We start from the raw sequence: 103,971 nt of genomic DNA on the forward strand, positions 1-103,971 counted from the left end.
AGTGAGAATAAAGACATCTAGTGGTTAGAGCAGACGCTTGTAAATAGCACATTTTTAAAAAAATGATACTTTTTGTCTTTGTATAATTTGATGAATGAAATGTTTAGGATACAATGTTACTATCAGTAAATTGTGTTTGGGGCACAAACGAGATTGAAACAGTTACAAATTTGTTGGCACAAGTGTGCAGTTTTTCTTTAATTTAGAATAAACACACAAAAACTTGTGATCACAAAATTAAAGTGCGAAAGTGAAGTTCACTAATTGAATGGAGGTCAAACCCCCTCCCCCTAAACAAATAAATTTCCCTTTTTGAACTTCTGCGACAATCTGAGACGATGGCCCTTACAGGTAGCGAAATGCCTTCCACTGTGGGGGGGGGGGGGGGGTGATTACGACATCTGGAATTATCCTGGATCCAAATTTCTCATCAGTTCTTGTGTGTCTTACATGGAAATGTTGCAAAAATTGATCCGCAATGAAAAAAATAGCGGTCAATGACACTGTAGCTCCCATCCTGGACTATTTAGTGTTTGTTCTCTGGTCAGATATTTGAACATGTGTGAAAGGGATAAAGTGCATGAAGTGAATATCTTAAATGTAATGTACTGGAGACAGTGAAATATGTTTAATGTATTTATTCAGAATATAAAATGGAAAAAATACAGAATTAGAAATATCGAATACTCATACTGTGATACAACCATTAACTCAACAAGTCATTGACAATGACATAGTCCCCACTTGTAATAGGAGTATTAGTCTTGATGGAGCAGGGAAATGTGGTCATTAAGAAGTATCACTGGAGTGTATATGTTAAGATCTATGGCCACATAGGTCTATGTCGTTGTTCCCAATTTGAAACACATGAGGCATGTCTAAGTTATGGTTCTAAATCGGGAAAAAAGATCAGACCTCCAGCAGTATTGGCCAGCCAAGAAATACATATGCGCATAATAAATGAGGTACAAGATGTGACATCAAAATTCGAGGGTATAGAACTTGTGGTTACTGAGATATGCATATATATGTATAATCAAGGTCAAAGGTCATTGAGGTCACATGACATTTTGAAAAAAAAATTATATTGCTAATTAATCCCTATATGCCAAAAAATCAGACCTCTAGCTCTATTTGCTTGCCCAGAATTAGATGTGTGCAAAATTAATGGGGTAAAGCATGATTTTAGGTAAAGGTCATCAAGGTCACATGACATTTGGTCAAAAAATTTCTCTCCTATAGTTATCCCTATATACCAAAAATCAGACATCCAGCTCTATTGGCTTGCTCAGAATGAGATATGTGCATAATTAATGAGCTACAATATGTGGCATCATAAGGTATCCAATCATACCAGATATGAAGGGTGTAGCACTTGTGGTTACTGAGTTATGGACAAATATGTATATTTGAGGTCAAAGGTCACGAGGTCACATTACATTTTGTCAAAAAAAATTCTCTCCTATAGTTATCCCTATATTGTTATTGAATCTTAATCCTACTAAATGTAAAGTTCTTACTGTTTCATTGAAAAGAAATGTTCATATTTTCCCTTACAAACTCGACACTCATGCATTGAGTAGAGTCAGTAGCATGAGAGATCTCGGTGTTATTATTGACCAAAGATTATATTTTTATGACCATGTAAATAACATGATTCAAGGTGCTAGAAAAGCTCTCGGTTTATTATGAGGAATAGCCATTGTATTAACAGTGTGCAAAAATGGCAAAATTGTCCCCCAAAAATACAAAATTACAGATTTTATCAGAAATTCAATATATATTACTTAGCTCATCTATAGAAACCTGTATACCAAATTTCAAAGCTATCAGACCAGTACTTTTTGAGAAAGACATTTTTTGACAAAAAATGGCAAAAATTGCCTTAAAATGCAAATTTGCATATTTCTGCACAATTTGAAATCTGAAACAGATCATCCCTAGGGACATATGTACCAAATATCAAAGCTGTCTGACTGGTAGTTTTGAAGAAGATTTTTAAGGATTTTTTACCAAAAATGACAAAAATTGCATTAAAAATACAAATATGCAAATTTCACCACGATTTAAACAAATCTGACTGAAGTCACCTAAGTAAACTGCATATCAAATTTCAGTGCAATCGGACAAGCGCTTTCAGAGAAAATTTTTTACCAAAAACACCAAAATATGCCCAAAAATACAAATATGCAAATTTCACCACGATTTGAACAAACTTAAAGCCCCAACTCCCGTATAAAAGCGCGAGAACCTACGAGAGTTGTCATAATGGTGGGATATTCAAACGTACTCTGTACGCTCTGGACGTCGTCAATAAAAACTGTTAATTTAGAAATCTACCGATTAATTCTTTTCTTGGAAATTGAGGGATATGTGTATAAGTATTTGGAGCACAATATACTTCGTTTCTGACGAAATTAAATTTAAATGACGTCTGGAACCAGGAAAAGGATAAAATATTTGCCGGTAATATCGCCGGTATAACGTTCGATGTTCAGTTTGAATCTGCATGATTGACATGATATGCAAATTGCAAATGAGTCATGAGCGATACGTTGTTTACTTTTTACGTACGTAGCGTTGATTGTTCAACGCGGGGAAAAACACCAAATACTCGGAGCGTACCGAAAGATACAAACGCACACACACTGTGTATAATAAATACATGCAAACACATTTGATTAGGTAGTTCTCTTTTTGGAAAATTTGTTGGTCCTGAAAAGGACCGTTTTCATTTATGTTGGCCTACCTGAGCCGTACATTTTACAGACAGGAAGGCCTATACTGTCATTTATGCCCGACATAAAGTACGTCTGGTATGTTCGGGTTGAGACCACGGACAAGTACCAGCACAAATTCTGGCATGATCTCTCACTTTGTCTACACTGTCTGTATATCTTCTGTCTTCTTTTCAAATTTCAAGTTTTACCCTCGAGTCAACGTACTGTTGTAAGCGCAATCATCGCAATGCGATATGCGTAACTATCGCTTACGCTTAGCTGTTTCCAAAAGTGATATACATTTTCTTTCCCGATCTAAAGCCGTGCATGCCTATGTGACACAAAACAAGTAGCCTCCAGAATCCAATATGCTGACAAAACCGGGATTTTTTGACGCCTGCTATCGCCTTCGGCATATTCGGTCGTCACTGCTGGGTCACTTATGCTGATCAGACGTCGAGTTGACAAACGTCGCCGGCGGCAGCTGAGGTCACCGTACCAATCAGTCCCATAAGTTGCACTCAAATGTCCGCGCTCGATCCCCATCACAGCTAGCTCCAATTCATTCCTGGCAAAGAAAATTCCCGAGGCTACCTCTAGTGCTCATCAGTGACCGCTATCTTCATAAAGCCAGCTGACATAGTGTGATTAGCAGTCTGACTCTGACTACCACGCGTTTGTAATGAACTAGTATCGCGACTGAGTGGAGAGTGTAGAAGTGCAAGTGCACTCGATTTTGGCGGGATCGTTCAAAGTAGCGAAATACTAGAACTCGCCATTTTATAAGGAGGGATGGACATTGAAATGAATACTCCGAGAGATCATGCGATCACTTTATTCTGATTTTATTTTAGGTGATTAAATATTAACAGATTTGATTTCTAAAATAAGTATTTTTCAGAAGCTTTTGAAATAATCATAAGACAACAAATCGACACCACATTTCATTCGGTCACCATAAAACGTGTAATCGAAGCCGGGGGAATAGTCGTCGGTACCCTCCCATCCGCGACAGCGCCGAGTTCATAAGACAACGAAATTTTGAAAAGGAAACTACAACTACCATCCAAGAACTGTGGAAAACTACGTTTTATAATGGAGACACAGCCCTGCCTCGCTAAACTAAGGTCGAATAAGGAAAGGATTGTTTGTAAGACAAAAGCCCTACAAAATTTGGTAGACGACTCGGCCGTTGAGCATTGTGGTAATTATGTCCAACGTCGTCCATTGAAATAACCACACTCGATAAATTTGGACATCTAGTAGGCGAATTTGCTGTTCTTTTAGAACTGTTTGATTTTTCCCGTTCTTTCCTGAAATGCGGGCATTTCTAGGACGGCGTTTGGACAAAACGTTGCTGCGAATCCGTAGCCTCTACCACTCGGGTAGGTTGGTCATTGGAGTGGTAGGGCTACGATGTGTAATACGCAAATATCGCACAGGATACGGCCTTGGCCAGAAATTTTCAAAGGCACAAATTTGACATAACTTTTCAAAAAGGGACCGTGTCCGGTGTTCATATAACCTACCCGCTCAATAATTACTCGGTATTTGTCATTTTTCTCTCCTCCAAATGGATTTTTCGCAGCAAGACCGACGATCGCCTTGCATAACCGCCATCTTGAATTTAAAGCTGCTTGACCCATGACGTCATGCAAGTCTCGCAAGTTCCCGTTCCTACTTCATTTGCATTCAGATATCAACAAACAACACGTGCGCTGAACTAGTATTGCTGTCTCAGCATTGTCGGCTACGTTATGCGAATTTTCGCGTGGTAAAAAGTGAATGAATAGAAAGCAAATTACTTTTAACTTCAAAAATTGTGAATAAAATATGTAATAAGTTTATAAATAAAATAAATTGTTGAATGACACTAAACTTCTCCAACTATTATCCATCATGCAAATTATGTTAATTCCCCAGAGAAATTTACATTATAGATCATGATGTCTCCATCACATGTAACACAAAATAAATGCAATGATCCTTTTATTTACCATATCGTAATATTAAACAAACTTGGTAGAGCTGATGTGTGGAGTTGCCCTTATTTTCCTTTACATCTTTCACATTTTCTGTTTTATGAATGCCTTCCAATGGAGACTTGTCTGTAACCTTTTGCTCTCTCCTCAAAGACTTCTCCACAGTTCATACATTTGACCTCCATAATGTTTCTGAACTTGAACTGAACCAACACCCTAACTTCTTACTAAATTTCAAATGAAGGACCACTTATTATTATTATATCCTTTATTAATCCAATATAAAAATTGAAATGCGTTGTGGTGTACACAGTCTAAAAAGAAATATTCCACAATATATAAAATACAAAGAGATCACACAGATTAAAAAGCACAGTTCCAAATAACAGACAAAGCACTTGTCGATCAACAACAATACAATTTAAATAATTCTAACAGTAGCCATTAATGAGTTTGTTTTTTGTTTTTTTCACCTGTTAGAAAATTGGTTTAGAATTCTCACTGCTGAGGGTACAAAAGTATTTCTAAACCTGTTTGTGCGGCACCTTTACTGAATAGTATCTGGTACCAGACCTCATTTTTGTGAAATTACTATTCAGTTGATGCGTTTTGTCAGACAATGTAGTTGTAGATTTGTTTTTCATTGATTTCATATACAAGTCATCAAAACTATACAATTGTACACCTAGAATATTCCTAGCAGCTTTGATGATACGATTTATCTGAACTTTATTAGACGAGGAAATACTACCGCCCCAGCAAGAAATATAATAACAGATGATTGACTCAACCGTTGATCCGTAAAACATATGCAAAATGTTCCCGGATACACCAAATCTATGCAACTTACGCAGAAAATACAATCTTTGCTGACATTTACGGTTTAACATATTCACATGGTCATCCCAAGAAACCATGTTTGTAAGAAGGATCCCAAGATATCTATAACTATTTACCCTTCCAACCTCCTCACCTTTGATTTTTAACGGAGGTGGACTGATTTTGTTTTTCCTGAAATCAATCATCATTTCTTTTGTTTCTTTACATTCAAAAACAAGCTTAATTTATTATCATCACACCATGTAACCAATCTGTCCACTTCTTGCTTATAGATTGTGTCCTGATCTGCTGTAATGAGGCCAATTAAAGACTTTCGTCATCATTACTGTCCGCATGTATGGGGGTACAATCAGATGTAAATATGGTAAATAATGACGGTGATATAACCGAGCCTTGAGGCGAGCCGGTATTTGTCAATCGCACATGCGATCGTATTGAATTTACCTTGACAAACTGTGGCCTCCCAACCAAAAATCTGCAACCCACCAATAAATTAACTGCCTGTATACTGACATATTTTTCAATTTCTGATTAATAAGTTTGGTGAAATAGTATTAAATGCATTTGAGAAGTCCACAAATAAAATTCGAACAGATGCATTGGAAGTATCAAGGTGTTGTGTGAGGGTATGTAGAAGACAGAGAACTGCGTCTTCCGTACTCCTGTGTTGGCGGTAAGCAAATTGCAGTGGGTCTTGGTACGGTAATGTTTGAGAAACCAAATATTTTAGGAGGATTAACGACTTAAGATGTCGTTATGTGCGCCTGCATTATACAATTATTTTTATACAACTATTTTATACAATTATGTTTATTTATAAAACAAAAGACTCTTTCATAATATGCATGTCAAGCCCCCTCCCCCTTCCAAATTAAAAAAAAAATGAATATAAAAAAGTGCAAAAACACAACTCATTCCAAATTTATTTTCTTTTATTTCCTTTTATTACAATATTTACATTTCCGGGTTTTTTTTGCGAAAATACGCACAACGTTGCCGACAATGCGAAGTGTGAAAGACGATGGTCGAGCGCACGTGTTGTCTGTTTACTAGAACGGGAACGTGCGAGACTTGCATGACGTCATGGGTCATGCAGCTAAAATTCAAGATGGCGCTGACTTCAAGGCGATCGCCGGTAACAGTTGGAAAACACCGTTAAAAGTAGGTAAACTTGAGGAATACCGAGACATCTTCCGATGGATAGATGCTAAATGGACTTTGGACCAAGTCTATGGAAATTATTTCTGTAAAGATCGAAAATTGGCGTTCAAATTCGCGCCGTTCGAAATTCCGTGCGCATCGGCATAGTGCATGTGTAATACTATCCTGTGCGATATTTCAGTTCTTCACATCGCAGCCCCCACTCCCAGCAGAACGCGTCAAGGAGTGGCAGGGCTCGTTTTCGCAGCAAGACAAAACGGTGCTTCATTATCAAGGCAAATACGACTCTGCAATCAGACTCCCTGCAAGAGTGATGTACACTATGACGAGCCGAGGAAAACTCCGATAATAGATCCCGTGGCAGAAAAACTACTCGTTGGATTTCTGCATCGTTTACCCGTATACAAAGATGCGGATAGCTATTGCCACTGTCTTGATACGCATTCGTTGAATCATTCAAAAACGCGCAGAATATAATGACAAACGCTTCGTTTTCGGACGAGAAACGTATACCATGACGCATGAGATCTAAGGAGTGTCGATCGATCGCCTGGCAACGTCATCACGGTTTGTACAAATCCGAGGCGACGCCGCGCCGAACCTCTGCTCCAGTAAGACTTCGAAAAAGTCTATGTTCAAGACAGACCTTGGGGTTCAAGACAAACAAATGGGGGAAATGAGTTGATGTATCGTATGGAAAGTAAACCGTAAAATTGGGTGAAAATAGTATACGTAAAGTCGCCGTGCAGTCAATGTTTACATTATGTGGCGTGCACGTTCTATTTTTGGAGGTGTTCAACCAGCTGTTTTAATTTGCTACTTTTTGTTCACAAAGATACCATATTAGTTATGTTTTGCTCCGCCCATTTTTATCGATTTTTCTCGGTAGGGCCCTACCGAGAGTTACCGGTTTAAGTGAGGTCACCCCAAGTGAACTGCATATAAAATTTCAAAGCAATTGGACTTGTGGCTTAAGAGGAGAAGGCAATTGTTGACGGAGGACGGACGGCAACAACGATGGAAAATCAACTTATTTGATAAGCTCCACGTCACTGACAGCGGAGCTAATAAATAAATAGATAAATAATGGGTATATTATATATATATATATATATATATATATATATGTATATATATATATATATATATATATATATATATACATATATATATATATATATATATATATATATATACACACACACACACACACACACACACACACACACACACACACACTCTCTAATGACTTATAGAACTGGGTTGTTCAAAGTCCGTCTTGCCTCCAATCCTGAGTAGCAATAAAATAGCAATGTTTCAGTGTGACTTGCGTACCTTTATCAAGCAGGAATGCAAAAGAAACTAAAGTTACTACTGAATGAAATAAATATTGGTGAACACTCGTACACAAAGGGCGAGAACATTACCACGGAGGGTTGGGAACTGTATCTACATACACACAAAGGGTGACAACATTACAACAGAGGGGTGTGAATGACATGCGGTAGGCAGAGACTAATTGCACTAATTTTTTTGAGTTTATTTCACCAGGGGATCCATGTGAGACATATTATAAACAGGGGAATTCTAAATATTTTTCCATGTCAAATTCCCCACCACCAGGTTCAAAAGTATGCCAAATACCCAAAGATGCATATGGGAAAATATAGGCAAATGTAGATAATTTAAGACTTCGCATTGTCAAAATCCCCTTTGCTGGCTGTTTTGTTGTGATCAAATTCCCCTGTCCTATGATATACAATTAACAATCAAATTCCCCCGTTGCCCTGCACTCCTCCCCTGGTCAAAAACACTTATAGGGGCATTCTGTATATTTCCTATTTTCGAACATTCAGGGGCAGCACGAATCCTGTTGACATGTTGTATCAATGTCAGCTTGACTACTGATAAAGTTATTGTGTCAGCATCAAGACGTGAGGCAGCTTCTGAAAGTGGACAATCATACAAAATGAAGAGGACACACATACAAAATGAAGTACGAGCCCCCATCACCAAGCAACGAAAACAAAAGAAAACGAAGCAGACGAATCATTTGGTACAATCCCCTGTTCAACAAGGCAGTGAAAACCAACATCGGCAGAACATTCCTGAACTTGATTAAGACCCACTTTCCAGAAGGCCACCGCCTACACAAGCTCTTCAACAAAAACAACGTAGAAGTAAGCTACAGTTGCTCCAGAAACATGGAAAGTATAATCAAAGCCCACAACAACTAAATACTACATAAAGACAGGGAGCAAGAGAAGTTGTGCAACTGCCGCAAAAAAGACGATTGTCCACTTTCGGGAAGTTGCCTCACCCTTCAGTAATATACAAAGCCACTGTCACCACAAGCAACGATCAGAAACACTACATTGGACTCACAGACTCAACCTTCAAACAAATATACATGTATCACAAGTACACATTCAAAACACCCAAGCACAGAAATAGCACAGAACTCTCAAAATTCATATGGAAACTCGAAGACAACAACATAAACTATGATATCAAATGGTCAATTATCGACAGAGCTCCCCCTATTCAAATAAAATAAAATGAAATAAAACCAAACGCTGCAACTTTTGCAAAACAGAAAAATACCGTCAAGGACACTATGTGCTCACATTCGGTTTGAATTGGTCCATCAAAGAAATATTTAAACCAGGAAAAACAAGAATGACAAAGCAAATAAGGTCTCCAACTTAGGTACTAGAGGTCATCTTTAGGAACATGCATATCAACTTCTACAGCAATGGGACAAGCAGATCCTAAATACATAAGCAAATGTCAAAATAGACAGAGAAGGCTTGATAAAAAGAAGAGGTGGGAGTGGGCAAAAAATGTACAAGGGATCTGGTAAAAAAGTAATGCTACCTCATCAAACTTCTAGACCCTACCCCCTCCTGAATATCAAATGTTCCACCCCTTGGTATCAATAACACCAGATAACAGGAAATGTATTTACAACCTTGGGCATTTTTTAATTAATGCGATGAGTGTTATCATTCTAATGTAAACAGCACTAAGTTAGTCACAGATAGTGAAATGCCTTCCACTGTGTGGGCAGTGATTACAACATCTGGAATTATCCTGGATCCAAATTTCTCATCAGTTCTTGTGTGTCTTACATAGAAAAGTTGCAAAAATTGATCCACAATGAAAAAATTCATCTCAGCTTTGTTTTCTGGATCAAATTTTCCTACAAATTGATACCAAATATGACAAAATTATGTTCACAGCCTTCAAAACTCTCTCACAACATAATCTGGGTTGGTGTAGGTCATTTAAGGTCACAAACTGAGAAAATTACCTAAAATATACTAATTTGGGGGTTTCCCAACACTTTGAGCAGAAAATTTATCTAATAACATCCCTCTGGACTTTTGTACCAAATTACAAAGCTATCAAACAAGTAATTTTGAGAACAAGTTTTCTTGATCAAAAATGACAATATTGCCTTAAAAATACATATATTTCAGGACAATTTCCACATATCTAACTATTGTCATCTCTGTATGTCCGTGTACCAACTATAAAAGCTGTCTGTCCAGGGGTTTTAAAAAGAAAATACTGTTTAAGATTTTTTGACCAAAAATGACAAAATTACTCCAAAATAGTAGTTTTCCCAATTTTGTCATAATTTCAACAAATTAGAAGAGCAACTCCCTTGCAAACATCCAACCCAAATTTGAGAGCGATTGGGCTGGCGGTTTAAGAGAAGAATAATTTTTACTGAAAATGAGAAAAATCACCAAGAAATTCAGCAAAAATACAAAATTAAGGATATCTTCACAATATTCATAAAACTGTATAAGGTTCACCTAAGGTACTTGCACACAAATTTTCAAAGCAATCAAATCAGCGGTTTTTTTTAGGCCGAAGGTAAACGTGGTTCTCTGCCATTTTTGCAAAGATGCAGACAAGGCAAGATAATGTTTCCCTTTTTACCAGAAATATCTCAGACAAGAAACACTGATGCTGGTATTACTTACTGAATTCAGTACTATATTTCCCAACAATAACATAGGCCATTACATTCACAGTTAGTGTTTACACAACGTATTCTGAGTATTTCAACATTCTCTCAGAATAAAACTGAAATGTACAGCAAATCACTGAAATCCAACAATTCAGTATTGTCCTTTAATATTGTCCTGGTGGAACCTAGCATCTGAGTTTTTTTCATTTTACTTTGGCCCCATGTTTTGGCCTCTTTACCACTGTCTCTACACATTTTAAACAATGGTCTAACAACACTGTACTGTGATCGGAGTGAAGTTACATAGTCATCATTTAGATCGTACTTTAACATCAACGCAACCACGTGTTTTGTCATTGCCGTAATTTTTTATACTTTCGATGCTAGTTTCATTCAATTGGATGCACCGTCCATCTACTGTCACGATCTTGTTGAACAAATCGCCGAACGTAATATCAGGACAAACACTGAATAGCGTCTTTGGAACTAACTGTTGGCCATCACGTCGAATGTTGGCGATCAAATTAATACTCATGATGTGATATGTACTAACCTTTACAAAACGAGGAAATTTCTGGCCAAATCGACCCACTTTGCGTCGTGATTTGCCAAATTCAGACGTCACAACAACGTGTTGGCGGTCAACTAAATCCAAACACGTCGGAAGTCTCATTCAAAATCCCGTGCCCGCGAAAACCCGACAAAGTGTAGGGCGCCACCAGCGGCAGTACTAAAAATATTTGTAATGCGGAAGTAAGAATTTGCCGCGATCAAAAAAAAAATTCCAGATATGCCAAAGTAGAAGCGGCGATTCCGATGAACAATTTATTTTTTCTTCCTGGCCTTATTTGAATGTTTTTGCAACACAAATAAACCGTAAATATTCACAGGCATACACAAGCACTTGATATAATTCATTTGGGATCTAGATTAAGCAATCAAGGTCCAATAGCGACAATTGGTCATAATTATTCTTTTTATGAGAAAATTTAGCTAATAAATGCAAAAAGAGACATGAAATGAAGTTAGTGCCATTCTTTAATGAAATCCTCAAACATGACATTCACAAAAAAAATAATCTGTGTGTTTAAGTATGAAAGTTTATCACTTGACCTTTATTAAATTCTTTCCAATCTAGGAAAGAACAATTCAATTCAGTAGTATCTTTTGACCAATACATTTGCACCCCCCTCCAAGATTATACTATTTTTAATTAATTGAACTGCATTTGTTCAGAAACTCTGAGGAAGCTTGCCAACCTAAATGTGTATTTTTGAAAATGTATCATTACTTCTTCTTTTTCTTTCCACTTTTGCCTTTTCCTTTCTTTCCTTTCTTTTTCTTCCCTTTGAGTTGTTTGCGACATTTATAGGACCTCCAGAACGCTTGGATGATGGTAGCTGCTTGAACTTTCAGCGCTAACTCCTTTTCTTCACGTTCTTTTTTCTCCTGTGCAATGCGACGCTCCTCGACAATCTGTTTATATTCCTCTTCTAGTGTCTAAATCTTTCCTCTAGTTCATTCAATTGTGCTTTTTCTTCTGTGTAAACAGTGTCAACCTCTTCATATTCATCCTGAAATGATCACAGGACACAGCATTTAGGCAAATCACACTATGTTACAATTGTGTTATATCAACTTTTGTAAGAACTCTTTCAGCCTTTGCATGATTATGCTCTCACCAGGACCCGGCCAGACTATTCTGCACTGTGTTGTGGCTTCTTAGTTTTCATAATCAATAATATTCATAATCAAATTGTGAATTAAGCAACGACCTCCACCTCAGACTAGAATACAATATGCAATGTATAGTACAAGCTGGGTACTAGTTGAGTGTTATATGGTGTGAATTGTACCCATTGAGTGTACACCTGCTTGCGAAGGTTGTTGCTGTCATAAACGTTGTGCTAATGCCATTACAAGTTGTTTAATCCATTGGTTCAGCACAAAAAGGGAGCACACTCAAATAATGATTGTGCTCACAATTGCTTGTAAAGCCAGAGGCAGCGAACAAAACATTGCTTAAACCAGCAAAATCTACTACTGGTTTCACTGTTATTGATGACCTAGAGTCTAGCTTTTATAAATTGTTCCCAATAATAGAGGATATACAGTGTTGACTGAACAGATTCTGAGCATTTGCACACATACACTCAGAAGAAAATAGGAAGAGAAACTGATGTAAAAATATGCACAACAAAAATGCCCTAAACAGTAAAACAACTGCAGCACAACAAAACTGCCCTAACATTTAACACCTGCAGTTTTGTCTTTCAATGTCCTAAAGGTGGGGGTCTAAGATTTTTGCTTTCTCATTTTACTTTGACCCAATGTTTTCCTGTTGCGTTGTGCCATGAAAATATACTAGCACTATTCAACTTGTGGATAGTTGCCCTACCCAGACTCCATATGAAAGTCCCATTCAAAGTTGCACAGCTACAAAAGCTCCACTACAATATTTGTAACGTGGAATTATGTATTTGTTTTAATTTGCAAAAAAAAAGAAAAGAAATTGGCTAAATAAAACAGAAACAGGATTTGAAGGAGCAATTTGATTATTCTTCTAGGCCTTAACAATTATATTTATACATACATGAAATACACTTTGCTGACTTATCCTAATAGCGATAAAAGCTGCAATATGTATGTCCAGCAATGGCAGTATAGATCTACAAATTCCATGATTTTAGTATGTCTGTCCCATGGCAATGAATGGTGATAGTAAATTGATACAATACACCTCAATTTAGACAATATGTCTACTTCATGTTATGCCGATGCTTCAAAGCAAACCACTGTAACTTTGAATGTTTTTGCACAGTAGCAAAAAGAATCTACACCAAGTTTTAATTTTATCCTTCATCATAAACACAGTTAGACACTGTTAAATAGAAACCACGTACCTGTCTTTCACCCATATCTTGATCATATTTAAGTATCCAGTTCTCAACTTCAGTTTCTATCTTGTACTTTCTCTGAAAAGAATACCAAGCAATGAACAGTGAATATGTATTGCTATGTTTTATTTTTTCAATAAGAATGCTATTTCAATGCAACGGCCTTGCAGGTAGTTAAAAAATAATTTATGTCAACACCCAGTAGTTTCCTGGCTGGTATTGTCCTCATAATTTTACATTATTGAATGAAACCCTGATAAAGGTCCCTACACATTGGTGGACTAAATTAGAAATCTTGTGCCAAGTACTTTCAGAGAAAAAAAAAATGTTACCGAAACTGAGAAAATTGGCTTAATTGGCAACGGCCTTGCAGGTAGTTACAAAATAATTATGTCAACACACAGTAGTTTCCTGGCTGGTATTGTCCTCATAATTTTACGTTATTGAATGAAACCCTAATAAAGGTCCCTACACATTGGTGGGCTAAATTAGAAATCTTGTGCCAAGTACTTTCAGAGAAAAAAAAATGTTACCGAAACTGAGAAAATTGGCTAAAAATTTACACAAAATTCATCATCAATTCAAAATACAGCATCCTTTGAAAAATTCACCCCTAAGTATATACATTGTAATTTATCTTACAAGTGCTTTTAAAGGAAAGTTCTTTTGACAAAAGTGGCAAATGGTAACAAAAAAATTTCATTGTCATTTTGACATTTGAAGAGACTAAAATGTGTGATACGGCCTTGATTTATTGGATATGGATCTTGCTATGCATGTTTTGAAGGGGCAGGTTAAAATATCATCTTTATCTGTAACACGGTGTAACAGTCTGGGTCAAACACAATGCAAACGCCATCACTTTGCAGGGATATAAGGTGATATGACAACTACAGCAAAATGCCGATCAAGGTACTTTTGTGGCTATTGAGATATCTGCTGTCACCATTGTTTAACTCTTTACACTCTGCAATTTATTCTAGCATAAGCAAGTGATGTAATCTTTGAATATCAAAAAGTGGCACATTATCAATGCTGTCAAATCTGCACTGTTAAACAAATGCTCTGAGTTGGTTTCAAATTGTCGCCACCAAAGCAATATTATTTATCAAATTTTAACACCACCTACAAATAGAATGGTTCGTCCCAATCATATACGTAAGAGTGTCAAGCTAGGAATCCTTTCACTTCTATCTGACGATTTCAGGATGCATGAAACTTAAGTAATAGATTTCATTACTTTGTAGTTGAAGTAATTTGTTTATTTATTTATAACGCTCTGCTTAGCATCGAGCACTGAAATTTCCCATTAGGACATCTGTGTACTTTCAAATATATATATATATATATATATATATATATATATAATATATATAATATATATATATATATATATATATATATATATATATATATATATATATATATAATATATATATATATACACATACACACAGAGGATTCTTAGCTCATATATATAATATATATATATATAATATATATATATATATATATATATATATATATATATATATATATATATATATATATATATATCAGGGATAGAAATACTTTTTTATTTCTTGTGGCAAAAGTTTGCCACCAGATATAAAATCAGGTGGCAATTATGAAAAATCTGGTGGCAGTTTAACACATCATGTGATCGGTATAATAAAACATTTTGTCATTGCCACATACTCATTCTAATTTATAAATTCTTGAAAATATGGTGAGTACACCTCACAAAAAGTCAACCCATACTGCAGACCTCAAAAAATTTTTTCAAACTTACTAACCGTGTGGGACACGTGAATTTCATTTTTACTTGCCCGAGAGGAAAAATTACTTGCCCTAAATTTCTAATAACTGTACAGTAATTTGTAACAGAGAGCAAGAGTTTGGCCATATGAAATGAATTCAAAGAGTGAAAAAACAGATTCAACATGAACTACATCTTGTTAAATGAAGGAATATTACCAAATCTGAAATGTCGCAGAAGAAATGTGAGAATACTTTAGTCCTTTCTATAGATTTGGCCATCTAGAAAACATCTTTGAATTTGGAATTTTTCCACAACCTAATCCAAGTTAAGATCTTTGCATGAGATTAATAAGATTGTGTGATTACAATGTGCATGGCTAGCTGCTGCTCTTTATTATCAAGCTGATATCACAAACAACTGCTCTGCTAGTGTTTATCTGCCAATGCATACGCACATGTACATCTGCAACCCTTTTACCTGTTTACATGTTTGCTCACTGAGCACAGCAGGCCTTCAAAGTTTATTTTGATAAATGTATTCGTCAAGAGAGCAGATTCAAGTTTCGTTTTGGTTACTATTCAGTGCAGATGTGAGAGCCGATCCCTAACAACCAAGGTCACGTAATTTGAAACTGTCTGCATCTCACGCAATAGGTAGCTGCATTATGTGGCCTCCTTGATCGACTGAGCCCGTTTCGACTATGATGTGAACTTGTACTTTTTGAACAGTAAGCATTGCCGAGATCCATGGCTTCGAATAAGTTTACATCCATTACCAAGCACACGGTGCAATTACACTATCGCGTGAAGCCGATAGACTGTCATACGACTCATACACTTGCACAAAGAGAACGGCTACCACTGTCAAGAGCATACCACTTTACGGCACACATACAAAACAGTGAGTTCACTCCGTGTCGTCGGAGAGAACATGTCGCAAAACTCTATTTTTACGACTTTTTGTGCTTTACAACAGCAAGAAACGATCATTTTTCGATGTCGGGCGGATTTTCAAGGGTTTTCAGAAAAAAACTTCTGAGAGTTGAAGGACTTACAATGATTGTAGGCGTGTACAGACCTAATGAAATACGTTTTCAAGCTTTTCAGAGCTTAGTCAATTCAACCGCTGGTGCACTTGCCCGCCGGACGGGAAGCATATTGATTTGACTTGCCCGAACGCAAAATTCACTAGCCACGGGCGTCGGGCGATAGGAATTTTTGAGCCCTGTGCTGGCTAATGAATGCAAGTATTTATTATTATTTAATTCATGCAGGCTGCAGTTTGGCTTTGTTTTCAAAATGTCACAACATGCTTTTATCATCGTGCCGTATGACTGCATATGCGGCTATCACAAAGGGCAACAACATGTCAAGTGTACAAAAGCTGCTGTCATCGATATGGAGATTAGCCAATCACAAGTTTGGATTCACGCTATGTTTTCATTCGTGCCAAAATGTCGCAATTAGTTTGGGTTTTTTTTTTTGCTAATGAGTTTTCCGCCGTCAGACATCGAATGGTCCTTCAGTGTTCCTTCATTCCAGCCGTAGGATCGATGACATGATGACCCAAAATTTAGTGGCAAAAAAATACCACCAGAAAAAAACTTTGGTGGCAGATTGACAGTTTTTGGTGGCAAATGCCACCATTGCCACCGATTATTTCGAACGCTGATATAATATATATATATATATATATATATATATATATATATATATATATATATATATATATATATATATATATATATGCAGAAGCTACTTGTCATATATATGATTGGGACGTACAATTCTATTTGTAGGTGGAGTTAAAATTTGATAAATAATATTTATATATACTTTGCAAGTTACAATGTCATGCTTCCTCACAACATTGTACTTAATATTAAAACAAAATCTGTTATATTTTTTTCCTGTACCACAAAATACAATAGTTTACCTTTCTAAGAGATAGTTCACTCTCTCTGTGCTCTGCTATCATGTTGGCCAACTGTGTTTTCATAGCCTGCATGTCAGACTGAAGCCGTTGTTGTTTACCATCAGAATTTCTTAAATCAGCCTGCTGCTGTTTTTCAGCTTCAGACTTGGTTCTTCTTATATGTTCCTCTGAGAACTTCTCAATTTGATGCAAATCAGCTTTCAGACGACGGATGACATCATTCCTTTTGGAAATCTATGAAACAAATCATGTGAACATAATTATTCTAAATAAGTACTATTTACAATATATGTATATGTATGGAAGTGACAGTGAAGTATATGTGGATGTGCAGAAGCTGATGAAAATAGCACCAAAGCAAATAATGCACCTTCCATTGGATTATCATTGAACCTCCAGCTGCAAACCTTGATTAGATTTTTGTGGCTCCAGTGAAAAAATTGTGAGTGATAAAATAATACTGTAATCAGTAAAATTTTAAAAACAGAAACTGATGAAAATGTATATTTTATCAAGATGTTAAAGGGGAAGCTCACCAAGGCCGTTTTTTACATATGTGCTATCCTTTTGGGACGCTTATTCCGGAAGCGCCATTTTTGACTTGCGTGATTTTTTATAAAAACAGAAAAATTACCAGTGGTGGAAGTTGCAGTTTCGGGCTTCATCAACTTAATGTATTTTGAACCAGAAATTTATTCACAAAAGGAGTTAGGGGATGAGCAATAATCAGAGTTCAGGCAGGTATAGGTCATTTTATTGAATTACGCTCACTTTGGTTTATTTTGCCGTTCAAAGTTCCGATACATGTTGTGTCGTCGTAACAGACCCACTTTCGATGGCAGTTGGCCCGCAGCTATCCGTGGCGGGGTTGACCTTTGACCCGCACAGTGATCCCCGCTAACCCGCCAACAGATACCAACGTAAAGTTGGCGTCATCCTCATCCTCAGGGGTCACGCGAAAATGAGGATGACGCTACAGCGTCAGCTTCACCGGCGTCAGATCCGATTATTCCCGAATGCGTCTGATTGAATAATAAGTGTAAAAACGACTTTAAAAATGTGCTCCAAGTTTCATATCACTGTAAATGTTAATCAAGACACAGTGGGGTATGTATTTCATAATATTTAGTAACCTCTCCTCTTAATATCCGTTTCTCACGATGTAGTTATAACGCAACATTCTTAGCCCTTATTTTCCTTAAAGTTCAAAGGTTGTACAGTGTTCTGCCGAGGCCGCGGCCTTGCGCCATTGCCGCAAAAATAAAATTGAAGACCCCAAAAAAAATCAATCATCGGGTCCGGCAGGCGCAGCACGCCGTCAGTCCCACTAAACTTTCGGTAAAAAAATACACTTATTTACGTACTATACGCGAAAGGCCAAACGCGGAAGTAGACATTCCACGCTGCTCATGCGTGCATGCTGCTCGTGAGAACATGAGACGTGTTGCTTCCATAGCAACCTTCAGTGATTTTTTATTTGCATAATCGTGAACTAGGTTTTCATCGGCTAGATTCAAGTCAGCCAGTCAGCGTCTCTGTTAAATTCAATGCCTCACAGTACTCTCTGGCAGTGGAAAGGAAAATTGCTTCCGTGAATAAATCAAAACATAGAGGCAGAACAATTCTTAGTTTTTTTTGACCAATTCCGCCTTAAAAAGACAAATCCAACAACCGGACGAGTGAAGACAATACGATCGAACATGACATCGTGTCTCAGCTGTTCACATCCTCGGAAACTGAAAACCAATGCACGCCGCTGCCATCCACATCGGAAACGCATCAGTCAGAAACAGAGCAGTTTCAAAACATTGAGCAGCCATGCATCGGAAACTCAGCCTTCATTGAGGCAGGCCAGTGTTTCCGTTAATGCGAAATCCTGCGTATTTTACGTAAAATTGTTCTGAAATACGCAAAATAAATCATGACTGCGTAAACTAATCCGCTTTGAGAAATGCCCCATGACACGACGTACTTGCCGCACTGCATGTATTGCATTGTATTGCCTGAATGTGGTTCAATGCGGGACAAAATTAGAACATATGCACCTGCTTGCAAGTGACATTTATCATGATATTGCAACATTTTAGATTTTAGCAGACCGCAGCACTTTATGCAACATTGTATTTCATCATCACAAAACGTCACGTCAATCAGTTCTGTACAGACAATGGCACTACAGATGCAAAAAATTCGAGAATCGATCGAGTCTACGTTGTTGGTAACACAATACAGTTAATGGTCATTACGTCGCATGTTATTTGGAAAGTCTTTACGGCCTACGGATGACCATTTAGAATCTGTCGGGTTGCATTCTTGAGAGGTCCCGCTGGACTTTGAACAGTATCTGCTTTTTGTTGGCCCTTTGAAAACACTAATTTCACAGTCAGAAGGTCTTTTCTTTGAACATGAACTCATTGGGCTGCTCAACGATCATATACGGGACTTGCATCATCACGGCATGGCAAGCATTCAGCTACACCTTGAAGCCCCCCAGGTTGTTGTTTTTTATTAATAGAGCATGCGCATTACAGGAAACCCTCCAAGTTCTACAGAAAAGACTGCCCAACTCACATCAGATACGGATTCCTAATAGCCGTACGCATTTTGAATACATTTTACCCAAATAAAAACTCAGTTGAATAAAATCATACGCAAGTTTTGAAATTGTCACGCAGGCATGTTCGACGTCTTAATGAAAATTTGTTACGTGATTTCAGCTGGCTCCACTACGATGCCAAAAACAACCAAATGACTTGCAAAGTATGCATAAAGCATAATAATAATCGAAATACGATGACCCGAGACAACATGAATTTCCGAACGAGTACACTTACTCGCCTTGTAGACTGTAGGTAGGACCATAAAACCGCAGCACTCATGGAATCTGCGAGTTCGAACTTCGAAACAACAACACGGGTATGGCATGTAATAAAGTGAGAATGACCCCTTTTTCAACAGCGACCCACTTTTTGAGCTTCCATGGGCCCTCAGACCCCACTGATGCAAAAGCTTGGCAGAACACTGGTTGTATCTTTAATACGTCAAGACTTTCCAGGCCTCAAGTCATAGTTATACCAGTTAATTGTTTTATATGTCCTCTGAATAATTAGGGCTTTCATATTGCCTCTCATGGTGGTGATTTTTACACATTTTGGACCACGTATACTTTTTTGCACCAATTTTTGGAAAATCTTAACGCAAGAGTTGAGAGGATACCAACAAACACACCCGCGGATCCATGGACTGAAAATTACGAGCATTTCCAAAAAACTAGTCTGTATGAGATGTTCTAACGATAAAATATTACCTGCGAACCAGTTTTACGATTCAAAAGAAAGTTGAGAAAGAATGGAGTTGTTATTTTCCTAAGTTTTGGGCGAATTTTATCATTTAACCGTCATCGTGTAGCGCGACTTCGGCAATCTTCGGATACGACGCTGAAGCTGACGCTGAGTAGCGTCATATTCAGCGTCAGCTAGAAAGGTCACCTGAGGCTGAGGCTGAGGATGAGGATGACGCCAACTTTATGTTGGTCCAACAGATAGCTGCGTTTCCACAGCTAGGCGCTTTCATCATGTGTTATGGCAGGGACCATCTTCCTATTGGATGACATTGTCATCCACGTTTACACCAGACTGTGCGTGTTTGTATAGCTATTGTTTATGTATAATATGTATATTACTCCAGTTTCTATATACGTATTAAGTTGGTCTTCAAATGCAAACAGTGAAACAAAAAGAAATTAATTGTCAAATTTCCATATGTAAGCACCGGGAACAAATTTCAGGCAATGTTAAAAATGCGCGCACACACGTTACCTCTGCGTCTTTTTCTTCCAGTGCTCCGTTCAGTTCGGTTTCCAATTTTTTTATAATTTCGGAGTTTTTTCTCTCTCTCACGGTTATTTCTTGGAGGTAGTCACGCTTTTGCTTCTCTTCGAGTGGTGTCGTAAGTAATTTTTCAAATATTACATCTCTCAATTCTGTTAGATAACCAATCATGGCGTTGGCTTCCATGTCTCTGGATTGTTTCTCTGGTCTTACAGCATTCACTGCAGACGGGTTTGTGCTGAACAAACGAACAATATGCTTGCAGGAATAAGCCAGTTGTTGTTGCAAAAATTTCACATTTCTGGCTTTTTCAGCTTCAGCTTCCGGATCGACAGAAGTATTTGAAGGTACTTCACTTGCTGCACTACTTCTTCGACTTGGTACCGCGCTGCTTCTGTGACTTGCGGGACCAGGGCTACCTCGTCTACTGCCTGGGCCTTCGACTGGTGGCAATTCGTCATGTTGTGATATCGAATGGTGTGAGGTCGGTGTAGATCTTCTGCTCACCTGTGTTGCAGAACGTCGGGAAGACTTTGACGTTGGTCGTTCTGGTTCAGGTGGAGCAACAAGATCCGTGTACGCTTTCTGCAACTCACTGTGCTCTTGAATAGCTGTAACTAACTCTGACCCTAATACAACGCTGTAACGATCAAGATTTTGTTGAATAAACGGTAGCAACGTTACAACTTCAACTTTTTTAATGCTTTCCTCATAAGCGGCTAGGATTCTCTGGGACTCTATAGTTGACAATTTCTTCCGTCCCGGGTCTAGTACACGTAGTGCTTCTGGTCTCTTCGCCTTAGGTTCTCGCTTTATCTTTGGAACCGGGGCTGGAGCTGGAGCTGGAGCGGGGTTTAGTAAAGCTTCCATATTAGCTCTGTCCTTTGCACCACCGTCCATGCGAACCTTTTCTAATAAACTCAGAGTTTCCTTGACTGCAAGATCTGTCGCCGTCATAACTCACTATTTTTTGTGTGACAAGTCAGCCTAGAAACGACAACAGGCAACAGACATATATGGTCAAAACCACGCCTGTGGTGATACTTTTCGAAGTCTTTGGAGCGTGAAGCTTTGAAGACAGCCCGAAAACGATGTTGTTAGACATAAATTATGATCCATTGTGAGATCGATGACAGCATCGTGAAGCGAGCAACGGAGCACTTTGTGCCTGTACGAATATCGTAACCATGTTTACGACAGTTGTTATGTTGCCAAATAACGCCTAACTGTGTGCAATATATTCCAAAGCGCCGTCACAAATTTCTAAAGTAGTTCCATTTGTGTCTTGACGATGCATGGTTCATTTTGGTGAATGCTTCACAGTACCATAGTTTTATCATTACCACAATTATTATTACATATTTTTCATACTGATTTTGAGTTTTGGTCATTCTAAATCATTAAATGATGTCATTTTACAGTCACATCTGCGGAATAATATACACCGCACAGAAGGCGAAGAGGTTCAGCCGATCCGTTCCAACAGGTTAATATGTCGGGTCGTTGCTAAGTATTTGAAACCTGAAATGCGCATGTGCGTAAATCTTGCTAGTTCAGTCTGATTCCCCTTACCCTTCCGCTGGCCGCGCCGAGTGTGAGAGGTATACCAATGTGAGAGGTAATCGTACAGGCTGAAGTTGGTGGCGTCTGTATATATGTGTGTTTGTATGTATGTATGGACAGTATGTCCGTCAACATCAAAAACTCACGAACCACTGCACTTTTAGCTTGGTATTTGGTGTGTGGATGCATCCAAGGCTATATAAATGGGATTTCGTTTGATGAATTGCATTGCCAAAATAATGCAAATGAGCCTAAAAAATGTGAAAATGGTAAAAATTAATAACTCAAGAACCACTGTTTTGATTGCTTTGAAAATTTGTCTGCAAGTACGTTAGTATGTATATCGTGAAGATATCTTGAATTTTATATTTTTGCTGCATTATTATTTTTGGTTATTTTTGTCATTAAAGTAAAAACCATTATTATACATCTACCATCGAGAACAATAGAATTTAGCGTTCGCTAAAAAAGCCGTACGGAACGCGCGCCCGTTCCGTAACACGTACGGTTTCAAGGCGCCCCATTCCCTGCGGCTGTATCTGCGCGTTCACTGTAGAACGGTTTCAAGGGACCCCTTGGACGAGTGCCAGAACAAGTCTCGCGCGCGCTCTGTACGTACGTATGTGTGTAGTGCACACACTCCAAAACGTGCAGAAGCGCGTCCAAGGTAGCGTTCCACACTGGCGCGATAAAATCGGAAGAAAAATTGTTGACATTGCACGAAAACGGTCACTACTCCGCAATTTTGATGCCCCGATCAGGAATGTAAGATGTATAATAATAAGGTTATTACGAAAATACCGCAAAGGATGCACTAGGACATTGGTGCTGCGCATCGCCCTCCGCCTCGCGTCAGGCGATACGCTGCGCCAATGTCCTCGTGCATCCTTTGCGGTATTTTCGTAATAACCTCATATTCTTTTCTGAAATCGCTGATCCAATTGCTCTCAAATTTGGGTTGGATATTTGCGAGGGTGTTACCCTTCTAATTTGTTGAAATTATGACAGAATTTGCAAAATTACTGTTTGGGGGCAATTTTTGTAATTTTGTTCAAAAAATTGTAAAACATTTTTTCTTTATAACTGCTGGACAGACAGCTTTTATATTTGATGTACAGGTGCGCAGGGATGACAATTAATAGTTGGATATGTGGAAATTGTCCTGAATATGCAAATTTGTATTTTTAAGACAATTTTGTCATTTTGGTCCAGAAAACTTGTTCTCAAAACCTAAAACTTGTATGATAGCTTTATAAAAGCTATAAAAGTGCCGAAGGATGTTATTAGTTTGATAAATCTTCTGCTCAAAGTGTTGGGAAACCCAAATTTGTATAATTTAGGTAATTTTCTCAGTCTGTAACCTTAAATGACCTATACCAACCCAGGATACGTTTTGAGATAGTGGTTATGGCTGTGAAGATAATTTTGTCATAGCGAAATTTGATCCAGAACACAAAGCTAAGGTTAATTTTTCATTGCTGACCAATTTTTGCAACTTTTCAATGTAAGACACACAAGAACTGATGAGAAATTTGGATCCAGGATAATTCCAGATGTCATGATCACCCGCCACAGTGGAAGGCATGTCACCATTTGTAACTAACTTAAGTGCATGCTTACATTCGAATGACAGTACTGATAGCATCTAAAGAATCCCAAAGGTTGTAAATACATCATCTGGCCATTGTAGCTCTTTATGCCGCACACAGTAAATGACAAAGGATGGAAAATTTGATATCAGGGGGGCAGGGGATGTTGATGAGGTACAGCATTTTTTTACCTGATCCTTCGTACATTATTTTTTCTCCACTCTACCCACCTTATCTTTTTGTCAAGCCTTCTCTGGCTGATTTTTTTGATTGACATGTGCAAATGTATGTAGGATCTGCTAGTCCCATTGCTATGCATGTTTTTTAAGTTGACCCCAGTACCTAAGTTGCAGACCTTATTTGCTTTTGTCATTCTTGTTTTTCTGGTTGCACTGTGTAGAAATCATTGTTACATCAACGTAGAATTTCGCTGCACTGAACAGATAGAAACAACATTCATCGTTGATCTTTGGTACAATAATACTAGCATGTACTAATTCCGCTCAAATGTGAGCAACGTACACCATATCATTGGCGGTATTTTTATTCATAAGAATGCATTATTGCAGGTTATACCCTTAAACCTGTATTATCGTCACCGATCGATACAAAACAAGTCACTGACAATGACATAGTCCTCCTTGTAATTGGGAATGTCACTGGAATGGAAGTGACTAGAAATTGAAGTCGATCACTGCACATGAAAAAAGAAATATGGGTACCAAAGCCATGTCTGTGACGGCTGATGCCCATATTGGAGTGTATTGTACACAGGCACTCGTTAGCTGGGTAGTCTGCTAAATCGATTGATTTTCGGCTTATCTATCGACTTGATCTGCCCGCCACTGCAACCTAAATACTCCCAAGGTGTGCAACAGAATCACTCAAACATGATCCAGATTTTCGACTGGCTGTGCGCTCACACAAAACATTCATAACTTCACTCCCATATACCTAATTGGTTTAACCATCTCCTTGAAAATAACGCCAATGAATGTGTTACACGACGTCTTGAAGAAATTGGCTGTGTTTTGAAACTAAGTGCAGTGAAACGCAGCCCACAGAACGATTCTACCATATGACGTAATTTATATTCTACTATTGATTGGCTAATCAACGGCCAAAACGAAGGTCATTGACATCACTAGTGAAGTATAATTGACCCAATAGACAAGTAGACATTAGTATGAATGGCATGGGGTTATGTTATGTCCTTTTCCCATTAGATGGACAGAATATGTCATGTACTAGCTCTTGAAATGTCAAAATTCAACTATAATCAGTGAGAAACTCGTCCAGTCATGTCTGAGTAATGGCTCTTGATTTTAAAAAAATCAGAACACCAAAATGCCCCTGTATTCACTGGCATTCAGGATATAGATCACAAATTACAAACATTTGTGTCTAGAGGCGCAACTTATATAATGCCACAGAAAACAATTTTTCAATACCATGGTGGTAACCAGATATGAACTGAATATGCTCACGTGTAGTATTCATGTGGACATGGTCGAGTTGTTTACTGTGATTGGTTGACCGAATGACAAGAGAAACGAGTGTTGGTTTTTAGTGTATATGGTGTTACACAGGTTTGGGAGTGTTGCACAGTGGTTAAATGTAAACATGTTTGTGGAATTGTTGCCGTAATTTTTTTTTCGGGAGAGAGGCAGTAGTGTCATAGCGAAAGTTAAGGGATACTGGAAATTGAATGGGTTCTGATGTAGCAGGTGCGCCTGCCTTTGGCCTTTGTGCTTAAGGTTCCAAGACAAGAAATTGACCTTTTTAAGCTAACAATTCTCCAGTGGTTAATAAGCTCAGAACCCCCGTAACTTATATATTTTCGGAAAGCCTAGATATAGGGGAACATTTTGGTTACAATAGTGTCACCATTATTTACATAACTATCATGTGAGAGGTAATTTGCATAACTTTTCAAAAATCGGTTTTCCGTATGTTTTGTTTCAATGCTTTGAGATATGTGGCCGAAATTTGTGTGAGTGCAAGCTGTCTTAAGGATCTTTCAAAGCGTGTCTCAGAATTTTTTTAAACCTTCTTAAACAAATTCTATGCTAGAACAAGTCATCGTTGATGACACAGTCCTCACTTGTTAATGGGAACTTTGATTGCAGATCCTCAGAGAGGATAGAGTCCTCTTCATTAGGTCTGTGATAAAAATACTTTGTACCTACTACCACTGTATCACTATCAGAAAATCAGAAGGAAAATTGTGAGATAGTGGTTATAAGGCTGTGAAGATAATTTTGTCATAGCGAAATTTGATCCAGAACACAAAGCTAAGGTTAATTTTTCATTGCTGACCAATTTTTGCAACTTTTCAATGTAAGACACACAAGAACTGATGAGAAATTTGGTTCCAGGAAATAAACCAGTTCGAGCATGGAGCTACACTCTGTGGTCAGAGAAACTGGTCAGGATGATGCTGTACAATTTGAACATTTGTCTCTTAGCACACACCAGATACTTATAATCTTTACGGCCCTGATACGGCTTTTGCGGCCCGATGTCGTACGGTGGAAGGGCCCGAGCATGTGAGGGCCCGTACGCCGTACGACCAAGGGCCGCAAAAGCCGTATCAGGGCCGTAAAGGTTTTATCATATACCTTTATGGAATGATAATAGTTTACATAATAGTCAACATTGTTGAGGAGATAAAAATGCCTGCGATATCAAAAATTCATCGCCATTTATGTCAGTTTTTCATAAATACGATGGCCGCTTCCCGTCGCGGATTGACATACATAATGACGTCATTTGTTTACCTGCAGAATTCTAGAACGCGCAAGCAATATGCGTACTATTACATGACCAACAGAGATCAAGGCTGAAATCGAGGTGTAAGAAGGACAAGAGCGTGATGTCAGTTCCTTGTAATTTATCCTGAACAGGCACGCACTTAGTATACACAGGATTTCACTAGAATTTAGAAATAAAAGCCGATGTTACCGGCGCGGCTCCACTGTCGCCACGCGCAACTACGATCTGAGCGAGCAGACGTTTTCCATATCTCGCTCTGGCTTTGTGTACGAATGGAATGTTTGCGGATAGCAACACGCGTAGTAACCAGAATCGAGATAGTTCAGATATGCACACGATTGCCCATATTTGGGCACCGGGCCGGGGCATGATACGTAAAAAAAATGCACGGATCTGAGGGCGCTTTCTCCCATAGCTTTACACAGGCACGTGAATGTAGGTATATGATAATGACTGTCTCACAACATTTCCATATCATTTTATATTCAGTTTTTATGATATTTAGTTTGCTTTTCACCATATTGTGTAGTATGTCCTTCCCTGCATAACGTAATTCAAAATTAAATTTGGCTTTTGCCTTCACACAGTTGAGGGGTAAACTTATTTAATCTCATAGATTAAGATGCATGGTTAACTTTAGTCTCCAAACTTTTTTCATTGAACATGTATTGCAGATAGGTGTACACTCCAGACACAAAGTACATAATGGTGTGGTGAGTGTAACAAGCAAATGTTTTTTAATCGATGGCCCAAATTTATTTTCTATTTGATTGACAATAGATACATGTGTAATCAATGCCAACAATCCAGTAATTTGGTTTAAATTAGCCATTGTCCACTTATGGTACAATAGTTTGTTGTTAAATTTGTCTCCAGTTCTGCATTACATAAGTTCACCATTTCCTGTTTTACATATTTATTTATCCTATTGAGTTCCATGTCTTAATTCATTTCAAACATATCAAAGCTGATGATACTTAAGATTCCATCCTTGAACTTATGCTGGAGCAGTAACCAACCAGTTCAAGTAACTTTCATTTATGTCCAAATAATTTGAATTTTTGACAAACTTCACATTTTATCGCAAATGATAAACACTAAGGAGGTCCAAAGGACGTCGTTGCCGCCGGGCTGCTGTTGAAATTATGATGGAATCTGCAATTTTTTATTTTTGACGCAATTTTTGCCATTTTTGGTCAAAAAATTTGTTTCTCAAAAACTACCTGTCTGATACCTTTTATATTTGGTATACAGGTTCCTAGGGGTTGTCTCAGTTTGATATATTGAAATTTGAAGAAATCTTCGATTTTTTTATGTCTGGGACAATTTTTGCCGTTTGTGGTCAAAATCTTTGTTTCTCAAATGTTACTCATCTGATAGCTTTGATATTAGGTATACAGGTTCCTATGTATACCGGTATATATATTGAAATTATGATGAAATCTTCAATTTTGTACTTTTGCAGCTAATTTTGCCATTTTGGTGAGGCCATCGTGAAATGAGCTATCAAAGATATCCACCTTCCTCCATAACACATGTATCACAAAATAGAAAGTGTGAAGAGAGGTGCGAAACTGAATATGCAATCCTGGCAAAAAGGGTTCTGCTCGACTTAAAAGGTTGTTGCATGTGGGTCAGTCTCTATCACTGTACACACACAGCCTCCTTTCTTACTTAGTTAACAGCAGTATCATGTTTACATTGGATAGATAGCAAAACCTGTCACTCACAATAAGGGTGGAAATAAATCCAGCAAAACGGGCAAAAAATGTGCCTGGAGAGAGACATCAGCAAAAAGGAAAATGAATTAGAAAAAAAACAAGTGTTAAACTGAGTTCTACTGTGAAAATAAATTGAAACAATGTTCGCCGTTGTCAATAGCGACCGGCTGATAGCGCTGTGCTGTAGAAATTATGCTTCGTGGAATACTGTACACTCAGACATGCTTTTGGACCGCAGTGATCTGGTTTATCACTATGCATATACCAGTATACATGATACACTACATGAAAGCGGATAATCTGTTGGCATCATGTGAAAATCAAAATCCCCTTTTATCATACATTCTCATCAAGATAAACAACAATATATGAAGTACAGCATTTAGCCCTTTCAAAATATTCAGAGCAAATTTCTATCCACCGACTCTCGATACATTTAGGAAGACTATCAAAATTTCAGTGTTTAGTAGAGCACAGTGAACAATTGAGATTCTGTAAAATAGTCAACACTACTGTGTTTTGGAGTTTGATGCTACAGAAACCTATTTGATTGATTGATCGATCCAAAATGTGTGTAACAAAGCTATAGTAAAGTCACATATATACAGGGTATACTGGTACATAAAATATTTTGTATATATGGAGATATCTGGCCATTCATCAATCTTTTTGAGTACATTTCCTGCTACATGTTCTCACACCCCTTTGTTGGCTGTGCCTTACACCTTGCCAGTTTGAGCAAAGCAGAGCTCGGCTGGGAGAGTAGTTTGAAGTATGTGTTATATAATAGAAATAAAACATCCAAACTAGATTTTAATTTTTGTTCCATGTTAACTTTGTCTAAAGTTCATCCGGTGATAATCTGGTAACAGTGTTCACAGCTTCGTAACTTGCTTGCTTTGGCACATTAGGCAATCAAACGTAACACAGGATAAAACTTCAAAGGACAAATACATGACACAGTAAAGGAGAAAAAGGAACCTTTGCAAAACCAGTTCTAACATAAGACCAAGACACCAAAAGGTTGCTAGTATAAATCTTTATTGGCAATACATATCATATTCAAATGTATTCAAAGAAAATAAACAATAGCAACAAGAGAGCTGTGCTGAGACCAAGAGGACCTTGTCAAGTATGCGCCATGGTAGTACCCAGCGGACTGTACCATTATTTTTTAGGGGCGGCCAATGGATGTGAGGGACTGAATAGGCATGCTAATGGGATTCTATGTCAGTTTTCCTCTCTGATTTTCGTGACAATAACACTGGCTGATTAAGACAAATGAAACTGGAGAGATTATCGACAACTTTTCCGATATCTGACAAATGCCACAGTTTCCCTATACTTCCTGTCACTTGGCAACGAGTTATTTATAGCCGTTAGACAACACGTTTGCTGAAGTTCAACTACGTTCTAGTTCAGTCAGTTTTGTCAACTTAAGTTCAACTACGTTATTTAAAGCCGTTAGAACTTTTGATCTTGTGTTTATCCTCATTGTACAGATGTATTTGCCTAAGTTGAACTACGTACTACTCAACTAAGTTCTACTACACTAACATGATGCTGCTGTAATAGAAAGTGTGAAGAGAGGTGCCAAACTGAATATGCAATCCTGGCAAAAAGGGTTCTGCTCGACTTAAAAGGTTGTTGCATGTGGGCCAGTCTCTATCACTTTACACACACAGCCTCCTTTCTTACTTAGTTAACAGCAGTATCATGTTTACATTGGATAGATAGCAAAACCTGTCACTCACAATAAGGGTGGAAATAAATCCAGCAAAACGGGCAAAAAATGTGCCTGGAGAGAGACATCAGCAAAAAGGGAATATTAATTGGAAGAAAATCAACTGTTAACAGCTGGAATCGAAGTTCCACGACATGTCAGCTCATTTTGTTCAGTCAGCTTCACTTGCAAGGGAGAGCTGTGTAGAGAATGAGGGCTGTCAGAAGGTCCAATCCCTGCATATTTCTATCCAAGTATGTAACAATAATGTATAACATTTACTCACACGTCTAATTTGCCCGTGCATTCGGTTACGCTTTCATGATCTAAACCACCACATAAATATATTGGTAATATTTACATTTAAAGTATTATGTGTCTCAAAATTGAAGACTTACCCTTTACTCAAAGACTTTCCTCCAGGAAACTTTCAACTACATGTATTCTTTTTCAAAATCAACAATAGAAGTAGGGGCTCACCATGCAAATTTTGGTATTATGGAAACAAATTACCCCAAATTTCCAAACACTGGAAATTTAAAATGGACACCATGTCTGTTTTAAGTCTGTAGGGAAATTGAAAGAGGTTTATTCGGAGACATAGCTTGTGCAAACAACAGGAATGTGAAATATGTGCACCGTTAATGAGATCACTTTTGTTTTTTAAAGGGATATAGTCGTCAGAACTGCTCCTGTGCGAGTTTCTTGTTTACAAACAATGTATTTCGTGCACGATATCAAGATGCACCTCATCATCATAGCTGCAACATTTAAATTATACGATGATAGATTATGACAGACATGTTTTAACTGTCATCAATCACCATTGTGCCTTGGATACATTGTCGCCATGGGTCGTATGGGTCCCATACGACCTTGGAGCGCAGTTCCGACGACTATATCCCTTTAACATTGATTCTTCTGAAAGGTTACAAAACGGCTGAAATAACCATCACTGCTGTTCTTTAGAAATATCATGTTACCAACATTGACACCAAACACATATGCAGAAACTGCTTCTTGTTGACAGCTACCAGTATTCATCATGTTACGTTGTCAGGCTAAATTCATCAATAGTTTGAATGACAAGCTTTAGATGATCCATAAAAGAATTAACTGCAACTCTCAGCACCCCAGCCTTCTTTGATCTGATTGTTCTGAAAAAAAATGAAAATTGAAACTTACAGATCAGAGAAAAGTGAGTTCAGAATTACTTACAAACTTCCAGAACCTATCATCTGAGTCACCTGATTTTGTCCGCAATGTTATTTTCCAAAATAAATGGCTAAAATTTCATACAAATGACATCGCAAAACATGTTCATGATCATGGAAAGCTGACACACAAAACTAGATATGAACTTAAAATGTTCCTGTGTATCAGTACATATTGCAGTTGTTTGTAAATTGAAACTTTTTGACACAATTTTGCAACTATATTGAAATTGTTATGATCAACATCATGAACAATATTCACCACAGATTAGTTCTAAAATCATTAAGTATACAAATATGTAATTAGCTGAAACAAAAATACTAAATTTCTTCGACTACTGTGGTTATATCACTGCATTAAGGAAGTGCAATTGCCTTTGATATGCCTCACTGTGAAAGCCTATTAGATATGCAAATTATAAATTAGCTAACATGAAAATGCAAAATATCTTTCATTAATATGATATAATTATCTTATCATTATGCATAGTAAGTTTCATAAACTTTTGTAAAGTTCTTCCAGTCATATGTCCCCTATAGGGACAGTTATTTAAATATGCAAATTAGTAATCAAACTGAAGTAAAAATGCCAAATGACTTTCAATAATGTTATCATAGTGTCTTTAAAGGGACAAAGTCGGCCATTTTTCATGAATTTTGTTTGATACGAAATGCTACTCATATTGTTTGGCATGCTGAAAGATACTGAATGAATGGGTGACCATGCATATACTGGACCCCAGTTTTATGCACGATACATGAAACCATCACGAAAATGAATTAATGGTCATGACCATTAGTTCATCTTCGCGATAGTTTCATTTAAATTTAATGTACAGAGCAAGATTCGTCAACTTTGAAGTCAATCCAGGTATTATGTCCCTAATAAGGAAAGTTTGTCAAATATGCAAATTAGTAACAAGCTTAAGTAAAAAAGCCAAATAAACCAATAAAATAGTAAGATGGCAGATATTGCAGTTTTGGAGTTTCTGATGTGGGCTGACAGACACACACACACACAGATGCTGCTGACTTACCATAAGCTCTCTTTAGTATACATACATATAGCAAATGTTAGCTAAAAATCCAATAGACCATTATGAAACAACAACTTCCTCTGAAACCATTGATTTCAAGTCCCTTTTATAATCGAAGATTGCACTTTGTAATTGTGATAAGGGGTTCAAAATGGTCTGCTTCCTCTACTTCAGCATCCTGGACAATACACTGTAAATGAGTGTAATATTTATGAAACATGGTAAACTTACACATACAAATTCTTCTCTTTCACTATCAATTGTTTGGAAACTTGGTCCTTCTTTGGTTCGCGATCAACAGTCAGTGATCTATGGGCAATCTCTGCATCATCTGAGCTTGTAAAGGGCACTACCAGATCACTGATTGTTCTGTGTTAAGTAAACAGTTTGTTACACTGATGTGATACTTGGTGCTTCAGAAAATTTCAAACTAAAGATAGTATTAGCAATGCAAAGAACAGGGAATGTGCTGTAGGCAATATATCTGCCTATAGTGTAATATATATTTCAGCAGTGATAACAGCAAATCTTGTCAATAGATGATAGCTAAAGGTTAACAGAAATCTAGCAAAACAGAGTGCATTAGACATGGTCCACAAATTACACACATGGGAATTATCATCTGTAGCACAATAGTGTGTGGACAGTGCCATGAAGAGATCAAGGATGCAGGGTGGGGATTTATATAATATATCCAAAGACTACTATTCACACATACTGGTATTTTACGGGAAATGGAGTCATTTATATGTGTGTCCAAATAATGGCCAATGTCTATTTGGTAGGTCCAGGAGCAACAAAATGCTTGCAGCCCTGTGTTATTTTTAATTTATGCCATTATGTGCATGGTTTATTGAGTGTTTCAAGGCTTTTCAGTGAACAATTTTCATTCTATTTAGTCAGTCAGGAATTATTGATGACAAAAAGCTTTGATTGATTATTAGAGTTGTCTTAGAAACAGAGGTAAAACAAGTACATTGATTGACAACTAATGTTGAATGATGTGAAACATAAAGATGCTTTCCCAGCCAAATCAGATAAAAGAGCTGTGCAAGCTGTTGTACATTACATGAACACAGTCCCTCCATCACCAGTCTTGATCCATGGCTGGTTTCTTGTAATAGAGCTGGATATGGAGAAAATGTTACTAACATGTTTATTTTCCCAGGTGAATACATCCAACGAGCGATTGGAGTTGCAAATGTAATATATGCAGAAAAAGAATTTTTCTTTTGCGCCTCTCTACGCTGAATATTTCATGTGCCTGTCGTCCCCCTAGCCTAGCCCAGCGTACATGTCAATGCTGTGTGTTCATGGCGTTGTATGTCCACCATGAACACACAGCATCATACGCAGGGCTTTGCTCCCCTAACTCCATTCTTGGTGTTAAATAATGCACATCACACTGACCAGCACACGTGTTGCGCCTCAGCTAGCTCTAATGGGTGTACAACGGGGGGTGGGGTGGGGGGGGGGGTTGGACTTGCTCTGGGCCATTTTTTTTGTTTCACATGGAATTTTTCTTCATCTGTGTGATTTCTGGCTTTTTTTCACTTCCCCTCTCAGAGGAATCATTTTTGGCGCACATACATCTGCTGTTCCTTGCCAAAAATTTTAAGTAAAGACTTAAAGTAACTGCCTGTGCATGACTTTTTCACTTTATATCTGCTGTCCATTGTGGACCTAGTCAATGATGCTGCCAAAGAAGTACCCAGGAGGCTGTACCATTATTTTTAGGGGTGGCCGACAGTTGTGAGGGGTTGAATACGTGTGATAATGGAAGGGAAGGGTTAGCAGTAGTGTGCTTGTGGCAGTAGTTGTTGTTTTAACTGTATATCTTTTTGGAGGATTGAAAAAAGGTCATAGGACACTGTTTCTTTTGAATTACTGCAAGAATACCACTATTGCTGAAGGCAGAGTGACCGGTGACCATCTATTGAAAAATTTGCCATATTTATTTCTGAAGATGTGAAAGACATATTCACTCCATGCAAATTTTATTGTCTTGTAATGTCTTTTGCCATTTGGCATCCCACTTCACACATTCTACAACAACCTTTTAGTCAAGGAGAGCCCCTTTTTGCCCACAATAATATCTATTTTTTTGGCACCTTTCTTTACACATTCGAATATTATATAGGACTCATTCCTTGGTGTTGTGCCAGAGGTTATTAGATTAGAAATGTTATTTGTATTGATTCATAATTAGTAATAGTAAAGGATAAAATAGAATTAATTGTTACTTGCTATATACGTTTGTACGACAACTATGCCCAGTTTACCCCAGTTTACCCTCTGATGAAAACAGTTCATGTACACGATACCCTGCACGATCTTCTGTTTAATGTTTAAAAATGTTGGACATAATAATTGGCAATTTTTACCATGATAACTACCTATTGTGTTTAAGAAGGGACGTATTGTGCCATCATTATCGTTGCACGACAAACTGTACTGCCCAACTTCCACTTGCAAGCTGAAAACTGGCAACTTTTGCATCTAGTTATTGACACAGGGTGCGTTTCAAAATTCAATCCCAGCATTCTTTGCGTATGTCCTCATTTATATGTACGACAGTTTTCTCTCTTTTTCTGTTTTTTAGGCGTGATAGTTACTATATTTTGTATCAGAGATATGGTGGATAATAATACTTACTGGCTATATATAAGAGATATATTTTATTAATGGCGTGTTATAAAATAACACTTTGCACGTTTCGTATTTATTCAGAGCACTCAAAAAAACATGGCGGCACCCATGAAAGTCAGGCACACTTCCGTTTACTTGCATACTTATATTATGAATCTGTGCATGAGTAGTCCGTAAGCCGCTGGCGTGACTATTACATCAGCACTTGTTACTGTAGTTGAACTCAGTCGACTAATGCCACAGTACATAGTTAAACTTGGGCAAATGCATCTGTAAAATGTGCATGAACACAAGAAAGTTTTAACGACTTGAAATAACCGGTCCCATGCAGGATTTATTGAACTAGTACGTTGTTGAACTAGGTTAAGAGCGTTCAGAAGACATATGACTTATTGAACTAGGCAAATTGTCTAACAGCTATATTCAGTCCTCACACCTTTCGGGCACCCCTAAAAAATAATGGTACAGTCCACTAGGTACTCCCGTGGTAGCATACTTGAGAAGCTGAAAGTCCGCAAACTATTTTATTTTTCCGCCACCCTTGGCTGGAATTTTTTTTAAAGGCAACCTCTTGGATCTTTTCCCCCCGAAATCTTCCAAGCCCCCCTCAGAATAACACATGGCCCATCACTAATGCTCCATAATCAATCATGGACTCTGCATCTGGAGGTAAAAAAAAGACTTCACAAATGACAATCATTGAGAAATGAATCAACAAAAGTCAAAATGCCGGAGCCTCACACTAAGGCCTTCGATAGACTATCCCACAGGTGTCCGGAGTTGCCGGTGTACATGCATCTCTCTCTATGCATGTACACCGGCAACTCGGACACCTGTGGACTATCCAAGCAACGCTGCAAACACCTGTAACGCACACGTCCTGTGCCAATGCACCAAATTCTAAGTTGCACTAGAGAAGGATACCAACTGAAATGTGAGGCTTCTGCACCAGCGTTATCTTGATCCCCGTTACAGGCCATTCCGGCGTTACACTTCTCAAGATAACTGGCAACTGACATCACGTCAGAAAGGTTGACGTTGGATACAGAAACAGAATCAGAACCACGGAAAAGGTTGCTTACTTGGAAGCTGCAACCAGCATCAGATCGGAGATCCAAGCCTTTGAACTCAAAGTTCCAAGTGCAGGCCACAATGTTGAAGTTGCAGAACCGACCAGTGTTATACTAAGAGTAATCAGAAATGCAGTTTAGTCTGTACCTTGACAATTTCTCTGTCGCTTTGGAAAAAGTTGCAGTACGAGTAGGAATCTTATTTAGAAGTGAGCACAGGAATCCTTTACAATCCAATTCGGATTATCATTCGCCGATCCCATGTCTCGGTCCGTGCCACGCGTGGGTCCGTACTTTACTGCTGTGCGGCGGAATGACCGTCACAACAGCATCAGAATCATATTCACTTAATCCCTGCCTCGTTATGAAGTAGAATACTGTGTCGACGTACAGCCAAAATGGCGGACGTTGTGTGAAGAAGTGTTGTGGAATTTAGTTTTTGTTATCTCCACGATCTCTGAAGAACATTGATCGTTGATGTGGGTTACTTCAACATAAACTCATGTTCCAATCTCATACTAACACGAAATATGGCTGCTCTTGGGCTGAACTCGGATACGAAGAAAAGCAAGAAAACATTTTGGAAACGCACTTCTGACAAAGTTCCGGGGAGGTAGTGTATACACACAATTCTTCATCTCTACAGATCACAGATGTTTCCGCTGAATGTCTCAAACATATTTTTGTGTTTGATCGAACATCTTTCATCCCGTTGCGGTAAAGAATTCGTCAGTTTTCTTTCCGTAAGATACATTTCAGTTTTGGGCAATACAGCATTCACTACACCAATATCTTTCTCTCGCTTTAACCTAACCTTGTATGTTATAATAACAGGCTAGCCCTACGACGAGTATGGCCTACAACTCCGCCTCAGGGGAGTTGGGAGGCGACGTAGCCAAAGCCGGACACGCTCGCCATATTCGTAGGGCTAAATGACAGGCATTAGATTAAATGCCATCATCGCGTCTCGCAGTCCCCACATTTGATCAAAGCACACATGCAGCAAACAACTCTATTTTCTTTCAACTTTGCTCCACGAGTCTTTGAAAAAAAATGATTCAGACTGGGTCAGTCAAAAGACACTGCCGGGCAACCCAACAACCCAACACGGAGAATATGGAGAAGCGCCGTGAACCCATGTCAGAATCCACGACATTTTGTCCTTATGTCGCTGATACAACAAACAGGGGATGAGCGGCACGGTGAAGCTGTGAGCCGTAATGATGATGCACTGGTTTAACCAAAAAATCCTGTCCACAACCACACGCAGGCTACCAGAGCTGTAAGAGACTGAATATCCATGGTTACATTCTGATGTATAAATATAATCTATAAATTTTGAACACTGCTAGTGTGTGGATTAGCTACAATAACTCTAACCTTTGGGTTGCGATGTGTTTTGATGGTCGCATGTATACCCTTCGCTGTTATGTTTCAGCATGTTTGAAACACAGCCCAGTTGTTCAAGTTGTTCGTTGAACTGTTTTCATTAAACTAATGTCACATGTACATCGTATAATCCAAATTGGTAGTGTAGATTTATTGAACTGCTCATCATATTTTGTAGTCAGTTTTTTCATCAATAGAGTGCGGAAGTGAAATAACGCATGCAAGTACAGCCATTACGCAATTTTACCAGACGAATGTGTATGCCGTACGCGAGGAGAAAAAAGTTACCGCAAACACTGACAATAGACATATTCACCGATGTCCAAATACATATCATAATACAATCACGCATCCTCAGCCTGATACACATCCTGGCCGAGCATGAAAAAATACGTTGTTTAGCTTTGGGACGGAATATACAAGCGAAATACAAATCCTTTTGAAAGACTTTGAACAGTATACCCTGCTGTCCTGGTTTACCCTTGCGCTTCCTTGGCATGTTCACTCAGCTTAGTAGATTAGCTAACATTACGGCTTGCTACCATCTACACCTTGAGCTGCACATGGACTTGTGATCTCAGATGACATCACAAACTCAAGATTTACAAGATCCATTAGAACAATGGCAGCCCACATGATTGACTGATAAGCTTGCATACAGCCTATAAATCACTGTCATTGTCATCTTGTTTTTTTTCGTGAATTTATTTTCTTATTTGAAAAAACTACATTTCTTTCATTTGTGGCGAGGGGGCACCACGCCCCTGTTACTTATTCAGGGAGAACACTTCATGTAGTAATAGTACAGTCAGAAGGGCTTCAGAATATTAGGGTTTATAAAGCGAATGTCTACCAACTTTTGTAATTTGTAATATTCTGACTTTGAATGCTGTATATTAGTGATATAGGAGTTTGGATTATTATTGTCTGTATGATAGATTTCAACTTCTGTCTCTTGTAAGGGGATGCAAAATTTTTTTATTCATAAATTTGTCTTTCAAAGTCGATTTTAATGAGTTTAGCAGACAGTTGCTTGTACAATGCCATGCTACTTTTTTTGTCTGTGGTAGTAGAATTTACTAAGAAAGTACTCTTTTATCTTGAGGTGTACAAGCAATGCTAATGATTTCTGAAAAGCAGACCCACTCATTGATTTGTCCAGTTCACTACTTACTGTACCGTAGACTAGTCTGTAAAGCTTCTTTATTTTTTCTGTTTTTATTAATCCTTTTTATTAATATTGTTGCCTATTTTGTCCATGTCATTTTCTTTTAATTTGTTCTTTGTACTTTTTGGTTTATCGTTTTATATGGTTGATTTTTTTTACAATGCCTGTAAATAGGCATCTGGCCCATTAGGTTACCTAGATAGATACAAGAAACTGGATAGATAACTAGATACATAAATAAACAAGTAAATAAATAAGTAAATAAAAAAATATAAAAATAAATAAACGTGTAGTGTCAAATAAACTACCAAATTGAATGACCTAATTTTTTTCATGGGAATTTTAGTCTCTGTATTTGTCTTCATATTGCGATCGAACTGGATGCAGACATCCTGAATTTTGAAAAATACATCAGATTGTCTAAGAACCTGAAATGCTTCTATAATTTCTTAACAGTTTCCTTCACAACATTTTCAAGTTTTTGCAATTCTTTAACTTCTTACAAACCCTCCAGTGATCTCCCAGGATTTTCTGATAGAGTGGCGGCTAATTTGCATAACAATAAATGTAATTGTTATGGTAATGAGTTTCTATTGTTTACCAAAATTATAGAGTGGCGGCCACCACTCTATAATAGCTCTGGGGAGAACACTGCCCTCACAATGAAAACAACTGTATTTCAGTCTCTTTTAACTTCTTTATAAGCCTTACCAACATGGTAGATTGATGTTACCGTAAAAACCCTATCAATTCAACCAGAAAAAAATAATTACGAATTTAAATTAGTTGAATCATTAGAAAATTATCTAAGCCAAAAATTTTAGTGGTCCAATTATTAGGGATTTCAACTGTTTTTGACAATTCATTACCATCTTGGATGATTGAAATATATCAATAAGTTCTGACTTAGACATTCTGTGCTGTACATTGTATATTTCTATGTATTTTATCGAAAATAAAATGTTCAAAACAGGTTGTCATGATTGGTTGGTTGAATTATAAGAGATTTAGAAAGTCCATCGGCAGTCCAAGTGGTTGAATTAACAGAGTGGTCAAATTAATTGGGGTTTTTACGGTAGTCTGCTGCTTTGCAACACATGGCCAAACAACACCACAAGTGCAATCAACACAAACTTGTCACAATCACCCTTTTCCTACAAGACAGTATTACTTCCCCATCTGCCAAGTCATGAAAAAAGTGGTATTGACTCAAAACCATATGTATTTTAACCCACTTGGCTGGTATGTATGGTTGTTTTAGCCCATAAAATTCATGCTTACAGAACAAGTATCTACCTTTTAAGGGGCCTTCAAATGTTCAATTTCTCGTAAAAATTCGACATATGGGACCTCATATGCTTCACTAGTTTTAACCAATTTGACTTGATAGTGAAATATGAACTTTGCAAGATAAGGGTTAACACAGACTGAGTGGTTTGTAAAAATAAGAAAAACCTTGATAATGTTTGTTTTAAATTTCTGTGAAAGTCTCCTTGTATTAAACAGTAACCAACAAAGTTTTTGTCTCTATGATAGCATTTGCTGAATGAAATGGAGTTCATAGTGTGGACATGGCTGACTGCAATGTTACTCATGAAGTGTGGAACCATGAATGACTTGATGAATGATATAAGTAAAAACAAAGTGTATGTCCAGGTGCATCCATACCCTATTATTTTTGTTTCACTCTTTAGCATCAAACCAGTATATGGAGCAAAGCATCCTCCAACAGAGGCAGTATTCAAGCTAGCATCGGGAACATAGATCAAAGTAAGAATCGTAGCAGAAGAGCTGATTCCTTTGCTGATTTGATAATAGTACACTTGATGCTTGGGATGATACTGACGATGAGTTAATGTTAACAAAAACGAGACAGTTATCTGTTGAGGAAGATGTCTCATCATCTACAAGTCGTCAGAAACAGGACATTTCATCTACAAATTCTGGTAGTGTTGTTGCCCAAGCAAAAGCAATTGATATAAATTCAAGTGCTTTATATCAAGGTAAGAATCTTTTCATGGAATTAATTTCATACTTATTGTAGCTTTCATATTGGAACAAACATGATAGAACCTCATAACATGATGAGAATGGCAATTGTTCAAAACCATAGACTTTTCGCAAAGCATTCAAATTATTTTGAGGATAAACATGTTTTTAGACAAACTGAAAACAGTATGAATGTTATAAATAATCAACTGATTGTCACTTCTAGAACTTCTAGACTTTTACAGTTATATAAAAAAATATTCAACCCTTTAACTGCTAGGCATGTTATATGCCATCTTCCCAGTTGTTTGAAAACAGTTTGTTTATGTGCGCACAGAGGCAATTAATGCCTCTGTGTGCATAAACAAACATGATTTAGTAGGAAATCACATGGTGTCTTGTCATTATTTCTGACAAAAATCATCCTTACCTGCAGTCTTCACCACAAGGGAACTAACTTTCTTACACATGAAATATTATACCTAGCAAATGTAAGACTGAACTTTTGTCCCAGTCATAACTTAAATACTGTTGATCAAAATGTCATGCAATTTGGTACATGGCAAGATCATTGAAAAATCTAGATTTTATTAGATTTTGATCGGTGTGGTCTTTATGATAATGGTAATTTGCATTATTAATGAATTTTGCAACCCAAGATGTACCGTACCAAATTTAAATGTTACTGTGCAAGCACTCAATCTATTCTTTGATGTAGCTATGATTAAAGTTTTGTTGGTGTTGCTTACAGACTGTAAGCTCATGTTAAACTCATTGCATATTGGGTCGTACATTGAAATTCAATACACAGAATTTGATCAAACCTGGATTATGTTGTTCATACTTAATCTAGATATTCTGAAAGTTTGATGAGTGTGACATGCTGATTAAATGCTCATTCGCATATCTGATGATTTTCTGAAATTAGACTATATATCAGAACTTATTGCTCTGATTTCAACTGGACCTCTTAAGCATTGTTGCTTGTACTTTAATACTGGTAGGTGGACTTATACTGATGACATACTTACTTATCTACATTATTTGCATATTTACATGATTAATATACTTTAATATATATGTATGTATGTACACGTAAGTATTTATGTCTGTATGTATGTCTGTACATACAAATGTATGTATGCTTACTAGTGACACATTCTAGTGCTACATTATTTTGACTTCAATCATATTACCTAAATTACAGGTTGGAACTGTGTCATTTACAATGACTTGTTTTGAAAAAACTTTCAGGGGCAGTAGGCAGCATTTAAAAAAAAATTTATGAACCAGCAAAATTTCCAACTTTCACCTCGTTACTCATGACTTGGAGTCTAGATTTTACGTTAGTTGATATGCTCCTGGAAAGTCCTTGAAAGTTTGTGGAAAAGCCTCTGGTCAAAGTCCTCAAAAAGTCTGTGAAAATAAAATTGAATCCTGGAAAGTCCTGGAAAATTGATAATCCACCCACCATTTTTGCAACTGACAAGATGATTAGTCATAATATCCTAGAAATGTTGTGTAAAATGTTATAATGTAAAAATAATTCGGGGGAAACAGTATTTTTGTCCTCAAAAAGTCCTTGAAAATTGTTACAGTAACTGTTGAGTTAAATGACAAAGTAAATCAGTCAACTTTGACTTGTTTATGAATATTTATTTCTTCTGAAATAATTTCACAGTTGTGGATGGTTCAAAGTGCCAACATAATTCAATTTTTGCCTTTTTTACCTTCTCGTGTCTATTTATAGACAGAGAAGGTATTAGAGTTGAAAACCAGTATGCTGGTGTCAATTTCTTCCGTCTGTCAAGACTTCCGTCTGTCAAGATCCGTTGACGTCATGCTATTGTGATGGGTCATATCATAAACTGGTGGGGGTGTTTATGGCTCAGGTTGAGGTGTAGGAGAACGATTTTGAGCTGTGACAAAAATCAAAGGGACTTTAATAGCGGCATAGCCACAGTGTTAAGCCTTTCTCCAAGGTTTCCTTTGGTCACAGATTAAATTATTTTTTTGAAAAGAAATTTACTCTTAAACATTTTTAGCATATATTCTTTACACGGTCATGTATTTCAAGGAAAATATGCCTATTAAAAACAGTAATTTCTTCACTTTCAATTTTTTTTCAATACTATGACAATTATCAGCCATGAGGTTTTACAAACACAAGACCAGATAAGCGTTTTTCATCATTTCCACAGGACTCTTTGGAAAATCCATTAAAAACAGTTAAAAGTGACTTAAAATGATCACTTGGTATACATTTAATTTACAGATGCCAGGTTGTGTATATCACATGCACTCAGGTCAGTAGGGAAGTGCGTCATTACTATTTTGGGCTGTTAATTCTTATTTCTGAATTATTTAACTTTTTTCCATATTGAACTATCTTTAGGCAGTTTATACTGTAGCTTAGAATTTTTAGTCCCCACGGACACCGTCCGGGGGGACTTATAGGTTTGGTCATGTCCGTGCGTGCGTGCCTCCGTGCGTGCGTGCGTCCGTGCGTGCGTCCGTCCGTCCGTCCGTCCGTTCACGCAGAAATCTAAGACATGCCCAGGTCAATTTCTTTCAAACTTTCCACAAGGATAGTACCCTACCCCATACAGATGCACGTCGATTTGTTTCACAATGCAATCAAATTTGGCCGTGTTAGAGGACTTTTTAGTTTTCACCTCCATAGACTCCCATGTATAAGGCAGTCCATAGACTCCCATGTATAAGGCAGTCCATAGACTCCCATGTATGAGGCCAAGAAAAATAATAATTTAGTTTCTCATCGTATTCATATTGCAAAAAGGATGCAGTGACACAGTTTTTAGTCCCCACGGATGAAGTCCAGGGGGCTTATAGATTGGGTCATGTCCGTCCATGAGTCCATCCGTGAGTCCATCCGTTCACGCAGATATCTCAGATATTTTGACAAAATGTCACGTGACCTTGGTGACCTTTGACCTCAAATATACATATATGTCCATAACTCAGTAACCACAAGTGCTACAGCCTTCATATATGGTATGATGGGACAGCTTATGACGCCACATATTGTACCTCATTAATTATGTGCATATCTAATTTTGAGCAAGCCAATAGAGCTAGAGGTCTGATTTTTGGTATATAGGGATAACTTAGCAATACAATTTTTTTCCCAAAATGTCACGTGACCTCGGTGACCTTTGACCTCAAATATACATATTTGTCCATAACTCAGTAACCACAAGTGCTACACCCTTCATGTATGGTAGGATGGCACAGCTTATGACGTCAAATATTGTACCTCATTAATTATGCGCATATCTAATTTTGAGCAAGCCAATAGAGCTAGAGGTCTGATTTTTGGTATATAGGGATAACTTAGCAATACAATTTTTTTGTCAAAATGTCACGTGACCTTGGTGACCTTTGACCTCAAACATACATATTTGTCCATAACTCAGTAACCACAAGTGCTACACCCTTCATGTATGGTATGATGGGACACTTTATGACGCCACATATTGTACCTCATTAATTATGTGCATATCTAATTTTGAGCGAGCCAATAGAGCTAGATGTCTGATTTTTGGTATATAGGGATAACTTAGCAATACAGTTTTTTTTACAAAATGTCATGTGACCTTGGTGACCTTTGACCTCAAATATACATATTTGTCCATAACTCAGTAACCACAAGTGGTACACCCTTCATATATGGTATGATGGGACAGCTTATGACGCACATATTGTACCTGATCAATTATGCGCATATCTAATTTTGAGCGAGCTAATAGAGCTAGAGGTCTGATTTTGGTATATAGGGATACCTTAGCAATACAATTATTTTGACAAAATGTCATGTGGCCTCAGTGACCTTTGACCTCAAATATACATATTTGTCCATAACTCAGTAATCACAAGTGCTACACCTTCGTATATGGTATGATGGGACACCTTATGACGCCACATATTGTACCTCATTAATTATGCGCATATCTAATTTTGAGCGAGCCAATAGAGCTAGAGGTCTGATATTTGGTATATAGCGATAACTTAGCAATACAATTATTTGACAAAATGTCACATGACCTTGATGACCTTTGACCTCAAATATACATATTTGTCCATAGCTCAGTAACCACAAGTGGTACACCCTTCATATATGGTATGATGGGAGACCTTATGATGCTTCATACTGTACCTCATTAATTATTCGTATATCTAATTCTGAGCAAACCCATAGAGCTGGATGTCTGTCATACATATGCACATAGATTTGTTCTGTGATACGATCCAATAAGGCCGCCATGTGGCCATTTTATTACGATTTTTTCATGTCCTGAACTACAGCCCAGACATGTATCAAGCGAATTTATTCAAAAGTATTTTATCACAGACCTAATGAAGAGGACTCTATCCTCTCTGAGGACCTGTAATCAAAGTACCCATTAACAAGTGGGGACTGTGTCATCAACGATGACTTGCTTGATTGATGTATTTAATCATCTTTTGGGTTCTTTGGGTCCGATCCCACCTCATGCCCCTACATCATCAACTATTTACCAACAACTCCATGCCAACAACCAATTACCTGACCTGGCCACACATTAGAGAAGGTACAGCGTCATTGACGGTATTTTTCATGACTACATGCAGTGTTCTCCCTAGGATTTTTTACAAGAGGGCGAAGATGTGGTGCAAAGCACCATAAGTGACCACACAAGCTGTCGTGGGGGAGGTCGAGGAGGGGGCACTTGGGAAGCAGATTTTTTTTGTATAAAAAAAACTAAATGGAAAAGAAATCTGAGACAGTATACCAAAACTTTTATTCCAGTTCACTGATTTCAATGAAGATATAAGTTTTTTGAAAATGAAAAAAATAGCGACAGACATAGTCACCGATGTCCAAATGCAAATCATCAAAACACACATGTTCTCAGCCTGATACACGTCCTAAAAATCGGTCGTATTGCTTTTGTAGGGAATATACAAGTGAAATTCTAACCTTATGCTCCTAGGCATGTTTACTCAGCTAAGTACGTTAGCTAACCGTACATTACGGCCTGAGTCTTGCAAACATGGCTGCCACATCGTCGTAAACCACGCGCCTCGTTACGGCAACAGCTCAGTGCTACCTGGTAAGAGGCCATGGTTGATTATGCAGAGATTGACGGATCTATCGCTGGTTTCTAGCACCGGCTGAACGGAGCCAATCAGAAACTGTGTCTTATAAAACCGTATAAATTATTATAATAAGCAATACACAACAATGTGGCTGATCTTGGTGCTCACCACCGCACCACGCTCACTGCCGACGAAGAGCGTTCAATGTGTAAATGTGTAATGTTTTTGGACTCAACCGCTCTATCCACACCATAAAGACGTCATTGATATTACAAGGAAAAGACAGGTTTTGCACGAGGACCAACGGTGGCAAGTCTGTATGCTACCAGGCAGGCCGTCCCCATTGTGTTTCAAGAGCGTTGTATCAAAGGGTATTGCATAACTTAAGCAGCCAGCCCCATGCCTCACTGTGCACAGTTGCCGACCCAGGCGTAAAACCTGTTGGTCAAAACTATTGATCATAAATTTCCTTTAGTCTACAAGTTATAAATGTTTATGTATCGATCACTTCATTTAGGTTCACACTGACAGCTTTCTCATCGTGCTGTAGGTGTAATCACAGTCCTTCCATGGAGCTAGAAACGTATGAATGGTATAAATATTTGACAATAAGGACCTTGTCAGTGGTGTACGGCCCAACATGACTTTGTAAAACAGATTTGTGATTGGCTAACTCTGATGACATATTCTCATGAATAATTAATTAACCCACATTCACACTTCTGCGGTTTCCTAGCGTTATCTGCCAGAGCTTGATTTTTACGTAGGTCATCAGAGCGCAAATTATGCTCTGGCTCGCGAGAATGGGCTGCTATTGAGGAGTTGCACATGGGCTTATGATCTCGGATGACATTACAAACTCATGAGAATTGCAAGATCAATGAGAATTACATTTGCAGCCTGATTGACTCATACATTTGCATTCTGCTTGTAAATCACTGTCAATTTCTTTTTTTTAAATTTTATTGTTTTATTTTTAAAAAATTAATCCCTTTCATTTGTGGCAAGGGGGCACCTGGAATTTCCAAGAGAGCGCCACACCCCTGTTATCTTATTCAGGGAGAACACTGACATATTGTGTACCTTCCTGTAATCAACTTGACCATATGGAGTGAGTATCAATATTCCGAGATGAATGCAAAAGTTAATAGAGAGGAACATAGTGATCAAAATATATCTGATGACGAAGTCAATAAGTTTGTCTTTTCACTGAATGCTTATCTTTGTTGAATGAAGTGCAAGCCTTTGAAATTCAATCTGTAGCTTCTTAGGGATGTCCTCAGAAAGGTGTATGAAAATTAGCTTGATATTTGCATATTCAAATTTATTATGAGTTTTTCCCCTGTAAAAACTGTTTTTAATTTCCAGATTCACAATCAACATCTGATCCTCAGTCACTATCAAATGCAGGAAATGTTGGAGGACCTGGTGTTGGCATACGGCAGACTGTCATCAGAGAATCACCAAAACCAGTGCCACCAGCAATGAAATTGTCAAACATACCAGTTCCTGATAGAGAAGCAGCAAAATTACAGAAATTTGGACAACTGTTGTCAGGTCCTATGACAGACTTGGGTAGGTTTTTCAAGAGTTTGTCAAGAAATTCAGAGAATGCTTGTATATGTGCATCTATCTCTTTCTGTCCTAAGTTTCCAATATGAAAGTTTGGCTGACTGTCAAAAACTGAGTTGAATTTGGTAGGTCAAACATCACGCCGGTAATTAAGAAAAAGTAAGTTTTCATGAAGTGTCATATATATCCTGTAATAATACTATAAGCTCCTTGTCACTCAGTGGAAACGTCACATGCATGATATTGTTAAAAAAGTTCAGAAAGGAAAATGATGTAATATTAGTGTGCAGAATTATCTATATTCTCCTGCCAGTACTAATATCATTCAATGTGTATGAGTAATGCATGCCAGGCAGTTGGTTTACTTGTAAGAGGGTGGGGGGGGGGGGGGGGGGGGAGTTCCATGTGTTCAGTGAGCTGTAGGATGACCTGCACTGATTGGTTGTTAAGTCAAACAGAACTTGAGACCAATGGAGACAGAGTAAGATACAAGAAGTCCTTCTGTAATACAACACAATGATTTTGCAGATGCACTACATTCATGATGTAAAGTTGTATTTTTCCTAATGAGCTCAAGGAATGCAGATGTGATAAAACGTTTGAAACACCAAAGCTACCAAACCTAGTTAAAGCCAAGTTGATCACATGACTATTATGCTAATGAGCAAAGTGAATATAAAGATTGGTCAAAACTCTTAAAAACTTAGAAACTACTCTGTCTTCAACTTTGCAATTTTTAACTCCCATATATGCATATGTATATATGCAAATGGGAGGTATTCTTATAAGGTGGCAAAATGGCGTCTGTGTGTATGTATGTATGTATGGATGTGTGTCCGTTAAGATCAAAAACACAAAACCACAATACCCACAATCTTCATATTTCGTACTGAGGGGCATTCTAGGTTGGAGATGTGAATTTGTTCAAATCAATATGTTTTGTGAAAAATATGCAAATGAGATACAAAAAAGTGAAAATCAGTGAAGATGCACAATCAGGAACCATTTGCAGAATGTGTTGATATTTTGTGCGTAGGTAGGTAGCATCAAATGCCAATTTACAAGGATATCTTTCAATTTGTATTTTTAAGATTTTTTTGGTAATTTTTGTACCTACTGGAACTAAGAGTGTATAATGTGGTGATTTAGTAAGCATTTGATATGGTAAACTGTATTTGGTGTTGAAATGCGGTAAAAACTCATTAGAAAACATAGCTGAGGTGATTTTAGCAGGTTTTGTTTTCAACAAAAATATTCCAAAAGTTTTTCAATGTTTAAAAATATCAAGGTTCTAAACAGTTGACACACTTCCTGCCATCTGGTTATTGTATAACTCATGCAAAGATGGTCAATACAAAGGGGTGGACCATTTGATATCCGGGGGGGGGGGGGGGGGGGGGCGGTCCTGGCAGATTTAAAAAAAATTCCAAACAAATGTGCGATTGCCCCTCTGTTGTGTGCTGCGCGCCGCCAATCACAGGTAGAAGGGGCGCCCCATCGCGCACTGCACTGACCTGGCTGGAATGGCTGCTATCATGGGTGTCACACTTCGGTGCATTTGACCCATTATCGGCACCTGTGGTAACGGGCATTGTATAGTGTTGCAAGAACATTTACATGGAAGGGACTAATTTTAATTCGATTTTGATACTTTTTGAACTGCTTCAATAAATTGCTGTTGAAACAATACCACACGTAAATTTCCGTATGCTGATTTTGCATATGAAAGCCTGTCAGCTTGTTGAGAGTTACGTTCACAAAAGTTCATTGCCCTAGCCCGATAAGGTTTCTGTGTCACATTATCTCTGTACGATTGAGAAAAGGACACAAACTGAATTTTTTATGCATCGTATGGATGTCCATAAATAACACTCTGAAAATAATTCTGATAGCAAAATTGACACGAAAATTTGGACTTTTACTGTCACAGAAACGTGTTCGGTGCAGACTGCATGCAATGAAAGTCACAAGCATGCTGTGGTGTCAATGGGTCTGGTTTTTGAATTCATTGAACAGACACTGACTTATTTTGGGGGGCAAATAAACCATAAAGTTAACTGTCGGTGACAACCAACCTTTCTGTTTGTTATTTTCCCATTCTAAAATGACTGACAAAAAGCAACTGGAGCGAATCTAACATCGAGAAACTCTGCATGGCTTACTAAGGTTCGACCCTCTAAGTTGTTCATTTTAACTCTACTGAGTCTTCGCACAAAATTACAAGACCAGCTAGGTCACTAGAAAAATACAGCTGACTGGTTTGTATAGGGCAATGTTGATCCAAACTTACAGTAGTGAGGGATGATATAAGCACTGTAAAAACGTGACAAACAAGTACACTATTTTTTTCAGAAGCTACAAAACATTCCTTTATAACTACAAAAGATTTTTTTCTTGCTTTTTGTAGTGCAGACAGTTCAGTGAAAAATGAAAAAAATCCCTTGAAAGTACAGTGGGAATGGCTAACTATTGTTAATTTTTATGTTTGAATGTACATTAAGCCCTAAGAAAGGAAACATACAGAATATATACAAACAAACATACAGAATAATTTAGCATACAGAATTTGCTTCAATTTTTTAGGAATAGTAATGTTTATGAATATTAATGAGCTGTCTGCCACTTCTGGAAGCCCTATACATTCACAACAGTGATACGCAAATTTGTTTACTTTTGAAAAAATCTTATAGGGGATGGTGTTTGCAGCCAGCAGCTTGGATTGTGTAAGCAAGTAATTTATGGCTTGTAGTATGTATAATACAAGTAACATCACTGCAACATTACAACTTACGTATAAAGATGTCATTATATGTTTCAGTTAAATCCCCCCAAAAATTTTAAAATCCCCCTCAAAAATTACGGTAGAGGGGGACCAATCCCCCCCTGGTGTAGCATCCTAGATGAAACACTGCCACATAGTTAATAGGTCCCCAGTGATCTACAGAGCATAACATGTAGCCAAACAAACATGGCGGCCCATGCTGGGAAGTTGGAGTGTCTCGAAGATTTGTATGTTTGCTGTAGTAGTAACTCGATTTAATTTCAAAGCATTTTCTTGTAAATACTTAGTATAATATTTTAGGGCTACTCTACATGAGGAAATGAGTTTTTAAGTCAACATACATGCATTTCAAACCCCTTCCTAACCTTGGACCTACGCCATGGAGTGTACTATCAGTATTTGATGGACTACATGTATACATCAAAATGTGTTCAAATGCATTTGACAGTATGATTGTTACAAGCTGAGGCCCACAGAAACTATTAACCTGTTCACCCCCAATTTCCTGTATACAGGTATACAATTGCCATTGATAACAATGCGTTTGGGCCAAACCATTGTGGTGAAAGGGTTAAATGTATGTGCACTCACTCTGGCCTGTTACATCAAACCAAATGTGAGCCAAATGTCATTGATGCTGTGCTTTATGAAATGGGGTGAAATTTACCCATGTCAATGGTCCAACACATCAGTATGTCTAAAAGATCAGGTAATGACAGTACAAACAAACCCATGTGTACAAACGCGTTCAGAAATGCATGTATTTCTATGCGCATGTGTGCATGTGGGTTTGTTTATACTGTGGTCCCTTTGAATTCCCAGTTTAGCCCATTGAGGGGGCCCAATTTTCCTATATTTTGTAAGACAACTGTTCCTCCAAAAATATCTGCAAGAGAATGTTTAAATTGTTGTTGCCATTGGATGATTTGATGTGTAAAAAATTGTGAAATTTGCATTATTACATTTTTTTGGCCAATTTTGAATTTTTAAGCAAAATATCTTCACCATTGAAACTTTCTGTCTGGTAGCTTTTACACATTCAAATTTAAATATCAAAGTTACTTCTGTGATGATCAAATAGGAACACTGTGTCACTGATGCTTTAAATTTTTTTACAGATGCAGCTTTCACATGACTTCCAATGTGTGTTGTAGGTCTCTAGGGATATTGTCCATCTATTCTATTGTCTTGTTGATTAACAGCAAGACTTTGCTATTGTCATCAAGCTCACCCTTGTCTTTATTACACTATATGTCTTGCAGAAAACTTCTTATTTATATCGCTTGCGCTCTCCTGGAGATAGAAATCTTGGTATAGCAAAAGTGATTCTACAGTTAGTTTTTTTTCTCTTTTTTTAGAGGAATTACGGAAGATAAGCTGGTCAGGTATTCCACCTTCAGTAAGGTCAACAACATGGAAAATTTTACTAGTAAGTTATTCATATTGTCTCTTGAGTCAGGGCGCCCCCATATGGCATCATGACTCTATGTTTTCATAAAGTTCGATTTTGCTTTGGTGTGAATAAAGCAGCCACTTTCCATGTGCTCTGCTTCCTTCTGCCATTTGCTGTGTTGCTACATACGACAACTGTTGTTTTCTGTTCAGTCATTCATTTATACTTATTTATTATACTTCCTCACTGGCATACATCGATTACAAGACAGAACAGAGACTCCAAAAATAAAGAAAAAAACAAGAAGGCAAGAGAAAAATCCTTTGCACCACAGTTGAACAATACAAAGTCAAAACTGAAACAGAATTCAGTGAATGGTAGAGACAAACATGTGTCAAACACCTCTAACACTGTCCCACAAAAAAAGGTTAAAGGACTACGACATGCAGACAAACTGATTGTCAAATATTCACATAATAAAAAACAGAGAAAATGTCAGATAAAATCTCACACAGGAGCAAAATTACATTGGATGGCAACTGACAGCAACATGTTGTTATCCATGTACAAGTGTCAGTGGAACTGAAATGATTTTAAATTTCTGTAGATAAAACAAATTCACATTTGATTTAAAAAGAGATAGACTGTCTGAAGATCTGATGTGTGAATCCAAGTGGTTCCATAAGGGAATAATTCTGTTAAAATAAGAATGTGTAAATGATTCTGTGTGGCAGGAATGAGGTTTGAGTTTCAAATAGACATTACTAGATCTCCTACCGGGATAATTGGAAGTGGAACTATAAAAACATACTAGGTCATCTAAATTTACATCATAACATCCATTAAAACACTTATAGAAAAATATTAGATCCGCTATTTCTCTTCTGTATGTAAGAGGCAGAAGGTTAGTTTAAAAAGCCTGTCTTTGTAATCTTAATCTGCGTAATGAAGGATATACTGAGTAGCCCTTCATTGAACCCCTTCCAAAGCCTTTATATTCTGTCTGGATGTACCCGCCCACAGACAACTACAATATTCTAAGCCACTCCTAATTAGGGTAAATACAAAGTCTTACTGGCATTCTGGGAAGCATTGAAGCCCAAAATACACTTTATCATACCTAATTTACGATTAGATATGGTTATTATTTTTTTGTATGATTAACAGTGTTCCTCCCAGAAATTTTCGAAACAGGATCGGCTAATTTGCATAACAATAACTATGTAAATTTTATGTTAATTATGTGATATAAACGTCACTTCGTAGCATCAGAAAAATCCAACAATAAAAGAATAAAGTAAGATCTTTCATGCACTTTAAGCACTATATATTACATCCATATTTTCATTCAAAGTCTTCCAGTTCTCTCTAGAATAACATTCAAAATCAGACGTTTTATGTGATCCTCTGTTACTACCGTACATGTTTGTCTGTAGCCAGATTGCTATTCTAAAACCATGGACGTCTTTTTTAAACGTCCATGGCAAAACAGTCACACGGACAAGTTCATATGGGACTGAATATTGCACTTACAATTCGGAGTCAGAGGAGCATGCCTGCAGAGAAATATGTTGACTTTAAACTCAATTCATAATAAAGAGAAGCCCGAAAATATTGATATCAGGTATTTTCAAGAACAAGATTTAAAATTGCATCGACTTCTACTTCGACAGACGTACGAAACTTTGACAACTGCGTAGCATCGGCCGCGGCCGTGCATTGTGTGGAGCACACTTAACTTGAACACACGCGACCTTTGAACCTATACTGTATACCCTAACCGTACGTACGTAGCTGCTGTATTCAGATGATCACACGAATGATTATTTTAGCTCATGTAGTTCCTTTTTCTTTCATTTCATGGTGCCTTGAATATTGTAAAATGGGTCATGGGTTTTGAAACTGGAACAAGTGCAATTGTTTCATAAAGTCAATCGAACAAATCCATGCAATTAGTTACGAATGTGTGACACGAGGTGACACACATGGCTTCAACGTCATGTTGACGTACTGCTACACAGATCTCGAAATGGCTAACCCGGACACGCAACGATCTGAACACGCGGCAGTACCATACATTTTTGTATCTGATTTTTGTCTCAATCAATCGTACGATTTCAGCCGCTTCTGATCGAAATCACTTTTCCTGACCTTCGGATTCTTACCAGTGCGAGACATTGGTGGCAACGGCAGTTCAACCAGTTGCCTATAGTATTGCTTGACCATCGAACTACCTCCATGCTTTGACTTAGTGCCCGCTGGCAAAGATGTAACACCGAGCCTTTCGTTGAGTATACTCCATGTCCGTTGTATAAAATAGCCGTTATCTGTACGATCGGCAGCGTAACACATTTCATGCTTTTTGAATCTTAAGTTTCATCCGTCTTAGCGATGTTCATTTGCAATACGGCCGGCCTATTTATTCTCCTCACAGACAAGCGGACAAGCGCGACCATTGGTGCTTTGCACCCGATAACCCTGCCTCATTGTGTGTAAAATAAAGCATCGACATGAAAGGAGAAGTCTAACCATTTCACACATTTTGGCGATGGAATAAACCTTTTAATCATCTGGCACGTCGTGTTATCGCCACATTAGAACCGTTTCACACTTGATACGCTCGCTGAAATAAAAGTGACAAAATCGCCGCCGAGAAACAATAGGTCTTCAGCCACATTTAAAGAGAATCAGCGGACATGAAACAGGGTCGGCATGAAAAATAAAGGATCGGGCGAAAAATTAAGGGATCGGGCAAAAAAAAAGAAAGGATCGGGGCCGATCCTGTTAAACGGCCTGGGGAGAACACTGATTACTCCAAACCGAGGTGGATGAAATATCCACTCCTAAGTCAGTAATTGAATTAACGTGACGTAAAATGGTACCGTTCATGCTATATGAGTAGATAATGGGATTGTTATGGCGAGTGACTGAAATGAAGTGGGTTTACACATGTATTTTTTTAAACCTGAGGGAATCTAATTAGTCGCTTTGTAAATATTCCTTATCAGCGATCTAAGCGATCTCACGTTTACACGTCATACACAAGGTATAAATTTAGTTTGGGTCAAGCGCCCTCAGCGATATCTGGGCTGGAGAACAGTCGCTTGCTTGTAATGGCACACGTCGTGCAGCTGCTGTCTACGCTCTTTTTTGTATTCTGTCAACCAATCGAGACGCCTTCGGCAAAGAAATTTAATAGGAGAGAATATTGATGGCCTTGCCCCGTCTGATGTCGGTATCTATTTAGTCCCCACGGACATCGTCCGGGGGGACTTATAGGTTTGGTCATGTCCGTGCGTGCGTGCGTGTGTGCGTCCGTCCGTCCGTTCACACAGATATCTCAGAGATGCAAAAAGCGATTTCATTCAAACTTGGTACAAGGATTACTTCATATGTCATACAGATGCACGTCGATTTGTTTTGGGATACGATCCAATATGGCCGCCAGGCGGCCATTTTATTACGATTTTTTCATGTACAGAGCCATAACTCAGACATGTTTCAACCAATTTTATTCAAAGTTGGTACAAGGACATTGACCAATGTCATAGATATGCACGTCGATTTGTTTTGTGATACGATCCAATATGGCTGCCAGGCGGCCATTTTATTACAATTTTTTCACGTACAGAGCCACAACTCAAGACATGTTTCAACCGATTTTATTCAACGTTGGTACAAGGACATTGACCACTTTCATAGATATGCACGTCGATTTGTTTTGTGATACAATCCAATATGGCCGCAGGCGGCCATTTTATTACGATTTTTTCATGTACAGAGCCATAACTCAGGCATATCTCAACCGATTTTATTCAAAGTTGGTACAAGGACATTGACCAATGTCATAGATATGCACTTCAATTGTTTTGTGATACGATCCAATATGGCTGCTGTGTGTGCCATTTTGTTACGATTTTTTCATATACAGAGGCATAACTCAGGCATATCTCAACCGATTTTATTCAAAGTTGGTACAAGGACATTGACCTATGTCATACATATCTACGTCGATTTTTTATGTGATACGATCCAATATGGTCGCTAGGCAGCCATTTTATTACGATGTTTTCATGTACAGAGCCATAACTCAGACATATTTCACCAGTATCATTCAAAGTTGACATTGACCTATTTCATACATATGCTCGTCAATTTGTTTCACTCATGTAGCAGTAACATGTCAATTATTGAAGTTTCGTAAGTAGGCTGATATGTCAAGAAATATGTACTGCATCAAATTCATTAAACTTTATACAGATGTTAACTGATGTTAAGCTCACATTGCTTTAACATTGAAAAAGACATTTATCAGTGTCATTTTAATTAATTTGTAATTGCATAAGTAATGAACTTTCCTAATTAGGGTGATATAGCCACAAATTAATACAACGTCAAATGTGTTGAAATGATACAGATGTTGATCTCATAGTGTTGTAAATACTGCATCAAACTTTATGAAATATGGTACCAGTGATAATCTGTTAAGTGTTAGAATTGTATGCAAAAATGTTTTGCAACATCCTGTTGATTAATTCCTAGTTGACTCATTTTATGAACTTTAGGATGGTGGCCTACATTGGTTTTATGTTTTCATCACCATGGAACTCATTCTTGGCCATTGAGCGCCATCTGTATCAAAGTATTTTTATCACAGACCTTATTAATGAAGAGGACTCTATCCTCTCTGAGGACATGTAATCAAAGTACCCATTATTAGCAAGTGGGGACTGTGTCATCAACGATGACTTGTTCATGTTAAGATCAAACTCTTATACGGAAAATTGAGACAATCAAAGTTCCGGCCAATGCAACACTAGTAACACTGGATGTAATTTCCATGTACACGAATACACCACATAATGAGGCAGTTGAATCAGTCGGCAGAGCATTAAATCAGGAAAGATCATCAAACAATTACATAATCAATCAACCAACAACGAAATACATGATAGCTCTGCTAGAAATAATCTTAATAAACAACACATTTGAATCAACGATGAATTCTATCGGCAAATATGGGGATGCTTGGGATGCTCAATGGGGTTGCCTTATTCGCCAGAAATAGCAGATATTACATTTCATGAGACAGAAATGAGAATAATACAGAAACACAAACAACAAATACCGACCTGGCTGAGGTTCAGGGACGATGTTTTTCTGATTTTCATCGGAACACAACACTAACTCAATGAATTCATATCAAACATCAACAAAATGCATCCTACTTTCAAATTTTCGTTTGAAAGCTCCTCTCAAGAAATCACATATTTAGACCTGACTATCTACAAAGGTCGTCGATACAACAAAGAGAATATTCTCGACATCAAGACACACACAAAACCAACAGATACATCCAGTTCTTACAAAGAAACTCATGTCATCCGGCAGCAACATTCAAAGGTCTGATCAAAGGTGAAACATTACGATACATCAGAAAACGTAACAACGAACCGATTTTAAACAGAAAGTCACACAATTTAGTGAAAAATTACAAGACCGACAGTGTGAAAAAAATTAAATAGAACGCATTATTAGAGAGACAGATCATAAAAGCAGAAAAAGACTGCTTGAACAACAAAAAAGAAACCAATACGCCACCAACAATACAGTAGTCTTCATAACAACGTATAGCCCGTACATCGACACGACAAAAATCAAGCAAGGCCCTGACATAAAACTGGAGTGAACTTGAAAAAGACGACACACTAAACAAACTGTTCCAAAACCAACCAATAATAGCATATAGAAGGAACAGAAATATAGGCGACACACTTATAAGCGCCAGACTTCACAAAAACTACAATAGCTCAAACTCGGGTTCACACGAACCTACACAGACACAACAAGATCAAACAGTAGACATTCTAGCTTCCCTACTTGAACAACAAACGTAAGTGGAACAACATATTACCAAATAAAAGCAATCAACCATTCAACACGTCTCACACATCAAAAATGAATTTTAAGTGACTGATGAAGAAAACTCTGTTTTCGAAACATAGCGCCAAAGGATCATAGTGTCACAGTAGTCTCTCCGCTCCAGTGCAGATTAACACAAGACACGTAGATTACGGGTACGTCTCGCCATGGCTAAGCAACATTTTACATAAAACAGCCAAACATGATATACAAATATCATATACAATATCATACACAAAACGCAAACAACCCAATGATGTGTGGAGTTGCTTTCCCTTTACTACCTACAACTCATCGTAAAATGGCATCGTTTTTCTAGCACTGCCACTATGACGGTTGTTGTCAGACACGGACTTGAACTGAGTCGCAACTGTTTGATTTTGTTGTGGCATTGTTCCGCTGTCCTCTTGAGTCCATTCTCCCTGGCCTTGGCAGCACCGGCTTCATACACTTGCCGATCCCTCAACGTGCAGTCCATCATACGGATGATGTTTTCGTCTTGCCAGATTGAAATTAGTAGCCTGATCTCTTCCTTTGACCAATTGTTGCCGCGATCGCGATCGCTTCTTACTTGAACAGTATCCATCGTGATAATGACCGCAAGCCCGAAGACAGGATATAGTTCAGCGTTTAGTTCGGTGTTCTGGTCACACGTGTAAAGAGGCCATTGTTTAGTACGGAGCACTGAACCTGAACCAGCCCTCCGACTCCGAATTAATTTAGTCCTTTGTTAGTTCGGTGTTTGTCTGTTTACACGTCCAACTGACACAGGTTTAAATTTATTCCGGTGTCAACTCCAGACTTCACTCACACGTGTAAACCCCCCTATGATTTGACACTTGATGGGTTGAATGGAAGGTTCCAAGTATTACTCAACTTCATTGAGGAATTAATATCACTCTGCAGATACTCACAATCAGCAACACTATTTATAACTCTATACAAAAACATTTCAATCCATCCAAAAAATTGAAACTGTTTACACACCTACATTTGCGCATACTATTTGTAAGAGCAAAGTCAAACAGTAGAAACAAGCTGATTGTGTGATTTTTGGCCCCTGTTGGCATATGCCCAAGTCAGCCAATGTTGTCAGTCTGTGTGTTTGTGCCAATCTGTCTGTCTGTCTATCTGTCTCTTTGTTTGTGACATGTGAGGATATTTTAGAAGGAAAAAAACAAAGATAGAAAATTAGTGTACAACTTAATTTTTTTCCATTTTGGTAGATTTTTAGTTGAATTTGCTATAGTTACACTTACAGTGTGCAAATGAGCATAATAAAAGGACTAAAATAAACGTGAGTTCAGAATCAAAGGCAATGCCGTCTTGTTCTCAGTCTTGTCCATTTTGTTACTTTTTAAACATTTCCTTGTCTATCTGGACATGCCTCGTAAATTTGATTTTGATAGCGATGATACTTTCTGGTCAACATTTGGTCTATTTTTTGATATGACAGACACTCAGTCAACTTAAGAATGATGACCTCTGTAGACCGCACTCAACGGGTACAAGCGAAGTGATTTGCAGCTTGTAGTGTAGCTCAGCAATCAACAGGGCTAAAGTGAGGCCATGATCAGTATTCACATTGCGTATTTTACTAGTTATACCGGTAGTTGTTTGGCTTTTGAGAGGATGGCGTGCTTTTGGCACATAGATAATTTGATTTTTTGTTTATTTCGAATAATCTCATAGGTTATGTTTTGATTTTGACATCACAATTGACTCTGATCACTGATGAGAGGATGTGCATATATTTTGATGGAATTATGTAGGAAGTACATGCATGTCAGACTCATAGACAAAGAATTGTGCACGGCTCGATATGCAATACAGACCCAAGTATTTAAGTACAGTCACGATATGTTATGTTGTTTGTTTCACTGTTGTTGCCTATATTTTTGCTAAAATACCATCAGAATTTCATCGCAGGTATTTGAAATCACGCACTGGTATGCATGTAATTGTCTATGTCACAATGCTAAAACGAGAGTAACATGCTATGAATACATCGACTGCATGCTGTATGTGCAAGTCACACAGTATCATATCAAATATTTCAGTATCATGACGTTTGTGCTGCCCAAAGCCAGCATTTACACTTTACAAGAAAGTTATCTTAAAATTTCTACTATAAGAATTTTTCCTGTGAAAAAAAAATACAAGCTATATTGTATGACTCTTCTGAATAGCTGCATATTGTAAATATGTTTTGTACCTATCAGAAAATCAGAAGGAAATGAACCAGTCAGAGTAAGTGTGGTCAGGATGATGTTACAGCAGTGACCACTTTACTGTTGATTAAGCCTTTCTGGTGCGAGCAGAAATTCTGTCTATAAAAGGTGATAATGACTTTATTATTGGCACCCAGTGGACAGAATTAGCCTGATATTTCAGACTGATTATAAAATATACAAATGATGTTGGCAACGGCATTAATCTTCATCTTAATCTTTATTTCTTAAATAGTGCATTCCATTAAAATAATCTCAATGCGCTTTACACTTAAAATCAACAAATAGAAGACTGAAACATAAAATTGTTTTAAACTCACAGTAAAAAAGCAAAGGTAAAAAGCAACATGTTGTAAAAACTTATCATAAAAACTACAAAAATTACGAATGAAAAGACTTGAAGAGGCGAGTTTCAGTTTACTTTGGCATTTCAGTATCTAAATTCCTGTGTCTCAAATGTAGTCAGTGTTAGAGAGCATCACACATTTTGTGCTTATTTCCATGACAACAACACTATGGGGTACATGGCCCGGGTCTTTTAATCTTCAGCCATCCAAATATGCCATGTCACCATGTAGGAGCTTCCTGGCACGGTGTATCCTCCATGTCAGTTAAAGGGAACCTGTCCTGATATATCTCTTCCAAACTTTTCTGTCCCCTTCCAGACATATCTTAAAACGTGCTTGTTTCTTTGTAAGCTCCTAATGGTACCTTGCCAGATGCCAGATTGCCACCTCATTCTTTTATATTTTGTATAATCAAGCTTGCTACGTCCTCACTGAAGGGTTTACCCTGATGGTATTTGCAACCGATATTATCGATGTTCTTGTCTAAGTGCAAGCTGACAGTGTCTCTGCAGTGGTATGACCGATATCAATTGGGCAGGCGAGACATCTTAGTAGAATGTTATCTCAAGCATGACAACAGGATGCCGATAATGACCCTTACATTTATTATACCGATCGCCTATTTTTCCTTTTATACAACAGTAAAGTGGCCGCACCACAAGTGTATTATTTATGACTAATGTTAGTATTTCTCTCTGGTGGTCACCAGATACTTATGACTGTCATACAACAATTTCCATATCATTAGCTCATATTTGGTATGTATATAAATACCAAAAGTGCTTATATGGTGAGTCGGTGGCATCTGTATGTCTGTGTGTATGTATGTATGTATGTATGTGCGGATGTATGTCCGTCACATGCAAAGGCTCCCAAACCGCCGCACCTACCATCTCAGTATTTGGTGTACAGGTAGACCCAGGGGTTGAGATGTGACATTGTTCAAATGAACATGTCAGTGTCAAAAATATGCAAATGAGGTAAGAAAAAGGGAAATCCCTCAAATGTGTAGGAGTGGTGGCATTAACTGAAACAGATTATGAGTCATTTCCTGTCATTGTTCATGAACTGTTACATATATACAGACCTGCTCAAACTAAGAGGGACTAGCTGAGTTGAAACATTCCTCTGCTATGCAGGTTGCTAAAGTTGACCTCCAGTACCTAAAGTTTCAGACCTTATTTACTTTTGTCATTCTTGTTTTTTCTGGTTTAAATATTTCTTGTTGTTTTTCTGGTAATGTACTGTGCAGAAATCATTGTCATGACATCTATAATTTCCCTGTACTGAACAGATAGAAACAACATGTATTGTTGATCTTTGGTACCCATACTGGGATGTACCAATTATGATAAAATGTGAGCGACACTGTATTGTTGCGGTATTTTTTTATTCATTGTTATGATATTAAATTTTTTTTTCACCATATTTTTATGTAGTTCTGTGTGTTATGTAACTCAAAATTAAATTTGGTTTTTGCCCATGTACATTTGAAGAGGGGTATCGGCCTGGGAGGCTTAAAAGAGAACAAAATATTAATGTTTACTTGTTGTGGATCTCGAAAGATTTCATATTAACTTGTTTTTTTCTTTACAAATAGGGTTATCTTCCAAGCAATATTGACAGAAGAAGTCTTACATTAGAAAGGAAGAGAGCAGAGTATTTCAGCTTTATAGACCAATATTATGAAACCAGGCATGAACCAATACACAGAGATACTTATCGACAGGTAATACCATGAAGCGTTCTGTAAACATATTGGCATATTAAAGGCCAGGGACTTGATACCCGGGATCAAGTTAAGCCCGTTCACCTTTGACATTCACGGGCGGGATCGAATGTTTCTGTCAATGTTTATTACGGTCACGAGTAAATATAGATAAGAACTTTGATTAGTGTGCACAGGAGGTTATGAACAAGCCATGCAAACAACAGATTATACGTTACTGAATACAACGGCCATACCAGTATACTGACTGAGAAACAATGTTTCATGAAGCCAGCAATGCTTATAGCAATAACGTGCGATGACAAAGATTTATGAACAGTCAATCCATGACACCTTCGCAACTGACGTTATTACGTTCCGTTAGAGACACGTCGCCATTGCGACCTTTTGCCTCAGGCCAAGGCTCATTGCCAGATTCAGTGCGTCCCTTCGACTTTGAGTGAGCGCTTCGAATGCAACGGCAAAGCACGGTCCCTCCACAAAATTTTGTGGAGGGCGGTTAATTCTCAGAAATACATTTTTTATTTGACAGAAAACTAGTTTGTATGCGTAAATACTTCCATGTTCGGCACACAACACGATATGAAGACGGTAACAAGTGAGAACGGCCCCACGCTACGTACGTTCGAGAAAGCGGTCCCGGGACATAGAGCATGTCGAGCACACGTGAATCGTCGCGATGCGAAGTCTTCTTGTACCCGGACGAGAATTAGCAAATGTGTCGGAAAGAGTGTGCAAAAATGTCACTTCTTTTGATTTAAAATCAACGATGTCATTGAAAACCCATACAATCATCAAAGTAAGAACGGCCATCTATGTACAGAGCGAATGCCAGGTTGAAAAGAGCGATTTTTGTATTTTTTCGAGGTGTGTATGGATGTCTCAAAACACAGAGTGCTACTGAAAAGAGTGCTGGTAGCACTTGTAAGAAAATGTCATCTGCGACTGCTGGCATTTCCATTTTGCGACTGCTAGCGCTTTCAGTCTACGACTTGAACTTGCCGTAATTTATTCTTCGATTTATTTGCTAGACGCATTCACAAAACTTATGTTCTTGGCGCGAAGCGTCATTCACGTGGTTCATACCATTTTCAGAAAGGAGCAATATTTTAATCGTGTGAGCTTTTGAAATGGAAGGAAAAGGCAACAAGATAGACACAACAATGTGAAAATGCATGAAACTTTCTGGCTGACACCACCCATCACCAGATTATGGGTCCTTTTTTACGGTCATGGACGTTTATTACGTCTATTGTACAGTGTGGTGTGGATCTGTGTCTGAATATCAACATTGTTGCAAAATTGTCCTCGTGATCGTCAGTGAACCAGTAAAATTTTAATCAGTAATTTATTCACGTAGCGTTGGCTTGGTTACTCCTATCCAGCGTATGATTGACAGCTTCATTGTGACATTTACATAGCAACGTAAGGCTTGTCAAGATGAGCGTATTCATTATGCAAAAGCAAGACACCATTGACACCTCTTGTCGATGAAGAACAACATACCCATATTCGATATCTTGGGCCACTGCGATTATTTTATGTCGCCGACCCAAGCTTGACCAGTCTACCAACGAATGTGTTGATGAGCTAACTTGCACGGAATTAGATTGGGTTCTGTGTTAGTTTGTTTTTGGAGCTACTGTAGTGTGCTATAGTACAGTGTAAAATGCATTCCACAAGATGTGCAAACCGAACGTGAGCGATCTTAGAGCGATGCCGTTCAGTCGATGTTTAGATTTTTACATGTAAACATCGAAATGCAGAGAGAGAGAGAGAGGAGAGGAGAGAGAGAGGAGAGGAGAGGAGAGAGAGCGAGAGAGATCGCTCCAAATTGGAAACGTATCCAAACTTATTACGCAAAAGGTCGGTTCACGCTTCGACATACCCAATAGGATCGACGTACAACTTGACTATACTTGCTAGTGCTGGCGTTATATTATATTCCCTAAACATATAGTCAATAAACGTACTTATTCTAACGTTAGTTTATCCGAAACCCAAAAAAGATATTTCCAAAATGCACGGCCATGGCCGTAGAGTAGCCGTGACACAACATAAAGTGGCCGTGACGCAACCAAACTCACTCGAATTGCAAAGTTATAACTGAATAGTACTTTTAGACTTTTACTCTTCATTTCTACGATGCTGCACAAAATGAAAAAAAATCTTTATTTCAATAAAACATGGCAATGCGCAGAGAGAGAGAGAGAGAGAGAGAGAGAGAGAGAGAGAGAGAGAGAGAGAGAGAGAGAGAGAAGAGAGAGAGAGAGAGAGAGGGGGGGGGGAGTTGTCACACCGATTAAAAGTTCTCGCATACTATTCCATGAGACTGTACTCTATCATCCGTATTCGACTTAAAAAACTCAACCTGATCGGCTTACAAAGCATATTTGGCAAAATATTTGGTGTATCCACTGCAAGTTTTCAAACGCACTCATTGGCTGTCAAACATATTTTAATTGACCAAGTCGACAAACGTCTCACGTCAGAGAATTGGAGTTGTATTTTGCTCGTCGTCCCGTCCGAACATGGCTGTGCATCAGTGCCGTACGGCGTACGTACGACAGTGTAAAAAAACTTCCAATGATTATAATCTTGAAAATCTTTATTTCGATAAACACAACTCGTAATGCTGAGGAGATGGATCACTCTAAAATCTCCATACCCTAGCTACATGTATGCTTCAAGAAACAAAAATTGCGTGCCTTTCAATGTGTGATCATGGTACATCTCACAGATTTTTCAAGAAAATTCCCCTAAATATGTTCATCGCAAGTGTTCCAAACACACAACTGTCAAACTTACAATATAGAATGCAAAGCTGATAAACTAAACACCGCATGTAACTCTTGATCTGCAGATTATGAAACTGCTACTAGCACTTTCGTTTCGCAGAATGTGTTTTGATACACCTATATATACCTATTTTGTCGTTGTCTGCAAGGTAATTTGAGTTCCAATTCATGGAACAGAGAATACAAAATAAACGTCGTGCCGACGTGTCCACGTCCAGGTGTGAAACAAAAACCCATGTGGGTCTCTTGATACGTCTAGCGTCGTGAGAAAGAGAAACAAATTATGGCGTTCACCTGTTCACACAATAATGCTCGAAATAGGCAACAACCCTTTTGTCGCGACGATCGTTTCCGTCATTCACTGCACAGACAGTATGTCGCCAATTTTTGAGCATTTATACCCCCTGAATGTAGTTTCAGTATCACTTGAGTCGTTTCTGTAAACGAACGAACACAGCACATCCACGGTCCGCTTGATTTCCGAGATGTCACGAACATTGAAAATCGTCGTGAACGAAGAGCAAGAAATCGCCATACGTGGTTTGTTTACCCACTTTGGATGGGATTTTCAAACCGTTGATGCCATCGAACTACGTCGAACGACAAGCGAAAGAAGACGGCACAAGACTTGGCATCGACTTCATAGTCCCGCGAGACGCAGGTAAAGCCGAATGTTCCTACTGTCTTTGCCAGCCGTGCGTGACAACGTACAAGCAAGGGTGGTTAGGTACTGGTCAGGTACCTACCGTCCGTAATGCCAGTATCAGAAAACGCTTGTACAAGAAATACTGGACGCTCCTTGACAGAAGACAAGCCTGGCGTGATGAGCGATATTTGGCAAAGAAGGCTGACAGAATGCGCTCGGACGGTTGCGTGATGACACAAGCGAGAAATCAAGCCCGCTTGCGTCGTTCACCAGGCCCGTTCCCTGTATCCAAACCTTCCCGAGCAACCTTACAGTGGTCATCATTGGCACTGAGACGAGAACAAAGGTAATCTCTCGTGTGTGTTCCAAAGTGAACACACACACAAACAAAACGGCCCTTTTCAGGGCCACTACATATTTCCAAAAGAGAACTACCGTTATCATTTCACCGACTGGTATTATGCCTACCCTCTACGCTCATTAGCGTTTATAATGTCAGTTGATTTGTTGGATAACAGAAATTGATATGTTTGTGCCGTATCTAACATGTTAGCATTGCAAACGTTTACCGATTTACACCTGTAGCGCGTCGGTTTTTGATTGACAGCTTGCAGGCCTTTGTTATGGCCGCTTGCCACGCTAGTTGAAGACAAAGAGAAATAACTTCATCGATCAAAATCACCTTTATTTATGCTCGAATCGTAACATTTTTTCGATACATTCAATCACTGGACATTCATAGTTAGATACATGCGCACGGACGTCTAAGTTTCTTCGACAGTGACCATTATATGGCATGGTTTTAGGGAGCGATCGAGCGTGACGCTACAAGACACGCTTTGCATAACTGATTTTCCAACTGGGCAGCTTGCTATTTATACCCCGCCCTGCCCTTTAACAATTTAGTTCTCTTAATTTAGTTGATATGCAGTGACTAGGTAGAATCCTTAGGCAGCAACATTTAGAGATTGAAAATCACATAGATTTTCTTTAAAGCAAGAGTTATGAATATCTGCAAATGCTTTAGATTTTTAATTGACAATAAATATCAAATACTTGATAAACAATCACCAATGGCATTCTCAATGGCTGTAGGACTATACTGTGCATCATTGAAAGGAAAATTTTGCTTTCTCATAGCATACATAATATCACAAAAGGACTGAGCCCATCAGCTTATGCAAATGTACAGAGAAGTATGGAAAAAGTAATTTCAGTTAAAAGTGGCAGTTCATTTAGTAGATGGGTTTTTTGGTAAGCCACATAGTCTTCTTCTTCACAAATGTTGATGGCCCTAATAGCTGTGTGTATATTAGCTGGCTGAGACCAGCTACCCAGTATACCCTTTGCACTGTGACAGTGACCTTTGAGAGACAAGTCATGAAGGCTTTCTATTGATGTTACATATTTCATCCCAAACAAAAATATTGGTGCCTTTTAATTTGGTTTTGATTTGTAAAGTTATCTTAGTAACTTTATGACTACTATAGACTATAGTCTAAAAAGGTGATTGAGATGGGTGTCTGTCTGGTGTCAGTCTTACGTATTTAAGTCTGTCTGTATGTATGCATGTATTTATGTATGTGTGTATGCATGTATGTATGTATGTATGTCCATATTTAACATAATGACCGAAGGTCATCATGTTATTGTGATGGGCTTTGGTTGACATCGTCCATTGAAAATTTTCCGTAAACAACAAAAAGTCAAAACCACTGAATAGACTGTTGATATTTGGTACAGATATTCAGATTGTGTTCAAAGTTCCGATTCCTAAAAATGGAGTTAAACAGAGTAGAGGTTAGATAGTTTTTGGAAATTGCTAACCCTCCTTTTTAACTAATTGATTTTTAGGGGTCTTTCATATATGTAGTTTTGGAAGGTACACCAATCCTGCATTTTGGACTGTTTTATGAGTTGTCGAACAGAAATGTGGTTTTGATGAATGTTAGAAATATGCAGGATGGCTGATTCGAAGTATCAGAGATTTCCACGCTCTTTTGGGCAACAAAAGTGATAAAAAAGACGTATTTCATACTTTAGATTCTCACATTTGAGACGACCCTAGGCATTTGACCTATGACCTATATACTTGACCTATTAAACGCACATTGATTTCAAGACCAGATGTTCTATGTACATGATATAGTGGCAGAGATTTGTAGTGTCGTTCAAACATGGTCTGTTAGCATGGAAATAAGATTTGTTTGTGACTTCAGTTCATTTCTCATTGATAATGGTGATGCTTTGAAAGTGGACACAGTGCTACACAGGAACATTTTTTTGTGTCCCATGACAACAGCCTGAGACAACAAAAGCCTGAAGACTTCTATTGTTGTGTCCCAACATTATCTTACATCTGCTCACTTCAATCAAGTAAACATCCTTGAGTCAATATACAGACTGTGACATTCACATTGAAGTTACAAGTTTTAGGTTAGTTATCAAGCTTGCACCAGCATCTGTCCTGAGCATCTGTCTGTGTGTTCTCACAGGAAATTACAGGGATAAAAATTATTTGAGAAGTTTCTCTCCTTTAAATAGAAGCTATATTACAATTAAAACCTGTCATGGATGGATTGCTCTCAAATGATCTGAAACACAGTTATTGCCAATTAGCAACAAATCTATAGCAAGATTTATGTAAAGTTCATGAACTTTTACACAAGGTATGAGACAAAAAGATGACCATGACTTTGCCGCCCTACTTGATCATCTTGCCCCCCTAAATTGACTAATATTTATAGACCTTTTTGTAATAAGGGTGGCAGGCAAGATTGGCTGTATGTTTCCAACACCGTGGTATGGACCAATTCCTGTGGCGGCCTTCTACCAACCTGTTAGCAGTAATTCAGTTTATTCCTATCTAAGCTTCAATTACTACCTTCAACATTTATTTCATTCAGATTTCCTTAGCTTAGTGTATAATTTTGTAATCATAAGACATAATTACTGTCAACTTAGCTTTACTACACTTATTCTAACCTCATTATTCTTACACTACTGTTATACCTTATAACCCCAAAATTTTTTAAGAGATGCATACATGATTGTCACTCAACAAACCATTTACAAATATGTCTTCTGCTTTTTTTCTCCATACACATATACATGTCCCTTTTCACACAAAAACGGGCTTAAAATCGCAATGTGAAAAAATAGTCTTTCAGCTATATGTTGCACATTGACTCCATGGTCTGTCTAATTCACAGTGAGCGGGGTTGTTGATAAATGCCGATAATACTAGGCGGTCATTATGTCCCAGTGCCATTTGCGGTATTTTTAGCTCATATTTGGTATGTATATAAATATCAAAAGAGCTTATATGGTGAGTCGGTGGCATCTGTATGTCTGTATGTATGTATGTACATGCGGATGTATGTCCGTCACACGCAGAAGCTCCCAAACTGCTGCACCTACCGTCACAGTGTTTGGCGTACAGGTAGACCCCGGGGTTGAGATGTGACGTTGTTCAAATGAATATGTCAGTGTCAAAAATATGCAAATGAGGTAAGAAAAAGGGGAAATCCTGCAAATGTGCGGGAGTGGTAGCACTAACTGAGCAAGTAAGGATAATACCAGGTCACTCTACCATACAAACAGAATAATTAGTAATACAAACAGAATAATTAGAGATTATTATCCAATATCGCCTGTTCCTGTGTCGTATCAGCATGAGTGTCATTTGTGCTGCGTCAGACATGAGATGAAGTCGAGTGTCTGAAGCAGCACAAATGACACGAATGCTGATACGACACAAGGAACAGGCGATATTGGGTAATAACCGATTTATCATATACCCATGCCCATAATTTTACTAATAGAACGAAAAACCTTAAATTTTGAGGCTTTACTTTATTACGCTTTGCGCATAAATATCAGAATGTTTATGTGAACAGGCTTCATTCATAAAGTATATGACAAAGCTGTCAACATCACGCGCGACATCGCTGCAAGTCATCCATATCTCAATGAAACCAAAGAAGAAAGACACTGGGATACAAAAATCGTCATACAGAAGGAACTTTTTAAGGTGCAATATGCTATTACAATTGTAACTGATCAAAAACTGTGCTCAGCTTTAAATCTATTCTGATTTCGATTGTCGTACGGCACGGAGCTCATGTGGAGAGGGGACGCCATTTTGTTAGTTTACCCTGAGAGTTGCCAGGTCAACAGTTGTCGCGTGCGTGACATCGCTGTCACGCCACGCATTCACTACCTGTTCGGGGGAGACCGTGCACAGTGCCGGCGCCGTGCGAACAGCAGAATGTTTGCTAGAACTTGACCAAAAAAAAATACCATGGGAAAACATTTCAAGACTCAACATGTTATTTCCGTATTTTGCAACCAGAAAAACCCATGTTCCTCGAATCCCTCCAAGTTTTTTACGTCGGCGACATCGCTTTGCAGGCGGGGAGCGGCAGCCATTTTGTTGTTTACGTTGTTTACCAACAGACTGCTAATGTAGTTCGGGAAAACTCTAAAACTGATGACATTCATCGTGCATATCTCGACGTTTACTGTGAAATATCACGGCTGATATTTTACGGTGAACGTCACTAGGATGTAGCAATATGGGCTTCCAATATATTTTGCCAATCAACAAGTATTCACATCAATGTTGCACGTACCACTTACATAATCAGGAAATAATTGAAATCTTTGTGTTTTTTTCTGATATCCAACATTTGAAAGTTAGTGGAGATGTTTTTAGTTTCATTCTCATTGGTCTACTGGATGTGTAAAGTGCAGGTTTTGTTCCTGGTTTGTCTGTGTCTTACAAGATGTGATCATTAAAATACCCAAAAATTTCGAATTGGACCACCAAATGCTTACTGTTGACCAGCAAAATTGAAAACTGGTTCTTAAAATGGACTACTACCTAAAAATTGAAACATCAAACTTGTTGCAAACATAACACTTTTAGTTTACAAGAGAAAACAGGAATACCTCTTTTTGTTTGTTCGATGAGAGCAACACTGTGCCCTTGGTAATATTTTTACCTCACATTTTGTATATGTATATATACCAAAGAGAGGTTATCTTATAAGGTGAAAGTCTCATTTGCATCTCATTTGCATTCTGTATGTATGTATGTATGTACGTATGTATGTATGTATGTATGTCCTGTGTTCGCGCTGCCCATTCGCCACGTTCGCAAATGCGAATTGAAATCAGAAGTGGCGGAAAAAAATTGATCCTAATTCGCCACAGTGGCGAAAGTGATTTTTGTTTAAAAAATATGGCAAAATAAGAAAACACGTGGGTTTTTTTAGTCTTTTGTTGATCTGCACTTCTCTTTCGGCGATTCGCGAAAAAACTATATCTACTTCCGTATTGTTTTCTCCGACGTACATAATTGCGGAGCCAAGTCTCGCGAGAGATTTGACGTAAATTTATGTAGTGTACAGCATGCATGTAAATGACTATCGCGAGAATTGAAAATTTAGACAGACACAATCGAGCCCCTAGTCTTGCGATAAATTTGACGTCATTTTGTCTAGTGTACAGCAAAGAAAGCGAACACTCGCGAGCATTGAAACTTTTGCTATAGCAGACATACGCATTTTTATCGCGGTCACAACGTTCGGTGTTGAAATTTATTTGCATCGCTGTCTAGATGTTCCGTGTTGCTCATTTTAATCGCGGTCTTATTTTAATGGTGGTCGCTTTGCATCGCGGTCCCCATGGTCCCGTATTGATGTTCATTTACTAGTAAATCGCCATCCCAACGGCGTGTTCCGTGTTGCTGTCAATTTGCATCGCGGTCTCGACGTTCCGTGTTGTTGTTCATTAGAGAGGTTTAGTTAAACCTAATCCTACGTGTAGTGTACGTCTGAATTTCTCAGACTGAAGGCACACACGGCAGTGGCGTACGCGTATCCATGCTGAATTTTTTGGTTTAGTTGCACGTTCCTGATGATTTTGCAGCATTGTTTTTTTTCAGAAACATAGGAAATTCGTGTAAGTTTTAAGAAACAATTAATTTCTCTATGCAAAGACTATTCAAGCTCGTTGAATCCTCGCATTAAATTTACCGATTTTCTGTAATACAGTTATTTATGTGGTTTAAGGAAATCTTTGTGACAGCTTCAGATAAAATGTTGAATTAGACGACAACATTTCATTATGTCTGGAAATCATAGCACGTACATCTTGTACCAGTGAACTCTACAGAATAGCGTTGATCGCGATTTCGGATTTGTTACTAAATATAGCTGCACACGCGCGGCTTTCGGACAAATATGCTGAAATTCGGACAAATTTTGTTGTTGCATGCGCGGCTGCTGTTGCGGCTTGTTGTCTAAGTCATCAATTCATACGAATAAGTGTGACGCTAAATATCCATTCTAACACTCGCAGGTTTTATTTTCGTCGTTTATGCAGAAAATGCAGAGAAATGTTTACGTATGCATATTAATGAGATAGAACAGTGACGTCATTTGCGATCAGCGCTATTGGGGCCTTTCCGTGTTGCAGTTCATTTTAATCACGGTCTCAACGTTCCGTGTTGCTGTCGATTTGCATCGCGGTCCAGAATCATGCAATTTTTGAGTGTTAAAATGAAGACAATTGGATACAAGGTTGATGTGTCGATAGTTTATTCTTGTGCATGCAACCAACACTGGAGATAATAGCATTATAGAAAGCTTTGTTTTCGTAAAAATGTGTGGCTAATAAAATTTGTCTGTGGCTAATAAAAATTTGAAACAATTCGCCACAGTGGCTAACAGCTTTCCAAACTCAGCGCTAACACAGTATGTATGTACCAGTATGTATGTATGTCCCTCCAGATCAAAAACTCTTAAACTGCAGCACCTACCATCTTAGTATTTAGTGTACAAGTACAGTGTACAGCTTTTAATCCAAAAATCTTCCTCTCTGAAACGGCTTGTCCTATTGCTTTGAAAGTTGGTATCCACGTTCCTCGAGATGACCATAGTTAAGTTTGTAAAAGTTGAAGTGAAATTTCTATATATTTGTAATTTTGGAGCAATTTTCTCAATTTTTGGTCAAATTTTTTTCTCTCCAAAATTACTTATCTGATAGCTTTGATATTTGGTGTGCAGGTTCATAAGGTTAATTACCGGTAAATGTGATGTATTGAAATTCTGATGACATCTGCAATTTTGTATTTTTGTGGCAATTTTTAGCTTCCATATATGCATATGTATCCCTTTTCCTGCCAAGTCAGTGAAAATCCGCTTGAAATTCGGTGTAGCCAGAATCTAAGCACTGGTGACCGTTATTCTACCAACCCGGTGGAAATCGGGCCCTTTTTGGGTACCCCCTTTCCTGCCAAGTCGACAGCACTACGTTTTGCTATCCCCTATGCATTTAGGGGTCATCCGAGGACAGGTTTTCTGACAAGGAACGCCTTTTCCCCTCGAAATGGGTTCGCAGGGAGTCGATAGACAGGGAAAGGTGCAGAAACCTGTCCGCCAGTCCCCCACACCCGAGGGGGGCTGGTTTTTTTTTACCGCTTTTTAGCGGACTTGGCAGGATAGCATGGTGACGTTTTCTGGCGGAGTTGGACGTACTTGGCTGCCTGGCACTATAGAGACTGCTGCCGAACTTGACCAACTCGGCAATGCTAATCTAGAAGGCTACCTCTTGCAAACGACTTGGCAGATGGTGCCGATGGTGCGAGACGAAAGTCACTTATTCAGTTGTGCGTGACTGAAAATGAGAACGTATTTTAGACGGGACGGCTCGACTTGTTCCTCCGATGGAACGGATATGAACGACTCGGAAATACCATTTCAAACTGGTGTCCGACGTACTAAGCTGGGCTTCAGCTCTGCAAGTTCAAGCCAGGCAACGTCCTTCACCGCCTTGGCCGTGCCATTCAATGGACGTGGCTTTGGATTTTTTATTTATTCCATCGTCCGAAGTATTGGCTCTGGTTTGCAGGCAAACGTATCCTCTTGCCGACGCATTGGTAACTACGTACGCTGTTTGCGTACGGAGAATTCAAAAGGGGACATGAGGTCAGTGCTACGGGGATACCGCCTGCACTTAGCAGGGACTGCTTTTGTTATGCAAACCAGCTAGTAGTACAATGGCCGCCAGGCATGTGGACACGTCGATGGCTAGAACAATGGAAGCATATTGCGTTGTACCCGTGCATCGCAAAAGTGAGACTGACGACTTGGGTGTAGTGACTGGTTATCACTGGTTAGCTGCAGCCCAAGCCATGACGGTACAAACCCGTACCTGACTGAGGACCACTCGATTAAGTCGGTAATGAACGGTAACACTCGTAAGCCAACTCACAAACCAGCTGGCTAAACTACGTGGAGCTGTGCTTCAATGGCTCAGCCATGTCGTTAATACAACGGCAAAAACGTAGTTTTTGTGCTACACTGCCAAGTCGTTGAAGGTACGTATTCAATTGACTCTACCCTGGGGAAACAGGACAGGTTTGCAGGTGCTGCCGCACCCCTAGCACGACCCCCAGGGTCTCTGACTAACAGACGAGTGAGGTGATGTTTGTGCCTAGCGGACGTGCGCAATACTGAAGGAGTTTATTTCCGAAAAAATAAACATGAAACGGCAATAAAATGACGCACTCCCAGGGGCAAACAAAGCCGGTGACCTCAATTTTTTTCTGCAGTAACCCTTGAGCTCCTTCCCCTGTCTACGGGCATGTAGAAATTATCGAAGTCTAACACGTATAAGTACGGCTAAATCTACCGGTACCCTGAAAATGGGCGATTTCTGCCAAAATGCCTGGCAGGATAACGTGCAGGAGAGCCAATCTTTTGCAGGCACATATTATGGGGCGGTTTTCTACTGACTTGACAGGATAACGGACAAGGGCGCTCGGCAGGAAAAGGGATACGTATATATGCAAATGGGAGGTATTCGTATAAGGTGGAAAAATGTCATCTGTATGTATGTATGTATGTAGGTATGTATGTCCGTCCACATCAAAAACTCCTAAACCGTAGCACCTACTGTCTTAGTATTTGGTGTACAGGTGCACCTAGGGGTGGAGATGTGAATTTGTTCAAATGAACATGTCAGTGCCAAAAATATGCAAATGAGGGGGAAAAAAGGAAAAATCCTGCAAATGGCTAAAACTCAGTAAGCGTTGGTCAGATTTGGTTGAAACTTGGTATGCAGATTTCTTTAGGTATTCTAAATTGTGTGTGCAAAAATTGGGATGAAATTTGCATGTTTGTATATATAGGGTATTTTTTCCGTTTTTAGTCAAAAAATCTTGTTCTCTGAAATCGCTCGTCTGATTGCTATGAAACTTAATATTCATGTTCCTCAGGATGACCTCAGTCATGCTTGTACAAATTGGTATTGATATTGTCATATTTGTAATTTTTGGGCAATTTTCCCAATTTTTGTGAAAAAAATTTTTTATCCCAAAACTACTGATTTGATAGCTTTGATATTTGGTATACAGGTATCTAAGATTAATCTCAATATAATGTATTGAAGGTATGTTGAAAATGGCAATTTTTTTTTATTTTGGGGGCAATTTTTGTCTTTTTACGCTCCCATATATGCATATGTATATATGCAAATGGGAGGTATTTCTATAAGGTTGCAAAATGGCATCTGTGTGTATGTATGTATGTCTGTTAGTCCGTCCACATCAAAAACTCCTAAACCGTAGCACCTACTGTCTTAGTATTTGGTGTACAGGTGTACCTAGTGGTGGAGATGTGAATTTGTTCAAATGAACATGTCAGTGCCAAAAATATGCAAATGAGGGGAAAAAAAGGAAAAATCCTGCAAATGGCTAAAACTCAGTAAGCATTGGTCAGATTTGGTTGAAACTTGGTATGCAGATTTCTTTAGGTATTCTAAATTATGTGTGCAAAAATTGGGATGAAATTTGCATGTTTGTATTTTTAGGGTATTTTTTCCGTTTTTAGTCAAAAAATCTTGTTCTCTGAAATCGCTCCTCTGACTGCTATGAAACTTAATATTCATGTTCCTCAGAATGACCTCAGTCATGCTTGTACAAATTGTATTGATATTGTCATATTTGTAATTTTGGGGCCATTATCCCAATTTTTGATAAAAAATATTTTAATCCAAAAACTGCTGATTTGATAGCTTTGATACATGTATTTGGTATACAGGTATCTAAGATTAATCTCAATATAATGTATTGAAGGTATGTTGAAACTGGCAATTTTTTTGTATTTTGGGGCAATTTTTGCCTTTTTTGGTCAAAATATTTTTCTCCTAAAACTTATGATCTGGTAGCTTTGATATCTAGTGTACAGGTTCCTAGGGTTTATGTTAATTAGATAGATTTAAAATTAGGATGAAATCTGCAATTTTGTATTTTGGGGGGCAATTTTTCTCATTTTTGGTCAAAAAATTTGTTTCTCAAAATTTACCAGTCTGATTGCTTTGATATTTAGTAAACCGGTCCTTAGGGTTTTTGTTAATAAGATATATTGAAATTAAGTTGACATCTGGAATTTTGAATTTTTTGGGCAACTTTGCGAAACTTTCAGTTTTACTGGGATACCTTTCATTTTGTATTTTTAAGATTTTTTTTTGTAATTTTATACCTATTGGAACTAAGAGTGTATAATGTGGTGATTTAGTAAGCATTTGATATGGTAAACTGTATTTGGTGTTGAAATGCGGTAAAAAAATCCTGGCAGATTTTGAAAAAATTCCAAACAAATGCCAATAAAAAATTCAGCCAGAGAAGGTTTGACGAAAAGAAAAGGTGGGAGAGTGGGGAAAAAAGAATGTACAATGGATGGGATAAAAAAGATAATGTACCTCATCGATCTTCCAGACACCATCCCTTATCAAATGGTCGACCCCGATGTATTTTTTGTGCACAATTAACCTTGCAATGTATTTTAGTTTGAGATGTCAAGTTAGATAAGGATTTGAAAGGAATAGTCAAGTTCACCACAGTTTAACTTTATCTCTTGTGTCATCATCCTTGTGTACTTGGTTAAGTTTGTAAGTTGCTCCAGATGTGGATGCACCAGCTGTTCTGGAAGAAAACAATGTTTACTTTTCCCTGTATAGGGTTTTCTGAGTAATGATTTTATGTTGAAATTTCTCCATGTATCTGGTGTATGGGCAAAGTGTAAACATTGGTTGCATGTTATGTATTTCAGTCCATGTCAAATATTGTAAATGAAAAATCAAGAACAGTTTACTGTGTGCTTGTAAAAGATAACATATTTGTCAATACATAAACTGCCTTGCAGATTGATTGTCTTAAAGATTATCACAGAAGTAGAAAAGGAAAACTAATCAAATTGCTGTAACATATTTACTCTCAGTGCCTGTATAGGCCTATACTTAACTATTTTATCATTACATTCAGCTGTTTGTTATATCTTTATCACTCTCCATGGGCCAAGGCACACTTGGGGTCAATGTCATCACTCTGTGCCAGTCTGTGTATGTCAGTCTGTCTGTACATGTATGTCCATGTTTCATACAAATGTTAACTTGTTTTGATAACTATATGGGAGCGAACAGTGATGTTGTCACTATTTTTTCATTTTCAGTAAAAATTATTCTTCTCTGAAACCAATAGCCCAATCGCTCTCAAATTTGGGTTGGATCTTTGCAAGGGTGTTACTCTTCTAATTTGTTGAAATTATGACAAAATTGAGAAAATTACTATTTTGGAGCAATTTTGTCATTTTTGGTCAAAAAAAATTACACAATATTTTCTTTTTGAAACCCCTGGACAGACTGCTTTTATATTTGGTACACAGACGTACAGAGATGACAATAGTTAGATATGTGGAAGTTGTCCTGAAATATATAAATTTGTATTTTTAAGATAATATTGTCATTTTTGGTCAAGATAACTTGTTCTCAAAATTACTTGTTTGATAGCTTTGTAATTTGGTATTATTAAGTCCCGAGGGATCTTATTAGATAAATATTCTGCTCAAAGTGTTGGGAAACCCCCAAAATTTGTATATTTTAGGTAATTTTCTCAGTTTGTGACCTTAAATGACCTACACCAACCCAGGATATGTTGTGAGACAGTTTTGAAGGTAGTGAACATAATTTTGTCATATTTGGTATCAATTTGTAGGAAACTTTGATCCAGAAAACAAAGCTGAGGTGAATTTTTTCATTGCGGACCAATTTTTCCAACTTTTCTTTGTAAGAAATACAAGAACTGATGAGAAATTTGGATCCAGGATAATTCCAGATGTTGTAATCACCGGCCACAGTGGAAGGCATTTCACTATCTGTAACTAACTTAAGTGCTGTTTACATTAGAATGATAACACTCATCGCATTAATTGAAAACATCCCCAAGGTTGTAAATACATTTCCTGTCATCTGGCGTTATGTAATACCAAGGGATGGAACATTTGATATTCCGGAGGGGGTAGGGTCTAGAAGATTGATGAGGTAGCATTACTTTTTTACCAGATCCCTTCTACATTTTTTTACCCACTCCCACCTTTTCTTTTTATCAAGCCTTCTCTGTCTATTTTTTGTTGTTGACATTTGCTTATGTATTTAGGATCTGCTTGTTCCATTGCTACAGAAGTTGATACGCATGTTCCTAAAGATGACCTCCATTACCTAAGTTGGAGACCTTATTTGCTTTTGTCATTCTTCTTTTTTCCTGGTTTAAATATTTCTCGAATGGACCAATTCAAACCGAATGTGAGCACACTGTCCTTGACGGTATTTTTTAATTTGTTTTAATTCAGATACATATTGATATACCTCGTACAAATCCACTAATGCCACTTTTTCATCAACCTGAGGTGCATGAGGTAAGTATTATCAAAAATGTTGAATTACTGTACAGCAAACATTGTCTAGAGTGGATGTTGTGTGAAAAAATGATGGATGCAAGCATTGTTATACACTGCTCATTTTGAAATATTTTCAGTATTTTGTTACAAATGGCCAGATTTTTCTGACATTTATTGAAAAAGGAGAAGTGTAATTAATATACTAGATTGGTTCATTATATGAGCCTATCACACCTATTATGCCATTAGATCCAGAAGAACACTTCTTTTTAGTGAGATTAGTTTCTCAAATGTAGATCTAGATCAGTTTCTCAAATTTAGATCTAGATTGGTTTCTCAAATGTAGATCTTAGGATGCTTATGCATTGTTATTGTGTGTTACTTTGGAATTTGTACGGTAAATGTAGTTGGAAATAATTGGTCAGTTGTTCAGAAAAAATTATCTGCATATTGGTTTTATGAGTGCTTGTTTGACAGCATTTCTCTGAGTGCTAGTGATACTTTACATTTGTGCAAAATATGTAACAAGGTTTTATCATAAAGAAAGCATCTTACCATCTGATGATCAGAAAGTTTTTATTGTACGTTTTCCTATTTCCGAGAATATTGTCACATAAATCTGATGATGATGGATTTTTTAAATCTAAATTGTTAACTGCATAAAATAGCTGCCTATTCATCTTCTCCAATCACCACCATCTGTTCTGCTGCAAAAACATCATTATAGTCAATCGCTTACTGCAGTAATGTGTTTTAATGTGTTTTCCATTTCTTTCAGATTTTTGAACGCATACTTTACATTTGGGCTATCCGTCATCCTGCCAGTGGATATGTACAAGGCATGAATGACCTGGTCACCCCATTCTTTGTTGTGTTCTTGTCAGAATTTGTCGGTAAGTTCAGAGACTTTTAGCTCAGGTTTTGGAGATGCAGAGCAGTTGGGGTTGATAGGATGATCATGGGCAGTGATTGGAAGGGCTGTGCACCCTGTGCCATAGTCACATTGAACAGAAAAATGGCACATTGACATTTTCTTTATTGGTGCTTGAGAGCGCATTGAAGTTCAAGTACAAAATTTGTTAATGACTAAGGTCTATACATGTCTGGACATCACTGCAAATCATTAAAATGTTAAAGGTTTCATGAAAATGCCTGTGAAAATCAGTTTGGAAAATCAATTAACCACATTGAAAAATGATCATTCTTTCTGTTGTAAAATATGAAAAGTCATCAAAAAGATTTGCGACATATGCTCTCAACAACCTACTGCGTAGAACATATTGTTTTCCATGTGTGTCAAAGTGGTATGGCCCTCACTTTAATAAGAGCATGAACGCCATATTGTCAGTATTACTCAGTGTACCAACTTAAACCTCTCTTGATATCTTAGGTGCACCATGCGCTTGGTAAATGGACTGTCAATGTATAGCCATTGGCAATTTTTCTTAGAGTTACTTTTATTACCTCTTTTAACTCTGCAATGTGACCTTTCCCTTTTCCATGTAGCATTTAATTATTGACATGTTAATTGTATATAATATTTGCATTAAATGTACATACTTTTATTGGTTTATTGTACCTTACTACACTCTCCAATAAATCTAATGTATACTGAACATATAAATAACTGAAAGTCAGTTAAAAATACATTTTTGAGGCCTGACAGTGACTATTAGTCGATTATTTGATCATAACTGTAGGGCCAATTAGAATTTCTGCAGAGCCCATTAAAATTCAATATGGCCCATTTTTGCTGGGATTGGGCCATTTTCACATCAGCGTTTTCAGCCTTCCCAGTCACTGGGGTCTGTAGTCCGTCATCAGTTGTCTGTCATCCAGCGTGCTCTGTCAATTTTGCTGTCCTTCTCAGAAAAGACTGCTGAGAAACCTTTGATACATAATGTGCAAGTCAATGAGGATCACCTGATTGACTTGCTCCTTATTGAATGTTTCATCTGATGCCACTTGTGTCACATCTTTGAAATGAAATGTGTAGCTTGTTAGTTCATAATATGTTAAGTTTTCTCAAGCCGAGCATGAAATTTGCGTATTTCAGCAATCCAATTTCGGTTTGTAAGAGCCAAGTAATAACCTAATTCAATTTGGTTCATATGATGGTAAAATTTGTATATGCAAATTTTTTAGCACTAAATTTTTCATTTTTTGGCAATCCATTGTTTCTCCCAGATGCCACTTCTGTTACACTTAGTCTATTAAATTGAATATTTATCTAGTTAGGGAGACCCTAATTAATATTAATAATTATTTTCTTAGTATGGTGCACAATAAACAAAAAAATTGAGCATTTTTTCTGTGCAAAGTTCATTACCAATTCACATCCAGTCAGAAATCTATTTAAGTACATACAATAACAGAATGCATATCAGGAGGTAATCTCTCTTAGCCTGTAGTGATTCTTATATTTTATAGCATATTCAGCAAAAACACACAGTGGAGCCATATTGCCCATTGTATCGCTTGCTAAACTGACTAAATAATAACAATAACCAGATATGAACTGAATATGCTCACGTGTTTTACAACAGGTTCATTAATAGTAGTACGCTTCACAGAACAATGAGATATATGTTATCACTATATGTAGCAGGTTTTTTTTTTAACTTCGCACAGTACTCTCAGAGTTTAATCACTAAATTACAAAACTTTATTTAATATGCGAATGAGCTGTCGCTTAACTTGACACTGCTCAATGCTTTATGGGACAATTAGATATCCATCAGATCAACATTTGTAGCATGTTTTATTTAATTTAATGCTGTAATTTTAGAGTAATGTCACTTATTACAAAGTTCATTAAATATGCAAATAAACCCTACAATAACTTGATACTGTTCAATGATTCATAGCACAATTAAATATTTATCAAATCAATATCTGTAGCACGTTTCACCAAATTTTAGTGCCGAAATTTCAGAGTTATAAACCTAATTACAAAGTTTATTAAATATGCAAATGAACCCTTAATTAACTTTATACTACTAAATGCTTTACAACACAGTTAGATATCTGTCGTATCAGTATGTGCAGCAGTGTTCATCACATTTGATGCAGTTATTTCGGAGTTATATGACTAATTATAAGACTTCATGGAATATGCAAATGAGCTAATTATTAACTTGACACTGCCCAATGCTTCTCAGTACAATTGGATATTTATCAGATCAACATCTGTAGCAAGTTTCATCAAATTTAATGCTTTAATTTTGGAGTAATATCACTAATAACAAAGTTCATTAAATATGCAAATGAACCCTTAATTAACTTCACACAACTTAATGTTCTACACCACAATTAGATATCTGTCGGGTCAGTATCTGCAGCAGATTTCATCACATTTGGTGCTGTTATTTTGTAGTTATATCACTAATTACTAAACTTCATAAAATATGCAAATGACCTATTTGTTAACTTGACACTGCCAAATGCTTCTCAGTACAATTAGATATTTGTCAAAACAATATCTGTACCCAATTTCACTGACCTAGGTGCCGTAATTTCAGAGTTATATACCTAATTACAAAGTTCATTAAATATGCAAATGAACCCTTAATTAATTTCACACTACTAAAAGGTTTACACTACAGTTAGATATCAGTCGGATTAGTATCTGCAGCAGATTTCATCATATTTGGTGAAGTTATATCGGAGTTATATGACTAATTACAAACCTTCATAAAATATGCAAATGAGCTATTTATTAACTTGACACTGCCTAATGCTTCTAAGTATAATTAGATATATATCAGATCAATATTTGTTGCAAATATCATCAAGTTTGGTGCAGGAATTTCAAAGTTATCTCACTAATAACAAAAGTTCATTAAATATGCAAATGAGAAGATAATTGACATGACACTCACAGTATCATCATAATGTTCTTAGATTGTCATCTGTGAAACGTTTCATGAAATTTTGTGCAGTATTTCTTGATATATGTCTACACTGTCATTACCGTCTCCATAGGGAAACCATTGTATGGAAAAAAACGATATTGCATAACTTCATTAATATGCAAGCCACACTAACCAAAATCTAATCAGTTCTTGCAAGTAGCACATGGTACCTGTGTACCAAATCTGACTTGAATCCGTTCAGGCGTTTTTGAGTTATCATGTAAACAGACAGACAGACAGACAGACACACACACACACACACACACACACACTAACACACTCACACACACACACACACACGGACAGACAGACAGACATCGCTATGACAATAGCCCACGTGTTTACACACGTGAGCTAATAATTGGATCTTATATGGCACACATATCCACAAGTTGTGCTTTACATTTTGTTATTACCCCTGGTTACTGGACCTAATTTGATAGTACACTCAACTCCCTGGGGAGCAAACAACAGCGCACAAATACAAAGTTTCTCAGGGTTCTAAGTTCCTGCAGATGATGCGCAGTGGAAACACATCAGTTTGTTTGAATGTCATTTTTGGTCTGATTTACAATGCGTTCATACCGGTATAAATAATATTAGTAATAAATTTATTTCTTTAAAAATGCACCACATGTACATCTCAGTGCTCTTTACATATTTAAATCGATTAAATACCACACAGTGTGTGGTTTATCCCATGATGCAACACAATTCGTACACACAGCGATCACCATTCTACAACCGAGGGCACCATTACTAATATGACTAAAGCTGTGTCCCAAAATAGCCACCAGCTGAAAATTGAGGTCGTATGCGTAGGCATGGCTTTTATCCTCGTTTGCAGTTACTTCCATGTAATGGTCTGAAAGACGTACATTTTTCAGTTTTTTTTCTGGATCTTCAGAGAATTTTTCTATCCAAAGATACACATCCTTGAAAAATTATTGTTAAGTTTTGTGAACCGTTTGTTGATATTTTTTGCTATCTCCTCTCTGGTTTTTAGCTCACATTTGGTATACCAATGTGAAGTAATCGTATAAGCTGAATCAGTTCATTTGCATGACATTTGCATGTTTGTATGTATGTATGTATGTATGTACGTATGTATATATGTATGTATGTATGTATGTATGTATGTATGTATGTCCGTCCACGTCAAAAACAGCTAAGCCGCAGCACCTACTGTCTTAGTATTTGGTGTACAGGTGCACCTACAGGTGGAGATGTGAATTTGTTCAAATGAACATGTCAGTGCCAAAAATATGCAAATGAGAGGAAAAAAGGAAAAACCCTGCAAATTGCTAAAGCTCTGTAACCGTTGGTCAGATTGGGTTGAAACTTGGTGTGCAGGTTCCTTAAGGCATTCTAAAGTAGGTGTTTAAAATTTGGGATGAAATTTGCATGTTTCTACTTTTAGGGTAATTTTTTCAGTTTTTAGTCAAAAAATGTTTTTCTCTGAAACCACTCATCTGATTGCTTTGAAAGTTGGTATACATGTTCCTCAAGATGACCTCAGTCAAGTGTATACAAATTGAATTGAAATTTTAATATTTGTAATTTTGGGGCAATTTTCCAAATTTTTGGTCAAAACTTTTTGTATTGAAAAATTACTAATCTGATAGCTTTGATATTTGGTATACAGATTCCTAAGGTTGATCAAAATCAGTTTAATGAATATTGTGAAGATATCTTGAATTTTGTATTTTTGCTGAATGTTTTGGTTACTTTTCTCATTTTAAGTAAATTTTTTTCTTCTCTGAAACCGCTAGCCGAATTGCTCTCAAATTTGGATTGGATGTTTGCAAGGGTGTTTACCCTTCTAATTGTTGAAATTACGACAAAATTGGAAATGTTACCGTTTTGGGGCAATTTTTGTCATTTTTGGTCAAAAAATCTTAAAAGATATATTCTTTTTAAAGCCCCTGGACAGACAGCTTTTATAATTGGTGTACAGACATCCAGAGATGACAATAGTTAGATTGTGGAAATTGTCCTGAAATATACAAATTTGTATTTTTAAGACAATTTTGTCATTTTTGGTCAAGAAAACTTGTTCTCAAAATTACTTGTCTGATAGCTTTGTAATTTGCTACAAAAGTCCCGAGGGATGTTATGAGATAAATTTTCTGCTCAAAGTGTTGGGAAACCCCCAAATTTTTACCTTCTCGTGTCTATTTATAGACAGAGAAGGTATTAGAGTTGAAAACCAATATGCTGGTGTCAACTACTTCCGTCTGTCAATACTTCCGTCTGTCAAGATCCGTTGACGTTATATGCCATTGTGATGGGTCATATCATAAACTGGTGGGGGTGTTCATGGTTCAGGTTGAGGTGTAGGAGAACGATTTTGAGCTGTGACAAAAATCAAAAGGGACTTAGCGGCATAGCCACAGTGTTACATGTAAGCCTTTCTCCAAGGTTCTTAGTTGACTACGATCTATTACAGACTACTGAGCTGACGTTAGGGGTACTCACTTTGTGTTTGCTCACCTGTGTGCGCTAGTGTTTGGTACTGAGTTGCGTGGATATCCCCTCATGGCCTCACGTGATATGGGCCTGTTGCATAATCTGCAGAAGATCATATGCCTCTGAGTCTGAAAACGGTCATTGTGTAAGCCTGTCGGCATTTTCCTTGCATTTTTTCTCATTTAACTTTGCAAAATATCGGCGAGTACCTCAATATTTCAAGATAACTCTTTCTTCCCAATCGTTTCCTTGAGTTTCAGAGTCATATGAACGAAAATGAGTGAAAGTTTTAGACAGGAAAATCGGACGTCGGCCATGTTCAATGTTTACAGTACAATCAGAGGTTTATGTGGAGGAAATAACTAACAAACACTATTCATGATGCCCGCCCTCTAGAGGCAGACCTTCCTATATGAAGTACAACATTTGATGCTTGTGGAAAGCTTGACCACACAAAGGAGCACTTTAACTTTTAGAAAATGACATAATGAATAAGAGCTATTCTGAAAATGTCAAATACTGAGAAAAAATGCGCAAATATTCAAAATAAACAGGTTAACTGACTGGTCAGCTATAAAAAGCAATGAAAATGTTTATGATCAAAAGTTTTTGAGATGCGCACATTTTAACAAATACAGAAATTATTAACATTTTAAATATAAGACCAAACTATTTTTTCAGGGATGGGACAGGCTGGAAATGAGGGGTGAGAGACAAAGGCACTCTTATGCTGCATGTGGATGCAGCCACACCATTTCATTTACAGCATACTTATTCACTGTGTTGTGTTCAAGTTCCATATTGTACTGACTGTCATACAAGGATAACATAAGCAAATCTAATCAAATTAGAAAAGGATCAATGCTGTTGTGTGGATTTTGCTGAACACGGCTGATTTTAATATTTCGCCTACATATTTGGTATCCAGCAAAGGCATATTTTGATGTAAAGTCAAAATTAACACTACATTGCTGACAATATATGTTACCGTTTCTGTATGAACTTTATTTTTTTAAATTATAGAAAGTACTTCGAACAGATTAACAATTATCGTGATGTCAACCCATGATTTTACATCACAAAGACTGTAATTCTGCCAATTTTTTTATTTTTCAGTCATTTTATAAATTTTGCACTGCACAAGATGATTGAACAAATTGCAATGTTTGAATCTGTAAACTCAAAGAATAAAAATCCTTTGGGTCACAGATTAAATTATTTTTTGAAAAGAAATTACTCTTAAACACTTTTAGCATATATTCTTTACACGGTCATGTATTTCAAGGAAAATATGCCTATTAAAAACAGTAATTTCTTCACTTTCAATTTCTTTTGAATACTATGACAATTATCAGCCATGAGGTTTTACAAACACAAGACCAGATAAGCGTTTTCATCATTTCCACAGGACTCTTTGGAATATCCCTTAAAAACAGTTAAAAGTGACTTAAAATGATCACTTGGTATACATTTAATTTACAGATGCCAGGTTGTGTATTTCACATGCACTCAGGTCAGTAGGGAAGTGCATCATTACTATTTTGGACTGTTAATTCTTATTTCTGAATTATTTAACCTTTTTTCCCCACTGAACTATCTTTAGGCAGTTTATACTGTAGCTTAGAATTTTTTTTGATTGATGTATTTAATCATCTTTTGGGTTCTTTGGGTCCATATCTCACCTCATGCCCCTACATCATCAACTATTTACCAATAACTCCATGCCAACAACCAATTACCTGACCTGGCCACACATTAGAGAAGGTACAGCGTCATTGACGGTATTTTTATATTTTAGGTAATTTTCTTTTGTGACCTTAAATGACCTACACCAACCCAGGATATGTTGTGGGAGAGTTTTGAAGGCTGTGAACATAATTTTGTCATATTTAATATCAATTTGTAGTAAAATTTGATCCAGAAAACAAAGCTGAGGTAAATTTTTTTCATTGCTAACCAATTTTTGCAACTTTTGCATGTAAGACACACAAGAACTGATGAGAAATTTGGATCCAGGATAATTCCAGATGTTGTAATCACCGGCCACAGTGGAAGGCATTTCACTATCTGTAACTGATTTAAGTGCTGTTTACATTCAATGATAGCACTCATAGCATTAAGTAAAACATCCCCAAGGTTGTAAATACATTTCCTGCAATGCCAGCTGGTCTTATGTAAGGGATGGAACATTCGATATTCAGGAGGGGGTAGGGGATAGAAGATTGATGAGGTAGCGTTACTTTTTAACAGATCCCTTGTACATTTTTTCCCACTCTTTATTAGCTACTATAGACTATAGTCTATAGAAGCTATTGGGATGGGTATCCGTCCGGCGTCTGTCGTCAGTCTGTATGTATGTATGTATGTATGTATGTATGTATGTATGTATGTATGTCCGTTTGTGAGGCGTCCGTCCACTCAAATATCTTGAGAACCGCAGTACTTACTGATTTGATATTTGTTGTGTAGATGAAAAATATGATTTTGAGAAACTATTTTTTTAATTTTTTGATATTGTTGAAAATAGGCAAATTAATGCCAAAAAAGGTGTTTTTGGTAAAAAATCTTCTTCTTCATAACCGCTGGTCAGACAGCTTTGTTATTTGGTATACAGGTCCCTAGGGATAACCCAACTTAGATTTGTTCAAATTGTGATGAAATATGCAAATCTGTATTTTCAAGGAATTTTTTTGTCATTTTTGGTCAAATTTGACTTACATTGTATGTAATTCTTGTACTGTATAAACCCTATCAATTCACCCAGAAAAAAATAATATGATTTTAAATAATTGAATTAATTAGGAAATCATCAAAGCCAAAATAATTTTAGTGTGGAATTATCAGAAAGTTCAACTTTTTTGACAGCTCATAGTGAAATGCTTACCATCTTGGAGGATTACAACATGTAAAGGCAACTTTCCTGAATCCCAACTTTGATATATTCTGAACCACCATTTATGTTATCTAAAAGAAATTGCTCATAATAGTTTGTCATGATAGGGTGGTCAAATAAATAGAGATAGAGAAAGTTCTAATTTCCATTTATGGTCGACTTGGTAAGGATAAAATAAGATTACTTTTTGAGGAAAAAAATAGAGTGGTCAATTAAAAGAGTGGTCAAAGTGATAGGGTTTTTATGGTAAAGCTGGACTGTAAGATTCCTCATGTGCTATTTATAGCAATTATGCAATCTGTGTAAACAGTGCAATGAAAGTGTAACATGATTTCTTATAATGCTTTTGATGACCTTGAACTTCTTAAGTTTCAAACATTTGTCTCTTCAATGTGCTTTCTCTGAGTACTACAGTCTCAACTTATTCAACAGAACTTACTTACAATGTTAATTTGAAAGTTAAAATGTGCTTAGTTAATAGGATGAAAATGCTGATATTAAAAGATAACCAGCTCAAGATTCTTTATAACCTGACAGATATGCTGTTTTTTTATGACGTAAATCTTGATTTAAGCAAGTCTTGTTTACTTTAATTAGAATGTAATTAACTCTCGTTTATTTGCTATTATTGACTTATATAGTCTGATGAAATATGCAAATCTGTATTTTTACGGAGTTTTTTCCATTTTTGGTCAGGCCATCCTGAAATGAGCAATCAAAGATATCCACCTTCTTCATCAATACATGTGTCACAAAAGGTTATTCTCTACATAACACAGCAGAGCTCTGTCAACTGTTGAGTCGCTTGTTTTTTCAAAACCGCTGGTCAGACAGCTTTAATATTTGGTTTACATGTCCCTAGGATGACCTTAGTGAGATAATTTCATACAGTCAGGAAATACCTAATTTTGTATCCATGTCTATGCATGTTCCTTAAGATGACCTCCAGTACATGTACCTAAGTTGCAGACCTTATTTGCTTTTGTCATTCTTGTTTTTCTGGTTTAAATATTTCTTGAATTAACCAATTCAAACCAAATGTGAGCACACTGTCCTTGACGGTATTTTTTGTTAATGATTCATAAATATGTACAAATCAGAAAATTTTGTTTCTTTGCAGATGATACTGCCGAAGCCATTGATAATTACAATGTTAAAAAACTTGAAGAGGAAAAATTATCTTTCATAGAAGCAGACAGTTTTTGGTGTATGAGCAAGTTACTAGATGGTATCCAAGATAATTACACGTTTGCACAACCTGGAATTCAGCTGAAAGTGAATGCACTACGGGAGCTTGTACAAAGAGTAGATGGTACGTATCTTCTGTCACTGAAAAAAATTCAAATTTGAATGTATTAATATGTGAATGAGTATTTGGTTTGGTTTAGATTAGTCCAACTACAGTCCAGAAGAGATGTTCCATTTTGATTTGAAAGCTTGACAACATTTTAAATGGAAACTTTACCAGTTCATTGCTGTCAGTAGCTATTAAACGTATTCCTCAGACATTCAACATGATCATTGCATGCCCAAGCTAAAACTCTGCAGACACAAAAGATATGATAAGACTTATTCTCTCACCAGTCCATATCACAACCTACATCTGTGTCATTCCAAGTTTTTGCATCAAAACTTTCCTACATTGATATCTCTCTATTTGGTTCTTCAATGGAAACAAACATTATTTCAGGTAGTATTTACCTGTACAATTAAAAGGTTGATGTGAACATTTCATGAAGATCAATCATATTTATCAGTTAATGTAAAGAGATATCACCTTGTGTTCTTCAGTTTTGGTCAATTATATAAGAAGGTTCATATTTGTAGACCTGACTGTCACCTACATATTCATTAAAATGTCAAGAAAACAGCTGGCCTAGTGGCTTGGTTTGTTGATATGAATATTTTCATAGATTACAACGATATAATACAGACAATGACAATATACATTTTAACATGTATGTACTTCAAAATTTAAATAAAGAGACTTGTTTTTTGAAATGACTCGTTGCTTGTCCAACTGTCGCAGTATTTGCAAATGAGGTAAAAAAAGTAATGTAATGTTCTATGACCACAGACCACTGTCACATTTAGTTGAAACTTGGTATGCAGGTTCCTTAGTGTGACTTTAAGTTAGATTTGTTCAAATTGTTGTGAAATGTTCATACCGGTAATTGTATTTTGGAGAAATTTTTCTCATTTTTGGTCAAAAAATCTTCTGCTCTGAAACTGCTCATCAGATTGCTTTGAAACATAGTATGCATGATCAAACAGGTAACATCAGTACTGTGTCCTCAAATTGTCATGAGATTTTTAAGCTTGTATTTTTAGAGCAATTTTTCCAAATTTTTTGGTCAAAAAAATATTCTCCTCTGAAATCGCTTGTAATAAATGCTTTTAAATTTGGTATGCATGATGGTTCCTAGGGTAAACTTAGGGAAGTTTCTTTAAACTGTGATGAACTTTGCATATTGTACCTTTGGTCATTTTTAGCTCATATTTGGCATGTATATAAATACCAAAAAGAGCTTATATGTTGGCGTCTGTATGTGCGGATGTATGTCCGTCACATGCAAAGGCTCCCAAACCGCCGCACCTACCATCTCAGTATTTGGTGTACAGGTAGACCCAGGGTTTGAGATGTGACGTTGTTCAAATGAACACTTTTTTCTGGCCACTGCATTGAGCTATCAAAGATTTCCACCTTCTTCATCAACATGTGTCAAAAATAGTTATTCTCTACATAAACACAGCAGAGCTTTATCGGCCACTAGGTCGCTTGTTTTGTCAAAAAATTTCTGAAATTACTGGTCTGATTGCTTCAGAATTTGACATGAAGGTTTTTAGGGATGATCTATATCAGCTTGTTCAAATTTTGACAAAACCTGTATAGGGTATTTTTTGGACATTTTGTGCTGTTTTTGGTCTAAAATGCTAAATATCTCATTCTTGAAATCCCTGGTCCAATTGCAATAACTATAGCGGCTGCACATTTCACTCTTGAATTTGATGTCAAAATTGTTTGTGAACCAGGTACTTTTGATTTCAAATGATGGAGACAGTGATGCCGACTCCATTTCTTCAAACTTTATTACTACAGCTACGTTTAACTTCTACAATAACTTAGTGTATCAGTGCATGGATAAGTAATGACCAGTTCCGGTAGCCAGAGATGCTGTCTGTGTATACGCATTCTCTACTCTGAGTATACGCATTCTGTATTAAATATCATACATACGCTCACTCGGGAGCCTGCCAAATCAACAGCAAAGTGTCATTGCTGCTATTTTTGGGTTTTTTTTGTCAGAACCTCATGCTTTTTATAAAATGCTAATTCAATGACATTCAAATTTAGTTTAAAGGTTCCTAGACCTGACTGCTTTCTAATTTTTGCAGATGATGATGAACTTTGCATGATACATTCTTACTTTTAGTGAAAAAAGACACACCTATTTTAGCTATATTTTGTAGATGCCACGGGACTGGTTAAACTCCAGACAAAATTTTATTGATTTACATTGTATACCTTTTTCTATCACCACAACTTTGCAACACAGGCTGTCATGAAAGTCTTACTTTGCTTAAGAATATTTCTGCTAATAATGGTCAAAATATTTTATTATTCACAACTGCTTTTCAGAGGTCTGGCAATGACATAGTTTTGATATGTGCATATTGTGATGAAATCTACAATGTATGTGAGACTTGTACAAGACCTGCAAATTTTTGATAACAGAGTTGTATCCAGTTTCACACATTTTTAGCTTGTGTTTATAGGAGTGCTAGCCAGTATTGTTATTGCAATTTTGATTGGCTTTGATCACTAAAGAGAGGGTGTGCATGTATTTTGATTGTGATATTACTTTTAACTCGATTGACGCGGGAAGCATGTACATTTCGAAGACCATAGGACATGGCAAAGGTATTGAAAAATGGTTCAATATAGGCCTGTGTGTTTGAGCATGGTCACAATATGCAATGCTATATGCTGTTGTTATTCACTGTATTTTTCGCCAAAATGCCATCAGAATTTCTCCATGATTACCTGAAATTATGCACTGGTATGCATGTCACTGTCATACAGACAGTGATTGGGTTTGTATTAGCCATGGACCACCATTGGACCATATTTTTCTCCACTATATATAAGGGATCTGGGAATAGTAGTATCATGTAGCCTCAACACTCAATGTGATATTGTATTGTATCAAAGGCACGAAAATGGTTTTCCAATTTCTGAAGAGGATACAAATATATTTCTAAATCTTTTGCCAATGCTCAACAATTTGCAGAAGTGCTGTTTTCTGGCGATATCAAGCCAGTGCAATTTCCCCATTTTTCCCCTTACCATGAGACAAAACCGTAGTCTCTTTTACAGTTAATGAGGGGACTGACATTTTAACTCGAGAACTGATTTACAGTGGTTTTGATTAATAGGTCTTCCTATTTTATTTGTCATGTTGTACTCTAAAACTTTCTTACAATATATCTTGATAGCTTCAAGACTGTGTGATACCGGTATTGATAGATATCCATAGTAACATAAATGTCCTCCAATATTAAATGTGTTGAGAAACGTTCAATGTCAATAATAGTGCATCGCCTGGAAACCATACATGTTACGGAACGGACGTTCTATACGGCTTTTTTAGTGCACACAAAATTCTATTGTTATGTACAATAATCGTGAATATTTCTAACGAAGTAATGGTACAAACATCTCCCTGTTTTTCTGATGAACAGTCTGGCATCATAATAGCATCTTATCTCAAAATCTATTTCTGATACTTGCCATTTACAATATGAACATCTCCTTTAATTTTAATTCATCTCATTTTCTCTCTATATATGCATGCATGTATTTATTTCTGTTTTTGTATCCTATGGTTTCAAATGTTTGTCATTTCTTTGAGAACTTTTTAATCAAATACCTAAAACTGAACCATATTTTGTACAATTATGTTGACAGCTATTTCAAACCACTTGCAAGTGTTGCAAGTTGTTCATATTTTGAACATCTTGTAAAGAACAACTACATTATGTAACAATATTTGAAGACCTTCATGCCGCTTAAATAATGTGTTGCGCAACATAATTTACCTTGTATTACCACCTTTAAAGGCCAGGGACTTGATCCCCAGGATCAAGTTTGTTTTAGTCTATAAGAGGATAATGGAGTGTCATAGCCTTTTGTTTTCCATTGAAATTATAATCTAATCAGTAGATTTCCCTGCGTAACAATCTGACGCCGGCACAGGCCTTTAAGTGCAATATCTGTTGTGTATGTGTCCCAAGAACCTGCTCTACTTATCAAAAGTAAAAATAGTTAAACAGTGATACAAGCCGTGGTAATGTTTATGAGTTGTTACAAGGCAACATTCCATTCTTTTCACAGCAAGATCTACGTAAAAATAACGCAACTGAAAGAGCGAAATGGTCATTGATGGTATCTTGCACATTGGCTGCACTAAGGTCTTTGACGGGGATAATGTCACTTGTGAAGAGTTGTTCTTGATAATTGTGATCCTTTCACATGCTTTTTGCAGCATCTCTCCATGGTCATTTTGGAAGACACAATGTTGAGTACTTACAATTTGCATTCCGATGGATGAATAATTTACTGATGCGTGAGATTCCATTGAAATGTACCATCAGACTCTGGGATACCTATATGGTGAGTATCTTTTTTTCATTTTATTTGTGTTTTGGCCCGTTAATACAAAGCTCACATTGGTGTGTACAGTGATCCCTCCCACCAATGCAAGGGTAATATCTCCTTCATTTGCACCTCTTTATTTCACCACATGTCAACTGAGGAGATACAGTGTCATTTACGCTGTTTTTAGCTCCCATTTGACATACATATATGGTTGAAAAAAGTCTATATGTGAGGTGTCTCTCTGTATGTATGTAAAATAGGCAAAAATGGTCAAAAATCAAGAACTCAGGAACTGCTCATCCGATCATTGTCATATTTGGTTTTTAGCTACTATAGACTACAGTCTATAGAAGCTATTGGGATGGGTATCCGTCCGGCGTCAGTCTGTATGTATGTATGTATGTATGTATGTCCGTTTGTGAGGCGTCCGTCCACTCAAATATCTTGAGAACCGCAGTACTTACTGGTTTGATATTTGTTGTGTAGATGAAAAATATGATTTTGAGAAACTGTTTTTTTTTAATTTTTTGATATTGTTGAAAATAGGCAAATTAATGCCAAAAAAGGTGTTTTTGGTAAAAAATCTTCTTCTTCATAACCGCTGGTCAGACAGCTTTGTTATTTGGTATACAGGTCCCTAGGGATAACCCAACTTAGATTTGTTCAAATTGTGATGAAATATGCAAATGTGTATTTTTAAGGAATTTTTTTGTCATTTTTGGTCTAAGTTTGACTTACATTGTATGTAATTCTTGTACTGTATAAACCCTATCAATTCACCCAGAAAAAAATAATTAATATGATTTTAAATAACTGAATTCATTAGGAAATCATCAAAGCCAAAATAATTTTAGTGTGGAATTATCAGAAAGTTCAACTTTTTTTGACAGTTCATAGTGAATTGAGGATTAAAACATGTAAAGGCAACTTTCCTGAATCCCAACTTTGATATATTCTGAACCACCATTTATGTTATCTAAAAGAAATTGCTCATAATAGTTTGTCATGATAGGGTGGTCAAATAAATAGAGATAGAAAAAGTTCTAATTTCCATTTATGGTTGACTTGGTAAGGATAAAATAAGATTACTTTTTGAGGAAAAAAATAGAGTGGTCAATTAAAAGAGTGGTCAAAGTGATAGGGTATTTATGGTAAAGCTGGGCTGTAAGATTCCTCATGTGCTATTTATAGCAATTATGCAATCTGTGTAAACAGTGCAATGAAAGTGTAACATGATTCCTTGTAATGCTTTTGATGACCTTGAACTTCTTAAGTTTCAAACATTTGTCTCTTCAGTGTGCTTTCTCTGAGTACGTACAGTCTCAACTTATTCAACAGAACTTACTTACAATGTTAATTTGAAAGTTAAAATGTGCTTGGTTAATGGGATAAAAATACTGATATTAAAAGATAACCAGCTCAAGATTCTTTATAACCTGACAGATATGCTGTTTTTTTATGACGTAAATCTTGATTTAAGCAAGTCTTGTGTACTTTAATTAGAATGTAATTAACTCTCGTTTATTTGCTATTATAGACTAATATAGTCTGATGAAATATGCAAATCTGTATTTTTACGGAATTTTTTTCCATTTTTCAATTTTTTGGTCAGGCCATCCTGAAATGAGCTATCAAAGATATCCACCTTCTTCATCAATACATGTGTCACAAAAGGTTATTCTCTACATAACACAGCAGAGCTCTGTCAACTGTTGAGTCGCTTGTTTTTTCAAAACCGCTGGTCAGACAGCTTTAATATTTGGTTTACATGTCCCTAGGATGACCTTAGTGAGATAATTTCATACAGTCAGGAAATACTTAATTTTGTATCCATGTCTATAGTTGCTTCAGGGACTTTGTCCCTATGTTTTAATACCAGTCATGGTGAATGTTCTGGTTACGATGAAGATCACATTTTGGATTCTAGCCAAAGCCAACAGGCAAACGCCTGACGATAAAAACTGTGTACATTTAGCCATAGACGCTACAGAAAACTCTTGCTAGGTATCAACATCTTAAGTTCACATTCCCTACCATAAAAATCTCCGATAACAACAAACATTTACAAGTTATACAGGTTTACACTTCCCCAGTCTTGCGAAACGAAAATCTGACCTTTATTTTATCTGTCACGCAAAATTTGACGAAAATCAGGGTATACAGAAAATGACTACTCCATCAGAGCTCAAGTACACGACCTCTAACATTTTGGTACTGTTTTAGCCTAAAGAAACACCAAATTTTGGATATGCTACACATGTCTACACCAGCAAAGTTCTAGAAAATACATTTTTAACACTGACTTTCGCTGTCAGGCAAAACCTTGCGATAAATCGGGACTCAACAACGGTTGGTGGAGTCAGAAGCGGTGAGGTAGACAAGCATTTACACAAAGCTAAACGCTGTCCTCGCAAATTTGGCCGTTCACAGTTTTCAAACAACAACATTTCAGTAGTTTATACTTTACCAAATCATGGAGCACTCCTCGCACAGAAAATATTCCGATGGTTAAAAAACTGCAAAAACAAGGGAAAATTTGGAGATACACGGACGATTGCGGAATGTAAACAACTCTGCGATGTCAACTGCTGTTAAGTCTGGAACTGCAGTGATATGTGTCTCGGATTTGTATTGGAAACTTTGTCACTTTACAGCAACATACTGACTCCCTGTAGACTTCTATTTGCATCGCATCTCGCTACTAATATGTAAAAAATACTTTAAAAACCATTTTGACGAATTATTCTCAAAATATTTGTAACGCTTTTCTTTCTAAAAATGGACTTGCGGGTAATCCGAAATAACTTGTAATCCAAAAACATTATTACTGTATACCCGCATGCAGTGTCTATGAACCGGATGTTGTGCAGTCGATGGGTCCAGCTTCATTCCGTCCCCGACCCATTAACACATCTTAATTATTCCAAGTAGGATCACACGCTGCTTATCCAAAGTCCCTTTGTTCTTTATCGCAGTTGCCTGTCCCGTTTTTCTCAAGGGTCTATAGTTTATGGTAAATCTTGGCTATAGGATTCCTGATGTGCTATTCATAGCAAATATGCAATCTGTGTAAGGTGTGTAATGAAAGTGTTACGTGATTCTTTATAATGCCTTTGATGACGTTGAACTTCTTAAGTTGCAAACATTTGTCTCTTCAGTGTGCTTTCTCTGAGTATCCACAGTCTCAACTTATTCATAAGGACTTACTGAGTTAGTGAAAAAATATGGTAATTTGAGAGTTAAAATGTGCTTGGTTTACTAATAGAATGAAAATACTGTTGAAAAAAATTTACAGTGATACTGAAGTTTCTTTATAAGCTGCCAGACATGCTGTTTTACTTATGATGTGAGATTGATAAGCATGGCATGTTTACTCTAATTAGAATGTAATTAACTCTTGTTTATATTATTATAAGCAACAGTATCAAGTTGAACAAGCTGATATTTATAGGTTGGTCTGCTATGGGAGGTTAAAAGCTGTAAAAATGTATGTATGTATGTATGTATGTAGGTATGTAGGTTCATGTATTTATGTATGTATGAATGTATGTAATACTATGTATGTATGTATGTATGTATGTATGTATGTATGTATGTATGTATGCATGCATGTATGTATGCATGCATGTATGTAATATGTATGTATGTACTATGTATGTATGTCCATGTATGTATGTCCATCCACAGCAAAATCCTAAGAACAGCTGCACGGTTCACGCTGATTTTTTGCTCACGTGTTCACACACGTGGGCGTATGTCGCAGTGATATCTGTCTGCTCTGTCTGTCTCTCTGTCTGTCTGTCTGTACACTCAATGTCTCAAAAACGGCTTATAAGATCAGAATCAAATTTGGTACATAGATTAAGTTTGCAAATGGCAAGAACTGTTTAGTTTTTGGTGGGTGTGGCTTGCTTTTTGCTCATTTGCATAATTAATGATTTTAGAAAAAACGGCTATACATTGAGAACGACTGCACACAATTTGATGCTACAAATGTTGACCACACCAAGATATATTAGCAGTGGGAACCATTTAGGGGTGACGTGAAAGATAGTTGCTAATTTGCATATTTAATGAACTTTCCTAATAAGGGCTATATATCTGATTTGACGCGATCAAAATTGACCAAACTTGGTATGTATATTGAAGAAACTATGATTAAACATTATTGAAAGTCATTAAGCATTTTTATTTCAGCCAATTCCTAATTTGCATATTTAATGAACTTTCCTAATTAGGGATATATATCTGAATTAACTTGATTGCAGTTGTTGAAACATGCTATGTACATCAAAGATGCTATGATATAACATTATTGAAAGTCAAAAGACATTTTTACTTCAGCCAATTCCTAATTTGCATATAAAACAAATTTTCCTCATTAGGGACCTCTATATCTAAATTGACTTGATCAAAATGATGAAACTTGCTATGTACATTAAAGACACAATAGTACAATATTATTAAAAGTTATTTTGCATTTTCTCTTCAGCCAATTCCTAATTTGCATATTTAATGAACTTTCTTAATTAGTGATATATACCTGAATTAACTTGACCAAAGTTGATGAAACTTGTCATGTTCATTGAAGATACTATGATACAGCATTATTGAAAGTCATTACGCATTTTAACTTCAGCCAATTCCCAATTTGCATATTTAATAAACTTTGCTAATTAGTCCCCGCGGACGAAGTCCGGCGGGGACTTATAGATTGGGTCCTGTCCGTGTGTCCGTCCGTCCGTCCGTCCGTCCGTCTGTCCGTCCGTCCGTCCGTCATCAACAGTTTCTCAGACACTGCTAAACTAATTTTGTTCAAACTTGGCACAAAGGCATAGCACTATGACCTACAGATGCACGTTGATTTATTTTGTGATATGATCTAATATGGGCGCGAGGCGGCCATTTTATTGCGATTTTTCATGTCTTTGGACCATAACTCAGACATCCTTGAGTACATTCTGCTCAAACTTGGCACAAAGGCATAACACTATGGCTTTCATATCCATGTCAAATTATTTCGCGATATGTTTCAATATGGGTGCGTGGCGGCCATTTTGTTGCGATTTTTCATGTCTTTGGACCATAACTCAGACATCCTTGAGTACATTCTGCTCAAACTTGGCACAAAGGCATAACACTATGGCTTTCATATCCATGTCAAATTATTTCGCGATATGTTTCAATATGGGTGCGTGGCGGCCATTTTGTTGCGATTTTTCATGTCTTTGGACCATAACTCAGACATCCTTGAACAGATTCTGTTCAAACTTGCCACAAAGGTATAACACTATGGCATACATATGCATGTCAAATTATTTTGTGATACAATCCAATATGGCCACTAGGCGGCCATTTTGTTTGCGATTTTTTCGTGTCTTTGAACCATAACTCAAAGATCCTTGAACCGATTCTGTTCAAACTTAAGACAAATGCATAACACTATGTCCTACATATGCATGTCGAATTATATTGCGATACGATCCAATATGGGCGTGAGGCGGCCATTTTGTTGCGATTTTTCATGTCTTTGAACCAAAACTCTGACATCCTTGAACCGATTCTGTTCAAATTTGGCACAAAAGCAAAACATTATATCCTTCATACGAACACAATATTACTTCGTGATATGATCCAATATGGCCGACAGGCGGCCATATTTTTGCTATTTTTTCATGTCTTTGAACCATAACTCAAACAACCTTGAACCGATTTGGTTCAAACTTGGCACAAAGGCAAAGCACAATGGCATACATATGCATGTATCAATTAAGCTTGCGATGGGATCCAATATGGCTGCAGAACTGCCATTTTGTTGAAATTTTGCATGTTTTTGAATCGTAATTCAAAGGTCATTACACCCATTTTGTCCAAACTTGGCACAAAGATCAAGCACTATGGCATACATATACATGTCAATTTACTTTGTGACATGTTCCAATATGGCTGCCAGATTGTCATTTTTTTTCCAATATCGCTGTCAGATGGTCATTTTTGGATTATTTCATGTCTTTGAGGCTTAATCATATGCAAATATTCTTTAACCAATGTTGTTGAGACTTGGTACAAAGATAAAGTACTATAGCATACATATGCATGTCTACTAATTTTGTGCTATGATCCATATGGTCAATAGACAGCCATTTGATTAAAATTTTGGTGTGATTTTGTTATGTCTTTGAAACATAAACATAGGTCACTGTCCCTCGATGGACTGATTTTGTTCAAACGTGATACGAAGATAAAATACTATGGCTGCATTCTTGTGCACATTAATTTGTTTCATTATATGATCCGAAATGGCTGATTACAACAACATACCCGATCCCATACCATTTTGAAAATTCCACCAAACCATGTGTATAGTATGTGCCATCATGACACTGGAGGCAGTATAGGGCATCGTTATGTGTGATGTAATCAAAAGTTCCTTGAGTGGTCATTACCGGCAGAGATGAGTCATTTATTGAACGTTCCTCAGATTACTTTATTATGCAAGTCACAGGCCTGATGTACCCGTTGCATCAATGTCATTCCACAGCTACCTAGACCACAGCTACCTAGACACCAAAGATTATAACAAAATGGACAAGCGGGGACTGTGTCATCAACGATGACTTGTTAGGGATATATATCTGAATTGACTGGGTAAAGTTCATGAAACTTGCTACATATATTGCAGATTCTATGATGCAACATTATTGAAAATCATTAAACGCCAAAGTCCCCTACAAAAGGGGGATTATGGTAAGACTATGCAGATGTGAAAAAGCCACGCTACGGGTAAGACGCACTCGATTTGCTCCGAGATTTCCAGAAATTCGACGTGTGAACGGCGTTAATTTCCGTCAAATCTCATACATGACACCTGTGAATGTATAGTGACTGCCTTTATGTCGAAAAAAAGTTGAAAAACATTGTTATTTAATACAGAGAACGCATATTTTCACAAAGCATGGGTCTAGAATGTCCATTTGACCTCTGTTCAAAATGTTAATGTATGCTGCCAATCATGATTACTCAAATTCAAATTGCGGCCTGGGCGATCTTGATCCCTGCGGAGCACAACTAACAAAGCGTACTGACTTATCACTAAAATCACCGTTATGTACCCAAACATACGCATACACAGCCACATACAACTTGCACGATAAGACACATGTAATGAACACGCAAGAAACGGCATTTTCTTTTTGGAGTGATTGGTGGTCTTGAAAAAAAACGTTTTGTATGTGTTCCTGTAAAAAGTTATGAACATTGAGAGTCTTCACACGTCGTTTTGAAGGCAATCAAAATTTAATTTCTTCCTTCAGGCATCGAAACTGAATCTTTTCACTCACATTTTGAGGAAGTACCTTTGGCATTGTGACAAGTTTGGCCATTATTTATATCAGTTGATTCAATTCAGTTGAGCTGAGTAGAATTGAAATTTCAGTGTCGATTACATCGTTACCACTGTTACTGGCTACGTCAACATTGCGTTGTAGATCGATCATCCATACTCAAGTACTCATCGATGACGACCACAGCCCTGCACAGCTGTCCTGGGGGACTCATTAGCGTCATTTACTTTCTTTACCAATGTATTTCAAAATACTTGGCTGACCATTGTCACAGATTACTAGTAGTTTCCTTTTGTTGAAGTTTCTGGCTTACATATCCTGAATAGCAAGCAGCGTATATAGTATTCAAATATGCATGCTCATCTATGGAACTTCGGACAACGACAATTTTTCCACGACGTCTCAGTCACATGGCATTTACATATTACGAACGGTTGTCGATGTTTTCCGAGGTTACCTATCTGAGGTAACCGGATATGCAACCTGCACTTACTATACTTCGGGTCATGCTGTTGTATACCAAACTCTAAACTGGGGATCGTAACGTTTTAAATCAGTTTTACTCAAAATTTCTTCACCCTTTTCTGTGATTTGTTCGAAATACCAAAATTACACTGAAAATAAGCTTACGAATGAGTGAAGATTTGTTTTTCAAATTCACAAGTTTTTTTCCCGTCGGCGTTGCAAGCTGCGTGTAACCCGGCCGCGCGACGTCTTTTACCAGTGACCGGCTATTATCTACATCACTGCCAACCAAAAAAGCCATAAAGCTACAAACAGTAGAAGGTTCTAACTTACGATTGCTTACGATCACAATTTGCTGCCGTCCTTAGAGACTATAATCTATTTGCCAGACTTTCCCCTTATAAGTCCTTTGGGTCTTTGGCCCAAAGTACTAATGTGATGACGCGGCCTCTGTTGTTGCATACAGTGGGCCGTATGCTGTGGACGCAGGTATCTCAGAAACGCTTCAGTAACTTTTTCTGAAATTTAGTCTGGTGGTCACTTTGGCATGTACCTCAAACGTTCTTTTTGCTTTTTTTGATTGAATCATTTTAAAGTCACTTTTTTAGCTTTTTTGTGAAAACCACTACTTTCAATTTTTCCTCAAAACCGCTGATTTGATTATTGTGATATTTGGCATGGGTGTTCGTATAGTTGAAATGCCGTCAGAAATGTTCAAAATTTGGTGATACATGCCTTGTATTATTTTTAAACAATATTTTTATCCATTTTTATTTTATATTTACTTGATTTTGACTCGCTTTCGTTAAAGCTACCGTCTGCGCATGCGCACAATTCTAGGACAAAATCTGAGTTGAAGAATCGAATCGGACGCCATCTTGTTTCTCGGTCTGTGCACATTTTTTACGTTGTGAACGTTTCACTGTGTATTTCAATATGTTCTATAGTTATGAAGTTGACAGTGATGCACTTTTGCGGCTGTCGTGTATTTTTTGGTAGGAAAGGCGCCTGAAGAATGATGGCCTCCGTAGGCGATAGGCAATATCTAGATGGGACTATTTGACTTCTGTACATTGTGAAAATTTAAAACACAAGACAGGAGTCAATAAACTAGTGTTAAAACCAATATATTATTCTCTCAACATAAATATGTTAGAAAGATTACAAGTTGTCAATGAAAAATTGAGGAACAACAAATATAATGAAATACAATGTGTGAGCCTTGTTTCTCTGACCACAAAAGATAACATTTCCCCTGAGAACTTAAAAGGAATTGACTGTTATAAAGAAAAGCAGGTATAGTACTGATCACTGTTGATTTGCCAAAAAAGTGTTCTATAATTTAAAGTTGTATATATACTAGAATTTCCATTTTGTTTTCATTTGTTGGAATGTAAAATGAATATATAAAACCATCCTGTGATATGTGAAACACTGGCTTAAATTTGAAAAATTGCACTGCTACTCCATTTGATAAAAAAATTGATGCAGGTCTGACAGTTGAAATTAAAAAATGCTGTCTCTCTGACAAATTTCGACAGTTGTGCATTGATTTTGACACCATTGTTGACTTCGATCGCTAAAGACAGTGTGTGCTTTAGACTGTCGACAGTCCTCGTGCCTTCTTTTGACCGGAGTCACTGTATTAAGTGCGGTAGTAATCCAATGTAGGCGATCGAGCGCCGAAGGCGCGAGGTTGAGGGCCGAAGGCACGAGCTTGTATAAATACCGAAAGCTACGCGAGACCAAGCAGTACAAGCGACTGGCGAGAATCTATGTGTGCTTATGTTGACCGATTTACGCGCACTTCAGAATCACGGCATAATCCGACATGGTAATTTGGCATGATCATCAGATCATACATGATCCGAGATTGCACTTTAGCAAGGTCACGATAACTAATGTTGATTGTTTCACTGTCGTTTAATACCTATATTTCCACTAAAAGACCATTAGAATTTTCTCCTGGCTACTTTGAAATCGTGCACTGGCATGCATGTACTTGTCAACATCACTATGCTTGAATGTAGTAGACTCTTACTATGAATATATCGACTGTCACTGCATATTGCATATGTGTGCAAGTCACTCCATATCATATCAAAAAATGTAGTATTGCGAGGTTTGAGCTGCCAGAAGCCAGAATTTACAGTTTATGAGAAAGTTATCTTACATGTAAAACTCAGTTCTACTGTGAACAAAATGCAAGCTATGTTGCATAACTATGGTGAATAACATAATATTTTGTACCTATCACCGTGTCATTTAATCAGAAGGAAACAACCAGTCAGACAAACTCTGGTCAGGATGATACCATCCAATTTTAATATTTGTCTCTCGGCACACACTAGATACTCATGACTGTAAAACAACATTTCCATATAATTGTATATTCAGTTTTTATATTTAGTTTGCTTTTCACCATATTCTATGTCCTTCCCTACACTACATAATTCAAAATTAAATATTGTTTTTGGCCTATACATACTTGAGAGGTAAGCTTATTTATAGACTTGGTTCAAGTCTGTGATTTGTGAATGTTTGAGTGGAGTGAACGCAATGATTTGTATTTTGCTTTCATGTGAAACGCGCGCGTGAGTGGACGCGATGAGTAGGGTGAGCGAGATGAGTGGAGTGAACGCTATACAGCGGAGTTTCACCCGGAATCACAGACTTGGCTTTCTTGCAGGGTTTGCGTTGCTATAAATTATTCATGAGATGACGTTTTCTTTACTCATATATTATTCATAAGATGACATCACTAAATTTTACACATTGGGAGGAGTTACCAATTGACCCAAACGAGACGTGCATAAAACTCACATGGCGTCGTTGACAAAATGTCGAGTGCGATCACTCACACAAAAGTCAGCACGACCTCTGTTCTATCACCGAAAACGCGCGAAAATATCTGTGTTGTTTGTGGGGCCCATGTTACAAAATGCGAAAATCGTGGCCGGTTATTCAAG

The 103,971-nt window shown here is 37.4% G+C and overlaps 2 protein-coding genes and 1 long non-coding RNA gene across 3 annotated transcripts; 1 reads left to right on the plus strand and 2 right to left on the minus strand.

Moving 5' to 3' along the window:
• Positions 1-11,705: 11,705 nt before the first annotated feature.
• LOC139127713 (dynein regulatory complex protein 10-like) lies at positions 11,706-22,235 on the minus strand. The gene is given in 5 exon segments (XM_070693607.1): positions 11,706-12,184; positions 12,187-12,259; positions 13,589-13,660; positions 17,280-17,513; positions 21,098-22,235. Coding segments are annotated over 5 exon segments (1,560 nt in total). The 5' UTR covers positions 22,067-22,235; the 3' UTR covers positions 11,706-11,972.
• Positions 22,236-29,781: 7,546 nt separating this feature from the next.
• Positions 29,782-36,743, minus strand: LOC139127723 (uncharacterized). The gene is made up of 3 exons (XR_011551095.1): positions 36,305-36,743; positions 32,963-33,091; positions 29,782-31,637 (listed from the first exon to the last, which is right to left on the minus strand). It is a non-coding gene; the product is annotated as an uncharacterized lncRNA (long non-coding RNA).
• Positions 36,744-40,820: 4,077 nt separating this feature from the next.
• On the plus strand, positions 40,821-93,296 carry LOC139127722 (TBC1 domain family member 22B-like). Its single transcript, XM_070693616.1, has 8 exons — positions 40,821-41,010; positions 47,465-47,671; positions 51,809-51,879; positions 61,944-62,072; positions 78,212-78,277; positions 79,038-79,152; positions 88,656-88,847; positions 93,082-93,296. The coding sequence occupies exons 1-8, from the start codon at positions 40,863-40,865 to the stop codon at positions 93,279-93,281; spliced, it is 1,128 nt and encodes a 375-aa protein (XP_070549717.1). The 5' UTR covers positions 40,821-40,862; the 3' UTR covers positions 93,282-93,296.
• Positions 93,297-103,971: the final 10,675 nt, after the last annotated feature.

This window comes from Ptychodera flava, unplaced genomic scaffold, assembly GCF_041260155.1.
Source record: "Ptychodera flava strain L36383 unplaced genomic scaffold, AS_Pfla_20210202 Scaffold_35__1_contigs__length_1935909_pilon, whole genome shotgun sequence".
Lineage (NCBI taxonomy): Eukaryota > Metazoa > Hemichordata > Enteropneusta > Ptychoderidae > Ptychodera > Ptychodera flava.

Bases quoted from the DNA above. Each gene is read 5' to 3' on its own strand.
- LOC139127722 (XM_070693616.1), top strand. From the start codon at position 40,863: ATGTTAACAAAAACGAGACAGTTATCTGTTGAGGAAGATGTCTCATCA. The intron at 78,278-79,037 runs GTAAGTATTATC...CATTTCTTTCAG, and splicing joins ATCAACCTGAGGTGCATGAG to ATTTTTGAACGCATACTTTA. The intron at 88,848-93,081 runs GTACGTATCTTC...TGCTTTTTGCAG, and splicing joins GCTTGTACAAAGAGTAGATG to CATCTCTCCATGGTCATTTT.